At 52.9% G+C, this 120,796-nt stretch overlaps 1 protein-coding gene across 1 annotated transcript; it reads left to right on the forward strand.

The window, feature by feature from the left end:
• Positions 1-2,743: 2,743 nt before the first annotated feature.
• CLMN (calmin) lies at positions 2,744-91,071 on the forward strand (the record flags this gene model as incomplete). Its single annotated transcript, XM_084239599.1, has 13 exons — positions 2,744-2,825; positions 61,580-61,641; positions 66,221-66,316; positions 68,154-68,237; positions 71,138-71,230; positions 73,249-73,439; positions 74,879-75,072; positions 75,824-75,906; positions 80,115-81,794; positions 83,728-83,924; positions 88,118-88,178; positions 88,814-88,884; positions 90,903-91,071. The coding sequence occupies 13 exons, from the start codon at positions 2,744-2,746 to the stop codon at positions 91,069-91,071; spliced, it is 3,063 nt and encodes a 1,020-aa protein (XP_084095725.1).
• Positions 91,072-120,796: the final 29,725 nt, after the last annotated feature.

Genomic DNA, 120,796 nt, shown 5'->3' on the forward strand with positions numbered 1-120,796 from the left:
AACAGAGCAGGTTCACGGGACAGAAATGGTGCAGATACCAGCATCGCTGCACAACGGGCACTCGGGGGCCCAGGGTGTGAAAAAAGGTTCTGCTGAGGTGCATGCGACTGAGCAGGAGTAGGCCCAGGAAGGATGAAGTGCAGGGGCAGAGAGCACGCGCACAGGTGTTGCACAGGCTTGGAGGGGGCCTCGGTGCGGGCACACTCGGCAGCAGCTCACTGTCCTGGAGCAAAAAGTATAAAAGCAGGATCGATGAGCAAGGTGGCCAGGGACCCGCAGGGACCACCTGAGACCCCAAGGGGAGAGAGGTGATATTGTCACAGTACTTTAATGAACATTAAAGACCCACGCAGAGGCCAGCCTCAGGCTCAGAGTCCTCCATTTTGAAAACCACCTTAATTCCCTTCTCACCTTGATGCAAAAAAGTTCTTGAGATGGGGTCCAGCACAGTTGGCGCTCAGTTACTAATGATCACGGACCCTCCCTCCCGGGGTGGGGGGGCTGTTACTGCCTGTGCCATGTCCCCCAAAGGTACAGTGTTCCATTTATAGGAATAGTCATCTTGAGGGGTGAAACAATGGCCTGCCTGCAGCTAAATGGCAGGCTTGGCTGAAAGCCTTCTGTTCCCTGAGTCCCCACCCCCCCAGCCCCCTTGATGGAGTGGATGGCTGATTCTCTCTGCTCTTTGTTTTGGAAGGAAAATGACTTTAGCCCAACTTCGCCCCATAGCAATTGCAGGAAATAAATTGAAGTGTAAAGCGGGAGATGACTAGCAGATGGGGCAAAATGAGGGCCCTGGCACCTGACCCTGCAGGCTCCGATCCGGCTCCCTGGACTGTGAAATGACCCTGCACTTAAGAATCAAATCAAGTAGAAGGGAGCTGCCGCCTGAAGCCTGGGGGCCGGTGCCAGGACACCACAAGCCTCCTTGGTGGCCTGGGCTTCTCCACGGAGAGCTGGGGTGACTGGGGACTCCAGCTCAGGGCTCAAGGGGTTTAAACAGAACTTACTGGTTTTCTGCCTGATTATAAAAGACGTGCTTATAGCGAGAGGGAGAACAAGAAAGCAATCTAGAGTTCTGAACCCTGGCATTAAGTTCCTGCTCAACCGCGGGATAAACTTCCTGCCAGAGGGTCAGCTCTGGGGGCATGGACCTGGCCGCACCCCTGGAACCTAGACAAGGATAGTGGTGGCAAGAAGTCTCCCAGCACCTCCTGCCCAAGCCGCTGTCCGGAGGGCGGGGGGCATCCTCATTCAGACTGGCTCCAGGTCAGTCCTCAAAGACCCCTGGCCTCCACACCCCCAGCCCAGGCATTTACCCCACGTGGATTTTCTCCTTTCTGGAACTCACTTCCAGCTGTAATTGCTGTTGGCCGGCTGTCCACTCCCGCCCCCAGTGGAGGGGGGGGCTGAGGCTGGATGCCCCTCTAAGGCTCAGCCTCAAGGACACAGGGTCCAGCACCAGCCCAGGCACCACAGCTCTCCCGAGGGAGCAGCCTCTCGGCCCTGGTGTTCCAGCAGCCCGAGCCGGCAGTGATGACCGCCCACGTCTAAATGCTCAGAGTCCTGCCTGTATTTTTTTTTCCTTTAGGAGTAGCCCGTATGTAAGCCCTTCGCTGGGTGCCCCGGACGGGTCAGAGTTCTGAGCTGGGGACTGAGCCCTCCCGCCCCGAGCTCATTCCTCAACCTCCGGCAAATTCCATTACTAGAGTCTCGGGGCGGCCCCGGAGGGCGGGCTTGGGGTCTGCGGGAGTTATGGGCCCGAATCAGATAAGATCCTGGAACTCAAGAGCGGTAAAAGAAACAGAAAAGGAAACATACACGCGCGCACACGCGCACACACATGCACACACGCGCACACACATGCACACACGCACGCACACATGCACACACGCGCACACAGGCACAGACTGTTCTTCATTATCAGTGAAGCCCCCCCCAGGGCTCCACAAGGTACCCCAGTTCTCCCAGCGCAGGCTCTTCTCCCAGCACCCGAGCCCCCGGGGTCCTCGGCACGGGATCCTGGGCACAGGTCCCCAACATCCAAGCCCAAGAAAGAGGCGCATCTCTCCACGGACCCCCAGTATGGAGGCAGATGAGAGACGCCCCAACTCCATCTCCTCGCCAGCTCACTCCTTACCCAGATCCTTGCCTCACCCCCACCCCCACCCCAGATGCCCTCAGGGCCATGAGCACGGTTTGCCCCCCCCTCGGCATTGCGGGGGGGGGGCTGGGGGGCCTGAGGTAGAAGAGAGTGGGGGGCCCCCGAGGGCGGGGGCGGGGCCTCGGCACCGGGTACTGGGGCCCGCGGAGTCCCCCGCCCCGCCCCGCCCCGCGGCGTCACCCGCCCCGCCGCCCCTGAGACATCACAATCTGGGGGCCGGGACCCCGCGCCTCACCGCGGCGAGTTTGCAGCCAAACAATTCCACCAACACACACGCCGGGGTGGGGGGACACAAATAACGAACGCGCGCGGAGCCCCGCCGCGCGCCCCGCCCCGCGCCCCCCGGGGCTCCCGCCCCCGGAGCGGGGAGTGAGCGCGAGCCGGCGCCCCGCACCCGCGCCCCGCGCCCCGCGCCCGCCCGCCCGCCCGCGGCGGGGGCGGCCCGACCGCGCTCGCCCCGCCCGCGCCCCGCCCGCCGCCCGCCGCCCGCCGCCCGCCGCCCGGCTCCGCGGCGCCCTCGCCGGGTGCGTGCAGCCCGCGCCGCCGCCCGCGCCCCGCGCCCGCGCCCCGGGCCGCCCCATGGCTGCGCACGAGTGGGACTGGTTCCAGCGCGAGGAGCTCATCGGGCAGATCAGCGACATCCGCGTCCAGAACCTGCAAGGTAACGCGCCCGCGCCCCCCGGCCCCGCGCGGGGAGCCCCCCGCCCCGCGCCCCCCGCCCCGCGCCCCCGGCCCCGTCCTGGCGCTCCGCGGGCGGCCGGTGGGGACCCCCGCCCGGGCGGCGGCGGCCGGGGCTGGGGCGCCCCGCGCGTGGGGCGGGAGGGAGGCCCTCCTGGGGGGTGGGCGTCGCGGCTCCCCACCCGCCGCGAGTTTGGGGAAGTTTGTGCGGGGGCACCGGGGGGGGCGGCGCGGGGCGGGGCGGGCGCCTGTTCGCGCGCGTCCCGGGCACCGGGGGGCGGCGCGGGGGGGCCGGGGGGCTGGCGGCGCGCTGCGCCCCGCGTCCCTGCCGTCCCCTCCCCTCCCCTCCCCGCCCCTCCCCTCCCCTCGCCTCGGGCGGGGCTCCGCGAGGGCTGGCGCCGGGCCGGTCCGGCCGGGCGAGGGGCGCGGGGTCCCCCGGAGTCGGCCGAGCCGCGGGGAGGGAGAAGCCGCGGGCGGCCCCGCCGCGTGGAGTGTTTTCTCAAAAGAGTTTATTCGCAGTGAAAACTCGGCGCAAAAATACTTAAAGGCCAAACAGACGCCCCCCGCCGCCCCCCGAGCCAGCGCCCCCAGAGAGCGGCTCCGGGCGGGGCTACTCCGGGCTCCCCGCGGCCCGAGCTTCTCGGGAGCCCCGGCTGGGGCCGCGCTGGGAGCGGGGGGGGGCCCTGGGCTGGGGGGTGCGCGCCCCTCCCCCACCCCGCAGGTACCGGGGCTCCCGGGCTGGGGCCTGGGGGGCGGAGCCCCGGGTTAACCATTACACCTGGGGGTGTTTCCTGGGCGCCCACGTGCGCCGGCCCCACCCCCGGCCGCGCCTGGGCCGTGCAGGGCGGTGACCCGAAGTGGGGGCGGGGCTCGGGGGCCCCTGGAAGCATTTTCCGGGGCTCCGCTCAGCTCCCAGGGCTGTGGTGCGCGTAAAAGGGGCATCCAGCTGGACACGGCGGCCGCGATCCCGCTGCACAGGGAGCCTGGAGCCTGTTGCCTGAGGAGCGGCACCCCGGGCATCAGGAGCTTTCACTGAGCCTGCACCTGGTTGGGGCTCTCGGAGTGTGAGTGTGTGTGTGAGTGAGTGTGAGAGAGAGAGAGAGAGAGAGAGACTCAGTGGGTGTTTAATAAGCTCACACTACCCAGCCCCTGGCCACCAGGCGCCTGCCTTCCTCTGGTGCCTGGCGGTGGAGAGAGGACCCTGGCAGAGGGGCGCTTGGCAGGTGCAAGCAGTGAGCAGCTCCTGGCAGGGCCGGGGGGTGTCACGGAATGCGGGTGCTGGGCTGGGCTCTGAAGGCTGGGTGGGCGGCCCCTGAGTGGTCACTGTCCTCACTCACAGGCAAGGCCAGTTACAGTCGGAGAATCAGTGGACTTTGCTGTTTAAAAAAATAAACTTTGAATTTAGGCGTGTGTTTTATATGTGTGTGCCTGTAATGGGCATTAACCTTAGTGCAAGATGTTTGCACTTGTAACCACCTGTAGCGTCACCAGCTGGGGGTTTCAGGATGGAGGTTACTTCCTGTACCCCAAGTGGGTCCTCCCTTCCCCGCCCACCCCAGTGCCGCGAGGCCACCACGACTCAGATCTGTATTACCAAGTTTTGCCTCTAGACTGTCTTGTAACACAGAGTCGTGCGGTTTGAACTCTTTGGGTCTTTTTTGCACAACTTTATGTTGGTGTCATTCACCTACAATCTCGCCTGTAACAGTAGCTCCTTTTTAAAGATTTTATAAAATGATTTTATTGGGGTATAATGTAGATATGATTCGGCTAGCGGGGAGCAGCCCACATGCTCAGGAGACCTCTCCTGCCTCGCCCGCTGCTCCCCTCCGCAGTGTGTTTCGGTACATCTGCCTGTTCTGCTCCCCACTCTCTCTGGTGAATCTTCTCACCACCAGCCCCCCTCCTGCAACTCTGGCCTGTACCCCACTTCTAAAAAAAAAAAAAGAATTCACCTATTTTAAGTTTGCAATTCAGTTCTTTTTAGTAAATGGACAGAGCTGTGCCAACATCACAGTCATCCCATTTGGGAACATCTCCACTACCTGGAAAAGATCCCTCAAGCCTAGCCCAGGGGTCAGTTCTCAGCACTCGGCCCTGGCCCCGGGTGACCCACAGTTCCTGGGGATTCCTGGGAACTGTCCCATCCTCACTCAGGGCAGCTTGGGGTGTGCGCACGAATGACGCCGTGGTCTTGGGGAGCCAGCACTGGGGAGCTGCTGGCTGGTGGCTTGGCTGTTCTGCCCAGCGTGGCAAGGAGGCTGGGCCAGGAGGCAGGGGCAGGAATGGGACTTGGCTCTGTGGCTCCCTTAGCACCTCTGTGTCCAGACCGAAGCTCAGCACACGCTTCTCGTCTCGGTGGTACTAAGGAAGCCCCGGCCAGAAGGCGCCTTCCCCTGGGCTTAGAGATCAGCCTGCTCAGCTGGTGGGTGTCAGTGGGCCCTGGAAGTGGCTGGGGGGGCCAGCCACACCCGCCGCCGTGGGTGGCAGTCGAGGGAGGCAGGGGAGCCTGGGCAGAGGCCTGTTTTTAGCTGTTGCTTGCTGAGCGCAGGTCGTCACAGTTGTCGTGGAGATGGGAGGCTGCAGAGTGGGATTTGCAAACCTGCACTCAGGGATTGAGGGACTGAGGGTTCCCAGCCCCCATCTGCAGGGGGCGGTGGCTGCTGTGGTCAGACACTCTTGGTTGTTTCCAGAAAGCGCTGGCTCTGGTGGTCCCGGGACCAGTCGGGTCAGTCAGAAGGGGTAGCCCCAGGTCTGGCCTTTGGGGCTTTGCCTGTCAGGAAAGCAGGTTTAGCCGTGGCTCTATTTCTTTCCGTCCTTCTGTCCATGTCGGACACTTGCGGCTGTGCTGGACTCTGCCCTCTCGCCCATCACAGGGCCTGTTCTGTCGGCCCCGATTGGGGATTTCTGGAATCCATGCAGCTGGGATTGTTATGTCGCCCGTTCATGTCCCACAGTGCCTGGGGACAAGGACTTGTTGGCCTGTCTTGGAGGTTGGGTTGAGCTGGGTGGGAAGCACTGTCCCTCCCTGGAGGCCTGTCCCCCCTCACTGGGCCTGACGTGTGGGCAGACGTTCTCCTGGCTGTGCTCACGTCGATACTCAAAGCCAATGGTCAGTGCAGGACTCTTAGGCCCAGCGTGGATGGCCTCTGGATGAAGACTGCTGTGCCACCAGGCAGGGTCCCTTGCTAGGAAAGGGGGTGCCTTAAGCTCTTGACCTTTTCAGAGAAGAGAGATGGAATTATAGACAGCTGACAGCCTCCACCTGGGCGCTCCATCATTGAGGCCAGGTGGGCTGAGTTGAGCAGTGTCAGTTAGTGTCTAGGGACGGCGCTGTCTGGCGCTGGGCACCAGGGCTGTGGACCCAGGAGGACATGGAGCAGGTTCTCTATGACCGGAGCAGACAGGTGAAGGAGGAGTCCTGGAGCCCTCAGTGGCTTTTCAGGCTTTTATTGGGATTTACCAGGGACACGGCAGGCAGGGGTGCTGGGGGGCCGGGAGGCTGGCAGGCCTCCCAGCCCCTAGCAAGTCTTCACTCTACCTGGGCTCTCCGGCCTTCTCTGGTGGCCTTGTTCTCTGCTGCTCTCGTGGTTCTTCTGGTGTCCCCATGACGCCGCCCTATAAGCACAGTCTCAGCCCAGGTGAATCCCATCTACCTAGGCCCACACCCCGCTCCAGGTGCCGCCATCAGGCATGCATTCAGGACCGCAAGGATCCATCATTAGTCCTAATGGCGGGACGGCAGAAAAGCCTGATGCTTTTTACCTTACCCTACACAGGGCTACTGCAGCTTTCTCCACTCCCTCTGTGCCTTGGCCTCAGCATCCAACTGAATGCCCCACCAGTTCTGGGGGTCACTTGACTATGGTCATAGGGGGTTGTGGGGCGGGATTTGGAAGATGCTCCTATTCATATAGGAAGCCGCTGCCACCCCCAACTTCACAGCCCTCTCCTTTCATTCTAGCAAATGGGCCAAGCACATGGCATCATGCAGATACCAGGGAAAGCAAAGTGGGTTCTCCTGCTCGCTGTGCAGGGTGTCACACCCTCGTGGGCACCCAGCCAGTCTGGGGCTGGAATTTTCAGCTTCTGGCAGTGAAGACTTCAGTCTCGTCTGGGCTGACTCCTTTGCTGTGGCACCTGTTGGGTCTGGTCCTCTGATCCTTGACCTTGTCCAGGAGCTGCATGGCTGAGGCCTGGCACCCAGAGCTGGAGGTGGACAGAGGCAGGTCGGGCTGGGCAGACATAAGGCTGTTCTGTTCTCAACACGGCTCTGGGGGCGCCAGTGTGGGAGTCCTGAGACAAGGGGGTCCTGCTGGCTGTGTTCCAGCCACGGGTCCCCCCTCAGGCAGGATGTGTGGGGAGGCAGTACCACCCAGGTTGGCTAACAGGAACTGCTATCTGGGCACTTGAAATTGCTGTCAGCAGAGATGGTAACACAGGGAGCAGCCTGTGTACCAGGCACGGCGCTAACTGCTTGCTAAAGTGCTTTCTTTGCACAAGCTTGTGGGTTGGTGCTCCTTGTAGAAGGAGAGAGCTGAAGTGACTCCCAAGATCAGAAGCTGAGCTTTGAACTCAGGCCAGACAGGCCCACACAGCCTGGGGCTGTGACTCCGAGTCACAGGCCAGTGCACAGGTCAAGGAGCCGGTTGGGTAGCCTCCTGGCCGGGGCTAGAGGTCTCCAGAGGAATGAGCACTGGGCCTGGTCATTGAAGGCAGCTCAGAAACCTGACTGTGAGTTCTGTGTTGTGTGGTGTGGAATGGCAGAAAGCCACTGAGTCGCCCGAGGGCAGAATAGCATAAGAGGGGTCAGTTCTGGCCATGGGATCAGCGTCTTCCTTGCCTTCCACTGACTTAGGCCGTCCTCATGCCTGCCCGGACGCCACAGTGACTTCCCAGTGGCTCTGGGCTTCGCACCAGCTCTCCCTCTCTACCCCTGCCCAGCCACCCAGCGCTCGGCCTTGCCAATCCTCATCGGTCTCTCTGGCCAGCCTGTGGGCTTCGGGCTGCTCCTCAGTCCACCGCAGGGTGAATGGCATCTTGTCCACAAGTGCCATAATGGCAAAAGGTTAGACCGAACTGGCTTGTGGGGTCAAGGCCCAGGCCCCGAGGCTAGCACTGGAGACCCGCGTGGCCTGGTAGGGGATGCCACACCAGCCTTTCCCCCACCACTGCCCACCACCCTGTCCCCAGAGCCCACCCTCCCTATCCTGATTCTCTCTCCTGCCTCTGGACCTTGGGCACTTGGGCAGAGCTACTCAACACCCGGAGAGCAGGGGCTCAGGAGGGACAGTCCTGTTCCTTCTCTCCTGGTGGCCCTTGGAGGCACGGGCAGGTGGCTTCTATAAAAACCAAAGAAAATCAGAAGCTTTGGTTTCAGGTCCTCGGGAGCCTGCTGCCTGTCAGCCCAGGCAGGCTGTGAGCTGGGCTGTAAAGGATGAATCATCACGTAGAACATTTCTTTCGGGCTCCCGGCTGGAGTCCCGCCACTGCCTTTGAGTTAACTCTGGATTTTGCTGCAAAAGGCTGTGTTCCAGGCCCAGCTCCATCCCTAACTGGGAAGAGGATTTTTCTCCAGGGGCTTCCCAGGGTGGAGCATTTCGTGCAGCCAGGGAGCCACAGCCAGGAGCTTCGGGCCAGAGGCTGAGACCCGGGTCTTAGTTCTGGCCTTGTGATCAGCACACTGTGGGGCCCTGGGATATCTCTCCCCAGGTCACTGCTTCACTTTCCTCATCTGCAGTATGGGAGGGTTGGACTAGCCAGGGCTTGGCCAGGACGCTGGAAGGTGGTGTGAGGACAGGGTGCTCCAATCCCTGGCATACGTGGGCAGGTGGTTGGGGGCATCTCTGGGCCCCGCTGAACACTGTGGCCTGCCTCCTTGGATGCATTTCCCTGTCTAGTGCTGGAGAGCCACTCCCACCGGGGGCCTGTGGAGAAAGGTCGCAGTTCCGAAGCTTTGTTACCCAAGCGTATATCAGCACCTGCTGTGCATCCTGGGCTTATTCTTGGAGGATCACTTTTGGTCGCGGTGAAAGTCTGGCTATGGACTGGGACACCTGCTTTGAACTAGCTGAGCTAGGCAGGGTCTGAGGTGCCTGTGGCAGTTTAGGGACCCACACCCGTCCTCACAAAGCAGGGATTCCCATCTCCAGCCCTGCCCACTGATTCTGAGGAGCTGAAGACCATCCCCTGGACAGTTTGTCAGTAGCCAAAGGGGACCTGGGTCAGTTGGCACTGGTCTTGAAAGCATTTCACCCAGAATTCCAGCTGCTAGTTGGCCTTGGCTCTAGCAGAGACACCTGCCTGCTGCGCTGTCCCAGGGGAAGCTGGAGCCGACCTGATCTGTGCTCAGGGGAAGCTGCCCCTTGCCAGAGGCCCAGGTAATGTTAACTGACCCTTGGGATACTCTGGCATTTAATTTTTGACTGGAACAGCTGAGGCCCTGGGCAGAGTCCACAGGTCACGCCTGCCCTGCTTCAGGGGGAAGAGAGAAAAATAAAGTGATTGTCTTCTGGGGGGTGGAACCATTAAAAGTGAACACCCTGTTGCCATAGAAACCTTTTTTCCCCTGCTCCCTCCCCAAACCTCTTTTTTTTTTTTTTTTTTTAAACAGTGGTGGAGTCTGTCAGTCACTGAAGTAACTAGAGGTGGTATCAGCTTCATAGTGGGACTTTGAAAATCTTTGGTGGTTTTCCTTCCTCACTGGTCTATCTCCTTTTGTTATTTTTACCCTTTTATTGTCAGACCAGGACTTGGCAAGTATGGCTGCAGGCCCAGGCCGCCCCCACCCCTTCCCGCCCCGCCGCCTGCTTTTGTGAATAAAGTTTTATTGGAACAGAGCCACCTGCACTTGTTGGCATATTGTCTGTGGCTCGTTTGCAGGGTGAGGGCAGAGTCAGTAGTTGTGACTGAGAAGTACCCACAGAGCCAAAAATACCACTTGCTGGCTTCCTGCAGGGGCCACGTTTTCTAAACACAGACTGTGGCCCCGGACAAGTGGGAGATGCCGTGGTGAGCAGGGCAGGGATGCCGCTGTCCTAACAACAGCCCTGCTCTGTCTGTTGGGGACTGACGTAGCCTGGGGCATGGTTCTGTATCTGTCTGGATCTGCTCCTTCTCCTGAAGCCTGGCAGCTGCTGGGTCCTTCCGAAATGCTGGGGTTGGCATGGAGGGATGAGCAAGGGCTCAGGGGTCTCCAACAGCCAGAGGTCTCACGAGGCTAAGATAAGCATGTTGGAACTGAGGATGTGCTAGGTGGGGTGGGGAGGTCCAGTCCAGCCTTAAAGGTGGGAGTCTTAGGGGCGGGGAACAGCCAATTCCTTACAAAGCAGGCGATAGGAGGCCTTGGGGTGCGGGAGTGTGTGGCGGGGTGTGGACGCTCCAGGAGGGTTGTGGCCAGGACGTGGTGGGGGTGAGTGGGGCCAGTGCAGGGAGATAGGTCGCAGAGGTAACTGCAGTTGACCTTCACCTTTTAATCCCACCCTTCTTGAGCTCTGAGATCCACTGATTCTCGGAGATTATAGTCCAAAGTCATGCAGACAGGCAAAAGCCAGGGAGGATTTGAGGAATTTGCAAAAACCCCAGGGTCATTTTGATGTCAGCCGGCGCGACTGCCAGCTCCTGCAAAACCCGGGGTCTAGGGACCAGCACCCTTAGGGCACCGATGACGTCACGCCCCACTCTGCTTCCTCTCCTGGGGGCTTCTCTGTACAGCCAGGAACCTTTGCGATATTTATATCCCTCTCCTCTTTTCAACTATTTTTAATCCTGTATGGTGTGACATACTTAAATGGCAGTGCTCTGAGACCTTCTAGCTGCAAACTGGGGCAGGAGGTAGGGAGGGGGCACAGAAATCACCTGCCTGTTCGGTGGTAAAATAACTTGACCCCTGAGTTGGCGTCCTCCCCTGTCCTGGTCATCCGTGGCCCCAGAGACCTCGTCCACCCACTTCTTTCCATTCTTGCCCGCTTTTGGGCACGTCCTGCCCTGCAGCATAGCGTCCACTGTTTTCCCACCCCCAGGGCCTCGGAGCCCGCTTCAGCCCTGCGGCCTGAAAGGCGTCCGCTCCCATGTCCCTTCTCTCCCAGGACGCCTCTTTACCAGCTGGAACAAGCCCTGCTCTGTGTGCTGGCCCCTCACTTCTGTCCTTCCCAGAATGAACCAGACCCCAAGCCTGCATTCCTGTGCCATGCCCACACCCTGTGTGGTCCTGAGCCTCTGTCTGCATGGCTCCCCCAGCAGATGTCCATGACCCAGCCGGAATGGCCTCCCTGAACCCACCTGTGCCACCCAGACAGACTTTGCTGAATTGGTGGCAGATTCCAGCAATGAGGCCCCAAGGTGTCTACCTTCTGATCCCTAGAATCTGGGAGAATAACTGGACGTGCTAAAGGGATTTCACCGATGCAGTTAAGTGAAGCATCATGCGATGCGGAGATTATTCTGGGTTATGGAGGTGGGGCTGATTAACTGCAAGCACCCTTTAAGAGTGAGGTGTGGGGTTGGGGTCAGAGTGAGAGGAGATGTGAGGCGTGGCTGAGGCGGCCTCGAGAGGCTGGGAAGAGCAGGAAGTGGGTGCTCCTGGAGTTCCCGGCAGGAGCAGCCCTGCCTGCAACTGTGAGGTCAGCCTGTAAAGCCCACGCGGACTTCTGACCTCCAGAACTTAAGGTAATAGATTTGAGTTAAGTCTCTAAGTTGGTACAGCAGCCACAGAAAACGAAAGATGAACGACTCACATGTGACTGCCAAGCCTTCTCCTCTTTGCTGGACAAGGCACATCTGGGAGGGGTTTGCGCACCTGGGATGCCCTGTAGGTTTCCAAGGGAGTTTGATGGCCCCGGGGTGGGGGTGTGGAGCCTGAGCTGGGAATGGCCACCTGGGCCCTGGAGACAGGGCTGCCCTGGCTGTCCAGTCTGAGACGCTGTCTGGCTGAGGGACAGGAGTGGGGACTGGTCTGGCCCCCTTGGGTTCTGTCTAGGACTCAGGGAGGATACCAGGCACCGGGTCCCCAGGGCTCCGGTGGTGTCTGTGGTGGCCCCCACCCCACAGAGAGGGTGACGTTGCAGCAGCTCTGGGCACACGTCTGGCCGCTTGGACCCTGAGGCTTAGCACACGGCAGCCGCAAGCATCCTCCCTTCTGAAGCCTGTTTCCCTTTGCGATTCCCAGGCCTGGGTTCTGCAGCTGCTGTTAACTCGGGGGGGGGGGGGGGGGGGAGGGGGAGTCTAGGCTCAGATAAACTACCTTCTACGGGATGTGAACTATCAGAGTCTGTTGAGGAAACAGAGAACATTGTTTGGGTGTTGGCTTACAACACCCCCCGACTTTGGTTACGTTACACCAAAGAGTTAGAAGGTCAAGACCAGACCTGTGGGTTCTGGGGGATTTAGATTCCCAGAGCGTGGAAGAAAAATCCTAATCCTGTCTCCCTTGGTTGAATGGCACCGTTCTGCGCTGCTGTCATTTCCTCCATTGTCGGGAACCCCCACTGCTGACGGTCAAAGCCATAAAACCTTCTTTGCTGGTCCCAGCATTGTCTCCATGGTATTGACTTACGAAACCAACAGTGATTACCAGTAATGACACTGTCATCTTTTCTCTTTCTGCTTTTATAAAATGAGAATGAAATACGATGTTCCAGTAATTTCCAAGCGTGAAGTGGAATGAAGAGGACAGCCCGCAAAGGGTCCCCCGCGCTGTTGCCCCCCCCCCCCGCGCCCCGCCTCTTGGTTCCCAGGCCAACTTAACAAAGACCCAACTTGAGCGACAGGAGACAATTTGGGGTCTTGTAAAATGTGTGACATGAAGTACAGGTTGTGTGAAAAGGAAGTCAGGGATCGATCGTTGAAATTTATAGGGCACTGGTGCCTTGATTATGGGGAGTGTGAAGAGATGGGGCGCTGGGCACTGCCCCCACCCTCCAGATGACCCTCGTGGAGCACTTTCTTATCTGTCCCTAAAAGTTAAGTGTGTTGGGGGGAGTCACAGTGCTGAGCCGCTGAGCTAGTAAGTGGAAGAACCAGGAATCCAAACTAAGTCTGGAAAGATGAGTGAGCTGGAGAGGGGCTGACATGGGGTGGGGCTGATGGGAATGGATTTGGGGGAGGGGAGTGGCTTGGTGAGCACTAGCTGGTTGGAGAAGGCAACTGGCTGGAACCCAGGAAGGAAGCTGGAGCCAGCTGAGGGATGGTGGGCGAGAAGCCAGCCCACTTGGGTGCGGAAACTTCCCACAGGCCACGGGCATCCCGGGCTCCTCACGCTGCAGTGAAATAAAAGTTCCTAACTGGTGATTCCTGACCGGTGATTCCAGAGGTAGATCTGAGCAGGTGGGGGCAGGATTCTATTCTAAGAGGTTGATAGGACGATGTCCCGATAACCTTGACTTATGGCAGAAGTGACTGGAGGCAGCAGGTCCTCCCCATCCCAGGCAGCGTCACGGCCACGGAAGCGTGTAATGCACCATCATCTCATTGTGTCATTTACTTCTGCTCTGACCCTCTCAGGCTGGCAGGATACCCCTACTTTATAGATGTCCTCAAGGAGGAGTTCAGCCACTTGGCCTTGTCCACAGCGGGTGAGCAGCAGATCTGAGGTTTCATTGCACACTCTGGGATCCCAGAGACTCACCGCTCCTCCAGACCTGCCCCTTCTTGCCGAGACCCTGTCTGTGCAAGGCGTTCCCTTCTCTTGCATGCTCGCAGGGGCCATGTGCGGTCATCTTGGAGAACCATCTGGCCTTCAAACTTGACCCAAAACTGAACGGAATGTGATACCTTTCCAGTCAAAGCCCTGCACTTTGGGCCTTGGGGGTGGGTTGTTGGCAGGTCTGGAGGGTGGGCTGCTGGGTTTCCAGAAATTCTGTGGGTGAGTGTGGTTGTGCGGCATGTGATGGCTTATCTGTAGCGGGATGTGAAGGTCAAGGCATCACAATGCTGTGAGGCTGGTGATGGGCTGGCAGAGGAGGGGCTTAGAAACCAGACACCATTACCCAGACTAGATGGTCACTGGCCAGGGTGGGCACTGCCACACTTGGAGCTATTTTAAGGATGACTTGTTGGTAGACCAGATGCCTCCCCAGGCAGCATGGGGCCTGTCCTGTCTACCACTGTGACCAGGGCCTAGATCCTGGTCCAGGCTCAGTGTGTGCTCAGTTATTTGTTGAGTACATGAATGGGGCCTGAAGGGCAAAGTGTAGATTTCAGGGTCTGCACAAGTGGGTTTTAGTTTTAGCCTCTTTTCAGTCTTGACCAGTAGTGGATGTCACTGACAATATCTTTTTGGTAAAAAGAGGGATAACCCCAACTTCTGGTTGTTAGAATATCCAAGGAAGTCAACTGTCTCCATCAGTTCCCCTCTTTTGTCTTCCCCAAGTTGGCAATGACCACAGTCTCCATGGTTGGCATGATGGCACTGGTCCCCTCTCTGCCCCTTGCACATTTTTTCACCTGATGACTTGGGTCCTCTCTCCGTCTCTGAAGAACAGGCATGTATTCCTCTGTCTTGAGGTTTTTAGTTCTAGGCTTTGATCACTGCAAACATAATGTTGTAGATCTTCTCTATACCACTTTTACCCTCAGATCTTTCCTGTCCCCCAGTTTCCCAATGCACTTTCATCGTGATTTTTGTAACACTGCAGTTAGTACTAGATCGGTGCGCTTCAGAGCTTCACCTTGCGTTAAACTGTGATCCCTGCCCCGCTCCTGCTCACGCTCTGATTTCCTTGAATCTAGAATTTGCCTTTTGTTGTTGGCGTGTGTGCTGATTAATTCATCCCCAAACTTTCTAGCTATGCCCACGAGCTGTTGAGGGTAAATTCTCTTGCTTTTCTCCCCTTGAGCGCATCTGACCTGCCCCACTCTGGACTTGGTGCCTCCACAGCCACCTGCTGGGCCCTGAGCCCCAGCACCTGAGTCCTCACGTCTCTCCTGGGCCAGGGCTCCTCCTTCCTGTCTTCCTCTTGTGGCTGAATCCCTGGAGCACAGGAACATGTCCTTCCTGAAAAAGGCGGCACGGGTAGGGAATCTTCTGAGAACTTGCATGTGGAATAAATGCATTTATTCTCCTCTAATTCTAGAATAGCTGGACATCAAATTCCAGATTGGCCATCCTTCAGTGCTGCAAGCCTGGCTCTGTGGCTTCCAACCTCTCAGGCTGCAGTGGGGAGGTGCCAAGCCACCCCCAAGCGTGTATGGCCCGCTCTGTTCCCTCCAGAGCTCCTCTTTTTCCCTGAGACTGCGGGGTGACCGCCTGTGCCTGATGGAGGGCCGGCCACCCAGCTGGGAGATGGGGGGAGACAGCAATCAGGGAACCACAGGTTCTTTCATCTTATTTTCTTGTGCTCTTAACCCAGCCCCAAGCGTGGCGTGGCCTGCTCTGTTCTCTCCAGAGCTCCTCTTTTGCCCTGAGACTGTGGGGTGACCACCTGGGTGTGGGCGTTTTTCTCTGCACATACTGTGCACTCAGCGGGACCTTCTCTCGGAGCTGTGCCTTCAGGTCCGGGGGCATTCCTGGATTCTTCCTTCTCATTTCTGCGTTTTGGTTTTCTCTCCTTTTCTGGAACTCCTTTTCTTTGGATGTCTGTCCTCCTGACCTATCCTCTAACTTCCTTATCTTTTCTCTGTTCCATCCCCTTTGCCTTTTGCTTTACTTCCTGGGAGATTGCATCAATTGTATGGTCCACATTTTAATCTATCACATTTTTAATTGGCAAGAGCTCTTTCTTGTTCTTTAGAGAAACTTGGTCTTATTTCAGGGCTGCGGTATCTTCTCTGACACACAGAATATTAATGACGAGTGGGGATGTCTGGGGTGAATCTTTGAAAGACGGTAGAATCCCAGCTCTGCCACTGATTTGCTTGGTGACTTTGAGCAAGTTATTTAACCTCATGATGCTTCAAATACTTCATCTGCAAGATGAGAATAATAAGACTGAGATCTGCCTCGAGTCATGTTGGTTATAGGAGCTCCTGGAGGTATGGGGTTAGAGTGGTGCTGGCAGTGTCGCGCATGTGTGTGTGTGTGTGTGTGTATGTGCGTGTGCGCACATGCGGCCACCTGCACACACATTGTGTTTTCCCTTCCTTCCTCTTTGTTTACACGTGTGTTTGACCTGAATCTTTCATGTTAGAGCTTTCTTTCTTTAGCTAGCTCATGATCCGGGGTTGTCTTCTCATATTTACGAGTTGGGGGCTGAAAAGTATACCGCAAGCTGAATAAAGGGGGCAGGGCTTCTTGACCAGGAGTTTCCCTGCTGGGTGGCCTGTGGCTGGGGTCCAGGGGAACCCCTGTGTCAGTATCTCTAGGCCTCTCCCCCCAGCTGAGCAGACTTCTCATGAAGAGTCTTACAGTCTGCTGCATGCGGAGTCAAGGTGAGGCTGCTGGGGTGGGGGGCTGGTTGCTGAAAGAAGGGGGCTTGGCATAGGAAGGTCCTCTGCATCCCAGGCGCATGAATCATGTGCTGTGCCCTTTCCAATACAGTCCTCACGGAGACCTTCCCTGCGGCCCTCTCAGAGAGTGAACTTCAAGCCTGCGCCTGGTGGAGGGCCGGCCACCCAGCTGGGAGATGGAGGGGGGACAGCAATCAGGGAACCACAGGTTCTTTCATCTCATTTTCTTGTACTCTTAACCCAGCCCCAGGCTCAGAGACCCCGGTCACCGTGCATTCCTCAACCTTAGGGACTTCGGGCTGGTAAATTGCGTTGATTTTTGTCTTTGCTGCCACTTATGACACAGATTTCTTGAGTTTGTTGATCAGCAGCTGCGGGTCCGGCCTCTGTGCACCTTGCAGTGTTCAGCTGCCTCCCTGTGGCTGTTCCTTACGCCCTCAGGGCTTATGTGCCAAGTGCCTAATATGTGCAATGGATAAAGTCCTTTTACTTCTGGGTTTAGTGGAGTTTCCAGAAGGATTGAAGGTAGAAGCCCATGCGAGTCTGTCCCCTGCTCCTTGAGAAGTTGCTCCCTGGCTTTTGCAAGGTCTGAGAGCAACCAGGAGGTAGTGGGCATGGGGGGGTGCCCCGTTCACCTTGGCCTTGAAGATTCCATGTGCTAAGATACTTCTCAGCTATATTCCCTTCCATTTTGTCCTTTTCCCAGAGAATGAGTCTCCTGGTTACCAGGAGAATTGGGGAAATGACAAAAGGGTTTTGGTCTCACCGGTGGCTATTTTCCAGCCACACACAGTGGTCACCGGGGTTGGGGGGCAGCTGTAGAGGCTGAGGGGCTTCCTCCCACCAGCAGTCCCCCCAGGTCTCGGCTCCCCCATCAGCAGCTGAAAGCTCCCCTCCACTTGCAGGCGGGGTTTCCATTGGGCCCCTGGGCCCTAACCCTCCACATCTAGTCCCTGTCCTTGTTTGAAAGCTGCAGCCTGAGCTGCCTGCGGGTGCGCTGGCTCTAGGGAGAGAAAAAACAAACCACAGAAGGAACGGGTTGTGTGGCTTCCACATTGTTTGATGTTGGAACCCTGCCTGCTATTATGAAACCTTCCCCAGCCCACAGCCACAGGCTACCTAAGGAGAGGGGGCTGGTGCCAAGCTTTTAAAGCTAAGCCAGTGCTCATGGCCAGATGACGGATTATGCCCCCGGAGCCTCTGGGAGACACTGGCAGGCTGACTTTGACTTGATCTTCCAGATTTTTGAGTGGGTTGGATTACCCGGGAGGAGGAGCCTTGTGGAAACCCCCTTTGGAGGTTCCAGTAACAACGGAATCAATATGTGACCTTCCAGGTCCCCTGCGCTGACCTGCACCCCCGGAGGGAGCACCATCTGCGGATTGGTGAGAAAGGGGCTGCTGCTGGTCTCAGGTGCAGAGAGAAGGTGGTCCAGGCCAGGTGTGCATCTGAATTTCACCTCCTTCACCTTGTTGCTGCAGAACGTTGGCCAAACCCCGGGTCCCCGCCGAGTGCTGCTTTCCAATCCGTGACACGACTTTGATAATAGCAAGGCCCTGCCAGGGTTGGGAGGAGCTGATGGAGACTGAGTGCTGAGCGCCCAGTACAGTCGGGACCTTTGGCATAAATGTTTCTTTAAAGGAAGAGAGGCATTGGGAGGTGGGGGAGAGGCGTGGTGTTCTGGTAGGGAGTGGCCTGGCGGGTGTGAAGTTCCTGGTCATTTAGTCAGTGTGTTGAGGTCAGGTTTGGTGTCTGGGGGATCAGGGGGTTGTCTAGTTGGGGCTTGGGGATTCTTTGGAGACAGGAGAGGTGCTGGGGCTGAGCCAGCCAGCAGGGCACCTGGTGTTGGACCAGCTTCCCGGCAGGCGAGGTGGGCAGGGATGGCCCTCCAGGGAAAGCGTGCATGGACACGGGAGTGTCAGGAGCCGCAGGTCAGCCTGGGCGGCAGAGAACAGAGGGGCAGTGTTGGGGCGTCCTCATGAATCAGCACATGGCCTTTTGACGCATTTCCCTGCCACCATTCACCCCGAGGACAAGGACAAGCCAGCGTTCTTAATGCGGGGGTGGCAGTGTTTGGGGGTGTCTTTCTCCACTTTGGGAGCAGGAGGGTCTTCCTCGGATGGGAAGGAGCTTTAGCCCTCCGTGATCGAGCCCATAAAATGCTACTCACATGGCAATCAAAACTGCCCCCCAGCAATTCCACCTGGGAGTGATAGCACCCACTTGAGCTGGTAGGTAGCCGTGCGCGTGCGGGGAGGCCACGCTGTCCACTCTCGCAAGGAGAAGGCAGAGCAGCGTGACCTCCGCGTGCCCCGCGCTTAGAGGGCTCTTTGATATGGAGCTTGGGCTTCGGGCTCTGGAAGAGCAGCAGCTGATGTAATCGCTCTGTGAATTCAGCCCATTATGGCCTGCGGTGGCTGGAAGCACCCAGCCCGGTGACGCAGCGCTGCGTGACCCTCTGGTTAGTCCGCAGATTACTTCATGCAACAGGTGCAGAGGCTGCAACTTTGATTTGTTTTCCAAAAGATCGCCTGTTCCCCTCCAGGCCAAGCACCCAGAGCCCTTCTGGCTGCTGAGTTCAGCTTCATGCCCCGGTCACTCCCCCACTGCTTATCCCCGGTCCTCTCAGTGCCAGGTGCTGTCCCAGGCACCAGGGAGAGAGTGAGGAGAGCGGACCTCATCTCCCTGCCATGATTGGGGTCGGTCCCTGTGGTCCCATCGGGATAGGGCGACAGTTGTGGCTGTGAGTGACTGCTGAGGGCACCACACAGGTGCATCAGGCCTCTTGTTACGCCATTGTCACTCAGCCCCACGCATCCCCTCCTCTGTCAGACCTGAGCTCCGCAGAGGGGTGGCTCTAGCTGCCCCTGGGGCCTGGCCTGGGATGGGTGAGCAGTGCCTATAGAACACCACATTCTGCATGGGGCACCCAGGAGCCAGCCCCCTGCCCAGCGGTATAAGACTCTCCCCTTCTGGGGAGCATGCAGAGCATCCCGACTCTGGGGTGATTCTTCTCAGGATAACTTCCTAGGAAAATGCTTCAGGGTCAAACACTTTATGACTCTTGATTGACATTTGTGGTGAATTTTAAACTTGGGGCTGCCATTGTGTTTCTTTGGAAAGTGGGGTTCTGGGTCTCCCAGACTCCCTCTCCTTGGCACTAGGTGGAAATGCTGAACTGCGAGGCCAGCTCTAATGACAGCGGAGGTCAAGAATAAACATGGAACCCAGCTGTCCACCCAGCATGTGGCTTCTTCGCTCAGCCTCCCTCCACCCACTGGCTGGGTCCTGGGGGGACTGATGTACGGCTGCCTCGGGGAGCCAGACCTGAAAGCCAAGGAGTCCTGCAGGGTGGACAAAGTCACAGGGGTCAGCTTGCGGAGGAAGGGGGTTCCGGGCGAGGAGCGAGCAGGAACGGTGTGGTGTGGGCTAGGATGGCGGCTGCGCAGCTCAGAGCCCTTCAGCCTGGCCTGGCTCTGCCTCTTACAGCCGGTGTCTGCGGAGCTCAGCCCCGATTCCTGCTCAGCTGGGTAGCGCCGCTGTCCTCACAAGGCCTGGGACCAGCTGGGCACTTGTGGATGGGCTCCCCAACCCCCACCAGCCTGGAAGGGCCATGTGGCTGAGCCTGGAGCCTGCCCTAGTGCATCTGAGTCACCTGCAGGGTTTGTTGAACTGGACTGTCCAGGCCCAGCGCTGAGTTTCTGACGCGGCAGGTCTATGTGATTTGCACATCAGCAGGTCCCCAGAACCAAGAACGCACTTAGTCCTCCACTCCAGCTAACGCTCTGTGGACGCCTACAAGGCGCCGGCCCTTTGTGGAGGGTTATCCATCTCCCTGCCATGCGTGGGAAAGCTTTTACCACCCCCCACCCCCGGGTGAAAAACTGGAGGCTCAGAGTAAGATGCGCGGGTTCCTGCAGCATCACCTCCCGCGGGGGCTTCACTCTCCCTGGAGGGCCGCCTGTGGCCTGGCCGGGCCCCTGCAGCCGCCAGGGGTGGGGTCTGCTCCTTCTCCTCTTCCTCTTCCCGGTCCCTTTCCTGCTGCCCATGAAGCTGGGGCTGCACCTGGGCTCTTCCTGTGGCTTTGCACGAGGAGCTTGAGACACCGCACAGCGCCCCAGAATCAGCTGCTGCTGCCCTCCGTCCTCAGAGCGGGGCAGAAAGTATGAAGCAGGGATGACACATGCCCCACCGCATGCCCCACCCTTCCAATGATCACCTCCAAGCTGCCTCCCAGGACCCCCACCCCAGTCCGCACCCCACCCTGTTCCTGCTCGCTCCTGCCCCACGGTCCCCTTCCTCTGGGAGCTGCCCCTGTGGCCTTGTCCACTTGGGCCGCCCTGGGGGACTCCTTGGCTTTCAGGCAGGAGCAGTTGGGTCTGCTGGGGGCCATGCAGGATGCTGCAGCCACTTCTGAAAGACTTGGTCGTTTCTCATAAAGTGAAACGTGCTTCTCTTCAGCCCAGCAGTTTCCCGCCTCGGTATTTACCCAAAGAAGTGGAAGCAGGTCCACGCACCACTCTGGGGGGACGTAAAGAGCAGCTGCAGTCACGGTCACTCCAGACTGGACTTGAGCCGGGTGTCCCCCGGCTGGGGAGTGGGTGCCCGGGTGCGGCCTCTCTGTGCGGGGGATACCGCTCAGCCGGAAGGGGGACCCCGTGACCGCAGAGACCTCGGAACCTTACGGTAGTGAAGGAAGTGCCAAGGCTGAGGGCTCTGCTGGATGCCATTTAGGTGACATTCTGGAAAATGTCAGAATTACCAGAACCCAAAAATGGATCCGTGGTGGTCAAGGGGCGGGGAGTAGGGGAAAAGGCTGATGTGCAGTGGGGCCCAGTGGAACTTTTCTGGGTGCTGGAACAGTTCATGTGTGGAAGGTGATGACTCTTGTGGCCTGGAATGAGGTGGTGGCTACTTGACTTGGTCCAAACCCAGAACTGAACACAAGAAAAGGTGGCGCTTACCCTCCGTGAGGGGTACTGCCACAGTCTAACTTGAAAATGGGGGGAGGGCACAGCGGTCAAACTGAGAGTCTCCTACCAGTGTCTTTTGTGTCACGGGGTGGCCCTCTGCACAGGACGACACAGAAGCGGCCTTTGGTTCTGTGCCCGCTGCTGGGCGTGGTGCTCTCTCAGCTGATCTTTGAAATCTCTTTCTCTTAAAAGTCGCGGGAACCCCACTGAGCCCAGCGTACAGCTTTACCTTGTAAATGAGCCCTTGCGCACTTCTCTCGGGCCTAGTAAAACGAGACCTGTGAGCAGAGCCTCCGGCAGGAGTCTGGGGCCACCCTTTCGTCCTGGCCCCCAGCACCAGCCCTGAGAGCACAGTGGCCGGCCCTCCTCGCTTCTCCGCCTTCAAGACAGGCCTGGTGGGGACCCTGGATTGGCCTTGATTAGATTTGGCTACTAGTTACAGAATAGCCCCAAAATATGCTGTCAGCAGACAAGGCTCTCCCCGTCGGCGGTTCCAGGCTGGCAAGGCAGCTGGGACGCAGGCCCTCTGTGGCTCATCTCCCCGAGGCCCCCTGGTATAGTCCTTGACCTCAGGATCCAAGGCTGCTGGAGCTCCAGCCGTCACATCAGTGTTCCAAGCAGCAGGATGGGGGAAGGGGCAGGAGAGAAGGGTCAAGGATGGCCGCCAGCTCTGTTGGAGAATCCGCCTCCTGGCATTTCTGCTTACATCTCGGTGGTCAGCAGTAGGTCACGGGGTTATAATGAATGACAGAGGAGGCTTGGAAATGGCATCGGTGATGCCCACCTAAGAACAAGGGCTCTATTTCTATCAAGGAAAGAGAAAATGAGTGTTTAGGGTGGGCGAGGCAGCCAGCAGTTCCCACTGTAACGCCCTGTCTCCTACCTCTCTCACGTGTCTGTAAAGTGACTATGACGACTTCTTGATCACTGTGGAAGGTAAATGAGATAATGTAGATCTGAGTCCTGGGTACTTGGTGTGGGAACTGTTTTCATTATGACACTGTATTTTCTTTCTTTTTTTTTTTTTTATAAATTTAGACACTAGCATGTTCTGAGGTCTGATCTCATTGCTTTTTTTTAAAGATTTATTTATTTTATACATGTACTGGGGTACAGGCCAGAGGTATGGGGGTGAGAGGATTCACCAGAGACAGAGCGGGGAACAGAACAGGCAGACGGACCAAAGTACACTGTTGAGGGGAGCAGCGGGCGAGACAGGAGAGGTCTGCTGCACCATGTAGGTAGCTCCCTCCCTGGCCGGGAATCGAACCTGCGCTGCAGAGGCTGCAAACAGCTTCACAGCGCTGTGCTAACCGCCTGTACCACAGGGGATGCCCTGACACTGTATTTTCTATAAGTTGTCTCTGATCAGTAATGTCCCAGCCGGGCAGGCACCCCAGAAAACACTGTCAGGCACGGGGCATAGTTAAGACACTCAGGATCCAGTCGTCCATCCAGATTTACTCAACAGTTACCATGCTGGGCCCATGGGACCAGCCCCCCGCCCACCAGCACCCCTGGCCCCCAGCTTCTCTGTGTTCTCCCTCATCTGAGTCATCCCTGTTTGGAGAGGGGGCACCTGCAGCAGGGAGGATGGGACCCTCTCCGGGTCACATGCCTGTGTGTGGCCGACTGGGATCTGAACCCAGTGTTGTGAGCAGGGCCAGACTATGCAGAGCTGGATGGGCCAGGGGATCACCAACATCAGGGCCTCCCTTGAAAGAAAAGCAAACCAGTTGAGAAGCAGTGCTGGGGGAGGCAGAGGGCAATATGGGAAGGGAGAAGTTGGGGTGCATCCTGCATCCTTGGGGCTTGGTCTAGATGAGATCCTGGTAACTGGACCCACGTTCCTTGGAACGCTTGGTCTTCCGAACGATGACTGTGAGGAGGGTCGCTGACAATGAGTTGGTAGCCACATGAACCCCCGCCCCGCTGCTTGCCAGCTGTGTGACCTCAGAGTTTCTCTTTTGTCGCTCCCCCATATCATGAGCCTAATTAGCCAGCCAAATAGACCTGGTTGGGGTGTGTCTGGCACCTTGTGGCTGTGGCCTGGCCTCCCTGGTGGTCCTCAGAGGCTCTGTGGCCTCCTCTGCACCCAGGGTGGGGCTTGAGTCTGTGAATGGACCACCTTAGACCTCAGTACCCACAGAACCCTCTCCCTTGGGTCCAGCATGACTGGGTCCTGCCTCCGATCACCTTCCTACATGCTCAGCCCCACGTGGTTCAGCGTGTCCTCAGAGTGGAGGGTGCCACATCTGATGGCCTGTGATGCTTTTCTCTGTAATCCCCACACTCCCAAGAGGGGAGAGGAGCCCAGAGGGCCCTGGGCTGCTGACCCTGCGGGGTCCTCATGTGGTGGTGGGCCCATGGGTGTCGGGCATTTTCCTCCTTCCATGTATGTATATTTCCTGATTTTTCTACAACAACATATTGAGCTATTACTAATAAAAGCATAGTTATTAAAGCTGTGGCGTTCTGCCTGGTGCAAGGCGTCCTTTCCAGTCCTGCCTTCTCCACAGCCACCCAAACTAGAATGTTCTGTTTCTGTTTTAACCTACTAGATGGGAATGGGCTTATTAAAGCTCATGAATAATTCACGTTCCAGAAGGAGGCTTGGCTTTACAGCAGTTTGCTGTCAGAGCTCCTTGTTTGGCAAAGGCCTGAGAAACCTAGCAAGTTAGCCAGCGCCGGCCTGAGCCACCCTCCCTGGGGGTTGTCAGCAGGTCATTCTCCTTGGGCCTGTTTCCTTGCCCATGAAATGAAGGGTAGGATTTGCTGCCAGTTGTGATTGATTGGTTGTGCCTAGGTAGAAGACTGGGCTCAGTGGCGTGGCGTGCTGAGTTCAACTAGAAATGTCTGCCCTGGCACTGGAGTGAAGCATGTGCTGTCCTAGGACTAGATGATCCAGAAATCTCTTTGACAGTCTACATATCTGTGAGCCATATTCAGGACCTGCCCATCATCAGTGTAGTTGAGCACTCCCTGCCTGGGAATGAGGAAGTCAGCCTTTCCTTCCCGGGAGCTCAAGGCCCCCAAACCCTTGGACAGGAATTCCCTCGGCCCTGGATGGGGTGGGGACCCTGCTTCCTCCTTGCTGGGGACCACTCCCGTCTGTGCCTGCAAACACCAGGGTCCTGGGTCCTGCAGCCTCCCAACCCCAAACTGGTCCTGGTCCTGGGTCGGTGTGAGAACATTGCTCTTGGCCCCATCAGGCCTCCCCTAGCCTTGTCTTTGCTCAGGTTTTACCCCCTTACCTGAGTGCCCTTTCAGGCCAGTGAGCACATCCCCAAAAGCCCAGCCCAGCGTCACAGTATGAAGCCTCTCCCAACACCACCCTTCTGCAGACTAACGGGTTCCCCTTGCAGTTCTCACCATCTAGCAGACTCATCCTGTTGTGTGACCACCTTTTGTTTATGCATCTGTCGCTTCTGCTGGGTTATCCCCAAGAGTCGGGCTGTCTCTTGCTCACCCTGCTATCTTTAGCTTCTGGCACCGTGCCTGGTGTGCAAGAGGTGCAACGTTTGTTGAGTGACTGATAGTTCAGACCTCAGAACTGACAGTTCTGAAACCTCCCACTTCCAGCCTCCAGCCTCTTCCATTAACTGAACTAACCCGCTTGGGAGTGCTGCCTCCAGAACACATTTTCCCTGGGGGCAACGTCCTCCATCTACAATCAGGACCAAATGGATCGAGCTTCAGTGGTCAGGAGCCCCACAGGAAACTCAGGGGTGAGTCTGCAGGGTTTGATCAAGGACTGTTTACAGAGGTGGGGGCAGGAGAAGGATCCCAGCAAGCAGCTGGGAGTTGGTGCCACCTCCAGCCTGGACACACAGCAGGTAGAATTATAGGAACCCTGAAAAGCCATCGCCTGATAGGGTCCCCAGCAGGAACCTGGGGCTGAGGCGGCTGAATGCAGCCCTGGTGGAAAGCATAGCTGGAGGCAAGGTGAGAGCAGGGGTTAAAGCACCAGCCCCCCCTGCACCCCCACATCCTGCCAGCATCTCCTGGGTTGCACCCAGCAAGTGACCTGAGCACCTGGTGCCTTGGGATGTGGACTGTGGAGGGAACACCTCTCAGACGGGGGGCGAATTGTTGTGGGGGTGGGGGGCTGCACAGAAGGCATCCACAGAGCCCAAGGACTTCCATCCTGTGAATCAGTGCTCTTTTCTGCCTCTTGTTAGGACAAAAAAGTAAGCGGCCCCCATCCACCTCATGGCTTGGGCTTGAGTCACAGTCCCCCTGTGCACGCCAGCCAAGCACCCAGCACCCCGCTCCTTCTAGAGGCGACCTGGGGTTTGAGCTTCTACAGCCTGCTTCTCCGTCCTTGTGGCCATTTGTAACTGTGTTGGGTTTTCCTGATTCACCCCACCTGCCCTGGTGATGGGGGGCTGTGCTCCTCATCGTGGCAGCCTCGGCCAGCGCCTGGTGCTTCATGGATGCTCAGCAAATCGCTCTGGAAATTGGGAGGAATCCTCCCTGTTCATTCTAGGCTCTTGGGCAGGCGGGCTGACCAGCCTCTCCTGACTGGGGGGAGGTGGGTGGAGAGGGGGTGGCCTGGGGCGGTGGGGCGGCCCTTAAGGCCCAGACTTCCTGCCTTGCATTCTCCTCCATTTCTTTCTTCTCCTCCTCCTACCCCATCAATCTGTTCTTGGGTTTGGAGAGCACCCAGCAGCCCACGCCAACCATGGTTGGGGTGGGGGAGAACCACGCACACGTGTGTGTGTGTGTGTGTGTGTGTGTGTGCGCGTGTGAAGAGGAAGTGGGGAAGGGATTCTTTCCTCATTTTGTCTTGATGCTGCTTCCTTGCCACTCAGACCACCAGACCGCAGGGCCCTGAGGAAGGAGGCAGGAGCCCCAATTTCATGCTCCCCTCATAGGACCCCTCGGCCCAGGGCTTACTGTTGCCAGGGGTTTATTTTTCACTCCCCAAGCCAGAGAGGGCGGCATCGAGGCAGAAGCTGTTCCCTGGACATTCTGGTATCTTGACCTTCTCCATGAATCACAGATGCTCTTACAGTCATCCAGCATGGTGGAGCCTGTCCGTGGACTTTGCCTAGATCCATCAGAGGAATCACTCTCTGCGGCAGCTGTGGTTTAGGGAAATGTCCTTCTTACACAATAAGACTTGGCAGTGGCGATGACGGCGGGCCCGCGGGCTGCAGACGGGCCTGTGTCGGCAGCATGAAGACGCAGCCACTCCTAGCGCAGCAGAGCGGGGGGACCGGGTGCTTGTCAGCGAGCAGCCGCGCTTTGAGAGGAATCTTTCCTTCCGAACATGGATTCACAGTGGCGTATCCTGTCCAGCAGGCCACGGCGCCTGGCAGATGGACGGTCACCGGCCTCCGCGGTCCCAGTGACAGGCACAAGCAGGCCGCATGTAGCCTCGTTCCTAGGGCCCTGGATGTTTGGAATAATAAAGGATTATGGGCTTTACCTTGGGGTCTCCATTAGCCGCTCACCAGCACGTCAGCTTGTCCTGTGAAGCTTGGAGGCTGGCACTGAGGTCCCTCCGGAGGTGAAGGTCCTGCTAACAGGAGGCGTCTCCTCTCCGTGAAGACCACAGCTCCCGAGGCCCTTCCTCCAGGATGGCATGGCACAAGGCCTTCTGGGTGACTTGCTGCTTCACGCACACTTGCGTGTCCAGGGCAGCCTTTTCCTCTGCAGCTCCAGCTTCTGCACAGCCTCCTCAGCACCCTCAGCCGTCGTGGAGCCCTCTGGGCCTTGCTCTGGATTCGGCTTTGGCTTCAGGACGGTCGCGGCTGGTGTGGTTTTTCTAGCCAGACCAAAATACCGTTTCCCCTGTCAGCAAAGGGCTGCTTTGCTCTCTCCTCCGGGCGTTCACTGGAGTCGTGCTTCGAATTGCTACAAGAACTTTCCCTTCACGTGTCGCACACCTGGTGCCAGAGGCCTCACTTTCCCTCCTGGCTTTCCCCACGCTTTCCTCCCTCGGCTGCGCCGTGTCCAGCGCGGGACGGGGGCACTTGGACCCTTAGAGCCGTTGCAGGGTTCTGATCTGGCCAGTTCACCGTCCCTGCGCCTGATTAGGAGCCCAGGGAAAAGGAGAGGGTGGCCTTGAAGCGTCGTGCGGGCACAGTTGATGGTACCCCGAAACCATTGCTGTAGTAACATCAAAGATCTCTGGTCGCAGGTCATCATAACTGATAGAACAATCGCGGAAATGTGAAATAAGTGAGAATCCCTAAACCGGGACACAGGCAAAGTGAGCACATGCTGTGGATTTGCAGGAAGCGGGGTGCCCTCCAACCTTCAGTCTGCAGCACTTGTCTGTGAAGTGCAATAAATGAGGGGTGCCTGCACAGAAATATGGACCCGATTGTTTTCCATTTTGTATTATGATCAGGATCTTTCTGTGGCCTAAATATGGGTTAAACGTCTCTTGGGTGGGGTCTCCTAGCTCTCCCTGGATGCCAGTGGCCAGGGTCTCTCAATGTGCACCCCTCTTTTCAGTGCATCCTGTTGTGATGAATTCTTGACACTCGTTCTGTTCCCTGCTTCTGACTGTCTTCTAGAACAAACCCCAAGAAGTGGGCATATTGGGGCACAGGCTGCAGGCATTTATTTCTGGATCACATGAGAGCAGATTGCTTCTCAGGAGCAATGACACCACATGCCTGAGCCGGGTTTCCCGGGACCTGTGTCCTCTTCCCTCACCCACATTTCTGTTTGGGTTGATATTTATTTGCAAAAATCATCCCAGCACTGTGCCATGTCCAACAACCTTTGGAGATAGGAGGTGGCTCCTCTGATGACATTTCCAGGGAGGGGTGGGGTGTCTGGGGTTTTCTGACTCTAACTTGGGCAGTTTGCAGTGCCTGGCATTAGCTTGAGCTGTGGGTGCTGTGGGGTGCAGGTCTGCGGGTGGAGGACTCTGTTTACAGAACCATTGCTAGGCTGTTTGACTCCTTGTGAGAGGGACCTGCAACAGGTGGCTCTCGGCCGGGCAGCCAAGCCCGGGACAGAGAGCAACGTCCCACCCCTGCAAGCTAGTGACTGTTGTCAGCAGTAACCAGGATGCTGGGGAAGCCAGTTCCGCCCTGGCCAGCTACAGCTTTCCTAAGGCGGTTTCTCCTTCAATTGTCCTTGTTCTTTTGGAATGAAGATTTCAACACCAGCGCTTGAATGGGCTGGAGCGGGTGGCCAGGTAGATAACAATAACGATAACAGCATTGACAGCTAATATCCCAGAGCTTCCCAAGGGTGTGCTCCTGGGGTCTCCCCTGCAGCCACGTGTGGCCACACACCAGACCATCCTCAGCTCTGCATTATTATTCCTGGCTGCTAAGACTGATCAACCCTGTGCTGGGCACCCTGTCAGGGCGCTCATGGAATCTGAGCAATACAGATAAGACAAAGTAAATACCATAAAACCACGCCTGTTTTATAGAGGGCTCAGAGATGTTAGCTTGCCCCGAGTCACCCAGCTGAGAAATGACGAGCCGGGACCCATCTTTCTCTCTCCCAAGTCCTGGCTTCTAACCTTCTCCCTGTCGTCCCTTCCCCCCATGGGTGTTGAGGATGTGCCCACTGTGTGCTAGACCCAGGGGTGGGAAGGCCTGAGCACAGCAAGGTTCTTCTAACCATGGGAGCCTCGCAGCACCCTAAGAAGGGGAGTGATGTTCCCCAAACTCAGTAATTTCAGACAACACGAATGCCTCACCTTATAGTTGTGGCAGTTAGGAGTCTGAGGCCTCAGTGTGTGAAGGATCCCGGCAGGGCTGTCTTCCTTCTCAAAGCTCTAGAGAAAACTCCTCTCTGGAATCAGGGGCAGAGAGAATCTCTGTGATTCTCCTAGAACCAACCTGTACTCAATTCCTGTGAATTTTTGTTTCAGGTGTATTGAGTGCGCTAAGTGCACTGTTTACTAAATAGTGTTTACTAAAGTGAACTGTTTAGAAGTGTACAATTCAGTGTGTTCTGGTGTGTCCACTGACTTGTGTGACCATCACTGTCTAGTTCCAGGACATGTTCAGCACCCAAATAGAGACCCATGTCCATGAGCAGTTACTACCCTGGTGCCCTCCGGCAACCACCGGTCTGCTGTCTGCCTCTAAAGATTTGTCTCCTCTGGGTATTTCGTATAAATGGGATCCTGAAAAGTGCCGCATTTCGTGTCTGCTTTTTCCATTTTGCATAATATTGTCGCGGCTCGCCCATGCCGCGGCAGGCTTAGTGCTCATCCCTTCTCATGGACAAATGCTACTGTGTGGTGTGATTGTGACACCCCTTCTCCATTCTCTTGCGTCACTTTCTGGGGCTTACTGTTTTAAAGTAAACACCAGACATTGTTCCATTTCACCCATAAATATTTTAGTTTGTATCTGTTAAAGATAAGAACTCTTTTAAAAGCATGGCAACAAAGCCATGATCACATCTGAAATGACTAACAACAATCCCTTAATATCATCAAATACCAGAGGAAGACTTTTTCAGCCTTGGCATCCAGTCCTGCCTCATGTCCTCTCATTCTCCTCCCCCAGATCAGAGATCTCCCAGAAACTTTATTGAGTGGCCCCATGGGAATCGATTATTCACAAGGGTTTGGTGCAAAGGAATTGGAGTCAATTCTGGGATCAGAGGGAGAGTGCTGTGGTTGATTAGCCATGCCTGCCATGGGCATGGGTGGAGGGTCGGGCACCCTCATGAGCCTAAACTGATCCGAGGTTCTCTCTGCACTTGTCCCAGAAATCCAGATCACCTATCTCCACCCACTCAAGATGGCACCTTGTTTAATACCCAGTTCAACTGTCCACTCTTCTCAAAGACCTTCTCAGAGACTCCACTCATAACTAATCTTTCCTTCTGTTGGATTTTATGGGTCCCGCTGTGTGTCTTCAGAGAAGGGGGGCATCATCTGTAACTCACTCAATGTTTACCAGGCACTGTGTCAGGAGCAGGGGAGAAGCTCTTCTATTTCTCGAGGAGCCAGCATGCAGACGTGGACGTTACCTCCTCTCTCTCTCCCAGCCTCTCTCCCTTCCTCCCTCTCTCTCCCTCTATCCTGGAGAGAATCTGGTGATCTAAAGGAGTGATGCAAATGGGTATAATTTTGGTAGCAGCTGAGGATGGGTGACTTAGGGTTGAATTTTTCTTACTATTTGGTGTTAAACTCTGGAAGCCACAACATCATGCAACTGAACCCAGCTCTGGAGCTGAAGCCCCATATCTGCTCCAGGCCTGGCTCTGTTCTTGACCTTGTCTGGGTCATTTTCCCTCCACTGTGTCCAAAAAGGGCATGGGCTCGTAACCAGCAGCTCCTCTGCCAGTGCCTGTGCCTGGTGGCTCGCCACTTCTGATCAATATGAAGCAGGCTAGTCCTACTGGGGTGAGGACTTGAAGCCAAGAGGTTCTTAGAAGTTGCCCCACTCTCTCCTTCGTGACTCTACTCTGTGTGGCTGCCCACCCCTTGATCACATGTGAAGTGAAAGCTCATAGGGCCTAGACAGAAGATGCCTTGAAATAAGGTCTCTTGGTTCTGCCCTGTGGATCCCGCTTGTCCCAAGTCCCCAGGGACCGCTTCATGACGTGTCTCTCTGACCCTTGCATACGGGACTCCGCTTCCTCTTGAAGCCTGCCCCACCTCACCCCCCACCGCCTCATGGTCATCTCTGCCTCAGATCCGACCCTTCCCACCCCACCCCAGCTCCACTCTCATCCAAGCCCCCATCATGCCTGGATTAATACAGCTTCCTAACTGACTTCTGGGCCTGCGCTTGCTTGCTACTCCAGTCTCCTACTCCCCACAAGCTGCCAGAGTGATATTCTCGTAAATGAAGCCTCATTTGGCCTTTCCTGTGGTTCTAAGTCCAAATTTTAGTGTAAGAAAAACCATTCAAGATTCAAGACCGGTGCCTGCCTTCTACCCATCCTCAGTTCCTGCAAAATCAAACTGCCCGTGCTTTTTGAACATGTTTTGTGAACTTTCTCTTCTCCATCACTGTGTCTGGTGAACTCCCTCCCCCAGAAGCCAGCACACATATTCTCAGGCAGGCCCTGATGATGATCAGGGACACATGGCCAAGTCCAGCAGGTGTAGCCCTCAGCAGATGAGGATAGGGTAGTTCTGGTGAATCGGGGCGGAGGGGCACATTCCAGCTTCCTCTCACTTCTCTTGATCTGCTATCAAGGATTGTTGGGGTGGAAGTCGGAGTTTCTAACACTGCTGGATAGGAAGATCACAGCCCGGAATGGAATTGAATTCGACCATCTTAATTTCTAACCCAGAAATCCTGTCATGGTAGATTACAGGAAATCTCAGAAATGTTCCCCAGTGAAAGACTTGACTCTGGCTCTGTATACTAACAGGTTACATGTGTGTGAGCTTGAAATACCTGCCTTCCCCGTCCCCTGGGTCCCGTGGAACATCTCTGAGCAGAGAAGCTGCTTCTGCGCTTCCCACCCCCAGAGAGGGGAGCATGGGGTCTGCTCCGTGCCTCGAGACCATGAGTCCTCGGGGCAGTGATGGTGCATTTTTATCCTGTCATTTTCTGTGTCAAACATAGTGCTGGGGCAGAGTTGGAGCTGAGGGTTTGTTGAATCGATGACTAGATATTTACATTGATGGATCGTGCTGATTTGAGGGAGACTGCCTGGGGTCCCCCAACCTGATTCTGCTTTGCCCTCATGTCCCCACCGCATATTACACTTCCCGTTCCTTTTCTCCTCTTGCCACACCCCTGTACCCCCCTAAACACTGCCCTGCACTGCTGCGCCAAGGAACGGAAGGGAGTGAATCCAGAGATAGCCAGCAAAGGGAGTCCGGGTCATCCAGAGACGAGTCAGCTTGTGTGACTTGCGCCTGCTCCTACCAGGTGTTTGCTGAAGTGGGGTGCCCTTCCCAGGAATGATTCAAAGAGGTCACGGGTGGGCCCTGAGTTTTCCCCTAAGGCTTCAGCTCCCAGGGACGCTGCTTCGCCGAGTGTAAAGCTTGGTTCTTCAGTCTGGCCCAGCACACGGCCTGCAAGATGATCATGGAGAGGTTGGACGGAGGGTGGGGGTGGAAGGGAAGGGGCAGATTCAGGGCACCTGGCTAAGCTTCTTGGCTCAAACTCCAATTTAGTTTGAAAGCTCTTCAAGCTGGCCCGTCTCTGGTTAGGGCCTTGCTTAGTGGGGAAGAGAGTGAGGGCGCCAGCAGCAGAGGCCTGGGAATGGGACAAGCTCCTCCCTCTTGATAGCTTCATATTTGAGGCCCTGGGGAGTTCAGGACCCCAGGATAGAATCCCTGTTCCTCTTCTGCTCGCCAGCTGGGATAATGAAATTGATACCCCCCAGACTTTTTCTTATTTAATTCCTATTAATCCAAAAATATGACTTTGGAATATTTCAAGCTGCCACCTGAGCAGAAAGGACAGGAGTGATGCCCCTGTCCCCTTGGCATGCCCCTATCCCTAGCCTCCCTGGTCTCTGCCCACTGGGTGCCAGTGGCACCCTTCCCCTGAGTGCGATGACCCAAAAATGTGTCCAGGAATTGTCACATGGCCCCTATGGGCAGAATTGTCCCAGATTGCAAACTCCCGATTTAAATTTAAGTTGGGGAAAATGGAAAACCGCTGTTTATCACCGCCCCCATCCCCATCCCCTCTCCTTATTTTTCATATTGCTCTTTTGCCCTAATCACCGGGTAACAGACTGGACATTTGACCTATTGTCCAGTTCACTCTTGGCCTCAACAAATTCCACATGTCGGGACTTTTATTTGGTTCCTTTGCAAGATACCTACCAGGTATCTCGCCAGGGCCTGCACCGCTGCCTGGCCCATAGGAGGCTCTGAGAATATTTGTTGAATGACAAATGTGTCCGTGCACACCAGGAGAAGGCAGGCAGAGACTCCCTGTGAGGAGCCCCTGGTCAGAGACATTCCCAGGCACGTGCTGGAGGTGCCTACTTCCCTGGGGCCCAGAACACATGACCCCAGCCAGGTGCAGGGCAGGAGATGCATGGCCTCCCAGGAATGTGTCCACACTGCAGGGGGCAGAGAGGACCTATGGTGGGGGGGGAGTGCATCTGAGTCTGCCTCTGTGGATGCTACTGCTTGGGAATCCAGGAGGAGGGCCTGTCAGGAGCTCAGATTAGCAGTCTGTTGCTCATAGACACTAAGCCACTAATTCCAGTGGGATTTTAGGTAATGACTCTTTGACAAGTTGAAAAGCAAGATAGGAACACAAAACTGTGACCTTCATCATGAGTGGGATAAGTCCTTTCTCTTCTGACCTGGCCCAGGCCTTTTCTGTACACCTTCCAGGCAGGGAAGCAGATTCTTACCCAAACACCTATCAACTCCCCAGTTAGAGGTCTGCAGCCCTGCTCGCGTACTCCCCCTTGTGCTGGTCTGCAGCTGAGGCCGGGGGGCTGTCCCTCTTCAGGCTCTGCTGTCTCTGTGTGGACGGCAGCTTCCCAGCAGCCTGCGCTGAGGTGCTCTCTCCAGGACTTGGCTCCTTGTGGCCACCGAGAGGATTGTGTTGTGGGGCTGTTGCTATAGAGAAAATCTGATTATATTCAAACTCAGGTTCATTAAATCAGAATGTTCTTTTTCCTTGAGGCCAGAGAATGTCAAGGAGAGGTCCTTCCTCCTGTGCTTCAGGCTACTAGAAACTGAATGTTCAACAGCCCCATGTCTGAGCATGAAAAGAATGCCCTGTTCCTCCTGGTCCCAGCCAGCTGCTCGAAACATGATTCACTGGGAAGTGAAAATGAGAAATTGATAAGGTTGGAGCAATTGCATATTATTGCTGGCTGGAGGTCTGATTCCTGGGTGGTACCTTTCTCCTCCTCTTTCCTCACTCACACCTTTCATACCTGTGTGTGCTAATCAGGGATCTCCAGAGAATCAGCCAACAAGGTGTGGATGGCTGGCTGCCTGCCTGGCTGGCTGGTTAGATAACTAGATAGATTTATTTTAAGGAATTGGCGTATGTGATCAGGGAGGTTGACCAGTCCAAAATCTGCAGGATCACATTGGAGAGTCAAGGAAGAGTTGTAGCTCAAGTCCAAAGCCACCTGCTGGCAAATTCTCTCCTTGTTCAGAAGAAGTCAGTCTTTATTCTCATAAGGCCTTCGACTGATTAGATGAGGCCCACCACATTGCAGAGGGCAATCTGCTTTATTTATTTATTTATTTATTTATTTGATTTTCTAGAGGCATGTCTTATTTATTTATTATTTGTTTGTTTGTTTGTTTACACATGCACTGGGTACAGTCAGAAGCGCAGGAGGGTGAGAGAATTCACCAGAGCCAGAGCGGGGAGCAGAGCAGGCAGAAGGACCGAAGCACACTGCTGAGGGGAGCAGCGGGCGGCAGGAGAGGTCTGCGCGCCATGTGGGACCCTCCTCCGGTGGCCGGGGAGCAGCCGGGGATTGAACCGGCGCCCCAGAGGCCGCAGGTAGCTTCGCAACCCAGCGCTCAACCGCTGCGCCACCGGGGAGGCCCATGATTTAAATGTTGATCCCATCCCAAAAAACCTTCCCAGAAACATCAGAATAATGTTACACTAAGTATCTGGGTGCATGGCCTACTGAAGTCAACATGCACATTTACCATCACATTGTGTTTTTTCCCCAGACATGCTTAGGGGTTTTCCCGTGAGTGCTGGACACCCAGGGGGGCGGGGGGCTGCCGTGACTCTAGCCTCCTGAAGTTTTTAGGGCTATGAGTTTAATGTCTCTGAGCCTCTGTGGCCATTTAAAATACTGACCCCTGTGGGCCTCCTTTTCTGTCCAAGCTTGGTGGATTCATGATTCTCCCCAGGTTTTAAGATATGGTACGTAAAGGACTGACCCGTTTTGGGTCAGTGCTGAGTAGAAGAGTGTGCACCCCAAATCTGGGACTGACCTCCAAGGCTGGTGCCCATGTGTTGAATATCAATGCCAAGGCTGGCCCCTGCCTGGCCCATGTTCCAACAGGCATTGTCCTTGAAAAGACCCATTGGGAAGGGTGGTGTTTAGTCTGGACCTGGTGAGTTGAGGCCATCACGACAATGGTGACTTGGTGGTGATGACCAACACTTAATGGGAGTTTGCTGTGCAAGTTGTTAAGTCTTCACAGGCCCCAGCTCATTCTGTCCTCAGAACACAAGTGGACATAGCCTTTACCCCCTTTTTCCAGGAAACAGATCAGCATATGCCATCCCGTGTGGCCACTAAGGTCCATCTCAGATCCCCTGGCTGCTCTAAGACAGCACCTCGGGCTTTGGGGCTTACGAACAACAGGACTTTATTTCTCATGGTTCTGGAGGCTGGAAGTTCAAGACCAGGCTGCCAGCGTGGCTGGTGCGGGTGAGGCCCTGTTGCAGGTGGTGTGTGGCTGTCTTCTTCTTAAGTCCTGACGTGGCAGGGGTGAGAGAGCTCTCTGGGGACCCTTGTGTCAGGGCACTTACTCCTTGGGCGCCACCCTCATGACCTAATCACCTCCTGAGGCCTCTTCTCCCAGTCCTGTCACGTCGGGGATTAGGATCTCAACCTGTGAATTTGGGGGAAACAAGCATTCTGTCTGTGATTCTGTTCCCTTACTTCTAGTTCAAATATCCAGTTGTTTAAAGTGTGCGTTTACATCCCAAGTCCTTTCCATGACTTTGTCGCTGAAATTTGGCATTTGGGATAAAGTCAGCAGAACGTGCCGCCTCCTCTCCGGCCACACCAGAGCCCTCGCCCCCATGGCTGCACCTCACCCGTCAGCGTCCACTTATCTGGCTTCGCTCATCTGGATCTGTTGGGCCGCTGGGTGCAGGCTGGGCCTGGGTGATGCTCACTGCACAGTGGTTGCGGGGTGGAGTCTGAGGCCCTGGCCTGGCTTATATTCAGCCTCCCAAAGGACAGGCTGTTCCTGACTCCTGAGACCCTTTCCAGAAAACTGGGAGAAAATCTGAAAAGTAGCCCCTACCTTGAACTTGGCAAGACTGGATAAGTCAGTATTGCGGAAGCACGTAGCCTGGTGCCTGGCTGGCGCGTAGCAAGCACTCCAAACAGTGTCTTTTTTTATTAGGCATTTCATAAATGCCAAGTGGATATCTCTGGGCTGCCTCCCCTGCTTGTTCTAGATTGTTCTTCAAGGTGTAGCTTGCTAAGCTGCACTTTGGTCACTGTATTTGTCTTTTGCGGAGGAAGACATGGGTGATCACAGAACAGCAGTGGGGAAGTCAAGAGTTGGGTCACCAGACCAAAGGTCGCCAGGCCAAAACTTGGGTTAAGCACAGGGCAGGCCCAGAGAGACTGGTGGCCTCGAGAGCGTCCGGAGCCCGGCTCTGAACAGGCGGGGATGTGGGTGGCTGATGCCCCACTGGGGAGACATGTGGGGGGTTCAAACTGATTTCCCAGGGTGTTTGGAAACTGAGGTAGCCACAGTGCCTTATGTGACAGGTGAGCCCTGAATCGAGCTACCGCCCAGGGGGGACATTCCTGGATGCTTCAGAGGAGCACAGCAAGGGGGTGAAGATGACTCCCAGGTTCCCGCTGTGGGTGGTGGGGGGCCAGGGGCTCGCTGGTCGCCTGGCCCCTCCAGCCCACCGCCGGGCCCACAGCATCTCCCTGGTCCGCACTTGTGCCTAACTTCCAGGCCCAGCCGTGCTGCCTGCTCCATTCGCGTGTCTGTGCTTTTCATAGGTGGCTTCACTGTCGTCCTGCCCAAAGTGCTGGGGTACAGGAAGGCTGTGAGGTGCCCCAGGGAGAAAATGCCTGCAGGAGACGGGCTTCCCTCAGGAAGGCGGGACAGAGCTGTTGGCCCTGAGCTCAGCGTCAGTGAGTCCACATAGGACGAGTCTGTATTGATTGTTGACTATCAATTGATACTTGACCGAGGTTGACCTTCTGATAAGAGGTTTGCAGAAATATAACCCTCCATTTTTCCTAGAAGCCATTGGTCAATATTTGCTAATTCAGTGTTCATGGTGACTTCCTAGAACTTAACTACTGTGATTAACAAGAATTGACTGTAGAAGGACCTTTGGTCAATGGGAATAAAGTGGTTCATGTAGTCACTTGAATCCTGACTCAAACCTGCCTCCTCCAGAAGCTTCCCACGGTGATGGTAACCTCCGAAATCTTCATCCATCACTGCCACAAATAAGTTCACCATTGACTCGACATGTGATAGACATGGCAAGCTGTTTCCACACATTCAGTTGGTTAGTTTGGTTGGTTGTTGGACTCATGCTTTCACTGAATAAATGGCTGATGTGCTGCCGAGAGGCTGCAGCCAGGGCAGGCAGGGAGGCTGCCTGACGAAGTCGTCACTGTCGTGTCGCTCGGCGACGCTTCAGTCACAACAGGCCCCGTGACACCACGGCCGTGCCACACAGCCAGGCAGGTAGTTGCGTCTGGGTTCATGTGATCACACCCTGGAATTTGCATAGCCACAAAATCACCCAGCACATTTTTCAGAATGTATCCCCATTCCTGACCTTGTAAATGGAATGCTGGGTGCACGGGTGCTGGGAAAGTGAGGAGCAGAGATGGGGCACCTCCCTGTTCTTAGTGTGGGCAAGGCAGGCCTGCAGGGGAACTTGGGAAGTAGGTGACGTTTCAGGCAGCACATGCAAAGGCCCGGAGGCGCAGCCAGTGGCTGTGAGGGAGCTGCAGAGATCCCTGTTGCCGGGACAGCGCTTAAGGTGGGGTGGGGAGCAAAGGATGCTGAGCAGGCAAGTGTGGGGTCAGGCCTGGGGCTGTGAGTCTTCACATGGAGGACTCAAGTTTGGGGGAGCGGTGAGGGGGCTGTGTACTCAGTGCTTTGGTCCGGCACCTCTGTCCTTAATTACTAACAGCGCATGCATGGAACTTGGAACAGGTGCTGGTTGTGCTGACCGTGGGAGGCTCAGAGGAATTGGACATCCTGTGACCACAGGGAGCTCCCGCCCAGGACGGGGAGGGGCCCACCAGCTGGGCATCAAAACAGGATCCCCGAAGAGATCAAGTGTGTTTTCCTGCCCAGCACCCTGCGGCTCTCGTTTCTTCCTGTTTCTGGAAACCCCAGGAGGGCCGGGCAGAGGTGGGGTCAGGGTTCCTATGAAGGACATGTGCGGGCCAGGCTTGTCCACGAGGCATTTGCTCCCTGCTCCTGAGCCTGAAGCCAGGCCTGGCTTGGGGGAGCCGGTGGAGGGCCAGGTGCAGCCAGTGTCCAGCTGTGCGGCTTTGTCCTGGGTCACCACTGATAAACACATGCCTCGCCTTGCTCCATCCCTGCTTGCCTCAGGTGAAGAAGCCTCTCTGGGGGCGCCACCTCCCTCCGCAGCCCATGACTCCAGCCTCTGGGCGCAGCAGTGACCCCTAGACACAAACCCAAACACACACACACACACACACCCCCCACACTCACCACACAGAGTTACAAGAACACAAATCCAAACACATACATATACAAATACACACATACAGACACAAACATGCAAACACACAAATATGCACACAACGTGCACTCACCCACCAACACCCACCACACACACAGGGCATTCACCCACCATGTACACGCGCAGTACCCACATGCGTTACCCCGTTCCACACAGCGCCTCACTCCATGCATACACACTGTACACACATCAACACACACCGCATACACACAGACCACACAGGTCTCACATATGTGCACGCGGCTCCCTGTTCCTGGGGCTAGAGCCCCGACCCCCACCGGCTCCCCGCTTCCTACCCTCGCTTCCTTTTCGGCTGGTGCTTTCTCTATTCCAGGTGCCTCGGCCTAGGACTTGCAGGGGCTCAGGCCAGGCTGGGGGAGCTGCTGGCCAGCGCTTGCTCTGGCGCCCTCACAGGCACCCCTTCCCCCGCCTTGGGCCCTGGGGGCGCCTGGTCAATCTCCCTCTTCGCTGGGGATGACCCGGCAGCCGCCTCCTCCCTGGTGCTTGGAGACCCGCTGGTTGGCCCTTCAAGGCCAGGCCTTTCAAGGAGAGCAGTCTGTTCAGAAAGATGGGAACGCGGCAGCTCCTTGGAGAACACGTTGTCAAGGAAACGCTGGCTTCCTTGAAGGCCAGCGGGGCGGAGCGGCCTGGGCCGCTCTGCTTTGGGCCGGTGGTGCCGAGCACACAGGGAGCTGCGGGAAGCAGGCGGTACTGGTGCTGGTGGCCCAACCAGCCCCCGCACACCCCGCCCCAGGCACAGGTGTGGCTTCAGAGAAACTGCAGGGGGAGGCAGGACCTCCGCGGCCTGTTCACTTGCTGGGGCTGCCCTGACACGGGGCCACGGATTGATGCTTCACAGCAAATTCGGTTCTCCCGGTTCGGAGACCAGAAGCCAGGGATGGGGGTGGGGGGAGGCAAAGTCTGTGCCAGCCTCGCTCCTGGGAACATGGGCATTCCCCCCATGTCATGTCTTCTCATGACCTTCCCTCTGTGTGTGTCTAGGGACACTCGTCCCATTGGATTAGGTCCCCCACCATCCACCCAGGTCACCTCATTTTAACTTAGTGACCTCCTTATAAGACCCGCTCCGCAGATAGTGTCAGTTCTCAGGTACTGCGCTTAGACTTCAACACTGGAACTTTCTAACGATTGAGGTGGCCTTGCTGCCAGCTATCTGCTCTAGGAGTGCGGGAGGACTGTGTGGAGTTACTGGAGCTTTGGTGGGGGACGTGCTGTGCTACCGTGCACCGAGGAAGTGGGAATCCATGTACACGGAAGCTTGGCCCCTTGTTCTGGCCCACGCAGCTGGGTGGTGGGACAGACAGGAGCCAACTTCTGCTGTCTCCAAAGGCCATGCAGGCTGGACCGAAACACCACCACGTCTCCATGACCCTTTGCTCGCTGGGGGTGGTGGGAGGGGATGGAGCCGAGCTGAGCCTCCCTATCCCTGCGGATGCCTTTCCATCCTTAGCGCCAGGATCCCATGTTCCAACCCATAGTGTCAGGCAGGACCTGTTCTCTCTATTGCGCATGCCCAAAGGCGGACATTTGAGGATGGAGATAAGAGTTCTGGAGCTCTCTGGTAGCCTGGCCCCCAGCCAGCACCCCAATTTGCCCTGTGCGTCTGGTGAGATGGTGCTAATAATGCCTGCCTGTTAGGAGTCGTGGTGGCAAGTGACAGAAACCCAACAGGAATGAACCAGCATATGAAAGGGAATGAATCTGCTTGTGGATTTCAGAGAAAAGGAAGCAGCCACGGCAGGGCAGGGGTGCAGGCGAGCCCGGAGTAAAGGAACCCAGGGACTTCGGTTGCCTGCTGCTTTCCTCCCTGCTCCTCTGGATTTTCTCTGATTCTCTCCCATGCTCCAGACCAGCTTTCCCCACAGAGAGGGACATGTAGCTGCCATAGCCCCAAGTTCAAATCTCACGGCCTCAGAGGTCAAGAGACACCCCTGACACTCTCTAGTCCTAAGTCCAAGGCTCCCGGGTAGCAGCCTCAGCCCAACCAGGGTCAGGTGCCTCCAGGCCAGTCTTCCTGCCCCCCTGGATTGCAGGTTCTGAGCTGAGGCGTGGTCATGGCCTAGGGCGCTGGGTCACTTTGGGACACAGTAGCTCCATACCTGGTGTAGATGGGTGGCAGTGGCAGGAGAGCAAGGCGGCAGGCTGCAAGAATTCAACAAGATGATGTTCCGGAACACTCTTAGCAGGCTGTGGGCCTGTGGGGCTCCAGAAATATATGCTCCTTTCTCCCTCCCTACCCCCTAAGTATACAAGTCAATGGAAAGAAATTCATTTGACTTAATGAGGTGCAATTAAAATATTTGTTAACACCTAAACAAGTAGTTATTCTATTAACAAAACATTTAGTGGTGCCTGCTGGGTGTTTGTCACAGGCAGCATCCTTCACAACCACATGAGGGCCCTTATTTGTAGAGGATGGAGAGGGAAAGTGAGTAAGCACAGAGAGCGCCACACCCCGCTGGCCCAGGAGGGACTCTGTTCCCCTCTTGCTGCTGCCTTGGGTTTCCTTCCCACTTCTGACTAGTGTGCCACACCCCCGGGGTGCATGGCCGCACATTCTGTTTTAAGAAATCCACGGAGAACAATGGCCTCTTTGCAGAGTTGGCCTCAGGGAACCCTTGGGTGGCATTCAAGGCCCTCGCTGTTGCGCTGCCCCTTCATGCCTCACTTGTCTTAGAACTCGCCGCTGATGTCTCGCGCCCGGCCTTTGCCCTCCTGTCTGCGTGGAGAGCCCTCTCATTCCGCTTCCCTGTCTTCTGACGCCCACCACCCCTTCTGTTCCCTGCTCCAAGTCTACCCCACCGCCTGGCCCAATCTGTTAGCACGCCGCCGAGTGGGACCCAGGGACCCCCAAACCGCCTCTCTAAAGGACCTGCCCTCTGCTGCGTAGACATGAAGACAGACTCTCAGCGAGAAAGCACTTTAATAGAACAGTGTGCACAGAGACAGGAGAAGGGTTGTTTTCCCCTATAAAACACCCCATGTTACCCAGCCTCGTGGGCAAGCCCCCAGCCAAACGGTTGGCCCAAAGCAGGGCCGCTGAGGCTTGAAAGCTGCCACCACTCCAGGTCACCTTCTGGAGGGGAACCCTAGAAAGGGGCTCCGAAGCAGGTCCCAGGAAGCTGGGTCCACATCCGGGTAACAGTTGCCATGTCAGCCTGCCTAGTGTCTGTCACCCCACGTCTCTTCCAAGTATCTCTGCGCCTCTCCTCCACATGGGGCCTTCCACATCCTTCCCAGCAGTGTCGGGGCGCAGTCGGCAGGAACAAGGGCTCTCCTTTTCTTCCTCCCCCCTATACAGCTTCCCCTGGCCGCTCAGCGCTGCCCACAGCTGAGCGGGGCGGGGAACATGGAGCCTCCCCTAAAGATCACCCGTAAATAGTGCCCTTTCCTTAAACAGCTTTCCTCCTGTGCGCGGGCCAGCTGCGCTGGGCCTCTGTTTGGTTGTTTTTCTCCCAAACCAGCACACACACACTTTCGCTGCCGGTGCTTTGTTCACGTTCAATTTTATTTTATTTTATTAAGATTTATTTATTTTATACAAGAACCAGGGTAAAGGCCAGATGCGCAGGAGGGTGAGAGGATTCACCAGAGACAGAGTGGGGAACAGAACAGGCAGACTGAGGAAATACACTGCTGAGGGGAGCAGTGGGGAGACAGGAGAGGTCTGCTGCGCCATGTGGGACCCTCGCCGGCCGGCTGGGATCGAACCGGCGCTGCAGAGGCTGCGGACAGCTTCACAGCGCGGTGCTCAACCACCTGCGCCACCAGGGGAGGCTCCACGTTCAATTTTAAATAAACTAATGACGTCCTTTAAGCGTGTTTAGGGGCTAGTTAAGAGCTGGTAGGTGCCGGAATCCCGGAGCACTGGGGGAGCCTGTGGCCGCCCCGTGGGCATAGCAGTGAGGCGTGGGGGGAGGGGTGGCCTTTTCACTGGGCGCCTGTGTTCCTCAGGAAAGTACTTGCTAAGTGTTATGCGCTGTAATTATCTGTTGAATCACAAAACCACTGGTTGCAATTTCCATTGGTGAGATTCATTGTCACTTTGACAAAACAGAAGAGTTCCTTCCATGAAACATTCATGAGCCTGGTTGCTGTGCTCTTTTGTAAATAGAATTGGGTATTAAAGGGTGAGGAACACTGTGAAGTCCTTCCTAACAGCACAGGGGAGTGGGCGGGGTGGGGCATGGGGACTCGGTGGAGGGTGCCCTTTGTGGGGGAAGTGTGGGGGGTTATATGGTGTCCACCTGTGTAACCTCCCTACATCTGTGTCAAGAACCCGCGTTCTGGAGCCTGAACTTTAGAAAGGGGCTCAAGTCTAGTTCTGTCCGCTTCTGGCTGTGTGTTCGGCTGGTGATTCAACCTCTCTGTGCCTCAGTTTCTGCATTTGTAAAATGGGGGTAATGACAGTATCTTTTTTTTTTTAAAGAATTATTTATTTATTTATACAAGCACTGGGTACAGTCAGAAGCGCGGGAGGGTGAGAGAATTCACCAGAGCCAGAGCGGGGAGCAGAGCAGGCAGACTGATGAAGTACACTGCTGAGGGGAGCAGCGGGCGGCAGGAGAGGTCTGTGCGCCATGCGGGACCCTCCTCCGGTGGCCGGGGAGCAGCCGGGGATCGAACCGGCACTGCAGAGGCTGTGGGCAGCTTTGCATCCCAGCGCTCAACCGCTGCGCCACCGGGATTCCCTAATGACAATATCTTTTAACCTCAAAGGGTTAAAAAGAATTAAGATTCAAAGAACTCAATGAAATGCTTAGTTCCAGGGCCTCCCCTGGTGGCGCAGCGGTTGAGTGCTGGGCTGCGAAGCTGCCGGCAGCCTCTGCAGCGCCGGTTCGATCACTGGTCACCGGCGAGAGTCCCACATGGCGCAACAGACCTCCCCTGCCGCCCGCTGCTCCCCTCAGCAGTGTACTTGGGTCCTTCTGCCTGCTCTGCTCCCCACTCTGGCTCTGGTGAATTCTCTCACCCTCCCGCGCTTCTGACTGTATCCAGTGCATGTATAAATAAATAAATAAATCTTTAAAAAAAAATGCTTAGTTCCATCAGTTCTGCCATCACATGACAGGTTCTTCTAAAAATCATCATGCTAACAAAAAAATGGGAAGAAGGGAACCTGGGACTGGGGGAAGTGCTAGACACCAGAATAACGCAGACAGGAGAGTTCTGGAGGCTGGAAGCCCGAATGGTGGGGGCAGCAGATTCAGTGTCGGGTGAGGCCTCTTGCCCTGGTGCCCGTCTCATTCTCCGTAAGTCCTCAGGTGACAGATGGGGCCCAGGGTCTCCCTGCAGTCTCTTTAAGGCCTCCTGAGGACTCCACCCTCAGAACCACATTACCAACCTGACGCCCCCCACCTCCTATCTACCCTGTCAGAGGTTAGGTTTGAACATGTGAATGTCGGGGGCGTGGGGGCACACACCTTAGCCCACAACACTAAAATCTTGTCAGTGACACATAGAAAAATATATACGTCACCCTAATAAAAACAATAGCACAGCATTATGCCCATTAAATGGGGAAGTGTATGCAGGCACTCTGCCTGGAGAAGGCCTGGTGGAAGTGGGCATGGAGGGGGCAGCTTGTGAGCTTTGGTGAGGCAGAGTGAGGACATGACCCAGAATTAGATGGAGATCTGTACCCTTGTTGCCAGGGCTGTGGGCTGGGGCCTGTGAACAACAGCGATGTATGAGCTCCGTGTTCTAGTGGCTGGAAGTCTGAGGCGAAGGTGTAAGCAGTTTGGCTTCTTCTGGGCCTCTCTCCTTGGCTTACAACTGGTGCCCTCTGACTGTATCCTCACGCCGTTCCCTCTGCTGTCTGGTGTCTGGTGCTTCTGTGCCCTCTGGGTTCTTCTAGACTGGCAAATAATCAAATAAGCATCAGACAGATTGATAAGTGATGAAGGCAAAAAGAAGTTTAATGATAACATGGAGACTTCCCGTGTACCTGTGTAACTGCCCCTGGCTTTAGACACCATCTTAAAAAGTTGAGCTAAGACAAGGGAGGATGCGGAGACAGGGGCAGTTCAGTTAGGGAGTTTACCGAGGAAGGCACAGCAGACACACAACTTAATCTGTATGCAGATTAAGTTCTGCCTTCTCCATTGAAAAGAGACATGGCGATGGGCCTCCCCGGTGGTGCAGGGGTTAAGGTCTCAGCTCTATGAAGCTATCACCAGCCACTGTGGCACGAGTTCGATCCCCAGCCAGGGAGCTGACCCTCAGCACAGCAGACCTCTCCTGTCTCCCCGCTGCTCCCCTCAGCAGTGGATTTCAGTAGATCCATCTGTTCTGCTCCCCACTCTGTCTGGTGAATCCTCTCAAACCCCACACCTCTGGCCTAGACCCCGGTTCTTGTATGCATAAATAAAATAAATCTTAAAAAGAAAGAGAAGAGACATAGAGGTTAGGCCTTCCTGGCAGAGGCCTTCATTGAGAATTTTACATAAAATCACTTTTTCAAAAGCAACCACCACCCAGCCTTTGGCGCTTTTCCCTGAAATTAAGCTTTTGCTGGAGTCATTTTTGGGGGTGCAGATTTTTGCTCTCCTACAGTGCACATACTTCCTTGCTAGTGTGTGTGTGTCCAATTTCCTTTTTTTGTGAGGACACATCCCAGAAGCCTTGGGCAAAAGCCAGACCTCTCTGGGCAAAGCCAAATTCTTTCTGTGCCACTCAGAAGTGATGGCAGAAGCTGCTTAGCTGGTTTGGTGACGTGATGGACCCTGCAGGCTGCGCGCTGGGCTGGCCCATCTGCAGTTCCGCCTGTGGCACTTAGTCAACGCCAGCCTCATTTCATCCTCGCTGCAACCGCCGGTGCTGTGACTGTCCCCCTACTTTCCAGAGGGGGACAGTGCAGGGAAGCCCCTTGCTGCCATCCCACAGCTCACAGTGACCCCTTCTGTGAGCTGTGCTTGTTCTTAAACTTAAAAAAAAACTAATTAATAAGTTGCTGCCCACCTCAGATGGCCTGCTCAGCGCCCCCTGGCGCTCCTGTGATCATTTCCGGTGGCTTGGCGAAGGAGGGACCACCCTCAGTCCTCCGGTCTAGGCCAGGCTCAGCCGGAGCTGGGAGGAGGAGGCGCAAAGCCAAAGCAGCACAGCCTGGGGGGAAGTTATTTTTCAATCAAGTCAGGCTTTGCAAGCTAATCCTTCCCCTCTGCAGGGGGTGTGGGCAGAAACCTCTTCTCTGTGTGAAGAGACCCAAGGCCTGGCTCGGCCCCTAGGACCCAAGTTAGAACCCAGGCCTGCAGCTTGAAGAATAAGCAGAAGGGAAGGAATGTGTCTCAGAAAAGCGCCAGACTCCCTCAGAAAGAGGCCGCTGGCGTGGGAGGAGACTGTTCTCCAACAAAGGCCCAACAGTTCTCCTGGGACGCTGCTGCCCCAGGAGTTGGTGCAAATTTGCTGAAGACAAGCCCCCCGCCCCCACTGTCTGATCCTGGTCACTAGATCCCCCCCCCTTGCTGAGCCTCAGTTTCCTTATCTGCAACACCCCCTCGCCAGGACCTGGCACAACAGCCAGAACTCACTGAGAGCTCTGGGTTCCAAGTTTGTGTCCATCAAGGCTAAGGAGGGGGTGCCTTTGTGGGCTGGATGCCAGGCGCTCGGTGTTCCGGGTGACGGAGGCATTGGCAGCTGGACAGGGACACGTGGGTTTCGAGTGTGCAGAGATGGTTTGACTGGGCGATAGGTCTCTGACTGGACTGGGCTGGTCAAGGAGAATACGGGGCTCGCTTTCCATGCCAGGAGTGCCGGGCCCAATCGTACCTGTACCACTGACATCCAGTGCAGAGGCTCTGGGTGGCTTTATCTTCTCCCCACGGGCTGAGAACGCAGGAGCTGCCCTTTGCCTTTGGCTAGGTGCCCCCGCTCCCAACGTGGGATCGCTGCCTCTGCGGGGCTGCACAGACCCTGAGCTCAGGAAACCTGGAGGTTAGAGGGGGTGATGTGTGGCTCCAGGTGGTCCAGGAGCAGATTTCCTGTATCATCGTTAAAAGCCAGCCCTCCCCTAATGCCTTTTCAAGATCTCACAGTCTTTGCCACCTTTTCTAATACCTGCCCTCCCCAGTCCCCCCCCCGCCCCTCCTCCCGCCGCACAAACACTGCCCCTCACCTCCGAGCCTTTTGTCCAGTCCCCCTATGGCGTGCAGAGACCCCGCGCTTATGCGGCATTATGAGCCCTGCTCATGCCTTCCTCTCGCAGTCATTCATGCTCTGCCCCCTGGGGGTCGGGACCAGTTCACGGCTTTGTGGGGGTATGGGGGGGGCAGGGGCTGCGCCAAGAGGGCTGGGAACCTGCTTCCTCCCAGTTTGTGATTGTTTCTCATTTCTTGCTGGGACTCTGCAGCCGCCAGTTACTCCAGTTGACCGGCTTTCTGAGCAGGACTCAGGTGTTGGGAGCGCGCAATGGAGAAAGAAAGAGCCTGTTGCCTTCATCTGGCCGCTGAGCCAAGCTGTCTCCATGGTTTTCCTCCGGTTTTGTGAGAGAGCGGAGGTGAAAGTTTTGCAGAGACTCGGGTGCCACAGAAATGTAAGGGTTTATGCATAAAAGTGTTCGTTACTGAAGTATTAAAGCAGCCCCCTAAAATCAGAGCTAGCCTGACTGTCCACAATGGTGGAGTAAGCGCTCGTGGGTTTTAGCTGGTTGTGATAACGAGACGTGCATGGTGTCTGTTGGGATTGCATTTAGCTGCAAGTAATCAAAAACCTAACTTACAGTGACTTCATCAAAGCTTGGGGTTAGGCAGCCTGGGCCAGTTCTAGGGCCATCAAGGCCCCCGCTGTCCACTCCCTGCTCGGTCACTCTCAGCAGTGGCCACTGTGCTTTCCAGCTTCACACTCCAACTCCGGAAGCCAGCGGGTGAAAGGCAAAATCAACCCCAGCAGTTTCTGCTCCCTTTAAAAAGCACTCCAGGAAACTTCCCCTTCCCTGCATTGGCCAAACTTTGTCATCTGATGTCCCTCACTGCCAGGGAGGCTGGGAGATGGTCATTTTTAAACTAGGCAGATTGCTGACTCAAAATTAGGATTCTTGTTGGTTGAGAAAAGGGGAAAATGGATATGGGGCAGGCAACCAGCAGTGTCTACTACAGCCCACTCCATTGGCTCCCCAACATCCATTCACACCTTTTCAGAGTAGGTGGTTCAGAGGCCCCCCCTCACCCCTGCCCCAGGGGAGAACCTCGACACTTCACTTCATGGTTGCAAGGAGGGCTCAGGATCTAGGGTGACCATCAGGCTTGCATGTGTCTGTTGTCTTGTGTCTGTAAATTCATATAGACTGTAAATTTACACAGCCAATATATAGCAAAGGAGAAGATAAATAATAATAATAATAATAATAACAGCATGAAAACTGCTACTGTCACTGCCATTCAGGACAGGTGAGCAGGCAGCCAGCGCTGTCCCCTTCCACCCCCCCAAGACCACCCTGTATGCATAATAGGATCACAATTATGTTAAAGCAAGGGAGGAAATAAAAAGCCACATAGAAGGAAGAATGGAAGGCAATAACTTGCCTTGGAATGATTTTATCATTTTCTAAAATGCAGTTTGAGGGCCTCCCTGGTGGCACAAGGGATTAAGATGCAACCTATGAATCTTCTGCAGTCTCTGCAGCACGAGTTCGATCCCCTGGCCGGCCAGGGAGCTACCCATATGGTGCAGCAGACCTCTCCTGACTTGCCCGCAGCTCCCCTCAGCAGTGTATTTCAGTAGATCCCCTGTTCTGCTCCCTACCCTGTCTCTGGTGAACCATCTCACCCCTCATACCTCTGGCCTGAACCCCAGCTCTTAAATGCATAAATAAATCTTTTTTAAAATATAAAAAAAATAATAAAATGCAATTTGAATTATATCCAAAGAAGGGGCATCCCTGGGCTCAGGTGGCGTCTCTGGGGCCTTCTGAATCTGTAGGGCTTATCTCTCTTCATTCCCAGTTTGCTTTGAACACACCTGTTGGGATGCTTTTCACTGTAACCAAGAGGACTAAAAAGTTGCATTTAAAGAATAGTAGGGGGCCTCCCCAGTGGCGCAGTGGTTGAGCGCTGGGTTGCGAAGCTGCCTGCAGCCTCTGCAGCGCCGGTTCGATCCCCGGCTGCTCCCCGGCCCGGCTGCCTCCCCAGCCACCCGAAGAGGGTCCCACATGGCGCGCAGACCTCTCCTGCCGCCCGCTGCTCCCCTCAGCAGTGTACTTCGGTCCTTCTGCCTGCTCTGCTCCCCGCTCTGGCTCTGGTGGATTCTCTCACCCTCCCGCGCTTCTGACTGTACCCAGTGCTTGTATAAATAAATGTTTAAAAAAAAAAAAGAATAGTAGGGCCCCACTGAATCCACCAGCTATAGGGCCTTGGGTGCCTGAGGAGCAGGCCAGACTGAGTCTCCTTTGGGTGACTCCCCCTCTGTCTTTCTCACTCCACCTTTCCTCTCCATGTCTCACTTTCTTACTTCCTGATTGATCACTTGCTCACCAGTCCAAGTGGCAGCAAATGGCCCCCGTGTCTCTACTGCCATCCTCGAGACCAGCGGGTGGAGGCTGGAATCAATCCCATTTCGAATTCCCAGGGAAGGGACTCAGACCCAGCCAGTGACATGGTGCAGGTTTCCAAGGTCCCAATGCCCTTTCCTCAGGGTTCAGCGACTGGGTGGGACATCCCCATGGAAGGGGGTGCCCTGCAAGACCCTCGGGGTGCACACCCCAATGACAGTACCTATCTCTCTGAGTCAGAGAAGGTATGTGGCCACATAGCTCAGGGCGAACAGTGAGCCCAAAACACATGCAGCTTCAGCAACAGAAAGCCGTGATTGAGTGACCTGGCTGCATCAGAATTTAGAGGATGCCAAAATCTCACAAAGCAAGATCACTTCAAGCATAAAGGCACCTCTTCTTTCTGGAGAATAGTCAGACGCAGTGCCTTAATTGGCCAGTGATTTAAGCCATGCAGCCAGATGACTGAGCCTGTGCCAGGTGTGTGCAGCTGCTGTCCTTATGCTGTCAGACTTGTCCTCTTGGTACCTGAATCTAGATGTAGACAACTGGCCTGGGAGAAATCCCTTCGCGACAACTCGTGCCCAGAATAGCCTGATGCATCTACTTGGATTTCAGATCATACTCCCACTGATAGACCCCCCAGTGATCCATCCCTCCAAGATGGCTGTTCACAAGCCCCTTAGCCAGTGCCCCCCACCCCAGAGCTAGCCCCATCCTGATTCCTAGGTGTCTGTATTCAGCCTTGGATGGTTCATGAAGTGCCATAGTTCTGCCTAAGGTTCTGACTCACAACAGCTGAGCGGTTCTGTGAGCAGGACTGGGCAAATCACAGGGGAAGGTACAAAAAGGGAGAAGGCCTATTTTTTTCCCAAGAGCCATGATGGTGAGGTTAGAGGTCAAGGTTACAGCTAGGAATTTCATGATCTGCTTATATCAGAATTTGGAGGAAGCCAGCAGCATCATGGACATTGTGGTTTTGGAGGCCAAATTCAGAGAGTAAATTGGTAGATGGATTCTCCACCCACCATCCATCCACTCATCCAACCACCCTTTCGTCCATTTATCCACCCATGTATGCATTCAGTCATGTGTCCACCTGTCCATCCTCCAACAATATGGTGGAGGCCAGGTACCGGGGCAGGGGTGGGAGAGGGAGGTACAAAGATGCACAGACACTTGATTTGCTTATGGATTTACTCTTCTGTGTGTTTGTCAGTCGTTTATTATATCTTCCTTTCTTGAACAAAAGCATTTGAGGCAGTTTATTGGATCCATAAACTTTAAAAGTATTTAAACAAAAGAGTCTGTGTCAAATGATATTTTCATAAAAACTGAAGTCTGGATTATAGTGAGTATCCAGAGATGCAGGCTACAGTCCCATTCATTTGTTAAACTTGGACTTCAGGTTTAATAAAGAATTTCCTGACAGCTAAGTGAAATGGCAGTTCCGTTGGTTTTGAGAATTCTGTGACCCCCAAAATGAAGCCCTGCCCTTTTGTATAAGCACCTGGTCAAGAATCTGTCAGTGATAGGATATGCCCCTTCTTTTAGTGTGTCAGGGTGTGTACCCCTCCTACATAAGCACACAGCATGTTCAAATAGACACGTACCCCAACAGACTTGTAATGGGGTTTTCAGAACACATCTGGAGGAGGAAGGGTCATCCTTGCAAGAGAAGTAACAAACCCTCCAGCTCAACAGCCCAACCAGCATCTACCAGGGCCGCCTCATAAGCCGCCTATGGTGGAGTCTCTGTCTAGTTTTTCTCCAAATATTAAGATTTGAAGAACTGGAAGTGTTTGGCCTCCCTGGGATGCGCTGCGGTGGTGTTCAGCTCTGGTGACTTTGCTTCCAAATAGCAAAGTGACATTGTCATCCTCCAACTCCCCGAACTATTGATGCTGGTTGTACCCACGGGACTGGCCCTATTCCACAAGACAAGCTGTCAGATCATGGAATTCTGGTTGTGGACAGGTAGTGAGCGCCTCGTCCCAGGAAGCATGCAAGTAGATGCTGGTGATGGCCCTGAGAGCAGGATTGCCTGGGAAGCTGCCTCTGTATTTAAGTGCCTGCCAGTTAAAAAGCTGGATTGATGATGCAGTGATGGGCAGAACCAGCCTGGATTCCTTTGGATACTTAAAAAAAAAATGAAAAAATTACTTCCTTTGAACAAAACTTAATCTGCTGCAAAATTTAACCTGCAAGTAACTTGTTCGATTTTTAAAAAACCTATTTCTACTTAAATTTTGCAAAAGAAGAAAAAAAAAGCAGAGATGTTTGGGGTCATTTTTCTTCTCCATACTTCCTGGGATTCTTTAGGTGTTGAGGAGGGAGAGGACTTGCCTTGATTTGAAGAGACCAGGTGCTGAAGAAGGGAAACAGGGAAAGAATTACTTAAAAGTATGGATGCCCAAATGTGATTTTTCTTATTGGTTTTAGATATGGGAGGAAAATTTCTAGTAGGTTCTGTGACTTGCAGGTAGGAAGCCTCAATTTTTCTGCCTTTAAGTCCCCTCTGTCCCCCATTCACGCCTGCGACCCCATCCATCCAGCCTCTGCTCTTTGGGTTTTTCTCACACTACAGATGTAATGCATACCAATGCCTGCTCCTGAAGCCCCAAACTGAATTTTAAAGTTGGCCTGAGAAGGGCATACTGCCAGTGAGATCTAGAATGGCTGCTTAAATCAGCTAATGGGGCTGTGGAGTCTAGGGCGGGGCTTGGCAAGCCACCACCCACCGCCTGGTTTTATAAATAAAGTTTTATTGGAACGCAGCCACGACCACTTACACACTGCCTTGGCCGCTTTCCCACCACACCCGCAGAGCTGACTGGTCTCTGAGACCATATGGCCTGCGAGGTCCATAGAATTTACTATCTGGCCCTCGACCAGGGGCTGGAGGAGTTTGCCAACCCCCGGCTTGAGCAGTGTTCCCAGCCCTGGCTCCGTGTCAGAATCACCCAGGGAGCTTTAAAATGCAGATGCCTGGGCCTCTGCTTCCCGGCATCCAGTTGGTCTGGAGAGTAGTGCAGGCTCCTCTATGTTTTAAAGCTGCCCCAGGTGACTGTTGTGTGCAGCCAGAGCTGGGAATCAGGGTTTGGGTCTGTGTGGGTGTTTGAGGACTGGAATTTGCCATTCTACAGGATTGGCATTGCTCCCAGTGGCAGTGATATGGCCTTGACCTCAAGGTCAGAGTGCGCCTTTGAAGTCAGAATCTTAGTGTCTGTGGCAGAAGGGAGACACGGCCCTGGGGACTGATGTCCCTAAAGAAGGTCGAAAGCATGTGTATGCATTTACACACAGGCGTGCACACACAGGCACGCATGAGTGTGTAATTCGATGGCTTGTGTATGTAGATGTTTGTTTTCTAGCAAATGCGTTTCAGAAAGGAAGCAGTGGGGTGTGAAGTTCACATTCGAGGTGTTGGCGCAGCTCCATCCTCTGGCATGCCTCAGGCCGCCTCTGTCTCTCGCGCTAATTAACATGAAATGTTGGTGACACTTCGAGCTGGAGGAGATTTGGCACCTCTCGTCCTTCCTTCGCCATAACACTTTCCAGTGTTAATGCTCCTGCTCAGACTAGGAATTTAAACTCATGCTGATATCACTTTTTGTTGGCAGATAAAAGTTGTAAAATGGAAATTTCAGGGGTTCCTTTGTCCCTGGCATTTAAAGCAGATATTAACCACCTTCCCTTGTACTATCTTTGTCTCTCACCCCCAGCCCCTCCCAGCTGCTCTGCCCCCCGGGGCCTGCCCTCCAGGACACCCGCCTGTCCACCTCCTGGAGTGACCGAGTCGCCCGGTTTGTCTGGGACTTGTTCAGTTTCCACACCTAACACCCCCTGTCCCTGGAGCCTCCTGAGGGCTGGATGAGCGAGGACGGCCGGTCATGCTAACTAGAGGATTCAAGGCGAATTGCCTTTGCGTGTTCATAGAAGTGTTGGTATTTGAGGGGTGAAATGAATGAGGGGTTCTGTAAGAACAGGTGTGCTTAGAGGTGCACATCAAGACTGCTAGGATGAAGTTGAGCATTTTAATCTCCTTTTCAAAAAAGAACTCCACCCAGAGGTGGAACTAATTCTACGTGGCCTGCTGAGCTCTGCTCTTGAGGGATGAATCCCCAGGTCAGCCTTTATTCTGCCGCTGAGCTCACCTGAGCCTGCAGCGGTCTTCCTGGAGGCTCTTCAGTGAGGTGTTCTGTTCTCAAGGGCTCCGCCAGCCTGGTGTGGGGCACTTGGTGCATAGCGACTAGCCTCGATTGTCTTCTCAAGCTGGACCACGTCTGGGGCAGGCCACCTCCCCTCTGAGACTCGGTCCTCACCCCTGAGGGAAGCTCCATCGCTGTCCTGTGCAGGTTGCCGTGAGCTTGAAACAGCTGGTGTCAGGTTGTTCCACTCTTCATCCAGGAAGGGGCTGTCTCCCTTCCTGCCTCTCCCTGGGGGCCTGTCCTCCCTCCAGACAGACCTCAACAGGGTGGCACCTGCGCTAGCAAACCCCAAGCGATTGTGAGGGTGTGTGTCACTCTCTCAGCCCGGCCCACGGTGGGATTCCTCACTGGACAGTTCTGCTGGGTGACCCTGGGCCCAGGGGAAGCTGGGGGTGGGCGCCTCTCCTCGTGTGTGCTTCTCCGGGCCGTGGGTGTCACAGGCCTTGTCTGAAAGTGGATCCAACTTCCACGTGGATCCCCAGCCAGGATCCCCACCCGTGCGAGGGGACAGGGCATGGAGCTGGGCTGTGTGCCCCAGAAGAGAGCCCAGGAGGGTGCAGCGAGCACAGGGTGGGCTCTGTCACAGGCAGCGTGGCCACCTGCCCCCTGGTGACGAGCACTGATTGCAGACATCTCTCTGTGTCCCGGACTCCGCAAGGAACTTGCAATCTGTTTTACACAGAAGAGGGGTCTGACTCCAGACGAGCTTGAGTTAGGCCGAGTGAAACCGATGTCTTCGCTGCGGGACGTAGCAGTGCCTCGGTCTATCCGCCGGCTCAGCGGGGCGGGGCGAGGCAGGATTCCCCACACCGATGAGCTCCCTCTTAGACCCGTCATCTGCAGAAGGTGGTTTGGAAACCCTGCTTTCGACGCTATTCAAGTTTGTACTCAGAAGCCAGAAGAGTTATCTAAGACGTTGGTACAAAAAAAAAAAAAGCATCAAAATGTGTGTCCCTGTGGAGGGTGCAGACCCCAGGGATCAGGGCCCTTGTTGGGGTGTCCTCCTCCTTCCTGCCTCTCCCTCCCCCTCTCACTCGCTCCACCCCTGCTCCTGCAGCTGTTCGAGGGGGCCCGGGACGAGGCATCCGGGGCCCTGTCTCCGGCTCGAGCGCGCACTCACGCTCCCTGCTGTCTCGACGGCGCGCGGGGACGGGGCACGGCACCCCCCAGACCCCGTCTGTGCTGCACAAGCCCGTCGGCCGGGCTGGTCTTGTCCCCCTGGTGTGCCCATCTCGAGAATGTTAAACTCTCGTTCCCTAGGCTGAGCTTTTTACGGCTGGCGTCATCCGTCATAAATCACGGTGGGCTGAGGTTTAGTACTGAGGTTAGACAGAATCACTCACAGGAAAAACGAGAGCAAGTTTATTTTTTATTTTAGTTCCAGGCACCAGCCGCCTGCCCCCCTCCCCCAATATAGCTTAAAACTTAATTTGGTGTGTAATTGGGACTAGCTCTTCGGAGCCCTGGGTTATGTGTTTTGGAGCAGCTGAGGAGCAGGGGCAGGACGTGGTATGTTAATTGGTGGCCTCTGGGACCCGCGAGAGGACTGGATTTAAGTCCCCGGTTAGCATGAGCTTGCTTGTTTTATTTGGGTTTCTCCGAAGGGTGTGTGTTGGGGAGACCACCGGTTTGTGGGGTGCATCCCCAGCTTGCACAAGGGACAAAGGCGGGCAGAGCGAGGGGTTGAGGGCCTCTCCAGCTCGGGCTGCCACTGCTCCCGCGTGGACTTGCAGCATTTTGCTGGCCACGTCCTCAGTCTGGGCCCCCATGGAGGGTTTTGCATTTTATTACCAAAGTCTCGATAAAAGGGACTTGGGTCAGAGCAAACATTGGGGAGGAAAAACAAAGGAAATGAAATGCAAAGTCACTGCGGCGCAAACCACATGGAGGCCTTGGCTTTAATGCCTCCAGAGCCGATGGGGGCGGCCCCCCGGAGTCGGAACCAGAGGACGCTGGCCTGGTATCCCGAAGTCTGGTCCCTCTCCTGTTTAAGGAGAAATTGCTGTTTAATTTGTTTCTGAGTTTTATTTCTCAAGTGAACCAGCATGGGGCCATGTAATGAGGTTGTGTTTCTGGGAGGTGTTGAAAGATGGAGAAAGGAGCTGAACCACCGAGGAGGGGCCGGGCCGTGTCCAGACGGGGCAGGGAGGGGGCCTCTTTGAGTCGCTGTGGACTGCCTGGAGTCTGGCTGCTTGAGAACTGGGGGGCAGGCGGGGGACCCCACATGCGGGCTTCTCTGTGAACAGTCCATTCCCCCGTGGTAGGTACCCTGTATGGTCTGGTGCTAGTTCAAGGGGTGGGGCTCCCCTCTAATGGGGGGTCTCCATCCTGGTTTAAAGTTCAGCCCAAGACACTCGAGTGAGGCGACATGGCCAAAGTGAGCCAAGGAGGACCCAGAGGACAGGAGAGGACACAAGAGGGACGCCTTTCCCGGGAGGAGAATGGGCTTCCCCGGCAGGGCCCAGGAGAGCAGAAGCGTCTCAGGAGGTGGCCTATAGGCAAGAGGTAGATGGCCCACAGGCTGTTCCTGGCCACCAGGAGACTGTCACCAGGGGCTGTGGCCCTCCCCTGGAGCTCACAGGTCTCTGTCCAGTACCTTGCTTTGCAGGAAACAAGATCTGGGGTACAGGAGTGGAGGTACTCCAAGGCCTTGCCTTCTGCACAAAACAGGGTAAAGGTTGAAAATGCCAGGCCTCCCACTGGCCTGCCTGCCCCTGGACAGACAGGGTGGTGGGGACCCTGAATGACTGTCCCCACTGGGGATTGGGCTAGCCCACCAGACCCCCAAGGTGGCCACACCCCACCCCAGAGCACTTTGCTGACCCAGTCTGGGTGTGACCTCAGTACACATACACCCCTCCTGGGGTCCAGGTGTGACTTCCTTTCCCTGCTGCCTCTGTCACTCTCTCCCCAGTGTGGACCTAGCAGCATGTAGCCACTCACAAAAAGGAGTTTAAATCTGGAAGGATTCCCTAGGGAAAGCCATCTGGAGGTCTGTGTCCAGGAAGGGCCGTAGACTGTGAGGAGATGCTTGCTGAGCCCCTCTCTACACTCAGCACTCATGGGTGGCATTGTCTCAGTGGGTGGGGGGAGGCACAGCATCTGTTTTATAGAGAAGAAGCTCAGCCCCAGAAGAGTTCAGTAGCTTGCTCAAGGTGGTCAGTGAAAGCACAGTGTGTCCATGAAGCACCATGGTGTGCCTGGCCTGGCACCAAGGCCATCCAGCACCCAGTGAGGAGGCAGCGCTGTCCTCTGCACCCACCTCGCCTCCCTGAGGTGCTGGAGCAGGTGCTGAAGCCCCTGCAGGAATGCTGGTCCTAACCCTCCTAGGTGAGTTCTGTTTTGACTCCCAGGATAGTCCCAGCCCCCAGATCTAGCCACTTAGCGGCTAAAGCCACCCGAGGGCAGGACAGGAAGGGACGTTTTCTTGGTCATTGCCAGCGGAGAACCAGGTCATAAGCCCAGATGCCCTGTATTGCCAGCCTGACCCCAGGCTGCCCACTTCTATGGCTGGTGAGCCCCATGGCGTCTTGGCTCTGCCCAAAAATGACCAAGGAATCGTTGTCTTTTCCCAGCGAGTCTCTGGTTGTTAGCCCGCGCACTGTCATCTCTTCCCATGCTGGGTAGATACAGACTTCCAGGCCAGGAGCATGGATGGCAGGTCTTGGGCAGGGTCCAGGAGCAGGCATTGAACTGTCTGAAGGCAGTGACCACTGGGCCGCGCTTTGGGGCCAGTTGAGTGGTTTCCTGATTGCATTGCGGGTGTGTGTGTGAGCATCGGCATGCCCTGACTGTGTACATGAGTGTGCAGGCGCGGGAGTGGGGGCTTGTTAACCGAGGCTTGATTGATAAAAATATCAACAATGGTGCCCCCTGTGTAAAATGAGATTTCAAGAGCATTTTGGCTCTATATGCATGTACAGTTTTAATTTTTTTTATAATGAGCCTGTACTTTTTAAAAACAAAGCCACCCAGCCTTTCTCCTAAGCAGGGACGGGCAGGACTATTATAGAGGCACAGGAGTGGGATCTCTTTTACCTCCCAGGGCCCGGGCCCTTCTCTCTGGGGCTCCCCACTCCTGAGCTGGCCCCCGTAGCCTGGAGAGGGGAGCAATGTCCCCCCTCACCTTTTTCTTTTCCTTTTTTTTTTTTTTAGAGATTTATTTATTTATACAAGAACTGGGTTACAGGCCAGATGTGCAGGAGGGTGAGAGGATTCACCAGAGACAGAGTGGGGAGAAGAACAGGCGGATTGACTGAAATACACTGCTGAGGGGAGCAGCGGGCGCGACAGGAGCGGTCTGCCATGCCATATGGGTATCTCCACGGCCAGCCGGGATCAAACCCACACTGCAGAGGCTGCAGACAGCTTCACAGCGCTGCGCTCAACCGCCTGCGCCACCAGGGAGGCCGCCACCTCACTTTTTCACACGGCCCGTCTTAGCAAAGCCAGGGCCAAAGTCATAGCTGGGAGTTTGGGGTGGTGGAGCCAGGCCACGAGGCTGGGCCTCCCTTCCTTTCTGTGCCCCACCCTGGAGCCCCGGGCCTGCGAGCCCCCCTCTGCCCTGCCCGGCACGCAGGCACCCTGGCCAGCCGGGCCGCGCGGGGATGGTGATTTTACAGCGCTGTTATTACTCTATTGTTGCCCCGTAAACCCACACCCGGCCCCACAAACACTCGGCAAGAAGGCCAGACCCTGCCAGAGAAAGGGGTTCCTGTACCTTTACAACGTGAGAGGCGCGGTAGAAAAAAAGGGGCCGTTGGATTTATGGAAACTATATAAAGTTTATGGAGTCTTGGCAGGCCAGGAGTAGAAAAGGCCTGTGGAGTGGGGGCCGGAGTTTTTCGGAGCGGACAGGGCCGTGAAAGCGCCTCAGACCTTTATGTCGGGACACGGAGCAAACGCAGGGCCTCGAGGCGGCCCCGGGCCGGCCCTCGGATGGCCTCACGCTGGCTTCCGTGAGCCTTTGCCGCATCCCTGCGCGAGGCGTGCTTGCCCTCCCTCTGCAGAGGGGATACCGAGGCGCAGGTGTTTTGAGAACGACAGGCTTGCCCAAGGTCACGGCGCTCCGGGCGCGGCTCTCGGCGGATGTTCTGGGCGGGCCAAGTCTCAGCTCCCCTGCGTGTTGAGCAGCGTGTCCCAGTTTCGGGCTCCGTACCCTATTTCAGGCTGGGACTCATCTGCTATTTGCGGTTTAGTCTCACGGTCCCTGGTGCCTTCTCTCCCCTGGCCCTCCCCCAGCCCATCCTGGCTGCAGAGGCTGGTTTGTGCTACAGATCACCTGTGACCCCGGCTGGAATGGAAGCAGAGGTGCCCAGAGGTTGGCTCTGGGTCAGCGCAGAAGCCCCTCATGGCCACCTCTATGATGGGATCCTCCTAGGACCCCTGGAGGAATACCCCACGGGCATCCCGTCTCCGCCAGCCCTGAACATTTCTAATTCCTTCCTCCTTGCATATGTGCCTGTGGCATCTGTATTCTCTCTCCTACTTGGCTGAGACTTCTTGGAGTGTAGGCTCCATGAATGCTTAATTCTTCCTATCTGATTTTGCCCCTTAGGGTCTGGCATGGCTCCTGAGTAAATATTGGGTGGTGGGGGGATGGATGGATAGGTGGATGGATGGTTGCATGATGGATGAATGGGTGGGTGGGTGGATGGTGGGTGGATGGATGGGTGGACTCACAGTGGATGAACAGACTGACAGATGGACAGGTGGTGAATAAGTGACGAAGTGAATAAGGCAGGGTCCAGGAGCTAGCATTGAACTGTCCGATGGCAGTGGGCCGCAGTTGGGGGGCAGTTGAGCGGTTTCCTGATTGAGTCCATCCATGAGTGGATGGACTGATAGGTGGGTGCTTGGGAGGGATAGATGAGGTCGGGTATGATTCACAGACACCCACTTCCTCATCTATACCCCAGTTACACTCACAGCCTGCCGGGTTCTCAGACGTCACTGAATGCACTTCTGTTTCAGGGGGCATACTTTGCTCGCTCTCAAACCATATGGAGAAACCGGCCTGAGTGTTTGAATATGTGTGTAAATACTTTACAATCCCCATAAACTTGTTTAAAGACAGGTGGGGGTGAAAGTATAAACTGGGGTAGCCTTTGGGGAGGGCACTTTGGAAGTAGCTATTAAAATTTTAAGCATGCCTACCACTAAGACCCAGCAGTTCCACTCTTAGTTGTCAAACACGAGAAAAATACTCTTTGGTGTGTGCACGGAGCCACGTACACAGACTGTACTGCCCAGGACAGGGCGGGGACAGCAGCGGGGTCCGCCTGCAGGGGACAGCAGCGAAATCTAAATACCCGTCCTATGGGAAAAGCTGCAGTGCTAGAAAACTCTCCAATCTTCTAGAAAACCCTGAAGACTCTCTGTTCTGTGGCCTCAGCAAATGCCCCCTATTTCTGCTTCTTTCTATCAACTTCTTTTCTCTTCTCCCTGCTCTCCCAGCCCACGAAACACAGTTTACTGGAATTAGATCTTTAATCCTTAGGCCTGCTTGCCAGTGACCTTCCCTTGCAGAGAAGGAGGAAAACGAGAAAAAATGTGGTTATGTGCATAATTACTGTCTGCTGAGTCTTCAATTAAAAAAGATTGAAAGGCACAATATTAAAATTTGATTTATGGGCGCCACTATCTACCTAATAATGAGGCTGAAGGGGAAAAAGAACCACAGTCGTTACAGAAAGCCGGAGCCTTTTTTCTCCCCCAGGAGATAAATTGCCTCTCATTTTCGTTTTGCTAAAGAAATGTGAAATGGTTTTAAGTGGATGTGATATGTTCTTCCAGTGTGCTGAAATCCAGACCGCGGTTATTTGGGAGTCATCTGGTTCCGACTTGTCAAGGAAGCTTCCCTAGAGAGGTGGCAGCTGGCGGCTGCAGGGGCTGCCACCTCCAGGTCCACCCAGCACCCCAACCCATCATGGGCACCGCCACCTGTGATGGAAACTCCTTCAGGTCTAGGAAACTCCACCAGGTCTGGGAAGGAGTAGAGAGGGCACGGAGCCCAGAGTGATGGGCAGGTCCAAGTCCCAGCTGTGCTGTTAATTAGCACTTGACCCTCAGTTTCGTCCTCTCTAAAATAGGAATGATCTTGCTCACTGTGGGACCTTGGGGCACAGGTTTGCAGCAAGGACTGAGAATCATTGCTTCTAGAGCACCTCAGGGTGCCTGCCACACAGCCAGTGCTGGGTGCTCATTGTTTTGATCATTATCATGACGCAGACACTTTCGCTATCATGGGAAGAGCTGGGATTTGAACCCTCGCCCTTCCATTTCCTGGGTGCTGCCTGATGGGGGGAAGGACAGATCTGGGTTGGATACCCAGCTCTGCCCCTCCAGCTGATGCCTGGGACAGGTGGTGTTGCTTCTCTGCACCTTGTTTTGTTCATCTTCAGAATAATCCTTTCTGTGATGTCGTCAGGTTTAAAAAAGAATGGAAAGAAATTGTCAGGATGCAATTAGTGCTTGATGGATGCCAGTGACTGGGGGCGAGGAGAGAGCTTTTCTAAGAACCTACTTTGGGAGAGCTGTCTGCTGGGAGAAGGGACAGGGTCCGGTTTATGTTCTCTAGGCCCACGGTGGCCTCCCAGCAGATTCTTGCAACACAGTGCTCCCTGGCTGTAGACATACAGCTACAAGAGAATGAACTGCTGTAGTGCCAGGACTGAGCTGGGCTCCAGGCTGCACTTTCCTGACGGCCGCCTGGGCGTGAGCTGCTTCTGATCTTCAGATGAGATACAGGGACAAGCGACTGTCCAGGACTGTCCAGGACTGTCCAAAGCTGGGGGATGGCCGGATGAGAGTCGGATCCAGGACTGTTCAGCTCTTCCCGCCATGCCCTGGAATGTTCTAGACCTGCAGCCCAATTGCGCGTCACCGGCCTGCCCTCCGCTGCCCTGGCTCTCCTCCATCCCAGCTCCTGGTTGCCATCATGCCGGCAGGCTGCTGTCCAGCACCGTTGCCTTGTGGTTTTCATTTGTGTCTTCTGGCCTCTGCATCTTAAGCTGGAGCTTCAGGTGCCCAGATGCGAACATTCGGTTGTGTGAACATTTTGTTCTGTGCGCTTGAGTTCGCGGGTGTTTAATCTATTTAAGATGCTCTGGTGGGCTTAGTCTGGGCTGGGGAAAATGGATTCTAGGTGCCACCCAACCCCTTCCCATCCCCTTGTGTGAAGGCTCTTCTTATATGCTTGGGGCTCTGCCTGCCCTCCACCTAGTGCCTCTCCTTGGGAAGAGAAGGGCGGGGGGCAAAGGTGGGGGGCGCATGCATTTCTTTCTGCTCAGCTAACGGCATGTCCTTGTTTTCAGTTGAGAGGGAGATTGTACAGAAGAGGACTTTCACTCGATGGATAAATCTACACCTGGAGAAGGTAAGCAGGGTGTTGGGCTTTTGTTAAGGGGGAGATTCAGCCATAGCTGAGGGTCCAGGCCTGAGTGCAGAGGGACGTGGGCTCTGTGCTAGTTATGGCGGCTATTTTTTCATTTACTAAGACACTTGTTGGGTGTGTTCTCACTGCTGGGTGTCACACCGGAGCTGGGAACACCTGGGAAGCTGGAGGGAAGGCCAGGTTCTGTCATCGTGGGCTGTCTGTCCCGCTGGGGAAGAGAGGGTCTCTCTTTATAAAGGAAGCAATGAGCAAGTGATCAAGCACAATCATTATCGAACAGCCCAAACACTCCTGCGGGTAGGAGGTGGTTGACCTCAGGATTCAAACATGGCTGTGGGGGCTGGTGGACATTGAGGATGTTGGGAGCTTGACTTCCAGTACCAGGTTCTCATTAAAAGCCCTTTGTGGGTGTTTGGATTGATTTTATGCAAGAACGCCCTCCACCTTCTCAGCCACGGTCTCCTGTTTATCACATAATGTCCCTATTGAGCAGTAATGTCCTCTGTCCCCTTGATGCATCAGGCCCCCTGCTACAGTGACCACAGGTCCCCTTGAGCCCTCGTGACAGCACCGCCTCTGCTGGATGTTGTTACCAATGAGAGCCATCCCTCCTCGTGAGATAGGTTCGCCCACACGCAGGAAGGCAGCAGCGCTTCCTATGGCTTCCCCCACGAATTCAACTGCATGGCCCTTCTTACGCCTCCTCTCCCTGACCTTGCCTAGCCAGGCAGTTTTGACTTGGATTTTGCCTGCAAGCCTCCCAGGCACATGCATCTTGAAACAACAGCTCCTGAGAAGCAGACACACTGAGGAGAGCCAGGGAGCAGGGATTTGCGTGGGTCAGCATCTTGGGTCCAGCAGGAATTCATGTCCTCGCACACCAGGCCATGAACTTGCTAAACCCCCAGGGCTGGGGGAGGAGAGGTTCTAAGACAAGTGATTTCTCCCGATTCCTTGGACTCACCTCACTTCTTTCTTCTTAAATTCCATTCTGCTCTCCAAATAGACCCGGGGGGGGGGGGGGTGTCTCATTTCTTTTTAAAGCCTGTGCCATTCAAGCCTCTACCTAGCGAGTTAGGTACATCTCTTTCTTCTCTCCTCTCCTCTTCAAAGGTCCAAGAGTAACCACTGACAACCCTCCGCGTTAAACCCCAAGAAAGGCTCTTAGAGAAAATCATTAACTTGATTAGAAAGCAGAGAAAATAAATGTGGTTTGTTTATTAAGTGTGCCTGTGACTGAAATTCTAACTCGGGTAGTTTACTTTAGGCCTGTTGTGTCCCCCAGCAGGCTCTGACCACCCACACCTCTACTCCCCTCCTGTAGAATGGGCTACTCCGACCCAGGAGGCTCCTGAACTCGCCAGTAAAAGGCCGTGAGTCCGTGGGTCACGGACTAGGCGTCGTAAATCATTTGCCAGTTGCCTTGACTATTGGTACATTTTCGGCAATCCTCATAAAGTGGAATGTTATTTTTTGGGGAAAAAAGGAAAACTGTTCCCCAAACCTGAGTTCCCTGAACGCCTAAATTAATACCTGATGTGTGTCAGCGTACCTGGAAATTCCTCCTGGCGGACGGAGTGTAGCCATGGCATATTGCTTTGCTTTTCTTTTTTTTTTTTTAATTAAAAAATAAATACAGAGAAGTACAGAGGGTAATATAGCAAATAGCACGCACTCACTCACCACCCCAAATGAAACTCTGCTGGCATTTATCATAGCGAGGACTTGCTCCCTGGCCACGCGGCTGCCCGCTCCTTGGAGCAGGTGGGCAGCGCCCACTCTGCAGATAAATCAGACGGCACCTGAAGCCGATGCCTAATAAACAGGCAAAATTAACAACCATGTTTCCAACCTGGAGACTCTCAAGAATAAGCTTTCATGTAAAGGAAGCCCAGGAACTCCCTTGAGAATTGAATTTAACTGCCATTTGAAGGCTGTCAGAAATATTTACTGAGTCTCTGGCTTCTGGAAAAAGTCCTTCATTTACCGGAGGAGTTAGATCATGAAGTGAGCCCTGGGGGTGCTATTGACTTGGCCATACCAATCTCATGAAGCCCTCGGAACGTTTGGGGCCCGGGGTGTTTGCCCTGGAGCGGGTTCAGCTTCTCCCCGCCTTCTCGCTGGATGGACTCCGGCCAAGGCCCCGCTCGCTGTGGCTCTTGCAGACACTGTCGATGGAAATGGTTCTCCAGGCGGAACTCCACAGGCAAGGCTGGGCCACTGTCAGGACCGATACCTGGAAATTTTGCTAGTCCCTTCACCGAGGCGGGGAGGTTGTGTGTGGCTGGGGGAGCCGGAGTACCGTTTCACTGAGAGACTCCGGGACCCGACGCCAGCATGCTCGGGGGTGCGCGGTGGATGGGCCTGCAAAGAAAATCATTGGCCTTTTGGTTCAAGGTCATTGTGACCTTGAAGCCAATCCCCCCTCTGTTCCCCTGTGGGTGCAGTCACCCTGTATTTGGACCAACTGGGGGTTGGGAGGCTCAAAGGGTAAGGAAATGCCACCTTCTGTAGGGTAAGGTAAAAAAGTATCAGGCTTTCCTGCCCTCCCACCATCAGGATCGATGATGGATCTGCGGTCCTGAATGCATGCCTGATGGCGGCACCTGGAGTAGGGTGTGGGCATGCACAAGTGGGTACACCTGGGCTAAAGTTGGGCTTATAAGGGTGAGGTCACGGGGACGCCAGTACAGCAGAGAGCAGAAGAGAATGAAAGAGCAAAAGGAGCAGAGAAGAAAAGGCCAGAGAGAGAACACCAGAGAGCCCAGATAGAGTGAAAACTTACTGGGGCCTGGGAGGCCTGCCAGCACCCCTGCCTGCCAAGTACCTGGTAAATCCCAATAAAAGCCTGCAAAAGCCACTGAGGGCTCCAGGACTTCTTACCGGGTCTGCTGGGAGCATAGAGATCCTGCACTGTCCCTTCCTGCCACTACTACACCTTCCTTAATAAAAAAAAAAGCCATCACCCTCAAGGACATCTCGACAGGAGGCCTTCCCAGAGGAAAAGGGTGTCTGGTCCACAGCGCCCCACGTTCCCAGGATTTTTCTTACCCCGGCTCGCTGGCTGGTTAGAACTGCCACACCCCTTAATCCTATCTTGATATGAACACCCCTTTTCATTGTGCTCAAGAACAGAGCATGCCCAGCAGTGTTTGTGCCAGTGCTGCAAAGGCACCCATACCCAAGGTGAGCAGAAGTCATGCTGGGACTGTCTTATTAAAATGCAGGTTTCTGGACCCTGTTCTCTGAGATTCTGCCACAGCAAGTCCCACCTATACTCACGAAAGGAGTTGGCACCACCCTCGCTTAGTCAACAGAACCCCTTCTTCAAGCCTAGCCTTCCCTGGAACCCCAAGTAAAAGCCAGTCAGAGCCTCTGTGATGTGGGTCAGCCTCCTCTGCCCCCGTCCCAGACACAGCCTGCATCACTCTGCTGGCACCCAGGGTTCTGGGGAGCACCGTTTGCAAATCCCTGTGGTGGTGCATCTGCCCGACAAGTGAAGCTCCTGGTAGACCCCATGTCAGGACGGCACAGTGTCCAGTCACTAGGCTGGCCCTGGAGCCAAGGACACTTCGGTCCGAGCAGGTTAAGGGAAATGCCTGAGGTGGGCAGAGATACACAGGTGTGTCTGGCCCCTTTGCTTCCTAGGGGAACAGGTGCAAGTGGCGTCTTGAGATACCGTGATCTGTCTCAGCCTGGAGGGGAGCAGTGCAAGGAGGGACTTTCAGCTAATGAACTTTTCAGTCTGATTAATTACGATAAGCACATATCACATTTGTGGCTGAGCCTATAATATCTGTTCCTGTGCATCAGCCTCTCAAACTTGCATTCCTCACAGCCCCACACACTTGGGGCTGGAAGAACAGATTCCTTGCCTGCCATCCAGCCACCCAGCAGGCCAGCTGTGTCCCTCCAGCCCCCATATCCCCCCAGCCGAGCACACATCCACCTTCCTGCTTCCTCTACAAGGGCACCCCCCCCCCCCCCGCTGGACTAGGGCTGGATATTGACAGAGTGACCATGTGCACATCAGAGACTGAGCAGGACAGGAGGTGGGGGCACCACTGGCATCTGGACTGAAGGCCCTTGGCTCCCACCCAGGCATGTGCTGGGGCCTCGCAGACTGGGCTGCTGTGCTCAGCCAGTGGGTCATAGGACACGGACACGTCCTTCAGCTTCCTTGAGCCTCAGTTTCCCCAGGTCTGAGGTGAAGGGCTTGCATTAGGAAATTCCATGTGAGCCCAACTTCTAGAATTAGTTTTTTCTATACCGAGGCCATAGTCAAGACATGCCATTTCTTTCTTCCCTTGGAGAAACTTGGATGTGGTCTAGTTTAGGGGTCTGAGGTCCTCAGGGTCACTTGTTCGTGCCTTGTTGGTGCTGCTGAATCTCCTCCAGGTGCCCATGGCCAGCTCCACCTCCTGGAGGGCAGGCTGGCGCCTCCTTGCTTAGACAGACCTGGAGGTCCAGGTGTTTCACGTGAGTGAGGGCTGCGGTTCTGGAATCATTTTGTGGACCCCACGGTCACTAACCACTGGCCTTCTTTCCTCTGTGTCCACAGTGCAACCCGCCTCTGGAAGTGAAAGATCTGTTCGTCGATATCCAAGATGGCAAGATTCTGATGGCCTTGTTAGAAGTACTGTCTGGACGGGATCTGGTACGTATGTCACAGCAGAGTCAGGAGCAGTAAAATGCAAACCCAAGGCCTGCTGAGGGGCTCTTTTCTGTTCAAACCTATACATATGTTCATTAAACCCCACGAGAAGAAACTTTGGAAGGGTGACATTTTCCTCAACCATGGGGACAGGTTTAACCGGGTGTAACTGAGCAGTGCTTTTTTTTTTTTTTTTAAGCAAATATACTCCAGTAAGTAAATAAAGGCCCAGTGTTTTCTGTGAGTCTGTTTAGGCTAAAGATTGGAGCCAGACCATTAAATTTAAGCTATCAGACATTATATTAACCAGAACAACGGCCTGGACGCGAGGTGGTGGATGAGAAAGGCATCCTCTCCACCATGTTCCATTACCCACCTTGTGGCTAAAACTAGAACTGCTAGTTTCTAGAGCCTTCTTTTCAGTATGTCTGAGACTGCGTTGGATCAGCTGATCTCGAGGGTCCTTGCACTTTCTCTCTTAACCAAGCCCTGGATGTTGCAACATCTGCTGTGCCCTTGAGGAGCACGGGTCTGGCCCGATGCCAGCAGGTGGAGGCTGAGAAGCCTAGCTCTGCAGAGGGTCAAGTGTTTGATTTGCTCTGAGCGACCCACATGCTGAGACAACAGGGTCTCAGCAAAACAAACCATCCCTCAGCCAGTGTGGCCTCTCTGGGTCTGTTTTAACCAAAGGTTTAAAGTCAGGAGCCCCTACTTCTGCTCACAGATCTGATACAGCTGGAATCTTCTCACACCCCTAGACCCTTCCTGCCTTTGTTTTCCCGCTGGCAAAATGGGAGGCGGCCTTGGCCTCCCTCCAAGAGGGCTGCAGGGCCACAGGATGGGGCAGACTCCCGGCCTCAACACCGCGCTCCATTTCTCCACCCGGCTCACTGTGAGCCGGCAGCACGGTCCCTCGGGGCTCCCAAGACACCCCATTCCTGCCCTTTGTTCCGTGTCCCCAGCCGCATGGGTTCCCCACTTTGTCACAGGGTACTAGTCCATCGCTGCCTGGTCCCGGGGGCCTTATTGGGGGCTCTATTCTGAAGCCCAGCCAAGAACAGGCCTCCCCTTCCCAGTGAGCTTGGCCGGCAGTCACGCCTGCTCGCGGCGTGAACCCTGCGTCACCCAGAGGGCAGGGCGAGCGGCGGCGCGGGCCTTCCCCGCGGTGCTCCGGGTGTGGACAGCGCATGCCGCAGCCCCCGCGCCCGCACACGCCTCTCCCGTCTCTCCTTCCCGCCTCCTGCCCTCCTCTCTCGTGTCTCTGTCCACCTCTTTGCCTCTCTCTCCCCCTCTGCCCCACTCGACTCTGTTTCTCTCTCCCTCTGTCTGTGTCTCTTTTTGTCTCCTTCTCCTTCTCCCGCTCTCTTCAATCGGTCCCACCCTTCCTCTCCCTCTCTCTGTCTTCGCATCTCTGTCTCCCTCTGTCCCTCCCCCACCCTTCACCGCCCCCCGGGGGACCACTGTCCACAAAGCTCTTGGCCAGAAACCAGAGTCCCTTCGCCCCGTGGAGCTGGCAGGGGACGTGGTGCTGCAGCCGATGCCGTCAGCACAGCAAGAGTGTGGTCCTGGGGTCTCCCGAGGAGGGGGGGCTGGTCAGAGAGAAATTTGAGCAATTAGTCTCTTATTAACTCCCTGGGCTCCCCCTGTTCACCCCAAGGGAGGTGAGTCCCAGGACCCCCGGGCACAGAGGCTGCGCTGCTTGTCCTGGACCCCGGGGTGCGGGGTTGGGGTGCGCCTGGGCTCAGCCATGGATGTGAAAAGCAGAGCAGGAGGGCCGCCCCTGGCGCCGCGGCCCGCGCCCCTGTCGCCTGACTTGGGTTTTGTTCTGTTTGTGCCGCAGCTGCACGAGTACAAATCCTCCTCCCATCGGATTTTTCGCTTGAACAACATAGCAAAAGCACTTAAGTTCTTGGAAGATAGCAATGTAAGTACTTGGCACGCGTGTTCACACGGCCTCGCCCACCGTGAAAGGGACCACGTTTGAAATTTTGCGCTGGGCATGAGAGAAGCGTGGAACGGGGACTCTGCAAAATGGGCAAATTACATTTTTTTTAAAGATGTATTTATTTATGCATACAAGAGCCGGGGTACAGGTCAGAGGTGTGGGGGGTGGGAGGATTCATCAGAGACAGAGCAGGGAACAGAAGAGGCAGACTGACCGAAGTACACTGCTGAGGGGAGCAGTGGGGAGACAGGAGAGGTCTGCCGCGCCATGTGGGTAGCTCCCTGGCCGGCCAGGGATGGAACTCGTGCTGCAGAGGCTGCGGATTGCTTCACAGTGCGGTGCTTAACCCCTTGTGCCACCAGGGAGGCCCAAGGGCAAATTAAATTTAAACATAACAGAACTCAGAGCACTTAAGAGACTGGCTCTTGGGTCTTCAGGATCTATGTGGTGTTTCCCTCCTCATCCCTGTGAATTACAGGACATGAGTATTTCAGCATGTGACCCTCTCCTGTGTGAGCCCAGAATATGGGGGAGTGAAGGGAAAGGGAGGTACAAGGAGCCAGGGAAAAAAATCACAAAATTCTCCCTCTTTGATGTACCCTTCTAGACTTAAAGTAGCTCTTCTTGTGTTTTCATGTCCTTCAAAAATGGGAGGGAGGACCCCAGAGGAATGAAATTGGCAAAGCTCCCCTTCATGTTAGCTTCTCCAGCTAACATGTCTATCAGCCCCTGCACTTGCCTGATGCGTCGGCCTGCACAGGAAGCTGCACGTGACCCTCTTGGGGTTCTTCATGGCAAGCAACAGAAGCTGACCTCAGCTGATTTCACCAGGAAAGGAATTTGTTGAGAAAATATTGAGTAGCTCCCAGGATGAGCTGAAAGATGGTGAAGTCAGGGATGGGACCCAGAGGTGCTGGCACCAGGACCACTGCTGAACCTTCCAATCAGAACCTAGTGGGCACAATTGTTCCACCACCTCGCCACCCAACTCCAGGAGGACACTGCTTACTGCTGCCCCTGGAATGAATTCTCAGTGTCACACACTCAGATTCAAAGGCCTAGGTTGCGCAGCCTAGACCCCACCATATCCCAGCTGCTTTGGGCTTTTGAAGAGTGAAGTGGGCTCTGTCTCCCAGGCTGTGGGGAAACCCACAGACAAGGGCAGGATTTCAGATCGTGGCACAGCATAGATCACAGCAGCATTAGTCATAACAGCCGAAGGGTAGAAGCAACCCAAGTGTCCGTCAGTGAGCAAATGGTTAAACAAAATATGTATTTGTGATGGAATATTACCCACCCATGAAAAAGATTGACAGCCTGCTGTAACATGGAAAGAAGCCAGAATTTTTATTTGGTGATTTCATTCCTATGAAATGTTCAGGACAGAAAATCTCTAATCAGAATATGGGTTAATGATTGTTGGGAGGTGGGGGCTGAGGCCTTCCTGACACTGACATCTCCCATCCTCGGCCCTCCTGCCCCAGGGGCTTGTGCTGTCTGCATGGTGCTGTGACTGCAGCCCTCGATATGGACTGGGCCAGGAGACTCGGGCACCCCACTTGCTTAAAAATGCCCAGGCCTGACTGACAGGTGTTGTGAGAACCCCTGACAAACTGATAGAATCAGAAACCATGTCAGGTTTTTTGAAAGCCCCAATGGAAGGGGAAAGGAGTAGGGGTGTGAGGACCTCTGGGGGTTTTCTTTCCCCAGTCTCCTGGCAGAATTGTGCAGGGTGGAGTTGAAAGTTTACCTTGACTTACTTCCTTTCTCCTCTCTTCCCTGGGAATAATGGTTTTTCCATTTGTAAAAGGCTGTAAAGAAGAGACAGACAAGGCCTGCTGAGCCTTAAGTAGTTAACTCCTCACTGGCCCTTTCCAGAACAAGTCTGAAGACCCCTGAGCTAAGAGCTTCAGTTGTTTGCAGAATGAAAGGGTGACTCAGCAGCTGTCCTCAGACCCTGGGGTGCAGCAGCATCGCCTAGAGCTCTGGTTAAAAGGCACACTTCAGTCCCCTGTGCTCCTCCCTACCCCCTCTGATGCCTCTCCTGCCTCCTCCCCTGCAGTATTGGTGAAGGAAACTCTATGGGACTACACCTGAGGGGGTGGGGCGAAGCAAATATTGTTTAAAGATGAACAATGGTGTAAAAAATAAATAAAAGTAAAAAAAAGTTTAAAAAAAAACAAAACAACACATACTTGTCAGGCCCCACTCCCTGCACTTCTGGGAGAGAACTTGCCTTTCCAGCAGACTCCGGGTGATGTTGTTGAGCCTGTCTCTGTGGTCAGAACTCAGTTAAGCAAATACACAGTCTCCTGAGGGTTTCTGCAGTGGCACATTTTAACCAATCAGTGAGATATTTTGTGATGATTCAGGAACTGGGTGTCAGCCTCATCCCAACACTAATTCTAATCAGCAACGGCTGAGCGTTCCACAGTCGCCCCCGCCAGCGGTCTGTGTCGGTCCCCGGCCATTTTCTAGCCGGGGGCTGGGGGTTCGGCGGTGTTAGCCTCATGTGCTGGCAGGCCCCGGGACACTTACCATCTCTCCTGGGGAGAGAATGACCATGTCCATACTAGCTCTGCGGCCTGGGGCTCATTATTTTTGACCTTTCTGAAATGTCCTCGCCTAAAATGTAGGCACACCAGAAGCAAACGGTGTGCGGAGGAACTGAGTTACCGCTTTAGAGGAGCTTGGGATAGTGGCCGGGCGGGAAGTGCTGTGTAAGTGCTCATTAAACACGCTTGTCTGTACGCTTGCGGCCCGGGCTCCTTGGGAGTTGGCCTTGGGCGACTCTGACCAGCACGCGTGAGAAAGAACCATGCACCAGGACATAGCATATCTCATGAGCCCCGCTGAACCGGGAAATTGCTTCTCCGCAGGTAAAACTGGTCAGCATCGACGCGGCAGAAATAGCGGACGGCAACCCCTCCTTGGTTCTGGGCCTGATATGGAACGTCATCCTCTTCTTCCAGGTAAAGTGGTCCCCTCTCCACGACATGGTCCCGGCCTTCTGAGTCTGCTTAGTGTCCGCAGAACAGAAGGGACCAGATCGAGGGAGACAGGGAGGTCTTGTGTCTGACAGATTTTGACCTTTCTTGTTTTCTAAAAAAGAGCTGGAGGAGTCTGGTTGGTGGAGATTTCGAATCTCTGTCATCCTTTAAAAGGCACGAACTCTGCTCTCTGGAAGAGCTCCCTGTCCTCTGAGGACTTGAAAAGTTAAATGTTTACTTGGAAAAATAATTGTGTTCTGAAGTGTCGCAGGAACTGGGAAATACTCCCAACCCAAATTGAACTCAGTAGAGTCCCTTCCGGAAAATGCCTGAGGTGTTCAGCAGGGCCGTGAAGGAGCCTGTGGGGGAGAGAGAGTCAGGAGGCGGCACAGGGGCAGCTCCCTTCTCCTTCCACAGCAGCTTCGTTTTCTGTTTGGCCGAGCAGACTATTTTTTTTTTTAAGTTTATAATTTTATTTATGTATTTGCGTAGAAGAACTGGGGTACAGGCCAGAGGTGCAGGGGTGAGAGGACTCATAAGAGACAGAGTAGGGAGCAGAACAAGTGGATCCACTGAAACACACTGCTGAGGGGAGCAGTGGGGAGACAGGAGAGGTCTGCTGCGCTCTGTGGGTTGCTCTCGGGCCAGGGATGGAACTCAGTTCATAGTGGTGACAGTGCTGAGACTGAACCGCTCAGCCACCAAGGGGCCCTGGAAATGCAGATGTTCTAGAAGAAGGCTGGGATCTGTGGCTGGAGTAAGAAAAGTGGCATTTGAAATCATGCCCAAGTTCAATTCCTTGAGATAGGAGCGAGCTGACATTTTATCTTCTGAATTAGAGATTCATGGCTTATTTTGCTCCAAGAGTACAATTGATCTGCTCTGGGGTGATGTGGTGGGTGGTGGGGCTGTTGGCTCAATGCTTGTGTTTTAGAGAGAAACAAGACAAAAATCTGGGGATAAGAGATCCAGTTCTGTGTGAACCTTGAACTTAAAAAATCAGAAGTTCTCACTGAGCCTTGGTTTCCAGGTCTGTGAAATGGGAGCTGTGGCTCTAATTGTAGCAAGCACTGAGACACTGTGTGTGTGGTGTCTTTGTCAACCGTACCATGTTAGATACCAGACTCAGTTACTGATCTTTGTTATTAAACTCCCCGATCGATGCTGGAAGCATCCTAAAAATGTGTTGACAGTCAAGGTATTAAATCCACTACAGATCTTCATTCATTCAGTAAATGTCTGTTGAATTTCTTTTGTGCGCCAAACTTGGCACGTGCAAGAGTCCTGCCCTCACAACTCTCCAGATCACACACAAGTCAGTCCCACATTATAAAGCTTTGTGGTATAGGCTGTGATCAAGGTCTGAACAGGGTGATAGAAGAGCACCAAGTCGGGGCAACTCCTGTGGATGGGAAGGGGGGCAGTCAGGAAAGCTTCCTAGAGGGAATGACACCAGGCCTGGGTTTTGAAGGATGAATAGGAGTGCGTTAGGCCAGTCCTGTTCACCTAGGGGTGGTGTTGAAATGCAGATTCTGACTCCAAAGGTACAGAACAGGGCCTGGGGTCCCGCATTTCTCACAGGCACTCCATGAGAAGAGCCACATTTTGAGCAGCTAGGAATTCAGTGATGGAGAGAAAGACCCTCTGGCAGGACCAGAGGCAGTGGGATCTGAAGCTGCATACTCTGTTTCAGGAGAGGAAAGGGATTGGTGGTGTTAGGTCAGGAAGACCTATATGGGGTCCCTGGCCAGAGCAAGAGAGATGCCAGGAAGAGATGGCCTTGCCTGTGAGGAGTCATTTCCTGCACTGCTAGCTGCATGAAATGGCCATTGCATCCGCACAGGTTCTGCCCTGCTCCTTGACACCCTGGCCATTGGGAAGAGGTGTCTCCTTGCCTGGAGAACCAATTCTGCATGAGCTGGTTCTTCCGGGTATGGTCCACGTACCCATGGGCCCCATGAACATGGGCACTGGGGTCTGAAATGCAGTTTTCCTTCCAGATTAAGGAGCTCACAGGCAACCTCAGCAGAAACTCTCCATCTTCCAGCCTGTCACCCAGCTTGGGGGCCACAGACTCAGACTCCTCCTTCCCAACCACACCCACCACAGAGAGGAGCTCGGCCATCTCGGTGAAGGACCAGCGGAAGGCCATCAGGCTCCTGCTGGCATGGGTGCAGAGGAAAACAAGGAAGTAAGCCACCTCCCGGGTCTCCCACCACCCCAGGCAGTTTTCAGGTAGAGGGAGGGGTGCCCCGTCCCTGGGGTGGGCAAAGGATAGGGATGTTAAAGTTTATTAATTGCCAGTTCTATGGCTGTCACTTCATGGAGCCTCTCAGAGCAGGGAACACCATTGTCAGTTTTTGCACACACGCAACTGTTTGCAGAATGTTTGGTTTGCAAAAAGCAGATGAGAGGATTTGAATACAAATCAGAAGGGCTTTCTCCATGTTAAATCCCAAAGCGGGGTTGTCTCTTGGATGCTGAGAACATGTATGTCCGTTTTACTAAACTTCAGGGTATCTTTTCATGTGCCAACTTAAAAAAAGAAGATGATAAAGGCTGGAACTTGTCAGCGTTCAGTCTGGCCTCCCCCCCAGCAGGACAGGAGAACTGGAGCAAAACTCCCAGTCCCTGTGTGGCCAGCAGTTCTGAATCCAGTCCTGTCTAGTAGCTTCCGACAGCCCCTGGGTCATCGTGGGCAGGGAGGGGCGGAAAGCTGGGCCAGCTACCAGCTCACGGCCGGGGGCTAGGGTGATGGTCAAGGAGAGTTGGTGACTGTGGGGATGCAGCGGCTCTCTCCCCACGCGGTGGTGGCTACAGGAATCTGGCCATGAGAGGGGGCCTTTCACCCCCGGGAAAGTGAAGTTGCGGAAATTCACATTAAAGGGCTGAGGCTCGACATCCTGTACCAGCATCAGCACCTGGTTGTGAGAACACCCTCTGCTAACGTAATGCTGCAAGGGATGCCGCTTTTGTGATTTCTTAGGAATCTTAAAGATTTCTAAAATAAAAATATTTGGGTTTCATTTTTTTAAAGAGAGCTCTGTGACCACAATGAGCAGTGGGGGATGGATGCTAAAGGAAATTAGTACTCTTTAAGGTTATGATTTACTTGTATTAATAATGGTATCATTGGCCACTTTAGTGGCTTCCGTGTGCTCCCATCCACGCACGTGTGCCCATGTCCCGGCCGTTCATGTGGGTTCCGCCTCCTACTCCCCACACCAGCCCCCCAGAGGTCACAGCAGTCAATCCTTATTTTGTGAATGAGGAGTTGAGGCTTGGAGGCACCTGACTTGCCCAAGGCTGGAGTGTGAACTCGGACTTCCGAGTGGAATGCCGCAGCCCCTCTGTGGCTGGGTTTTGAGCACGCCTGATATGATGAACAGTGCACAAAAACGCTCCTCTAGAGAGCTGGGTATTTGCCAACACAAGGCCCTGTTTTGCTCTGTTGTGTGTCACCTTCACCTTGTCTCGGGAAGTGGAGCTGGGGGTGGTTCCTGTCAGGTCAAGATGCACTGTGTCTGGGGCTCTGCATGTTGCTAGGTCCACAGGCCCAGATCCTCTGGGGCCGGCGAGGCCGGGCCAGCCTCCTTGCCCTGGTCTGGTGATGCACCTGCTGTCCTTCAGGTATGGTGTGGCAGTGCAGGACTTTGCGGGAAGCTGGAGAAGCGGGCTGGCCTTCCTGGCGGTGATCAAGGCCATCGACCCCAGCCTGGTAGACATGAAGCAGGCCCTGGAGGAGTCCATGCGGGTAAATCTCGAGAAGGCTTTCAGCATCGCCCACGACGCCCTTCACATCCCCAGGCTGCTGGAGCCGGAAGGTAGTGTGCTCTCTCTGCTTCCCTGCTTTTAATAATTGTTACGACAAATAACACATGGTCCATGTAGAAAACTTGGAAACTACAGAAAAATCTATTGAAGACCCCTATGTTCCCTCCACTGAGGGATATTTCTCTATGCACCAAATTCTAGGTTTTTTTTGCGTAACTGGGACCATTTTGTATCTCACTTTGTTTTCTACTTAACCTTATGATTGTGGCACAAGTATTGTGCTGGCTGCATCAGGTCTTAGTTGTACCTTGTTTGGATGCCCGATAGGCCAGCTCCTGGGACACCAACATTTACTTAGCTCGTCCCCCAGTGCTGTTGGGGGGCTTCAGGTCGCCTGTGTAACTGCCGTGGCCATCCCACTGAAGGCGGCAGAGGGAGGGGGACAGCACGCTCCTTTCCAAGGCACGTGGCCCTTTCCGTCCAATTGCCTTCTGGGTGTCGTAGGCTCACTCAGGACCCCCTCCGGCCACGAGTGAGGGGCGAGGCCCCCCAGACTCACTGATGGAGTGGCCGTGAGCTGGAGGGGTGCAGCCAGTTGGGCACAGTGGGCAGAATCTTGGGAATAAGTAGCCCTGATCCTCCCCGCTCCTGTGACATTTCAAGGGATCCACCCTCTCTGGGTCGTGATTTCCTGGTGTAAGTAAAGAGGAAAAACCCTCGGTCCTTTGCCCTCCAGAATCCCTTGATTCATTTAAAAATGGCTTGTGTCTGTGTCTTCTGACCCCTGCGTCTCTCCTGCAGACATCATGGTCGACACCCCTGACGAGCAGTCCATCGTGACTTACGTGGCCCAGTTTCTAGAACGTTTCCCGGAATTGGAAGCTGTATGTTTGTTTTCCTTACCTTTAATCAGAAACTACATTTCCCGCAGCTGGTATCAGATGGAGCTGGGCTCAGCCTGCTGTCTTGGGCTGAGGGGCCATAGTCAAAAGCTGATATCACGTCCCCTGAGCGTGGCCTGGCCATGTTTTAATTCCCAAAACATGTGTGACGAGTATCACATTGGAAACGGGATGGGAAGCTACACCCCACACCTCTTTCCTACCAGACTATGCCAAGATTATATAAGGTGCTTGCATGTGATGTGGATCAGCTGCTTGATTTTTGAGATGTCCCTGGGGCTTTTTAACAATCTTCTAGACTCTGTGTTGAAAGTGATATAAGACAGCAGCCATTCCAAAGCCCACCTTTTTATTTGCAGAATCCCATATTGTACATAGTGGCATTTTGGGGGGGAGCAGACATAGACGATTTCAGAGATGTCTTGGCTCTGTTGACCTTCTATCTAACCCAGGCACAGTCCTGAGGTGACTATAGGGTGACTGCAAGGGCCACAGCTCTTCATTCACTCACTGGTGGTTCCCTGAGCACCCCCAGATGGCTCAGGCAGATGCAGCCAGGAGCGAGATGATGTGGTGCATTTGCTCCAGTACAGAAAACAGCTAACAAGTCAGCAAATCCATTAGAATTTCAGGGAGTTACAAGTACTAGCTGGAAAAGAGAAAGCAGGGAGAGCTAACGGTCATAGGAGAGGGGCTGCAGGCAGTGGTCCCGTGTCTTTCTGGACTGACCACAGTGCCTGGTTCAGAGCATCAACCTCATCTTCGAGATGAGAACTCATATGTACATACCAAGAGGCAACCCCTCCAGGTCACACAGTTCTTGAGTCAAGCTGGGATATGACCCTGGGTCCCCACGGTGCCAAAGTCCAGGCTCTTAGATCTCTTACAACCTGTGTTTGAAACAGCAGCCCCCATTTTGTATGCCCAGGAGTCAGAGCCCTACCATACCACAGTGTGGTGCACATCTCTTCTCAGGGCAGCAGGAAATTGGGCAAAGGGAATTTGCCAACCTCCGTGGACTGGAATGCCATTGCTACCACTTGAGGCTATGTGACCCCAGGCAGATGACTTCACCTCTCTGATACATGTCTGTGTCGGATGGCATCTGTTAGTAGAAATATTGCCCACATTTCGGAATTGAGTGCCCAGTTTTGTGCCTGGCACAACAGCTAATGTTCTGCAAATGAAAGCGATGGTGATTTTGTTAATTATTTTTTCTGACTTATTTCTAAGTTCTGCAACACCGGGCACCAAGGGCTTGTAGTAGTCCTGAGCACTTAAGCTGGAAGCAGAGCCTGAATCAACTAAAACATAAAGTTTTCTTTGAGCCAAGGCCACAGCCAAGATTCAGCAGATCTGACACTTAGATCTCCCCATTGCTAGGGTGAGGGCCCCATGCTGGCTGGGGCAGGAGAGTTTGAGGAAAATGTGTGTGAAGAAAGTCTTACTGATTCAACACAGGGCGTGCCTGAAGAACAATCACCTTGGTGACCAAGGAAATACAGATTTGAAGTTCGGGCTCACCTAGACCCCCCTGTTGACCAGTTCCTTAACAATTAAACTGCATTCAGTTCATATCGATCAATCTTCATGAAACCTCAGCCATCCCTGTACCAGACCCTGCACAGAGCTTTATGGCCCAGTATATGGCTTGTTTTAGGAAAGGCCTTGGATGCACTTGAAGAAAATCTGTCTAATGTTGTGAAAGAATGCACATTCTTCAGGTATCAATTTGGCTGAGTTGCTTAATATGTTCTAAAATCTTCTGCATACATATATTTTTTAAGATTTTATTTATTTTTGTGTAGAACTGGGGTACAGGCCAAAGGTGCAGGGGGTGAGAGTATTCACCATAAAAACAGTGGGAGCACAACAGACGGAGCTACGGAAATCCATGCTGAGGGGAGCAACTGGTGAGACAGGAGAGGTCTGCTGTGCCATGTGGGTCGGCTCCCTGGCCGGGGATCGAACTCAGGCTGTCACAGGGGGGCCCTTGCAGTGGTAGTGCTGAGACTTAACCTCGAGGCCGCCAGGGAAGCCCTATTCTCTACACATATTAACTTTGTTCTGCTCTTTCAATTAGTATCAGAGAGCAATGTTAAAAAACTCCGACAGTGATTGTAGATTTATTTTTCTTCTTTGTTCCTTCAGTTACTGCTTTTTGTAAGTGGAAGCTCTGCTGTTTGGAGCATATGCATTCAGGATTGCTGTAGCTTCCTCATGACTGGATTGTTTTGTTTTATGCAGTTTCCTCTTTGTCTTGAAGTGAACTTGGTCTGGTTGGAATATAGCCACGCTGGTTTTCTTCTGGTTAGTGTTTGCATGGCATACCTTTCTCCATCTTTTTCCATTGAATGTATATACATAAATATTTTTAGCATATCTTTTGTAAACAGCATACAACAAGGTTTTTTGGTCCATTCTGACAAGATTGAGTGCATCACTCAATTAGTGGGTTTTCATCAGTTTATGTAGGTTTAATCTACCACCTTAACTATTGTTCCCATTGTTCCTCCCTGTGTACCTTCTTCCTCTCTTAGTTTTTTTTTTTTTCATTATTCATTTACTTTTTGGTTTCTATTTTATTCCCACCTTGGCTTTCAGCCACATCAGCTTGTTTTGTCAATTTATTACATTTCCTAGGGATTATGATACCTTGAACATACCTCAGTCCACCTCGAATACTGTTATACCTTTGTAAGTCAAATGCATCTCTTACATATTTTTGTATCTGTAACAATTTAATTCCAGTCATTTATCCATTCTTTTGTGCTCTTACTGTCATTCACTTCACTCCTACATATGTTTTAATACCCAATATTTTTGTTATTATTTCTGCTGTAAGCAGTCAAGAGGCTTTTTAAGAATTTTTTTCTAAGACTTTTATAGCGACCATAAATTTATCATTTCAGGTCCTTTTCATTTCCCTCCTTCAGATCTAGGCTTCGATTTATGATCATGTCCCTTGAGTTTGAAGAACTACCTTGGTATTTCTTGTAGAGTAGGTTAAATAGATAAGTGAGCATCCTTATTTGCTAGTTCTAACCTGGGTCATATTTGGGTCTACTTCTAAATACTGTTGTCTCTCTTGATTCTGAGATGCATGAGTCTCATTCACCTGCTTCTTTATGTCTTGACATTTTTTATTTTATGCCAGGACTGGTGTATTTAAGTAGAGGTTGACTTAGATCACATTTTTTTCCTTCAGAGAATGTAGCTCTTACCCAAACAAGGACCTGTGATACATTCTGACCTTCTCATAGTTGATAAAAGAAAGCTATATTACAGTTTTATTTCACTTAAGCTTTCTGATTTCAAATGATTTTAGCCTAAGTTTAAATCCATTTCCTCCAATGGGACATTGGGGGCCAAACACTACAATACCATCAAGATTGCTCTGTGCTTCTCAGGCCTGCTCACAACTGCTTCATATTTAGCAAAAGTCCCTGTTTGGGGAATGAGTATATAAGGAGAGTTGGTTTTGCATTAGGGACCCTTCCAGATTCAGTCTCACACAAGCCCAGCAATCAGTAAAGACTTGGCTGACTGTTTGTTATCTCAGGTGGGCTAGCTTCCCCAATGTACATATCCAGACTAGGCACTGGCCCTCCAGTAGCAGGAGCTGGCAGTATCTGCTCATTTTGGAAGGACTTGTCCTTCTTTAGAATTTAGGTCATAGAGATTTCTTTCCATCCCTAGACTTAAAAAAATAGTATTCTTAATTCATCTGGTATTTTCACAGTTCAGCAGAAACGATAGTATTTTGCAGACTTCTACAGCTTAGAACACTTTGCAGCAGTTCTGATGTGTCTTTTTCTTCTTTTTTAAAGATTTATTTAATTATACATATAAGTACTGGGGTACAGGCCAGAGGTGTGGGGGGTGGTGAGAGGATTCACCAGAGACAGAGTGGGGAGCAGAACAGGCAGACTGACTGAAGTACACTGCTGAGGGGAGCAGCGGGTGAGTCAGGAGAGGTCTGCTGCACCATATGGGTTGCTCCCTGGCTGGGGATTAAACTTGTGCTGCAGTGCCTATGGACAGCTTCATAGGTTGCGTCTTAACCCCTTGTACCACTAGGAGGCCCTCTGATGTGCCTTTTTCTACCATAGTTTTTGTTTTTTTAGAAAGGAATATACATTGTACTTACACGCTCTTCTGGTATCATCTTGCCCTCTATTTCTTGACAGGAGGATTTTGTGGATTCAGAGAAAGAAGCCCCTATTGAATCCACGTTTGTCCGCATCAAAGAATCCCCTTCTGAACAGGAGAGCAAAGTCTTCCTTCTGTCCGAAAATGGGGAGCATTCCTATACAGTTAACCATGAGACTAGCCACCCACCACCATCCAAGGTCTTTGTCCCTGACCAGCCGGAGAGCACTGAGGAGCCTGAGAAAAGCCTCTTGAGTGACGTGTCCTGCCACGCAGAGCCAGACAGCACCTCTGAGTTCATGCACCAGATCATCGACGAGGTCTTCCAGGGGATCTCAGCAAACATCAGCGAGCCATCTCCAGAATCTTCCATTCTGTCATCCAAAAAGGATAATCGGAGGGCCAACTCCTTGCCAATCAAGAAAACTGTGCATTTCGAGGCTGACACCTACAAGGATGCCTCCTGTAGCAAGGACCCTGTCTACAGACAAAACCTTCACTCTGAAGAGGGTACCCAAGGGGCACAGTTGTTGCTGAAGCAGGATGGACAGGTCCCAGCAGCGGAGGTTGCTGAGGACAAGCCAGTAGAGGAAGCCCCAAGGATCCTGGAAGCAGCCGCGGATGACCTCACTTGGGTGGATGGGAATATGGATCATTCTCAGACTTCCCAGACTAGTCCCTCCTGGAACGGGGCGCTGGAGAGTGCAGCTGGCCCCAGGGAAGATGGGCCTCCCCTGCCACCCTCTGGGGAAAATAGTCTTCTGGCCGATTCCCTGGAGATCAAGGTTAAGCTGCTGACTGTCCAAGCTTTAGGAAGAGAAGACTATTTTGAAGAAGTGCCTCTAAAAGCCTCTAAATTTAACAGTGACCTCATCGATTTTGCCTCCACCAGCCACCAGCAGACTTTCAACAAGTCCCCTCCTCCTCCTGAGAGAAAACCGGTCGAGGGAGAGGCCTTGGAGGAGAATCATGCTGAGAAATTGGGTAAAAGGAAGAGCAAATCTGCCCACAAAAAGCAGGATTCAGAGGAGCCCCAGGACAAGTCTGTCCAGGATGACCCTGACCAGGACCCTGGCCCGGAAGCCCTCGGCTCTCCTTGGGCCCCAGAGGAGGCCCCGGGGGCTAAGAAGGCCAAGGTGTGTGAGAAGGCCAAGCACAAGTCCCCCTGGCACCGGCGAGGCGAGGAACATGGGGTGACGGGGGCTCCAAAGCGGCTTGAGGGGGAATTGCCTTTCAACCCGCCCAGCAGCGACATCAGCTTGGATACTCTGGGGAGCCCCAGCGAAGAATGCCTGGACTTCAGGCCTTCCCCGCCGCTTTCCAGGGTCTCGGTCATTCCCCATGACCTCTTCTACTACCCGCACTACGAGGTGCCCCTGTCTGCGGTGCTGGAGGCCTATGCGGAAGGGGTGGAGGATTTGAAAAATGAAGAAATGGACCTGGAGGAGCCAGAGGGCTACCTGCACGGGCTGGGAGCCGAGGACGCCGAGGAGGCCAGGGAGGCTGAGGAGGCTGAGGAGACCGAGGCCGAGGCTGCCCAGAGCACTGTCAGCTTCCTGGGGCCGGGCAAGGACCTCCCCCAGGACAGCGACCAGGCCCCCCATCTCGACTGGAGCGCAGAAGGTGCCCAGCCAGCCTCTGAACCCGGCCCCCCACCTCCCCAAGAGACCCAGCAGCAAAGGGAGGTCGAGGAGGGTGCTCCTGCCGAGAGCAATCAGGTACTTGATTTGGGGGTTCGGGAATCCCAGGCCCTGCCTGGGGAATTCTGCCCTGCTCTGAAGCCCAGCACGATCTGGGGAGATGGATGCTTCCCTCACAGGCATCCCAGGGCTGGAATTTAAGGACACTGTCCCTCTGCCTTGGAAAAGTGGGGTGCTGGCACCCCCAAGAGTGGGTCCTCCCTAAATTTTGCAGCCTGGGCACCTCACTGGCCTTCGCCGAGCCTGGCCCTGCCTATAGGGTGCCAAGAGGGTCAGGATGGAGTGTCCTGCAGGGTCATCCTTGTACACAGCGGGCACAGCGACACCAGCCTGTAGGCAGCGAATGTTGCCCCGCCTCCGGCAGGAGGTAGAAAAAACTAAGGCAAGACCTCACCTTTGCCTCTGACCTTGACTTTTAAGGATGTTTTGTTTGTTTGGCACAAATACTCGGCTATAGTGTCTTCAGGGGCACGGGTGAGCAGGGCAGGGGGAGGGGCGGGCAGCACTACAGTTTGGTGTTGCTATTTGACCTGGGCCAGCACTGGAGAGGGCCTGACAGATGAGCGTTGGAAGGATGTGGGGTGCCTGGCCTTGGGCGCAGTAGGGCAGGGGTCCTGCTGCAGGCCCCCTGTTAATCAGAGCTTCACTAGGAGTCCGCGAGTGGAGCAAGAGCTGTCCTGAGTGCAGTAGAGCAGAGCTTTAGGTTGTTGGCGTCTCTGCGCTATGTCTCTTGCTGATCATCTGGGCCTGTGGGGTCTCCTAGGCTACCTAGACCCACTGAGTTTGCGGGGTTCTCCTAGGCTACCGAGTTTGTGGGGTTGCCCACATTACCTGGTCCACCTTCCTGAAACTAGCACTTAATTATCATGTTGGTGTCTGAACTCTCCAGTCAGACTGATCAATGGACCTAGGGCTTAGGTTTGGGGGGTCAGAAGAAGGGCACCCTCCTGGTTCCAGTCAGTGTTTCTCAGACTGAATAGTGGACCGAGGGGCTTGGGGCACCCCGTGCCTGACCGACTGCCTCTACCAGTTCCCTCGCTTCCTCCTGCAGAATGATGCCTCCTGCAGCCTTTCTCCCACAACAGCCCTCCTGTAAAAAAAAAAAAAAAAAAAAAAAAGAAGGGGTGGAGGTTGGGGAAGGATTGTCTTTCACAGTGAATAGAAATGACGAGTTTTTCTTCTTCTAGTCAAAAAAACAAAAGTCCTCTCCCGCTGCACCTTTCAGAAGAGGTCACATCTGTCCATTGCTGACAGAGGCGAAACGGATGTTCCCAATTGCTGAGTGGTTTTCATTTCTTTGTCCCCTGAATCCCACTGGCCACTCTAATCCCCTTGTTCTGATACCTGCTGAGCAGGTCCCCCAGCCCCTGCAGGGGGTGTGGAGAGGAGCTGACTCCAGCCATCTCCGGGCGCGTGGCTGGTAGATCTCAGCCTGCCCGTGCGGACAGGGTCCCAGGGCCCTTCTCAAGGCCCTGCAAGGGCTGTTGCACTGTGCTCTCTCTTCAGCCAGAGGCACAGAACGAAGTCAGCCACACCTTAGCGTGTGCCTGCGTGTGCCTCCCCAGACTCGGGCCCCCCATGCATCCCGTGACCCACTTGGCTCCCGGGATCCGTCCCTTGGGGGAGTGTGTAAAGGTCCTTCTCTGGGGACATCCTTCCCAGGATGTGCTGGGAAGACGGTGACGCTCATTGTGCCCATTTGACAGACAAGGAGACTGAGGCTCAGAGGGAGAGTCAGCTGCTCCAGGTCACTCAGCTGCCCCCCCCCACCCCCCAAGTTCTCAGTGACTGTAAACCCTGCTGAGTTCATGCCGTCCCTCTGCAGCACTGACCTCTGTCTCAGAGGAGGTGGGAGGTGGGGTGGGCTGTGCCAGGAAGGAGCCAAGATCAGGTCTGGCAGGAGGGGTTGTGGTGGCGTCTTCTCTCCATCTTGACTTTTCTCGCCCTGAAGTTCCAGGAACCCACCAACTCAGAAAACTTAGCAAACCCCTTAGAAGAAAATGTAATGGAAAAGTCGATGAGCAGTAAAAAGAAGGAGAAAAGGAAACACATGGACCACGTAGAAAGCTCAGTCTTTATAGCGCCTGGAGCTGTCCGCTCCTCCGATGACCTCGAGGAAGACACCGGCGACCACAAAGTCCCTTCCAGGTATTTTGTTGCTGTCTCTCCCCAGACGGAGCTTGAGAGCGACCCTCTGGACTCCTTCCGCGTTCAGTTTCTGATGGGATGGGGCAGGCAGGTGTGAGCCGGCCCGCCAGGGAAATGCAGCTTCATACCAAATCCTCACTCCGTGCCAGGCCCCTGCATCCCCGTCTCCTCCCCCCACTGGCACCAGACCTGCTCCGAAGCAGCAAACCAGAAAACCCAAAGCTGCCCTCTGCCCTCACGCCCAGTACCTCTGCGAGGAAACTGGCCCTTAACAGTGAAATAAATGGCTGAGCTGGGGAGGGGTGGGGAGTGGACGGGCAACGCCTGCAAGAAGCTGCCAGCTGCTCCGGCCCTGTGGTGGGCGATCGGGCCAGGGAGCTTGCAAATGCTCCAGAGCATCTCACAGGTCAGCCTGCGCCCGAGGCCCTGCCTTCCGGGCCACCAGGAAGCTGGACATTAGTATTAAGGCTTCACTTTGGCTCCAGGGAAGTGTGAGGGAGGCTCGCTTATCTCAGGGGAAGAGACAGGGAGGATAATGAGCTTTAAGTGGCCTGCAGGTGGCTTGTGGCTCACATCTGCTCTGTCATCCCAAGGCCGCAGATGAGGCAGATCCGTCCCAGGGAAATATTTAACTGCTGAACGTCTGAAGACCCTGGCTCTCCCCATGATCATCCATCATCACGATGGTCACCGTTTACCAAGCTCAATGTGTCAGGCATTGCGCCCATATTCCCCCGTTAGTTCCCAGGACACTCCTACGGGCAAGTCGGTGGGATTGTGCCTCATTGTGGGGGGCAAGGAAGGAAGGGCAGGGGGTACACCCCGCTTAGGAGATGGCAGAGGGGTCTGGGACTCAGACGTGTCAGAATCCACAGGCCATGTTTTCTGTGACCCCACTTTGCCTATGGTGGGGGAGCTGTGCTGGCTGCCTGCAAGGTGGGGGGCGGGGCGGGTATCGGGATCTGCATTTGGGGAGTGAGCAGAAGCCCAGAGAGGGAGAGCCAGAAAAGGAACTGGCAGATGCCCTGTTTCCACCCCCCTCCGCCTTGCTTCCCTGCCTGCGCTCTGGGGACAGGGGGAATACTGGGCGGGGGTGCCATGAAAGACTGCTGCCCACTTAGGCCCAGGGCTCCCAGAGGCCCTCTCTCCAGCAGCTGTCTGCTCAGAGTCCAGGTGGACACTGGTGGCAAATGGCCCACGGCTGCCTTCTACCCACCGCCTCCCAGGGAGGGCCCATTGATCAGGCCAGACCGCTCAGCTTCTGCTCAAGCGGGTCCGTTCTCCGCCCTTGCTGAGCAGTCCTGGGTGGTGGAGAGGCCAGAATTGGGGTCAGCCACAATGGACAGCGGTCAGCCACAGTGGACATGCTGGCACAACTGGATCCTCCAGGAGCTCACAGGCTAAGGGGAACTAGGATGTGCACCCCTATTCCACTAGGACTGGGTGGAGCATGTTAGGTGTTAAGTAAGACACAAGGGGGATTTCACCCCATAGACCCGGGACACAGGCAGAGGGGTCAGGGCAGCTCATGTCACTTGAATTGAGTGTTGAGGAAAAGTAGGATTTGTATTGGGGACAAGAGAGAAGACATTCCAAGCAAAAGAAACAGGCTGTGCAAACCGCGGGGGCCTAGCAGGCGCCTCAGTAAACATTCGTGGACTGTAACGGGGTAGGGGAGGCAGAGGGGGTTCCTGGGGAAAGCTGGCACCTTGGGTCCTATTGCATCAGGAAGTACCACAAACTGTGTGCCAGAGAAGGTAGGACAAAGGAGAGGAAACCTGAAAAGCAACTGTTATTTCAGGACCTGGCAGTGGAGCCTGGGTGCCTGCAGGGCAGAGGTTGGGCTCTGATCTCTGCACCCACAGGCCACTTTCCCTGCTCCTCCCCTTCAGCTTGTGGCAAAGCTATAATTATGGGGAAGCATTTTTTTAGCTCAGGTGGAACCTGAACTTCAAATGCACTCAGACAGCCTGGAGGTGTGAATGAGCAGCTGGAGCCCTCTCGTGTGCCAGCCCTCTGTGCTGCTCACTCCCCTTCAGGGGTGCACCACCGCCCCTTCATGCTTGAGTGCAGAGAAGTCAGTGTCTGGCCTGGAGCAGTCAGATGGGATGGAGCCCTGGACACCTCTCTTCCCCCCACAGGATGTCCTGGCTGCATCTCTGCAGAAAAGCCCATGGTTCCAGAGTCTGCAGGAACCGCTGCATCCACCGTCAATCACTCCCTCCCCATAGCCCCTGGGTCCCAAGTACCCTTGAAGTCCTTGAATGCCCCCTCCCAGTGCCAAGCTCCACCTCCTTGAGGACCTTCCATCTTCCTGAAGCATTGTCCCCCCCACCCCCATTCCTAGCCTGCCCCCTTGGGTCTCAGCTCCACTACCTCTTGCTCCATGCAGCCTTCCTGGATTCCTCCAGGCTATTTTACCCCCCCCCCCCAATATGCTGTCATTGCCTCTATTCTCTTTCTTCATGGCACTTACCAAAACAGTCATTTCTATAATCATCTGCGTGGAGACCTATTCATCATCTGCTCTCCCCCTAGGTGGTGGGCTAGCTCCCTGAAGGCAGGAAGGCACCCCAGCATGGGCCCCCCAGCATTTAGCAGTACCTGGCTTGCAGTTGGCACTCAGTAAAAATTCCCTAGTGACCGAATGTCTTCAGTCAGCTCCTGGGGGACCTGGGTCACCCCTAGCCCAGTGCTGGCACACAGCAGGCTCTGGATAATGCCTGCTGAAAGAAATGTTGGGGGCTTAAATTTGAATATGTCTCATACTGATTAAATTATAACCCCTAAAACAAGAAGGCATGGTGGAAAAAAGGCAGGGGGTGGGGCTAGTGAGAGCCCCCTCCTAAAGGAAATGCCCTCTTTTACTTGAAAACATTACAAACAGGTGTGTGGGGGGGAAGCACCCTGCCTCTCCATCACCCCAGGGTGGAGTCAGCTCTTCCAGGACACTGCTGCATTCTGGGCACCAGGGCATCTTTTTATTTGTGGGTGCATTTTGTTCATTTCCATGAGAGCAGCCGGGAAAAACCAGCCCAGGCTTGGGCTTGAGGAGAGGACTGAAGTCCAGCGCATGTCCAGTCCAAGTAGCCTTGAACTGGAAACCTGCCCAGCGCCCTCCCCAGGGAAAGTCGGGTAGCCTCCCAGACCAGACAGCAGTGGGTGGAAATAGCAAGGCTGTCAGGATTCCCTGGGAATAAACCCTTGGGTCAGAGGCCTTTTGTCCGCAGCCTAGATGCCACTAATGGGTATCCCTTGAAACCAAATGACTCTCCATTCCTGGATGCGTGAATCCCCAACACCCATCTCCTGGGAGCAGCAAGACAGGGCCACTTGGACCTGCAGCCCTGCCAGCCCCGTGAAGCAGGTGGGGTGGAAATGATAATCCTTTTTACAGATGAGGAAAAGTGATGAGAGACCTAAGTGTGGGGGTACAACTGCCAGTGACTTGCCCAGGCTGGGCACGCCCTTGTCACTAGATCAGGGCTGTGTTCCATATCAGCCTCGGTGCTCTGGTCAGAGATTAGCCTCCTCCTGTATGAAGGCAAAGGCCAGCAAAGGAATCCTGTACCAGAACCGAGCCTTGGCCTGATTTTGGCTTTGTAGGGACCGCAACACCTTGGGATGCTTAGTCAAGAGATCCCTTCCTACCCTGAAATCCTATCGCTTTAAAGAATATGTGGTCTGCTTTCTATTTAAAATTCTTTTTTAAAAAATATTTATTTATGCACACAAGAGGCCAGAGGTGTGGGGGTGAGAGGATTCACCAGAGACAGAGTGGGGAGCAGAACAGACCGATCAACCAAAGTACACTGCTGAGGGGAGCAGCGGTCGAGACAGGAGAGGTCTGCCGCGCCATGTGGGTAGCTCCCTGGCTGGGGATTGAATTCATGCTGCAGAGGCTGGGGACAGCGTCATAGTGCTGTGCTTAGCCCCTTGCGCCCCCAGGGAGGCCCTCTATTTAAAATTCTTTCCCACCTTTTCTCCCCCTCATAAACGAGGGCCCAAAGAGTCTCTCTTGACAAGCTCACTCCCACCCGTGGGCGTCTTGGATGGGGTTTCTCGTTTCTGTCGCTGGGTCTGGAATCACAGGTTTTCTGAACGTACAAGCGGAAGACTCGGGATGGGGTGAGCGGACTCTGCCGGGAGGCGCTGGTGGCGGTGGCAGCTCAAACCGTGTGTTTATTTTTCAGGACTAGTCACAGCGACTCCAGTATTTACATTCGACGACATAGTAATAGGTCCCTGGAATCGGTTAGTATGTGATTTCTTCTCCTTTGTAGGCCCCTGCTAATCGATTCCTTTCCATCCTGCCTCCTCCCCGGCCCAGAGCTTTGAAATGACAGAGGTGCAGCGACTGTCCTTTGGGATAGAAGACAAGCACATTGAAACCTTGTCGTTAAGCTCCGTCCAATCGAATGTCCAGTTTGGGCAATAAGGGGTGTGAATAAAGTGATGATTTTAAAGCCCAAAGGCTTCTTTGTTATAAAAAAAAAAAAGGCAAAACAAAACCCACGGCCAAGATCCCACCCCCACCCTGTACACCCCCCACTCCCCAGAAGGGTCGCCTTCAGAGGCAGAGGTGCAACTAATGTGGGGGATCACAGCTGCTTAACCCTGGGTGCCCTGGGACCTGTAGCACCCAGCCCCAGCCCCATTCACGTCGTGGGGGGCGGGGCCTCGGTCCTCAGTGAGGGTGCGGGGGGGGGGGGGAGCGTGGAGGAAGTGTAGACTGTCACTTAGTTTGCTTTTGGAACTAGGTGTTGCAGCACTAAGAAAAGCTTGGCGTGCTTGGCTTTGTGTGTTTAAAATCATCTTATTTTCTGTTTCAGAGATTTCATCTTTACTAATTGGGTTTGCGGGGGTTTTGTTTATAAATTTCACTGTAGGATCATTTTAGCCACATTCACCTGAGGAATGCAGCGGGAGTGGACGACAGAGGAAATGGGATGTTAACCAGGTGGGTGGCTTTGCTCTGCTGCCAGCATTGTGGGGTTGCAGTGGATTTCTTTCTTTCTTTTCTAATGAGGCAGTCTACCATATTGGGGGGGGTGATTATTTGTTCTCCAGCTCTGCTTGGTTGATAACCATGTAGTCTGGAAATGCGGGGAAATACCCCTTCAGAGAAAATGAACTTAAACTGAATGTGAGAGGGAGGGTGATTACCCGGATGGGCGAGGTGTGGACCAGGAAATGGTTGCATTTCCAGAGGGTCTGGGGGATCTGCCCGCACCGCAGTTACAGAACGCAGTGGCAGAGGCCTGCTGTCCCAGGTGGAGCGGGGCAGGAGGGGGGGAACACTGCGTGTGCCTTGCACACGCGCCTGACGAGTGTGTTCGTTCTGTCACTGCAGGTACAATACTCAGAAGCTCACTGAGCTGATTTTACAGTTTTATGGCATCAGAGCAGACATGAAGAGGGAGTACAAACATGCCAGAATGTCCATGAAAGTATTTCTTACTGTTAAGAGAGATCTCGATAGTCTGAGATTGCAGAATGACTGTGAAACCGCCCACGTAGCACCTCGGACATCAGACACCCCTCTAGAGCTCAAAGCTCTGAGCTGCCCCCGCCCTGTGAAAGCTATCGGGTTTATTTTATTGATTTTTTCCCCTTTTTGCCATGGATTTAAATTCACTTGGAAGGACCTAGGTTATAGGGAGCAGAAGCCTCTGAATATTTCTGGGCACCTCAGCGGGTCACCCTTAGAATGAACTCTACCCTGCTGGCTTCTGCAAGGGAAAAAGTAGCAAGACATGTCTTCCTCTCCTGCATCCAATGGGAATAGGCCCTCACCTCTTCCTCTGGGCTGCGCACACTCATTGGAAAATCATTCTTTCAGCTTTTATGAGCAGGAGACTCTGAAAATGGAAGTCACAGCGTTGGGGGGGTGCAGTTGGGTTTGCCTTATGTTGGGCAGTTATTACCTCTGTCATCCAAGATAATCATAGCTAAGTTAGTTTCTGAAAATGTTTTTAAGAAAGAGACATTCCAGGGCTTCCCCTGGTGGCGCAGCGGTTGAGCGCTGGGCTGCGAGGCTGCCCGCAGCCTCTGCAGTGCCGGTTCGTTCCCCGGCTAATGGCGAGGGTCCCACAAAAAAAAAAAGAAAGAAAAGAAAGAAAGAAAGAGACATTCCAGCAGTGTCCTGTTCTCTGCTGGCGAATCAGTTTCCAAACCAAGGCAAATGTGTCATCGCTGGGGCCTCACCGCTCTGGGTGTCAGGAGTGGTCCAGGCAAGGTTTTCCCTTCTCATAATCTCTGTCATGCACTTGAATGGCCCTAAGAAGCTTATGCTCTAGGCTTCTAGGAATGTAACTTCAAGCAGAATCCCCTTCCAATAAGATCAGAACCCCTTAGCTCCCCTTGTGAAACTTGAGGGTGGTGACCCCCACACAGCATCCTTCTAAACTGACAGAAGCAGAGTGTCCTTGTAACACCTGCCTTCTCTAAAGCAAAAGAAAGTAAATCCGACTGAAATCAGCTCCAGTAATTATTTCAAAGGTTGTGTTCAGAAGCTAATAATGAAAATTGGTGGCAGTTGGAGGTGTCTTCACTGTTTTTTGGTGGCTGTTTCTCAGTGACCCACCGTCAGGGAGTGCCTGTGCCCTGAGGTGACTTCCAGGGTCCCCGTGTTACCAGACAGAGAGTCTGTGTGTAATGCACAGGGAAGGGCACAGTGGGGCAAAGGGAGGCCTGCATGGCTGTCACTAAGACTGTGGCCTCGGACGAGCCACCCAGCCTGGGAGTCTCAGTGTGCCCGTCTGTGAAGTGAGGTCAGCACCACCCCTTAGTGTGGTAGAGAAGAACTGAAAAATGGGGGAGCTCAAAGGGCCCCAGCCAGGCCCTCACCTCGGGCCTCTTGACTGCTTCCCTGGGAAGCCCCGAGCTCCCCAGGTAGGCAAGGATGTTGGGGTGCAGAGGGAGTAGAGCCCCTGTGACTGGCCCCTTGTAACTGCCTTGCCTGTCTTCCCTCTACAGGAAGGCCAAGCATGCTGGGGAAGCCAGGCTGCAGGCGAGCCCAGGCCCGCAAAGCGACTCGCTGACCCAGTTTGTCCAGCAGCCGGACATGATGTATTTTATCCTGTTCCTCTGGCTGCTGGTGTACTGCCTGCTGCTCTTTCCGCAGCTGGACGTCAGCAGACTCTGATGCGCACGCCTGGACAATAAAGAAGACAGCACCCTGCCAGGGGCCGCGGCTCCTTTGACTTCTTTGCTCTGGGTTCTGAATCGGGCACCCGGCAGATGGTTGAGGACCCCGAGGAAACAGACTCCTCACCCCACCCCCTTGCCCCACATTTCCTTTTCCTCCTGTAAGTCCTAAGCATGCTTTTCTGTCTGTACAAAGCTCAGGTAGGTGGCCGCGTCCCAGGAGCGCTGGTTCTGGGCCTTGCCGGGTGGGGTGTTGAGTGTCTCACTAATACTTACATAAACATGACCGCTTGTAGCTTATCCCACCTATGGGTTTTTAAGGAGTGGACTGGAGTCACCTCTCTGATAAGGGTCCCCCTGGTGAGAAAGAGGGCAGATGCCCCAGGCAGACTCCTGGGGTGAACACTACTGCAGGAGAGTGGAGGAGCTAGGGCTGTGCCCCCAAGCCTGGTGGTGGGTCTCGTCTGTGGGGCCTCAGACAGCAGCTGGAGGCTGCCCTGCTGGCTCCAGAAAGCACATCTGGGGGTGGCAATACGTGAGGAGGGATGTGAAGGCTGAGCGTGTGCGGTACGTACTGCGCTCCAGTTCAGCTTGCGCCCTCGACATTTGGGGGGTGGGCAGGGTGGACTTGGGAGCCAGGTGTGGGTTGCATTTTAAATTCATCTTTGCAGTGACTGTACTGAAGTAGAGCTGTGATTTTCAAACTTCTACCAGGGGAACCCTCCTTTGAAGTGAAATCTTAGAAGCCCTGTGTAGACGAGACATTTAAAGCAAGGCCTGCTGACACCAGGGGTGCCCTGCAAGCCACCCCTTTGGCTTCCTTGGATGGCTCCTGAGCCATCTGTGCCCACCCCCACAGTGCACAGGCCATGGCCAAAAGCCCGAGGAGGCTTGTGGACAGAGCTGGGTTAAGAGTAAGCCCCAGCTGGGGTGCAACCTGCACGTGGCCCCACAGGCCCCTCCTCCCTGCAGCCTCTGGTCCTGTCTGGGAGTGCGAGTCTCCGCAGTGTCCTCTGGTTGGTCAGGTGGGTTTCTTGAAAAGATTCTCTGGAAAGCACTACAGAAAGCAGCCCTGAACATGCCCTTGGGTCCACCCCCTTCCATCTCCCTGCTGCTCTGAACCGCACCCCCAACTCCACCCTGTTATGCTTCCTTCTCCCATTGTCCACCCCCTCTAAAGGCATGGAGCAGTCACTAAGAAGGATCAGGCCGGGCAGAGTCTGTAGAGCATCAGATGAACCCAGAGAGGCAGAATGGACAGTCCAAGGTTGCACAACTAACCAGGAACGAACTTGCCAGCACACTCAGGCCACCTGATGCCCAGGCCAGAGCGGTCACCTGCTTTAGGTCCAGCGCCGGGGCCCAGGAATGTCCTGGAATAAAGATAAAGAACTAGACTTAAATGGCCTCTTTCAAACAAAACCTCAGTTTCTAGACCAACACTCAACTTTGGTGTGTTTTGCTATTTTTCCCACGAGGAAAGTTCTTCCACCCTCAAGCGTGTCCACTACGACTTCTGGAATACCCTGGACAGTTGTAATGGCATATCCCCTGGCGTTGTTCTTGCTCCCCAAATCACATTTCTCTCTTCGCTGGCCAAGGCCTGCTCATTTCAAGCAGTTAAATTAGCTTGAATTATTTCAAGTAATGGATTTCAGGTTTATAGGACTCCAGCATAGCCAAAAGAATTTGCATAGCACATGTGAGTCGATGACAGCTCAAATCTGGCCTCTAACCTGTCCGCCGATACCCCCCCCCCCCCACCACCACCACACAAGAGAATAGAAGCCTTCCAGACCCTATGCTGTTGGGAGCAAGTAGTCATCCTTGAAGGCCAAGTATCCCATGGAAAATGAGCTAATTAATGGGCTCCCTGGCTTCTCTGAAAGCTCAGCGCTACATAGAATAAAGATTATATGTGTGTTATTTTATAAGCCTGGATGGCACGTGGTCCTCACCTTAATTAGACACTGGAAGAGCCAGGGAAGCACTGACCCAAACATGAATCGTTTTGTTTTATGGTTCAAACCTTGTCCAGAAAAATCTCTGCAGGCTTCGTCTCTCCCCATTATATTGTGTAATATTATTTTAAACCAATGGTTGGCGAAATGCCTGAAAGTCATTGGTTCAGGCTGGCAGCAAACTGACTTTTTTTTTAAGAGGGAAAAAATATTCTCTCGAGGATAGGCTTATATGGAAGAAGCTGGACATAGAAGCCTGCAGAACAAACCATCCCATGGCTTGTGATATATTTTCAAGCATTTAAATTCTTATCCAAGTAATTAATTCTAGAAGGCTTTTTATGAAAACTAGCCATTCCCAAGTCTTGTGCCTAAAAGTAACATTTTCACCTCCTCTAGCTTCCTCTCTGAATATTTACCTCTGCATTTTTACATTGCATGTTTATGGCTCTTTTTTATTTTTCATTTTTTAAAAGACCGATTTATTTATGCATACAAGGGCGGGAGTGTAGGCCAGGGGAAGTGAGAGGATTCACCAGAGACAGAGCGGGGAGCAGAACAGGCGGATCTACTGAAATACACTGCTGAGGGGAGCAGCCGGGAGGCAGGAGAGGTCAGCTGCCACTTCCCTGGCCAGGGATCCAGCTGTTGATGCATTGGCTGCTAATAGCTTCATAATGGCTAGATTTAACCCCTTGTGTCATCAGGGAGGCCCCTATGGCTCTTCTTTTAAATGAATTTAGAGTTGTCAGCTGAGTGGCTGTGATGGTAGATGAGTCCACCCTTATCCACTTTGGTTTTTAGTATAGTTAATTGTGACTCATCTCCATTCAGAGTGAGTCTATGAGGACTATATACACCTGAACCCAGGAGTGCACTCTGGTTACATGTCCTTTCTTGTCACATTTTCTCCCTTTGATTTAATTTCAGGTGGAGGGGGGTGGGGAGAGCACATTCTTTAATAACTTCCTGAGAAGGAGAAGTAAAGATTGCTGTAAGCTATTTTGAGAATTTGCATAACTTCAATTGTCTTTACACTGCCCTTACCCAGTGTGGCTGGACAGAGAATTGCAGGCAGAAAGTAACACCCTCCTAGCACCTCCCAACGTGGTGGTGAGATTTCTGATGTTGCGCTCACTCCCGAGTCTTTCGATGTGACTGGGGTATCTCCCCCTTCCCCAGAAACCTCAAAGATCCCTTTGTCTTTGTGCTGTGAACTGTCCTGGTGCTAAAATGTCCTTGCTGTTGTGCCGGCTGCAGGTTCTCTCGGGGAATTTTTATATTTTCTTGCATCTGTTCACATTCTTTCTTTCCGGACCACCTATTATTCCAATGTTGGACCTCCCAGCCAGCCCTCTAGTTTTTATATTTTATCTTTTCTATGTCTCAGATCAATTTTATTTTTTCCTTTCAGGGAGAGCTATGTAGCTCTATTATCCCAGGGTTATTTGTTAGTTTTACTAAAATTTTTTCCCAATGTTTAGTTTTCAGTTTTAGTTTAATCTTTCATTTCCAAAGCATTTTGTTCTCTTGCTTCTGGTTTCTAGTGTCCTGGTCTTGTTTTGTGAGCGCAACCCTTCTCTCTCTCTGGCCGTTCCTGAGGTGGGTTTTTAGGAAGTTCTTCTCTGCTTCCTGTTCTACCTTTGTTTCCTCTGTGTTGCATTTCTCTGGTTGGTCTCAGGCTCTGCCTCTCATGTTACAAGTTTTTCGCAAGTATCTGGTGATCCTGTGGGTCTGTTCATGTTGAAGATGTTGACACATTGGCCATGTCAGGACTGGCTTGTGGGGTTGGCAGGTAGATGCTTCACCCAAGGATGAAGCGGGTCTCTGCTCAGGGCTCACTGCATTTCTCTAGACCTCTTTCCATTTCTGCCTGAGAAAGGGACGTGCACAGGACCAGCCCATGCCATGTCCCCATGCAGTTTCAAAAAAGGCATGCATTCTTGGATGCCATAGGGAAAGGTCCTCTCATGGCACAGAGCTCGAGTGGCTGAGGGCACCTTTTCCTCTTCCTTGAGGCAGATGCAGCTTCAAGCCAGGACAAGTCAGGTGGGGGGTTGGGAGGCAAGCAGAGGCTGGATCTCTGCTTCCAGCTGTCCCCTGGCCGGGCATCTCGTGCAGTGCCCACCTCATGCTGGAGCCCTGACCTCTGAGCAGGCTGCCTCGTCATGGTCAGCGTTGACTCCTGGTTTCTCTGGGTCAGAGCGGCTCTCATTCTCCCTGGAGCAGGTCTGCTGCACCTGGCCAGTCAGGGCCCTGCCTCTGTGGGTATAGGGGGCTCCTCTGTCCCACCATAAATAGGTTGGCATCTCTTGCCCACTGTATGTCTTCTCTGTCCCTTTGTCTCAAAGTTGCGCCTCCATTCCTTTGCTCTTGTCTTCATGGGGTTCACAAGGCAAGAGAAGGAACCCATGTGTTCATTGCACCCCCTTAAGCCACAGGTGCCCACAGAGTTTTCTTGCCACTTTGTTAGATGGCCACCACTCTGTTGACTTGTCTGTGAACTGAGTCTTTGGCCACGTCCTGCTCTGTGGTCAGCTGGGTCCCTGTGTGATGCAGTGCCGAGTGCAAGGGAGTGCGGAGCCGGCCGGGAGCCCGAGGGCTCCTGCTTGTAGCTCTGCCACCATTCAGGCACTCTCCCACCTCACCTCCCTCTTCAGCTCCTACCCCCACAAAACCATCTCAGATTGCCCAGCTCCCCACAAGCTCCAGTTGGTGGACTCTTACAGCTCTCATTTCTGGCCCCCCTCACATATTTGTAAGCCAGCAGCCCAGTGCGCCAACAGGACAGCTCCTCTGAGGGTTGGCTGCTGGGGCCAGTCCCTCCTGGTCCAGACCTGGCCTCTGTGTATGGATGTGCTCCCCACAGCTAAGGATCAGGGGACAAGCCACCCAGGACACAGGCTGCTTCGCCCTTCTGGACCTCAGCACAGTTTTCCCCAGCCCCTCCGGGCATTGCTTATCTGCCCCTTACAAGCAGGGGTGGGGGTGCGTGTGGAAGACAAGCATTTAGAGGTGGCCTGGGTGATCACGTATCCCTGCACCTTGTTTTAGAAGTGAGAAAACTGAAGATCAGGTTAAATGATGGGCCACGCCCTAGTTCCAGCCCTCCGGCGAGACATCTTCATTCCTGATGGAGTTTTCTTCAAAATTAGAACCTCTGGCCACTGCAGTTAACCTTCCCCCCCCCCCCCCCCACACACACACAACAAAGACGCGGGAGGCATGGGGCTAATCTGGCCCAAGGAGTCAGGAAGGGAGGAAGGACGTGCCTCAGTGACATCGGGGGTACTCTGTCCTGTGGTTTTGTCACTGCCATCGGAGACGGGAGCTCTTGCAGGTGAGCTCCAACTTCAGTCTCCAGAAGGCCACTGGAGGAGTTTGATGCCTGCCCTTTGTGCTGGGAGACAAGGCCCCGCCCACACTCAGCTTCCTGAGGTGCCCCCTGGGCTGTGTGCTCTGGCCAGGAAACAAGCTCAGAAAGCCCTTTGGGCCCAGATGTGCTCTCTCCCTCTCCCTGCTGTTGCACCATCTCCGCTGAGCCTGCCGGTCTGGAGGATTTACTGCCCTGGACCCCTGTGCAGAGCTGGTTTGCCCTGAGTCCATCCAGCTGGTGGACGGGGGCTGGATTGAGGCCCAGGCCCCGGGGGCTGGTGGGAAACTGAGCACTGGCCTGAGCGATATCGCTCTTATGGGCCACAAGTCACTGCAGTTTGCCTTCACAGTTAGTGTGGGAGGGAGCCAAGAAATGAGACCTGGGGAGCTTCCTGGCAGGACCCTGAATCCACAAATCTTGTTGACTCTTCCTCTGGTCCGCATTTCCTTGGGGAACAACAGTCAGCAGCTCAGGGAAGTGAGCCTGGTGCAGGAGCAGCAGGAGTTTAGCACAAGTTGCATCCAGACTCTTCCCTTTCCCTCTTGTACAGAGCTGAGCCTGAGGACTCCACAGGGCAGACGGCCCTGCTTGCTCTGATTCTTGGGAGTGCCCCAATGGCCTTCAAGCCTCGTTATTTCTCTATCTCTGTGTACACACGGCCGGGCTGGACATGAGCCTGGCGGAGGCTGGAGCCACAGAGCTGCTACTTTGCGAGAGTCAGTGACCATTAGGGTCCCCAAGCACCTCTGAGAAGTACTGCCAGGCCCCACGGTGCCAGCCAGCGCCACCTCTTTGTGTTGATTGTTTGTTCTGAGAACCTCGAAACACATCAGGCCAGCAGTTCTTCCCCATCCAGGGCTGTCATCTCAACAAGCCAGAAAACATTCTCATTCATGGGAAAAGCCATCCGAGATGCGTGTCCGGCCCGCACTGGCTTGAAATCACTCCAGCACAGCCTCTGAGGGCCTCACCCCACTGCTGGCTTAAAACCCGGCATGCAGGTGTCAAGTCTCACTTTCAAGAGTCTCCCTAACTGAATTCATTTATTTTTTAATCTCTTCCTCCTCCTTAGGGGGCATATTATGGGGTAGGGAGAGAGGGCAGGTATGGGGAGCAGCCAGATGGAGGCCCAGTCCCAGCTCTGTCACCAGGTGCTGGATGAGCTCAGGCCGGCAGCCTCTCTGCCTGCTTGTGCACACAGCACACGCACAGGCCCTGTTTGTGGCTGAATAACAGCTGCCTCACGAGTTTGTCAGGACATGGTAAGTCTCCGCAGTCCTCACTCCACGTTCCCGCCTCTCCAGTCTCCACTTACGTGGCTCCTCGCAGCCTCCCGCCTGTCCACCTCTCTTGCCAGCTGCTCTGTCCCCAATACAACGACTGCCTCTTACAAAAGAAACTTGGGGCCATTGTATACCCGTCACCTCGTCTGACCCTCGCAACAATTAAGGCGGTGGTGGTTTCAGGAAGGAAGGAAGGAAGGAAGGGAAAAATAAGGTCATGGAGCTTGTGAGTGGCAGGGCCGCAAACACGGGGCTCTTATTTCAAAGGCTGCTAAAGTGATGCCTGATAAAGATTCTGCTTCGTGGTGACTTTAACCTTCTTGCAAGGTGTGGGCAGAAGTTCTTGGCATTGGAAAAGCAGGGAACTTTGTATGTCACCACTTTGCACCCTTCCTCCCATCCAGGCCTCTGCATACTTGGGCTCCCCAGCCACATCAAACTGCCTAACTATCCCCTGCATCCAAGGATGCCCCATTTTCATGTTTTAGCCTGTGGTTGCAAATTTGCAACCAAATGACTGCCTCTAAAGGACCTTTGGCAGTAAAATCTCTGTGTCTGACAGAAGATTTTAGTTATTCATTTAATTCTACATCCCTCTCCCAGCTAATCGCCTCTCCACTGCCGATGCATGCTTTTCAGAACAGGAAACCAGACTTTCTCCTTCCATAAAAGCCAATTAGTTCCATTGTGCTGGGCAGAGGGCCCTTAAAATGGGGATAGGAACATGGATTGCTTGGATGAAACCCAAATCATTTGGGAGAGAGAGAAAATTCCCCCCCCCTTTTTTTTTATGAAGGGCAGGCTTGATGCACTGACTTTTATGTTAATGGTTGTGTGTATGTGTGTTTGAATATTCCAAAATCTGTTTACCCATTCTTTTCTCTCTCTGTCCATCCCCACCATCCTCTATACCCTCTGCCCCTTCCCCCCGCCTATCCCCATTAACCTCAGATCCCTCACCGTATTTATTAATGCAACCTAGTTTTTGTAAGTATTTTGCCATATTGAGCATTTGTCTTTGTGATTCTGACTGGCTTTACTGTACCTCGTTCCCTCAAATGCTGTTCTGCTGAGAATGGCTACTTCTCATCTTTTCTTTGGCTGCATAGTCTTCCACTGTGTGGCTATACCACAGTCTACTGATAGGCAGAATTATGTTTTCTTTAAATTTAAAACTCTCTGGAAAGGTTGACGGCTTTTGCCATCACCACTACTTCTTTTAGCCACCCACAGCCACCCACCGACGTCAACAAGAGTGTGATCTGTGCTGTAATGAGAAAGAGCCACAAATGCCTGTGTTCCCAGATGCCATGCGAGCATGGAAACTTGTGAGAGGTACTCTGGGAATATCTGTCACCTGGGGAGTTGGCATTGTTCCAAAGCAGGACAAGGCTGGCCTGGACATCAGGAAACGACATTCTAGCTCTGGTTCAAGGTGATGACCTCTCTGGGTTGGAAGTCCAGAACACCCCTTTTAAAAAGTCCTTCCTAGGTTTAAAATTCCAAAGGTGACAAGTTCAATTTTTTTTTTTTTTAAATCTCAGGAAGTTACCTATTTGCTATTAAAACAAACACACCTCTAGAAGTGAACTCCAAAGCTTAGAACATCACTTTCCATCCTTAGTCTCTGAGGAAGCTTTGGAAAAACAAAATAGTCTGTTAAAGGTGCGGGGTTGAATGTTTGGAGTAGAACGTGGGAGATGATCTTCCAGGGCTCCCGGGACAAGTGGGCTCCTTAAGTTAGCATCTGGCATCATTTCCCAGGGGAATTCAGCTGCAGGAATTTTTGTTCCTTCCCCAACTGGACTCAAGATACATAGCCATGGAAATTCCACTGGGAATCTGAGGCTGTTTGTGTTCTCACATTGGCTCTTACGTAGCAAAGGCTGGCAGCTTGGTGCAGAAGGTCCCTGAGGTGGGTGTGGTACCCCGGGGAGGGCGAGGTGCAGAGGAAACCAGCCCTCTGTTCTTGAAATTGTACCATAAGATAGCTGCCTGCTCAGCTGGCTTTGGTGCTGGTGATATCAGCCAAAGAGTAAATGCGGGAAAATGGGTGTGCACGTCCCTGGGAGAAAAGATAAACCTGGAAACGGATTTGTTCAGAGCATATACTTTTGGATGGTGGTAGGTGTTTATTTTTTCACGATCTGTAATGTGTTTTAACAGATTTAATGCTAGAATTTCTTTTAACGCCACAGCAGGACTTGACAATGTCTAAGAATTTTTACTGAGAGCTCTAAGAGAACTATTGAAAAAAGGTGAAATGCTATTTTGTAGTACAAGGATTATTTTGTCTATTGAGTATATACATAGCTGTAGCTTTGTAAAAAGGGGTCTTTGTAAAACAATTGTATGAATGTGTACTCTTATTTATTGATTATTGTAAATGCAGATTAAATGAATATTTGCATAATTTATACCTGTGGGGAATTAACTGGAGTATTTGTTACTTGACTGTTTTCTATTAAGGAGTATCAGGCTTGGTGCTACGATGAACGGTCTTGTAAAATTACATGTATTCCTAAGAAAAAACTTGAGTATAAATCTCATGAACTGACCATCTCATTGATAATTTTTATCTCCATGTATGTTTTTGCCTTTGCCAACCAGAAGTTACACTCTTTACTTTGTTACAGCAAACAGTACTGTTCGCAGGATAAAGACTAACAGAAATGGTTTGGTAAAAACCAAACGAAACCAACTGACTTTAGAGTTGTAGGTTTATAAGGAAGATACCCTGACAAACTATGCAGTGACCTTGAACCTTTGTTTGTGAAGTTCCAAGAAGATACAGCAGGAGTGGGGGTGGGGTGGGGGGGGCGGAGGTGGAGGTAGTGTCTCCCTTGAGAGAGGCCATCTGTTTGCCCCTGGTTTGGCTACTTCCCTGTTCATCCTGCCTCTCCCGGTATTGACCTGAGACGTCCCTAGCCCACTGACCTTGTCCTCATGGTCCAGATGTGTCTGCCCATCCAGAAAACCCACCCCTGCTCTGGGCTGCAGAATGGAAGAGACAGAAACTGGCACCATGGCCTCTGGAGACTTCCCAGGGGGAGCACATCTCATCTCCCAAGCTGACAGACTGTTTCTTTCCTCCCAGGGAGCAGGAAAAGTGGCCTTTGGTGAAGACTGTGCTCGATGAATTACTGACCAAGAGGTGGGATGCAAGTTGGGACAGGCAACGGGTGGCCTAGCGGTCGGGGCTGGGGCAGGAGGTGGGTGTGGGCAGTTTGTTCATTAAACACATTTATGGCTGCCCAGGGCCAGGTGCTAGCCAGGTGTTGGTGTAGAGACAGGAATAAGGTAAACTCCATCCTCTGAAGGAGCTCACTGAGCAGCTGAAAAGAAAAGTGATGCATGTGGAACCTACCACTTTTCTCGAACATGCCCGAAGATGCTAGACTGGGATTCACTAGACAATCATAAAACTCTAAAAACTTCCTATGAGCTGGGTGGCCTGGCTTTGCCCATGAGAAGTTTGAAGCTGGAGGAATGGATTCATTCACCTGCTGAGTTAGGACAGGAACGCTCACCAAGGACTTTCCCCTTCGCATCAGTCTGCCCCTAGAAATACCACCCCAAAAAACAAGGTGAACAGGGGCTGGGGTCCCACACTGCTTCTAGATGGGCTCAGAGGCCCACAGGGAGCACAAGGCCTCCAGGGTTCCTGTCAGACCCGGGGGAGTCCTGCCCTGGGGAAGGAAGCGGGGCAGGAAGGCTTCCCGGACCCTGCACCAGGCCCAGTTCCCTGCGGCCTCAGGAGGTCTCGGCTCCCAGACCAGAGCCCTCAAATGTGGAGGAACAGCAGCCGCACGTGAGCGTGGCAGCAGCTGCTGTCTGTAGGAATACTCGGGAATAACCCAAGACGAATGTTCCTGATAGATTTGAAGAGCATCTTTATTTCTTCCCCTCTAAACAGAGTCCTAAAGCTCTATTAGTTTTCTTAGGATTCAGCCCCTGCGACCCACTATTCATCATTTGCAGGTTTTTTTGTGCCACTGCCATCGCCCTCGGGAGGTCCCAGAGCCTTGAGTGTTGTCGATGGCAGCAGCATTGCCAACTTCACCTGGCCCTGGACAGCCATGTCCCTGACAGCCATGTCCCAGCTACTGCGATGAGACAGGAAGGGCAGTTGGTGCAGAGGGCTCCGCCTTGCAGACAGTTTGAGAACCCCGGTGTGAAGTCGTCCTTCCTCCTGGAGAAAGTGACTGGGAGGAACCACAGCACAAACTGGGTATTGAGTGTGATTGCTGGTTATTCTGATCCTTATATGTTGGTTGGCTACTTGGGCGGGAGGTTGGTGAGGTAGTTTTCAAATCACGGAAACACTATTTTATGTAAAATTGCTAAAGTGTATGAGCTCACCCCCCGGGGGCCCTGGGGGGAGACCCTGGTGACTCCTCAAGCAGGCACGTGGCTCTGAAGGTGAAGCTTGACTGGACCAGGGATCAGAGGCTCACCTGTCAGGCCCTGGCACTGCCTGAGAAGAGGCAGTGACTGTTGCACCTGGAGCACCTGGAGGATCAGAGAGCCCACTGCAGAGTTTTTAAAAGGCTAGGCTCTGTGGAAGTTGGGTCTGCAAGTTCTTTTTTTTTTTTTTTTTTTTTAAGATTTATTTTTATTATGCATACAAGAGCTGGGGTATAGGCCAGAGGTGCTGGGGGTGAGAGGATTCACCAGAGACAGAGTGAGGACCAGAGCAGGCAGCTCTACTGAAATACACTGCTGAGGGGAGCAGCGGGCAAGGCAGGGGAGGTCTGCTGTGCCATGTGGGTCAGCTCCCTGGTCAGGGATTAAACTCATGCCAGAGTGGCTGGCCATAGCTTGATAGTGCTGAGACTTACCCCCTGTGCCACCAGGGAGGCCCCGGGTCTGCAAGTTCTGATGTCGTCTTGATTCACGATCACGTGGTGACGGGGCTGGCTTCATTTACCAAGGGCAAGCATTAGTGGCTCACGACGAAAGTTCTCTGTCTTGGCCTCAGCTTGCTTTGCCTGGTTATCTGCCTGCTTTGTCTTGGAACAGAGCAAGGATGAGGAACTTACAGTACTGGGCTGAGTGACGAGATTACTGAGGTAGGTGGCTCTGAGGCTCAGTGGCTTCGGGAGGTCACTAAGGTCTCGGTTGCTTCCATCTCTATTCCGCCATGTTTAGCATGGAGTTTCCCCCTCATGTTCTCTCCAGGCCAAAAGATGACTTCTGCACCCCACCTCACAGTTCTGTGCCAGGAGAGGAAAAGCAGAAGAAAAAGAAAACATAAAATAATCACAAAGATGCTCTTGTCAGTCACCTGGGCCCACACTGTGGAATGTGTCCTGGGCTGCAAGGGAGGCTGGGAAATGTGGTTCTGTGGCCAGGAATGTCTCTGCCCCATAGGAAAAAAAAAATCTGTTAATAAAAAAGAGAATGAATTTGGGGAGGCGGCTACTAGTGTCTGCTCCAGTCTCCTCTGTTCATCTTGGAAATTGGGATTATCTCAGTGTTTTCCCAATGGCACGCCTAAAACAATGGCCACTTGTCAAGTGTCTCTCTTAAACCAGAAATTTTGTCAGATGCTTGATGTTCACTTTATCCCTCAATCTTCCCAGCAACCTTGAAGGTCAATTATTACCCCCATTTTATAAATGAAGCCATGAAACCTGGAAAATGTGAGAAGTGGCAAGTGTCTTGCCTAAGGTGTCCTGCAGGCAAGACATGACAAGACCTATCTGACGTCACTGTCCCTTAAATCCAGCTTTCCACTATAGACCATTATATATTTGATTGTTGCCTCAGAGGGATGTGGCCCTGTCTACATCCCAGCTTCAATTTCAGCTCTCATTCCTACTGGGAAACAGGACTCCAAAAGCAGGGATTTTTCTTTCTTTTTTTTTTTTTTTTTTTTAATAGAGGCATGTTTTATTTATTTATTTGTTTGTTTGTTTTATACATGCACTGGGTACAGTCAGAAGCGCGGGAGGGTGAGAGAATTCACCAGAGCCAGAGCGGACAGCAGAGCAGGCAGAAGGACCAAAGTACACTGCTGAGGGGAGCAGCGGGCGGCAGGAGAGGTCTGCGCGCCATGTGGGACCCTCCTCCGGTGGCCGGGGAGCAGCCGGGGATCGAACCGGCGCCGCAGAGGCCGCGGGCAGCTTCGCGACCCAGCGCTCAACCGCCGCGCCACCGAGGAGGCCCCTAAAAGCAGGGATTTTTCTAAGTGTAGAAAGACTTTGAAAGATGAAGAACAGAAAACATAGGAGCTAGTGTTGGAAAGTGTTCTATTCCTGACTGTCCATGTCAGTATCCTGGATGTGGTATTGTCCCACAGTTTGGCAAGATGTTACCATTGGGGAAACCAGTAAGGGATCCAGAGAATCTTTCATTATTTTTTACAATTACATGTGAATGTACAATTATCATGAAAAGCTTAACCATGAAAAACATTGTTAAGAGAATTACAACGCAAGCCACAGACTGGGAGAAATATTTGAAAAATATATCTGATAAAGGACATTCAAACTATACAAGAAAAGTCCTAGAAGTCAATTTAAAAAAGACTCAATTAAAAAGTGATAAAAAGATCTGAACAGATACCCCACCAGAGATACACAGATGTCAAATAAGCTTAAGATGCCTAACATTGTAAGTTATTAGGGAAATACAAATAAGATTAAAACAATGAGATCCCACTACAAACCTAGTAGAATGACAAACAGATGAACTACATAAAACAAAAATGCACTTTTCAATTATAAGACCAATTAGTGGTTGCCAGAGGGAAGGAGTAAGGAGGGTGGGTAAATCAGGTCAAGGGGTCCAGTGTATGGTGAAGGACAGAACAGGACTGAGTGTGATAGAAACATGTTTATTTTTAAGGGTGCACGCCTGAAACTTACGTGTTATAATGCAATGTTACTTCAATGTAAAAAATCTTAAAAAATCTAGCTAAAATCTAGAACACTGACAACATCAGGTGCTGATGAGGATGTGGGACAACAGGAACTCTCATTCACTGCCGGTGGGAATGAAAAATGGCACAACACTTTGGAAGACAGTCTTATGGTTTCCTACAAAGCAAGAAATGCAGTGAAGCCTATGATCCAGGTATTTATCCTAAGGCGTTGGAACTTACATCCAAACGAAAACTTGAACGTGAATGTTACAGCAACATTATTCATAATCGTCAAAAACTTGGAAGCAACCAAGATGTCCTTCAAGAGGTAAATGGATACCAAACCCGATACACTCATATGATGCAAAATTCATCAATATAAAGAAATGAACTGCGGAGTGGTGAAAGCAAATGGAGGAACTTTAAGCACTTATTGCTGAATGAAAGAACCCAGTAGGAAAAGGACACAGACTGATTCCAACTCTAGGATGGAGACAGTAGAAAGATCGGTGGTTGCCAGCGGGAGGGTGTCCGTACATGGGGTTTTTAGGGCAGTGAAACTGCCCTGCACCATGCTGAGTGGTAAATGCCTGGCATCATACATTTGTCAAAACCCATCAACTAATGTAGATAAGTTTGCTGATGGTAACAAGTCCCACAAGGATACAGGATGTTCATAACAGGGCAGTGCAGAGAGGGAGTGGGTGTGGCACGCTCTGCACTTTCTGCTCAGATTTTCCTTGACCCTAAATCTCCCCCAAAATGAATCTTTTCACGTTTCTAAGTTTAATAATAAAATAAAAGATGAAGTACAGCCATGATTATAATAGGAAGTTGCTACAGAGTTACCTAGAAGGGTCAGCAGGGAGACCATTTGCCTGGTGAGGAGTGTAGCCAAACCCCAGAGGGGCACAAGTAGTAAATAAATACCAGAGTGAAAATGGCAACTGAGGAAATACAAGTTAAAAATGCTGCTTTATACTTACTCACTTAGCAAACTATGCTTCGGGGGATTATTTAACACAGACTAAGTCAAGCACACAATTGCAAATGCCACCTGGAGTTCACCAAGCCGTGAGGAACGTGATGCTTGGTGAACACACGATGCTTGGTGAACACGCCCTTGCTACCATGGTGAGCAAAACCCCCATGGTGATGATCCGCCTTTTCATCAGAACATTCTAGAAATTATAAAATATGTTTCCTGAGCACCTAATTCAATAGAAGTTAAAAATTTATTGGGCAATATTAATCTCAGGAAAAAAATGGCCCGAAATTGATGACATTTTAAAAAGCAGGGAGAGCTGCTGCTATAGGAGAAAGGACATTTATAAGACAAAACGACAAAAGGCAGGGTATGGACTTTGGACTCTGATTTGAACAACTATGAAAAGATATTTTTCAGACATAAGGGGAAACTTTCACATGGTCTGGAAAGTAGATGATATTAAAAAAATAGTTAATTGTGTTGTGTAAAAATGGCAGATGATTATGTTAGAAAGTCATTGTCAGAGATGCATTTTGAAATATTAATGGGTAAAATTGCATACTAAAAATAATTCAAATTTTGTTATATATTTTACAACAATAAAAAAAATCCATAAAATAAATGTGGGAACCAGAAACGTAGGAAGTGGGGTGAAATTGGGTTGGCAAACGTTGATAATAACACAAAATGTGGGCACATTGAAATTCATTGTATATTTTTATATGCTTGAAATTTTCCATAATAAAATGTTTTAAAATGTCCTATTATGGCAGGCAAGTAGCTGTGCCTCACAATCAGCTCAGCTCCTGGTCTAGAAAAGAACCGCCAGGCTTTCTGGAGCTGGGTGTGGTCCCATGACAACGGTCTGCCCAATCAGATGTAAGTGACAGTGACGGGCCCACTCATGGGTCTTGCCTTTAAGTTAACTCCACACCTGTTCCTCTGGTCTTTGCCATTTCTCATGTCTGTTTTCTGGGGTCAGAAATATTGGAAAAGGAGCCAAGAAATCCTGACTCCCTTTTGCCCTATAATCTCAGAAGTTTGTTCTTTGCTCCATAAAAATAAGGCTGAAAGATACGTCATCTCTGCAGCTATTTTAGGACCCATTGCTGTGATGCCATCAAGCCAGCATTCACTCCAAAGCCACTCGTGGGACCCCCTGAGCACAAGGACTCCCACTAGGTTGCTTAGTTGAGGCCCAGTACATGAGGACTGGATCATGACCGGCACAGCCGTAAACTTGGAGCTTTTGGCAACAGCATGTTGGGAATTTTCTCTGGTCACTTAATGTAGGTTGTGGGAAAATTCATATTCGGCATCTATGATGTGCCAGATACTACACTGAACCTGAAGAAAACAGACTAATAAAGTATTCTTTCTCCCTCATTTAATGCTCTGGTAGTTTTAGATGCAGATTAATTTGTATAAGACTGAGGACAGAAATATGTGCACTACGGATAGAAAAGGACAGATCTTTCCAAGACTGCGGAAAAGGAGAAAAGAGGGTGAGAGGAAAACCAGCCTTTGCTTTGAAGATGTGACCTAGAAGCTGAGTACAAGGTTCCTGTCTGCAGCTCATTGGCCAAAACCCGGTCACAGGGTCACACTAGCTATAAGGGATGCTGGGAAATTAATCATTTAGCTGATTATATCCAGGTGTCTGGCTAAACCTTCTATCAGGATGGAGTGAGCAGGGGTTCGCATGTTGATTATTTTGAATTGAAGACACTTAGGAAACAAACACTTAAAGGACACTTTAAATTAAAGGACACTTAGGAGGCAAGAAGGACCCTATGGCCCTCTGCTTGGTACCTGAAAGCTGGGAACGCCCATGGGAGAGGTAACCCCCTTTGTCCCAGGAGGAAGGAAAACAGTCTTTTCAGCCCAGGAAAGGCACCAGAGGAATCTGCAAAAGAATCTTACTCCACCCGTTCCCACCCACGTGTTTACCTTCCCACAGTGGGCAGCCTCGGGGCCTAACACTGCCCCCTTTGTGGCATCATTTCTTCCCGGCTTTATTGTTCTGTGTTGAAGATGCTAAGGGAGCTGGACTTCTGAGCCACCATTTCGAGTTGCTGAGCTTTTAGATTTCTTATGATGTGCACTGCATGTCTTAAACGGCTTTTTTTTCTTTTTAATTTGTCTTTTATTACAGGGTCTCAGTCAAGAACTAACAAAGTAGTAAGAAGTAATTTTTGCTCCCCTACAACCAACTGCTCTGCAAAGCCTCGGGCTGGCGGGTTGTACAGTCATCCCAAGGGTTGCTCTAAGCTGGTGGCGACTCAACGGCCTCTTCTGACCAGCAATTCACACTGTGCACATACTCCAACCCTGCGTGTCCAATTGATGGCGCTGGCTTTTGCCCCAAGTTCTTGGTTTTCTCCTAGTTCTCTAAGCAAAGGCTCAAGAACAGCCCTGAATCTGCCAAGCAGAATGGAACTCTGCATCCTGGGACCCCAGCGAAGCACTGTGGCCAGAAGCACTGTGTGGCGATGGACTGGGGTGTGTCCCCACAAAATTCATGTGTTGAAGCCCTAACCCCCTGTACCCCAGAATGTGACTGTATTAAAAATAGGGCCTTGGAAGAGATGATTCAGGTAAAATGTATTTCAATGGGTGTAGTTTTTTCCTATATTTTATATTAATGAAAATGCTATTTGAATAAGTTAAGGTTCATATTCAGCTGTTTTAATGATTTTGTTCAAACAAAACAAAATAACAATAAAAGACGTTTAACCCTGTGATAAAGACTACTCGTTTTATAACAGTTAACAAGTGCCATTTGGTCAGATTTCAAAGTTTTGAAGACTGGCAGTGTTCTCCCCTCACTGCACATCCTGTTCCCCAGAAAACAGAGCTGTAGTGTCCTTGACATCACAACCCTAAAAGAGGAGAGTGAGGGCCTCCCTGGTGGTGCAAGGGGTTAAGTGTCAGCACTATGAAGCAATCCGCAGCCACTGCAGCACGAGTTCGATCCCCAGCCAGGGAGCAGCGCACATGGCACAGCAGACCTCTCTTGTCTCACCCGCTGCTCCCCTCAGCAGTGTATTGCAGTCAGTCTGCCTGTTCTGGTCCCCACTCTATCTCTGGTGAATCCTCTCAAACCCCCCCACACACACACCTCTGGCCTGTACCCCAGCTTTTGTATGCATAAATAAATACATTTTAAAAAATTTCCTTATCAAAAACACCATTTCTTCTACACCACTGCAGTTGAACACTTCATGTTTTCTTCATCGTTGATACTGGCGGGCATTGATCAAAAAATGAATATCTGGACATAGCACTTTTGCCTAAAACCTTCCTGTCTTTTCCATCTTTGAGGTGAAACAGTAAATGCTTCACACCATCCACCAGTTCCTTTGTGTTTGGGCACCATTTTTATCTCACCCCATCTTTTGCTTCAAGGTGGGGGTCAGTGCAGGAGTTCTTTTAGAGCCTGGGGTGATTCATACACCCTTGCCTCTGGACTTTGGTCATCCTCTTCCTTCTACCTGGAAAGTGCCCAACATATTACCTGGCACCCATTCTATTGCTTCCAAGCAGCTTCCTTGCTTCAGAACTTCCTCAACCCCAGAGACTAAATGGCTTCCCTTACGGTCCAGCCCCATAGCTGCATCTGCCATCAAAGCAGCCATCAAACTCTACTGACACTATTTGAATTCTCTCCTGCTGGACTGTAAGCTCCAGGAGCTTCCATGGAAGATCCTCTGCCCCTTTCACCCTGGAGCTCTAGCTCCTAGAAGAGAGTCCAGCACAAAGGAGTGTTTAATGGATATTCACTTGACCAACGCGTGTGTTTATTTTATTTTTAAAAACGATTTATGTGTTTATGCATACAAGAGCTGGGGTACAGGCCATAGGTGTGGGGGTGGGGGTGGGATGGTGGTGGTGGTGGTGGTGGTGGTAAGAGTGGGGAACAGAAGAGGCAGACTGATTGAAATACACTGCTGAGGGGAGCAGTGGGGAGACAGGTCTGCTGCGCCATGTGGGTAGCTCCCTGGCGGGGGATCGAACTCGTGCTGCAGTGGCTGCCAATAGCTTCATAGTGCTGAGACTTAACTCCTTGTGCCACCAAGGAGCCCCCCCCCCCCCGCCGAGTGTTTTTATAAGGAAGTAGACATGGACCTCTCTTGGGGGAAATGCTCTGAAGAAGCCGGCCAGGGTGGGTGACCCCGCCAGTTACGAATGTCAGCCAGCCCCAAGAATGTCTCAGGAGTGACTGCTCAGGATCTGGATTAAAGCGCTGAGTGTAGGGCTGGCTTGAGAGGAGGAGGCACAGGCTCCCTGACCAGACTGCCCGTCTTCAACAGCTACTGAGGAGTATGGACTTGTGGTGGGTGGACTGTCCCAAACAAGTGGATTGGTTCATCATTAACTAAGAAAACATGGTTGCTAGACTGACTTTCAGTCAGTATGACGGGTGAGCTGACTTTCAAACAGCAGGGGCTGTAACCGAGTGGCTGGTTTCAGGAGCGTGTGTAATGGTGCAGAGTTGTCGACTGGAACTTTTGCTGAGGATTCATCTTGTTACAGCAAAAGCAAAAGCAATTGTTCAGGGAGGGTGCTGAAGGATGAGAAGTTTTAGTCTCAGACCCCAAGAGATGAAAACACCATCGCCAAAGAGAAGGTTCAGGGAGTGTGCACCCTGTCTCTGCAAGTAAGTTTCCCCCAGAAAGCCCCACATTATAACTGCACCATGTGACACAAGTGGGGTGTGTCTGACCTTTGCATGACCGTTAACTTCAAATCTTGAGTAAGGTTGTGTTCAGATCATCTTTTGTAAAGTTGTTTTTTAAATAAGATGTTTTTTAAAAGATTTATTTATGCATGCAAGAAATGGGGTACGGGCCAGAGGTGCAGGGGGTGAGAGGATCCACCAGAGACAGAGTGGGGAACAGAAGAGGTGGATTTACTGAAATACACTGCTGAGGGGAGCAGCGGGTGAGGAAGGAGAGGTCTGCTGTGCCCTGTGGGTAGCTCCCTGGCCCACTGGGGATAGAACTTGTGCTGCAGAGGCTGCGGATTGCTTCACAGTATGGAGACATAACCCCTTGTGCCACCAAGGAGGTCCAAATAAGAGTTTTATTGGGAATTCTTTGAATCCATATAATTATCTCATTCCTTGTCCAACTTTTACCCGTGGATTTAGAAAACACTGATACTTATCTGATGATTGCCAAATAGCAATTTTTTAATTTTTTCATTCCTTCTAAATTTATTAGTTGCATTCTACTCTTAGGAAATCCGCTATCTCTACCTGTTTATTTAGTCATTAAAAATATCAGTGTGGACTCATGGATTCTATGGGACATTAATCTCCCAGTAACAGAATTTATTTTGATGTTCATATTCTCCCAGATTTGGCCAGTGGGAGTCCGTTCCACCTGACTGTTCTGTCCCTTTGAAAAGTCATCAGCATTCTTGGAGCATTTTCAAACTCTCCGGCACAAGATGTTCAGGTTCATTTTACACTTACTTGGTTCCAAGCCACTTTCAACATCCCAAGAGTCAGATGTTTTTTCAAGGGACCCTGGTAACTTTTAGTGGAAAATGGTGTTTCCATACATACGTAATATATAGAAAACCTATACATGATGTGTATATATAGACAACATACACACTTTTATATTGATATTTTATACCCATATATTGAAGCATTAAATTCATATTAATACTTCCTATTCCAACCCCATCACTCAAGGCTTCACGCTTCCCCCTTTATTTATTTATTTATTTATATAAGTTGTAGGTACAGTCAGAAGCGTGGGAGGGTGAGAGGATTCACCAGAGCCAGAGCGGGAAACAGAACAGGCAGACTGACGAAATACACTGCTGAGGGGAGCAGCAGGCGGCAGGAGAGGTCTGTCACGCCATGTGGGACCCTTGCCAGGGATCGGGGATCGAACCTGTGCTGTAGAGGCTGCGGGCAGCTTCGCAGCCCAGAGCTCAACCGCTGTGCCACCAGGGGAGGCCCTCCCCCTTTATTTAAAACCCCTTCCCTAGTAGTGAGAAATCTGGCTTCCATGATCTTCAATCTAGCTTTTCCTGTGTAGGGCCCAGTATATTGTCAGTTTCCTGACTTTGCAGGCCTTTTGTCCACCTTTCTTAGTTGTGTTCTGATGCCCCCAAACACTCTCTAGTTGGGTTTGGGATGGCTAAATTTCCTTACGTGCATGGAAAATCAAAGAGAGAGAACCAGTCAGCAGGGAAAAATACACAAAGGAAGCAGATACTCCAAGAAAATGATCATAAAAGAAGGACATAGAAAGTATTTTTGGCTTCCTGGAAGTTTTCCAACTCCTGGTTCTGGTCCTCTGCTAAGATACAGCTCTATTTCTCATCCTGGTTTTTGTGAAAAGCTCCTATATCCTTAAGTAAATTCTTCCTTTTTGGTTAATCACTTTGGGTTGGTTTCTGTGATTTGCAAACAGAGAGGTTTAAACAGCAGTATCTTTATATCCTGACTTGTTCTACAAAAAAAAAATGTAAAAAGTTGTGGAAATAATCAGAGCAAAAGGAAAATAAAAATTAGCCCACAGAAAATGTATACCACATGGTATTATATTGTTGCTTAACATGGGCTGAAATATTAACTCTAATAGTTCTAGTGATCCAAACAAAGTGTGAAACACTATCTTTTACAAGATTATACGTTCCCAGATTTAAAACAAACCAGCCATCGGAACCTGAATAGACAGACCATTGGAACAAAACACAGAGCCTGGAGTGAACTCTAACAAAAGGTCAATAAATGGTGAGCTATGCAGCCATCTGGAAAAAAAAATTAATTTGGATTCATACCTCAAATATATCAATAATTGTGAAAGACTGGAAGTTTAAAAGTCATCGGTAGAGAGTTGGTTAAATAAATTATGGCACATCTCTGCAGTAAAATGTTATGAGGGTAGGGGGGTATTGAGAGAACTCTATTGCTATAGACATATCTTCCTGATACCTTGATACATTAAGTAAAAAGAAAAGCAAAGTAGAGTAAATGTGTAGGATACACTACCATTTTTGTAACGGAGGAGTATCTTGACTTACACGTGCCTAAAAAGTTCTCTAGAAGACTGAGCAGGAGAGAGTAGTTATCTGTTTGGAGTATGGGGACAGGTGTGGGAGATTCTTTCTCTATACCTCATTATGCTTTTCTGATGGATAAACTATATGTTTGTAGCTCTTAAAAAATTTGTTGATAAACAGACAAATGGGTCTATGGAGAAGCTCAGCTCCTTTTGACCAATGGAGAGAATACAGGGATTAAAAGTTTCACGTGCCCACACATTTCTACTACTAGTGGACCCCAGTTTCTATTCCCACTGAGATGTGATCTTTCTCATAGAGGATTTTCCTTAGTCTTCATGTGCTTCATTGTGATTAATTAACACACATAATGATTTTTATGGAGGCCAAGAGCATTCTGACTAATTCCCAATTTTGCTCATGAGGATTCTATTCTATTTTACTGCAAATCAAAGTACAGTAAATACCATAAAATTTGAGCACAGTAGTAACTGAGCACACCAGTCCCAACATTCGATGACCCGGCTGCAAATCTCAGTTGTTCACATATTAGTTTCTTCCTTGTTGGCCATTATTCATTTCTTCCTCTATTAAAATGGAGAAGCAGGGCCTCCCCGGTGGCGCAGCGGTTGAGCGCTGGGTTGCGAAGCTGCCCGCAGTCTCTGCAGCGCTGGTTCGATCCCTGGCTGCTCCCCAGCCACCGGAGGAGGGTCCCACATGGCCCGCAGGCCTCTCCTGCCGCCCGCTGCTCCCCTCAGCAGTGTACCTCCGTCCTTCTGCCTGCTCTGCTCCCCACTCTGGCTCTGGTGAATTCTCTCACCCTACCACGCTTCTGACTGTACCCAGTGCTTGTATAAATAAATAAACAAATCTTTAAAAAAAAAAATGGAGAAGCAGTTACAGCACCCACCTTACAGGGTCCACAAAAAGCTCACAGGCATATATGCCCTAGAGCAGACTGTTCAAGGGCAATAGGCCAATCACACAGGACATTAATGTTTTTCTAGCCCTCACATTCTAAAAAGGAAACAAATGAAACCAATATTTATTCCAATATGTTAGTGAGCAAACTGGTGGGCACCCTGGGACCCCAAACTTGCACCCTCTAAAGGGGTTCTGCCATCTGCTGCATAAAGACAAAGAAGTCTCTTAGTGTGAAAGAACTTTAATAGGCTTAGTTGCATAGAAAGAAGAGAGAGAAAGGAAAATAGTTTCCTAACGAAACACCCAAAGTTACCCATCCTCTCCAAATGCCCATCCAAATGGAGTTGGCCCCAAAATGGAGGGCCACTGAGGCCCAAAAGCTTGCCACAAATCTAAGGCCCCTTCTGGTGGAGGAGGCCCCTAGGAAAGGGGCAGAAGGGGCCAAATTTGGCACGAAAGGAGGAAAATCAGAGTACAAATCAAGGTAAGAGCTGCCTCTGTCAGCCACCCCATGGTTGTCTCACCCACTTCTTTCCCAAATCTCCTGTCCCCAGTCCTTTCTAGCTTTTCCTTGGCACTCAGTTCCACCCTCCCTTAACATAGAACTTTCCGTTTCTTTTTTTTTAAATTTTCTTTTTATATTCCCCATACAATTGCAACCCCCTTATTTTGACCCCAATCCCTCCTTTCCCCATCCCCCACCCCCAGTGTGTCTCTGGTTCATAGTTGTTTGTTGATTTTGATTTTTTCTTTCTTATAGCTATTCTTTTTCCTGGTCCCTTATTTAGGTTTTCTAAATTCCTGCTATGAGTGAGACCATCCGGTATTTTTCTTTTTCTTTCTGGCTTATTTCGCTGAGCATGATCCCTTCCAGCGCCATCCATGTTGCTGCAAATGGCATGAGTTTATCTTTTTTGAATGCTGAGTAATATTCCATGGTGTCTATGTACCACATCTCCTCTTTCTAACGAGGTGACACTGTTACAAATAGATCAACAATAGCATCACTTCAACACGTGATCAATATAATATTAGTGAGCTGTTTTATATAATCTTTTTGGTAAAGAACTAGCCCAATTTGAGGTGCTTAGTAGCCATGCAGGGCTGGTGGCCGCTGGACTGGGCAGCCCACCCCGCGATACCGACTACATGGTGACTCCCAGGAGCAGAAGCATGGGCGCTGCGGCCACCTGCGGGGGGTCGGCCAGCCGGGCGAGTCCGCAGTGATCAGGACTGGGGGTGGGGGGGGCGGTTTGGGGGGGTTTGGGGGGTGAGTGGACAGGACTTGCCCTGCGTGGCCACTGCTCTGCCTCCACCTGAGTGTCCAGCCATCAGCTGAGGCTCACAGTCGCGCCCTGGGCAAATGACCACTTTGCATGAAGGGGGCCTGGTCCCCAAGTCGGCGGGGACCCGGTGTGGGGTGGGCGGGTGGGGGTCTGCGGTCTCCCCGGAGGCCAGGCGGACCCAGCGGGCAGCGGCCGGCCTGGGGGGCGGGCCTCGGAAAGAGGCGGTGGTGGCCCGAGCTCCCCAAGAACAATCAGGGCCGCCGGGTGGCGCCTCCGTTTCGGGGGCGGCGGGGGCCAGAGGGGCCACCCCGGAGGCGGCCGAGCCCCGCGAGCCGGGAGGTTCTGCTCGGCCGAGCCAGCCCCGGGCATCCGGGCCTGGCCGGCGCTGGGCCGCCACCGCCGCCTGGGCCTCCGCGAGGCCGGCGTCCGCTGTCTCCCGGCTCCTGAGTGGCTGGGGGGCCGGGATTAACCTTTCACCGCCGCGCGCTGTCCAATCACAGGCCGGCTCTCATGCCGGCGCGCGGGCGCGCGTGGGGGCGCGGAGGGGCGGCGCGCGCGGGCGGCATTCTCCAAGCGGCGGTGCGCCGTTGGCGCGGGCAGGGCGCGGGCGCGGGCGGCGGGCGAGCCGGGCGCTGCGCAGTCTCCGCAGCGCGGGCGGGAGGGGTCGAGGCGCGGCGCGGCGGCTGCAGGCCCAGGTGAATGGAGTAACCTGACAGCGGGGACGAGGCGGCGGCCGGCGGGAGGAAATGGCGGCGGCGGCGCCGGGCGGCCGCGGGCGGCCTGGGCTGTGACGCGCGCGCCGGAGCGCGGGCGGATGGTTCGCGAGGGCCCGCGGCGCCCGAGCTGCAGGTGAGGCGGGCTCCCGCGGCGCCGCGCTTTGTGTCCGGGCGGGGAGCCGGCCCCGCGCCGCCCGGCCCGCGTGGGCGCCCCGGGCCGCGACCCGCCGCGCGGCGGAGCCCAGGGCGCGGGCGCGGCCTCGGCGGGGCCCCGGCGCTGCGGCCTGCGGGCCCGGGCCGGCCGGGCCCCCGCGGGCTCCGCGCCGGCGGCGACGGGGTGCGGCCGCCTGCCCCCCGCGCGCCGCCGGCCCCCGCCCGGGCCGGGAGCGGGGCCTTGACAGGTCCCGCCGCGCCCCCGGGGCGTCCCCGCGACGGGCCGGGCCCCGGGGATCCCCGGAACGCGCCGGCGGGGCTGCGGGCCCCCCCGGGGACGGATGGGGCTTCTTGGCAGGCACTACATCGGGGGCCCCCGGGACTGGGGGCCGAGGCCGTCTTGGCGCCCCGCCCCCCCGAGGAGCTCGTCCGGGGATGCCCGGACCCGCCGAGGCGCCATCTGAGGGGTGATTCCGCTTGGGGGGGAAATCAGTGTTTGCTTTAAGTTGGCGCTTCAGATTTCCTGCGGTTTTCTGGAGGAGCCCGGCGGCCGCGGTGGCCCTGGCCGCGCTGCAGAGGGGCCCGGTCACTTCGGGGGGCCCCTCCTGCCCGGGGGCGGGCGAAGCCAGGGCTGGCGCGGGGGCCCTCGCTTTCCTGCCTGAAGAGAGTCGGGCTGAAGCGACGCCTGGCTTCTCCGTGCAGGTCTCAGGGTTCTGGGAGATGCCCGTCTGATGGAGGAGTGTTACTTTGAAGGCCCCTTGGGGTGCGATTGCTCTGTCTTTCCCACCCTGATGGTCTGTTGTCTTGTGTTGGTTGCTTTTCAGGTCCACACTCGCTCAGTGAGTGAATCAAGTTAGGAGCTCAGTAACTTGGGAGCATTCGTCAAAACGCGCTTTCAGGAAAGGTTAACTAAGATGGAAATTGCACGGTAGCAGCGTCCCATTTCCCAAGGAAGTAGAGCCGTCTTCCCCAAGAGCGCCCGTCATTTCTGCAGAGAATGGGTGACGGCGGAGAGTTCTGAATGAGCTTGCCCATCGGTAGCAATTTCATGTTACTGCTGTCTTTGGGAAATAGGCTCTAGGAATAATCAGTTTATTTTGTGAGGCGTTGTCTTTTGAGCAAGCTAGCGAGCTACCTGTGGCTTAGGTACCTTTCATGTGGTGTGGATCCGCACTGTTCTAGAAGACCGAATAGCGAGTGCTTTGATTCTGGTCGCTGTCAACGTTAAATGCTGTGGTGTGTCAGTGGATGTACTCGCGGCCTCAGATGCCGTTGTGAGACAAGATGTGTCAGATTTAATTTGGGGAGGGTAAGCCCTTGCAGTGACTGTGGTAAGGGCTTGCTTTACCGTTGATGTTACCGTGTCATCCCAAGAGGTTCCGTTTGTCCGCCTCATGCCTGTAGCTGTGTGTAGGAGTTGCCTAGCCAGGCTGTTGTGCCATTGCTGGGTTTTATTGTCCTGGTTTTAGGAGATGTCTTAATTTGATGTGGCTCATGATCCTTGTTTGATGGTGATTTTGTGGTAGAGAGCGGATGGTGCTGCCTTCGAGGAAGGCTGAGTTTCATGGCACTGGGAGGTGTACTCCCTGCCACTGCCCCACCTGTGAGTTACTTGTTTCATTTGAGAAAGTAGATTTTTCATAGACATCCTCTTGCTGGTGACCTTGATGTCCTGTGGTCGTTACTTGTGGCAAAGGAGGAAAGTGAAACATTGATCACTAAGAAGTATCTCCTTCCTGTGTGCCAGGATGTTCCAGGTGCCCGTAGGTATGTTCACACTTACTCCGAAGCATCCATCCTCTCCTTGGCCCTGAGACACGCACCAGGAAACAAAGACTCAGATTATTGCCCTACTTATGACTCTGCAAGTGGCAGATTGAGGGTGAATTGTGTTGATCTCGAGTCCTTGCAGGCCCGCTCTTTCCTGGCATTGCCCTTCCAAGAGGAGTTTAGGGGGAACCCACGTTATACACAGTAAGTCCTCAGTCAGCGCTTGTTGAGTGAATGAAGTTCTGCTTAACCTTAAGTATTCAGGTGACCTCTATCTAAATAATTCAGATTTTCCCGTTTTCCAGTGGTAAGACAGATAAATAACCAAAGTACCATTTTCACCATGTGTAAGTGTGTGGCCTGTGGCACCAAGCTCATCCACATTGTTTTGCAGCGGTCACCAGCACTATCTCTACAGCTTTTTCATCTTCCTCAACTGGAACTCTGTATCCATTAAACACCAACTTCCATTTTACCTTCCTTCCGACCCTAGGTTGCCCCCACCTTTCTGTCTGAATTTGACTCCTTTGGGAACCTCAGATAAGTAGAATCATACAGTATTTATCCTTTGGTTTGGTGACTGGCTTATTTCACTTGGCATAAGCTTGGTTTCATCCATGTGGTAGCATGTGTCAGAATTTCCTTCCTTTTTAAGGATAAGTAATATTTCACCGTATCTGCGGCTTATCGACCACATTTTGTCTGTCATCTATCCGTGGAGTTGCTTCTGCTCTCTGGCTGTTGCGGATCACGCTGCTGTGACAGAGGTGTGCAGACGTCTGAGTCTCTGCTTTCTTGTTGTTTGGGTTTATGCCCGGAAGCGTCACACCGCCTCTTGATTATCACAGCGGCAGACTCAGAGTTTATTGCAGCGTGAGTTTTCTCAGGGTTCTTCCAGACAGTTACAATTTTATACAAGCAGTTCCTCTGCGTCAGTAACAGACTTTAATCTCCTTGAAGTGCTGGACTTTACTCAGTTTAAGATCTTGGTTCCTATCAGAATCTGGCAAGTAGGGATCCACATCCCTAAATTCATGCCTTTGATGCGCCGTAGACTGCAGTCTGTTCTGCTCTGCAGGGCCCTGGAAGGTCTGGAAGTTAAACCCTGGAAGGTTTAACTTATGAATATAGCAATTGGGAGCCAGCCACTTTGTCCTGTTTACCTTGTGCTCTGCATTTTGGACTTTTACGAGTTTAATTCATTCGAACAGCCCAGTGGATATATCTGTTACTCATAGGGTTATTTTACTGATTTTGCTCTTATTCGCAGGATTCTTTGCAATATTTTCCCGATCGTTACGTACTTACCACCTCGCCTCCTGGCCTGTCATCCTCTGAGGCAGCTCTCTAGTCTTGGTGCCCTGCCCCTGAGGTTGGATCTTTCAGTACTTGTTTTTTGATTCTTTGATGTTTATCAAATTCTTTGCATAACATAAGCACATTTTTAGTTCTTACTGATTTCTGCTAAAGAGACTTTAGAATTAATGCGTTCGGTGCAGAGAACCATTTGCTATTTTATTATTGATTGAGAAAGGGCTTGAGACAGTTTTGTGATAATATACAGGTGTTTGAGAGGACTGGAAAATGGTATAGGTGAGGGTGAAAGGTCTGGCGGGAACCAGAGTTACTAGGGCGAAAAGGCATCTGGTAGGAAGCCCACTTAGGGGCGAGAATGAGGACCTTCTGATCCCATCAGAAAACAACTGTTCCTCGTTACCTGCTAGCCGGTTTCCCTCTCCCCATCCTATAAAAACCTGCCTTCCCCTGACAGTAGGCTCCGCTTCACCGACCCCCTCCTTGGGTCCGTGAAGTTCGCCCAGGAACACAATAAAGCCCCCTTTTAAACTTATTCTGTTGTCCTCGTCTTTCCCTGCCGAACCTTTTAGAGGGGTGGAGTGGGGAGGAGCTGGGAGGAACCAGATGAGAGGCTTGGGCCTGTGTGCAACTAAAGTAAAAAAAGTTTTTTTTATTAGTCCAAGCAGAAAGGAAACAGCTAATTATAGTTGGCGTTGAGTGATGAAAGGAAGGATGCCAATTAATCAGGAGAAACAGACTTTCCTCCTGTATGAAGACTCATTCATCGTTTGGATCCTTATATAAAATGACATTAACGGGCCTCCCCGGTGGCGCAGCGGTTAAGTGCTGGGTTGCGAAGCTGCCCGCGGCCTCTGTGGCGCCGGTTCGATCCCTGGCTGCTCCCCGGCCACCAGAGGAGGGTCCCACATGGCGCGCAGACCTCTCCTGCCGCCCGCTGCTCCCCTCAGCAGTGTATTTCGGTCCTTCTGCCTGCTCTGCTCCCCGCTCTGGCTCTGGTGAATTCTCTCGCCCTCCCATGCTTCTGACTGTGCCCAGTGCATGTATAAACAAAGACAAACAAACAAATAAATAAATAAAAAACATGCCTCTATTAAAAAAAAATGACATTAACAATATAAGGAGAACGTGTTTCACATTTTACAAATGATGGAGAAACATTTTTCACATGCCATTGTAGAGAAACTGGGTAGAAGCCTCAGGCATAGTAGGAAAGCGTGGGCAGTGGATGTCCATAGAACTGGTGAGGGGACTTGCTGGAGTTCAGTCCATTTATTTTTCAAATTATATCCCTCAAATAGCAAATGTCTGTTTGACAGACGCTGAATAATAATTCAAAATGAACTCTTTCTGGATAGCTTCTCTCTGCTCATCCTCAGGAGCCAGTGTTCGTCTGAAGAGGGCCTGCTTGTGTGGTGTGTGGACTTGAGAATGTGGAGAGAAAGGCATTTTTGAGGTCTAGCTAAGCTAGTGATGGTGAATTTTTTAGTCATGTAAGAGGGTTTCTGTTAATTCTCTGTATAAAATGACTTTCCTATTTACTTAATATTATCAGTGGTTTACTTAATAGACAGTTTCATACTATTTATTTACTTATTTATTTAAGTTTTATACATTTTAAACCTAAAGGAAAAAGATGCCACAAGAATGCATTGTGTGAGGATGTGAGTAAGACTATTGTTAGGAATGAGATCTGAAAGACCTACATCTTGGCTTTAGTGTTTTGAATTTTGGGACTTGGTGATAGGCTGTGTTAAGGTTGAGAGTAAAACAGTAAGGACAGTAAAGATAGAATAGTAACAGTGCCTGCCATATAGAAGATGCGCAGATGTGTGGAGTGAATAAGTTATCTTGATACTATGTTTTTAGTACTTAGAAGCTTAAAGAATAATATTGCACGTATATGAAGGCTTTTGAAAAGAACATTGCTAATCTTATTTTAGACAAACTGTGCTGCCTGGGTTGTCTCCATGGGAAGTATTATGATTAGGTGTGTGGAAACATTGTGGGCTGAGAGATGAGTTGACAATTTCATGGGAGAAAATTGCTCTGAAAGGT

The sequence above is a fragment of the Talpa europaea genome (assembly GCF_964194135.1).
Source record: "Talpa europaea genome assembly, chromosome: 8".
NCBI lineage: Eukaryota > Metazoa > Chordata > Mammalia > Eulipotyphla > Talpidae > Talpa > Talpa europaea.